This window comes from Nyctibius grandis, chromosome Z, assembly GCF_013368605.1.
Source record: "Nyctibius grandis isolate bNycGra1 chromosome Z, bNycGra1.pri, whole genome shotgun sequence".
In the NCBI taxonomy this organism is placed as follows: Eukaryota; Metazoa; Chordata; class Aves; order Nyctibiiformes; family Nyctibiidae; genus Nyctibius; species Nyctibius grandis.
Window position 1 is genome coordinate 31,387,085 of NC_090695.1, and position 144,179 is coordinate 31,531,263.

Genomic DNA, 144,179 nt, shown 5'->3' on the forward strand with positions numbered 1-144,179 from the left:
TTTAGCATAAGCCAATCAGAACTAATATAGAGGCGTGTGAACAAAGCATACTAACCAATCATAATAGAAATGACATGTACACAGAGTGTGTACAAAAATAGAATAGTATAAATGTACCCTCAATAGAATAGTATAAATGTACCCTCAGATACGTAAATAAACGAGATCTGCTTAACGATCATATTGGTCTGCGTGCGGTGTCTCTGTGCCCTCTCGCGAACACTGTTAAGTGGTGCCTGGGACAGGGACTCTTCGGCCCGGAGACTGCAGAGAAGCAGCGGACAGCGGACCGAAAGGGGGATGAGAGGAAGCCAGCTGTAGAGTGCTGCCCCGGCACTGGATTTTCGCACAGGCAGGAACGGATGCGGTAAGCCCGAGTTTTGCTAGCAAAGGAAAACCTGGGTAGGGCTTCCCAGGCAGCTGGGGGAGGAATGGGGTCTACCCTGACCGAGACAGAAGTGGCAGTGGTGAAACTCCTCCAACATATACTCTCTGAGAGAGGAATTAAATATGACAAAGCTGCGTTAAAGCAGTTACTGTTTTGGGCAAAAGACAAAGGACATTTTACAACCTTTAATGATGTCTTTGAAGTGCCTTTATGGGAGAAGATTGGTGACTCTCTCTGGAATGCGGTGTCAAGTGGTGATAAGGAAGCCTTTAAATTGTCTGCTACATGGAAGCTGGTTAGTGAAGCGTTAAAGCGAATAAAAGCAGAGAGAGAAGTCACACATTCAGCTTTTATGGCTTTAGGAACGCAGATGTCTACTACCCCCTCACTGTTTGTGGGACCAACACCTCCCACAGCCCCGGTGGCTGTACCGGTGGCAGCTCCTTTATCGCCGTCGGTACGGACGGCTCTGAAAAAAGCTGAGGAGCGGGGAGCGAGTAAAATAGATAGAGATCCATCAAAAACGGTAGTGCGCCCTACAGATCCATCAGAACCGGTAGTGCGCCCTAAAACACGAACTCGATTTGGACTAATTGATTCAGACGCTGAACAGGAGAATTGGCCAAAACCCCCTCCTCCTCTCATTGATCTCTCTACGGATGAGGCTGAGAAGGAGGACAAGAAGGAGGGTAAAACTGTTTCGTATCCACCTTTACCAGATTTGCCGTTTCCTGAGTCTGTTGAACAAAGTTTACATTCCGGTGCTAAACGACCACCGTTAAAGTCTCCAGTTACGGAGTCAGCAGTACCAGAGTCACAAGGACTTAAAGGACCGTTACCATCACGAAATGGACACGAACTTGACATGACAGAGCTTGGTAGACGACTGGAAGAATTAAAGATGGAATTGCAGCAGCATCGTACGGCCAACGCCTCGGGACACGTGACTATGTCTCCCCAAAACCCCCCTCTGTGTTCGGGACAAGTATTAGGGCCACCTCAACCTCCTTTGCAAATCCCTACTCCACCTTTAGATCAGGGCGGAGGGGGAGGTTTGCATCCATCTGGTAATGTGGGAGGTGGCGGAGAGGGTCAGCGTCTGCCCGCGTATACAGGGGAGGGTGGGGGAGGAGTGAAATGGAAAGGGATCATTCGAGATGCGTTATTAGAAGGAGTTATAATTCCACAAGCATATCCTGTGATTGTGGGTGTGGGTCCTGAGGGAAAAAATCTTTGGCAACCATTAGATTGGAAAATTATAAAAGAAACACACCAGTCTATACAGACAAATGGCTTGGGCTCTCAGTATACACAAGCCTTTGCTTAAACATATTTTTGCAACTAACCTTTTCACGGCAAATGACATTCGACAACTAACGTCCGTGCTGCTGTCTCCTTCTCAAGTACTACATTTTCTTAATACCTGGAATAGAGCTTGTCATAGAATAACTAATACACCTAGGGGTCGGGATGATCCTCTCTTTAACATCACGGCACAAATGCTGTTAGGAGAGGGTCCTTTTTCAACTGTACAGTGGCAAGCGCAGTTTCATGTTGAGGCATTAGCGGCAGCTCAAGACAGTGCATTTCAAGCATTAATATCAGTCCCTAGTGAAGGTGTTCAACAAGCGTATACCAGAGTTTTTCAACAGATAGGAGAACCATATGGTAAATTTATAGATCGTCTGTATGCAGCTTTGCGAAGCACGCCTGATTTAGATGAAAGTACTAGAGACAAGTTACTGGATGTTCTTGCTTTTGATAATGCTAATGAGACAACTAGAAAAGCATTGGCACATTTACCGAGAGGTGCGGGGGTGGTGGCTATGCTGGAAGCAGTAGAAAGAATGTTAGGAACGGAACAGGCTCAAGTTATGGCAGCTGCAGTCGGAGCAGCAGTGAGACCTTTGCTGCGAGTGAAGGATAGAGATAAAAAATGTTTCAACTGCGGACAGACAGGGCATTTTAGAAAAGATGGCAAAAAAGAATTAAGGAGGTGGTGTGTTCACTGCCGACGATCAAATCACTATACAGCAGAGTGTAAACGATTACAGGGAAACTCCCGGCTGAGCGCGCCGCACCCGCGCGCGCAGACAAGAAGTCAGGGTGCTTGGACCGCCACTCCGCAGACACAAGAGGAAGTGCCGGAGTGGATGTGGAAACAAAATTAGACATATACTTAACAGACAAACAAGTAACTGTAGTTGAAACTAACATGAAAGGGCCTTTAGGACATGGTTTGAGTGCGTTACTTCTTGGGCGATCATCTATTTCCAAGCAGGGAATAATTGTACTGCCAGGGGTTATTGATGCAGATTATACAGGTCAAATATGTGCTATGGTATACACCCTATCCCCGCCTGTATTTATTCCGAAGGGCCAAAAGATTGCTCAGTTAGTTCCCTTTAAGGGCTGTGTTCCGAACACAGAAAACAAAGACGGGGGGAGGGTTGTTTCGGATCGACGGGACAAGCATTGGTTAATCTTGCTATTGACATCACTAGAAACCAACCGCGTGAAAGAGTAACATTGCTGAATCAGAATGGGGAAGAAAGACAGATCTCTATGCTAATCGATACAGGAGCTGATGTTACGATCATTGCACAGCAACACTGGCTATCTGCTTGGCCTGTGCAAGCGGCTCCAGTAACGATAGCAGGAGTTGGAGGCTGTACTTTGCCAATGATGAGTCAACAACCGGTACAGCTGCAATTTGCAGACGGAGCCTGTGTAAATGCTAGACCCTATGTCATGAAAGTGCCAGTATCGCTTGTGGGACGAGATGTCTTAACACAATTAGGTGCACGATTGATAACACCTTTTTAGGAGCGGTCACTGAAAAAGGGCGTGTCCTACCTTTAAAATGGAAATCAGAAACACCGGTATGGGTGGATCAGTGGCCGCTTAGGTCAGACAGGCTGGAACAGATTGAATTGTTAGTCCAAGAACAGCTAGAAGCAGGTCAGATCAGACCGTCCACAAGCCCTTACAATACTCCAATTTTCACGATTCCGAAAAAATCAGGCAAATGGCGATTGCTTCATGATTTGCGGGCCATAAACGATGTTATGGAAGATATGGGAGCATTACAACCTGGACTACCCACTCCTACCATGATTCCAGAAGGTTGGCAAATTTTAGTAATTGATCTAAAAGATTGTTTTTTAACGATATTTTTACATGACAGAGATTGTGCCAAATTTGCGTTCACAGTTCCGAGTATTAACAAGCAGGAACCTGCTAAAAGGTATGAGTGGATACTCTTACCTCAGGGTATGAAAAATTCTCCTACATTATGTCAATTATATGTTGCATGGGCCTTACAACCTTTTCGTCAAAAGTTTCCTAATCTTTTGATTTATCATTATATGGATGATATTCTGATTGCTGGACAGGATTTAAAGGTGGAATTTGTGTTACCATTGTTAGAAAAAATGCTAAAACAGCGAGGACTGAAAATTGCCCCTGAAAAAATACAAAGATCAGAGCCTTGGAGATACTTAGGCTGGGAGGTAACTAAGCAAACCATTCGACCTCAAAAAATCACCCTGAAAGTTGATATATCCACATTGGCTGATGCTCAGAAATTGTTAGGAGAATTGCAGTGGGTTCGTAATACTTGTGGCATTACAAATTATGATATTGCACCGTTAATGCCATTGCTTGGACAAAACCCTGATGTCACTGTGAGCTGTACACTCACTGCAGACCAACAAGCAGCTATAAACAAAATTGCACACAAGGTGGCTACACAGGACGTGGCTCGAATTACTGAAAATGAGCCACTTTCAGCAATTATTGCTAATACATCAATGGAAAATAAGCATTTGAAAGCATTAATAGTTCAGTTAAAACCAACTCTCAGAATTATTGAATGGGTTTTTCCACCTTTTCATCCTAAAACAACAATTTGTACCAGAGTGGAAGCAATAGCACAATTGCTTGTCAAAGTGCGTAAAAGAATTACAGACATTACTGGACTAGACTCAATGTTATCTATTTACCTATCAAGAAGGAATATCTACAGTGGTTAACAAATCAGTCAACTATTTTTCAAATAGCCTTACAGGACTTTACTGGACAATTGTTAACACATTTACCAAAAGATAACAAGCTACAGTTTATTTGCAAACAGGATTGGGGAGAAAAACCTATCACATCAGAAATACCTGTGACTGGACTAACTGTTTTTACTGATGCAGGAAAGCGATCACACTCAGCAGTTATTACCTGACAAGAGGATGGACAATGGAAACATTACAAGTTCTCAGGACAAACTGAGGATTCATTGCAGACACTTGAACTTTTTGCAGTATACCAGGTCTTTATAAAATGGAAGGACTTACCTGTAAATATTGTGACAGACTCTCTTTATGCAGCAGGCATTGTAAATCGAATTGAGAGAGCTTTTATACGACCAGTGAAGAATATACGACTTTACACCATTTTGCTACTGTTGCATCAGGCAATAAACCTCAGAGAGGCACAGGAGTACGATGGTTTCCGATCAAGTGTATTAAACCATATGTGGAGGTGGAACCCAGATCCGGAGATCCGACAGAGAGAGCAGCACCGAGCACTGAGGATCTTGGCTCCGTACCTAAAGACTCTGGGGATTGCAACGCCATTGATAAGCCACCTTGAGGATCCTTTTACGTCATTACCACCTTTACATGCAACAGCTGAAGTAGAAGCAAAATTGGCACGTGGTTGTGATGGACATGGACATTGTTGCGAACCATGGTTTCTAAAAAACTGTAATGTATGTGGGGAAAGTAAATGGCGGGTTATTCGACAATCTGAGCCGTGGTGGAGACATGTCGAGTGTGTACTGTGTGTAAGACAGTGGGTAACAGAAAATTCGCTAGAGAGACAGGCAATTCAATTATTAGGGAGAGAGGCTAACTTGCTTGGGAGATTTGATATTCCAGCACTTAATGTGACAAATAGAATTGGTGACTGTCAACAAATTCATATAGCTGAAATAGCTAGTTCATTACAAAGACGTGTGCTGGAGCAGCAAATTATATTGGCAGGCAGTGTGGTGAAGGTACAGTGTGGGGAACAAATTAACATACCACGATCATGGGAAGTTTCTCCCGAGGATTGGGAGCGACAGCAATCGCAATGGTCTTATGTATCACAACCATTGGGCAGGCAGCGATAGATATCAGACAAAATATCTGGGTTACCATCGCAAATGCAACCGGACAAGAATCATTTTGCTTGTCCATGGCAACCCCTGGAGATCCTTTTCGTACTTGCCTGATAGGAGTTCCTGTTTTCGATCCAATCAGTTTTCAAGGTTACATACAAAACCCTGCCCTTTCCACAATGAGTGCAACAACAGCTAGTCAATGTGCAAATTCCATGAATCCAGGTGTCAACTATACTGCATGGTGGCAGGGACAGATAATCATGTCACTTAATCACACTATGATAGAACCACAGGAGCTAGATTTGTTAGGTGCCTTAGGACCTACCTATGGGGCAGTTATGTTTAAAAGTGACAAAGCAACTGATCACGCCCTCATTAACGACAATACACTACTATATGCTGTACAAGATGTATCTCCAAAAAATGAATTGTATACAGGAATAAGGGAAAATGACTTTTGTCCATTAGGGTGTCGATATTCTGACACGAAGGGAAACAACATACTAGGCCGGAAGTTACCAGGAGGCTTGTTTTTAATTTGTGGTGATCGAGCCTGGCCAGGAATTCCTAGTAGGCCAATTGGAGGTCCATGTTACCTAGGGAAACTTACCTTGTTTCGACCTTCAGTGGGAGAATTGCTAAACAAAACATTATGGAATTACATGGCCTCTCGAAAAAAGCGTGCCGTATTACCGCTAGGACCAGAATGCGATGATCATGTACGGTTCTGGAACAAACCTACTAATTTTATTGCTGCTTTGTTTGCGCCAGTAGGAATTGCAAAAGCATTACAACTAACAAAAACATTAGGGTGCTGGACAGTGAAGCAATTAAATCTAACTTCTGAGATACTTTCAACTTTAGCTACTGATGTTGATAGCATTAGACATGCAGTATTACAAAATAGGGCTGCAATTGATTTTTTGCTTTTAGCTCAAGGGCATGGATGTGAGGATGTGGAAGGAATGTGTTGCATGAATCTTTCAGAACATTCTGTTTCTGTTCACCAACATCTTTGTCAACTGAAGGATAACATGCGCAAACTTACCGTATCAACATCACCTTTCCTGGACTGTCTACAGTCTATTGGCATCACAGGATGGATACAGGACTTGCTAGTGCAAGGAATGACTGTGTTGGTTGTTGTAATAATTGTCTTGCTAATAATGGGATGTATGATGAGTTGTATCAAGCAGATGTTGCTGAAAATGTTCCATCAGACCTGGCTTGTTCAAAAACAAAAAGCAGGATTTATGGGTAACCAAGGCTGGGATTCTTTGACTGGGCTCTGCGAGACACAGGGAATCAGGTTTAAGTAAAAAACAAAGACAAAAAGGGATGAGGCAGGACATAACTCGTTCAAAAACAAAAAGGGGGATTTGTGGGGTTCCCACGGGACAATGGTGGGAACGAGGTACTGAACGAGCTATGTCCAGGCATGTCCAGGGGGTGGTAATGGGGTGGTGATGAACTAGCCAATCATAATACAGAACAAGGGCCTTAGCTATGAGACCAACAAGATATGGGGGAAGTTGAGGACCTTGGCTATGAGAAAAATAAGATATAGGGGAAGCTGAAAAATAAGAAAGAATGCATGCACCTGCAAGATATAACTTTTTAGCATAAGCCAATCAGAACTAATATAGAGGTGTGTGAACAAAGCATACTAACCAATCATAATAGAAATGACATGTACACAGAGTGTGTACAAAAATAGAATAGTATAAATGTACCCTCGATAGAATAGTATAAATGTACCCTCAGATACGTAAATAAACGAGATCTGCTTAACGATCATATTGGTCTGCGTGCGGTGTCTCCGTGCCCTCTCGCGAACACTGTTAAGTGGTGCCTGGGACAGGGACTTATCCCAGATAAGTATGTTGCAGAAAATAGTCCTAGTGCTTAACAGCATCAAAAATTTGACTTGTAGTATGCTTAAATAATTCTCCAACTACAATTTACTAAAGGAATGTTTTCTCAGCTTTACAGCAAATTACAGCAAAACATGACATGTAGTTCCAGAAACATTACCGGATTCTCGCAAGGTGCTGCATTCCCCAATCCTCATTGAAAAGAAGAAGTGAGGATGTTCAGCCACGTGCTTGGTAGGGACCTCTGCTACTCCCAAGCAGGGAAACTGTTACTTGAAGAGTCAGCTACTGAAGTTAGTACCCCAAACATGAGCCACTGTCTTCATCTCCACAGCAAAAGCCCATGCTTGGGTGTTTTGCATAAGCTGTGGTTTCCAAGCTAAGTCCTTCTCACCATCTTTTAGAAGGTGCTCAGCTTGTGATTTGAAATGCTGAATTCAATATTTAAGCATGCAGATGATGCTGATGTGATTACCTACTGGAATACAAAAATGTATGTGATTACCTATTGGAATACAAAAACATATTAAGTAGAGGTGATCTGTATAAGACTCCTGTGCTAATTCTTCCAGCCTCTATGCTGCCTCTGACGAGTTGCCCCATTGGCTTTACTTTAATACATCAGGTCTTTCTTTTGTCCCAAGTTACGTATTTGTTAAAAATAGTCCTCTATGGCTATCGGATAGAAAACCTGTAGCTTAATATTTATCCTTCTCTTCTAGTCTGTCTGATTTTAGGAACAGATTATGCTAAAATAATCAGAGGACTGGAGCATCTCTCTTATGAGGAGAGGCTGAGAGAGCTGGATCTGTTCAGCTTGGAGAAGAGAAGACTGAGAAGGGATCTTATCAACACTTACAAATACCTTAGGGGTGGGTGTCAAGAGGAGGGGACCAGACTCTTCTCAGTGGTGCCCAGTGACAGGATAAGGGGCAATGGGCACAAGCTGAAACATGGGAAATTCCATCTGAATATGAGGAGGAACTTCTTTACTTTGAGAGTGACAGAGCACCGGAACAGGCTGCCCAGGGAGGTTGTGGAGTCTCCTTCTCTGGAGATATTCAAAACCCGCCTGGACACGACCCTGTGCAACATGCTCTAGTTGAACCTGCTTTGGCAGGGGATTGGACTAGATGATCTCCAGAGAACCCTTCCAACCCTTAACCATTCTGTGATTCTGTGAAAATAAACATAATTGCTTTTTCAAAATAATTTTCTATGTAGTATGACAGAGGGGGAAAAAATCCTCATGTTAAAAGTCTGGTTCTGAGGCTGGAAAGTAATAAAACATAGAACTTCTGACAGTCTGTAAAACTTTCCCCTTTCCGGCATGACATTTTACAGAACTAATAGGGCACCCCGCATGATTTGAAATGCAGCACAACGATAAGACTGTAACAAATTGTTTAAAACCTACCAACATGAAAATACTATCAGTAAAGCTTTGTGAAGACTCACAGGAGAGGCCGGTTTGTTCCAGCTGCTAGCCTCTGCTTTTACACACTTCCCTTGTCACGTTGCACCCAATGAAGAAAAAATATTGCTATTACTATACCTGTTTTTCACCCAATCTGTCTGTAGGACCTCAAAGAAACCAGGTTTTTTTCTTTCCATTTCCCCGCCTGCTTTGCTTTTCTCCAGACCAGGCCCTTTCCAACACACAGGCAGAGCAGGGAACAGGCTTTCTACATACAATCCACAGAAGTGCCCCAGCCCATCCCCAGGGACCATTAGCTGGACCTGTGCTCTCCTTGCCCACCCTGAAATCAGGATCAACATCACATTACTGCCTGTCCCCAGATCAACTCCACCCTGTGGAGAAGAGCCAGGGGAGGTAGTTACCCAACGCTCCTTGGTGTGCCCGAGTGCTAGAAATGAACCCACAAATCCAGCCATGCAGTGAGTAAGAAAATCCATGTTTCTCGGGCTTTCAGTTGTGTGGTGCTTCTCTGTCCTAGGCAGGAAAAAATCATGAAAGTAACATAATTTTTTAGTATTCTGGTTAGCAGACCTAAGTCTCAATAGTTGGTATTTGGTGTGCTTTGGTGTGCTCTTCAAAGCCAAGTCATTTCTTAAGACAAGCTGATCTCTTCCCAGAGATCTTAAAGAAAACAATAATACTTTAATTGTAGGTTATTCCATTTCAATTGGAGCATTTTTTAAAGTTCCCTTTTTATTTCTGTAGGTTTTTGACTGCTAAAAGTTGGTTTAGTCCTTTTGGGTCTCAGCTTATACTGTTCTGACTTTTCTGAAATCAAACCAGAGATAAACTTGATATATGCAAGGAAAAACATGGGCTTCTGAAGAGCAAACTTTATGAACAGCTATGCATTTTAACAAAAAATGTCTGTACTGCTAAATTTCTACATGGGTAGAGCTTTTTGTTTTCCTGCAGAATATTTAGGGGTTGAAGTATCTCACCAGTTATTCCACTCAGTGTTGAGGTGCAGTGTCTGAGATGGATGTAGCCAAAGCAGCCACTGTATACTAGCAATGTTGTGCAACAATTTTTGAGAAGGGCAATTAAAACCAGCACACTCAATTTGAAACTACAGGAGAACTAAATGTCAGCTAGAGGTAAATCAAAATTTAACCATGACAACATGGACTTAATCTCTTATTATTGCCCAAAGTGCTGATGAGTTTTAGTCAAATCTATGCATACAGGGTTTATTATCACCATGCCTGATCATGACTCTCTGCTTCGAGGGATAACCTGTTACTACTAAGTTACAAGCAGTAAGGCTACACCTTCTATTTGTCTTGAACTGCTTATTTATTTTCAGTTCAGATTCACATTTTCTACAGCATCTGAGTTCAAACTAACTGTATATATTAATATGTTCATCACTTCAAATTTGAAAGAATATTCCTTAGAGTCAGTTGGTGCTGGTTCTGCATTTACCTCACAGGGCAGTGGTAAATTCAGGTTCGCTCTTCCTTCTTCATCTTGCATATACATGAAAGAACAGCCGCAATCTGGCTGTTGTTGTGGGAAGGAATTCTTTACATATAATTAGGAATAATGAGATTAAATTAAGAGAAGAAAATCTTAGGATGAATGTCAGGAAAACCTCTTTGACAGCAAGACATTGCAAATTGTGTAACAGTCTCCTAAAGGAAATGGTGGAAACTCCAGTACTTAGGACTTCTAAAGGTGACTGGACAACACAGTGGAAACTATAACATAGCAAACAAGCAAGCCATGTGGACAGAAACACATTAGGCACGAGCTAATGCTTATTTTCTACGTCTCCATTTCATCATACGGAACTGCCGTAGCACAATGCTGCAAGTTGACATCAACCCAGAATTATGACAATCCATAACAGCGTGAGCATGTGAGCCCTCTGCAGATGCCGGGGAGCCATGGCACAGCTGGGGCTGGTGGGAGTGCAAAGACATCTGCCAGGCCACTTCTAGTGTTTCTTGTTCAGTGTAAGGGAACATGTCTGTCTCAGCACTGGTAGAGCTGCACTTCCACAAAAGCATGTATCTCCTTGTAGTCTCTTTCCACTACTGTAAGAATTGATGAATCTAAGAATGTGAAAAATTAACGTTATGCTACGGCTGTTCCTCACAAGGGCATTATTTGGGCTATCTATGTAATGTCTACGTACTTTGGTTGGAGTTAGCTCTCTTCTGTGTGGGGATTATAGGTGGTGAAAGTTAACTTCAAGAAATGTGTAAGTATACAAAAGCTTAGTAAAACTGATAAAACAACTGGTGTTCCTGCCTCTAAATCCAGCTCCTAAATGAACTTTCTGTGTTTCCCAAAAGCACGTTGGCTCAACAAGAAAAACGTTGTGCCCCACTTTTCCTGAACTGGGATTGTTGTGGCACTGAAAATACAAAAGGGAGAGAGACCATAGACCCTGAGACATTCACGCAGGGGCATTCGCCTTTAGGGGAAAAGATAGAGCTGGTCTGTTGCTGTGAGCATGTTGTGAGCCTTCCCATTTTGTTTCCAAACTGCTGCTGAGAGCACAGAAATACAGGAGTTGACCCAGCACTTCACAGCAAACCAGCATTTGTACTGTATGCTGTGAAAATCACTGTTGTTCCTCTGTGAACTGTTAAACATTCATGGGCCATTGCTGAGTGTGTGCTTATTCTCCTGGATGTGCTCTGAAGTATGTCAATGGTTATCTAAATATGACCCCTAGTGTTCAACTTGCATGGCAATAATTAAAGAAGATTAAAGCCCTTACCAGTCTTCCCTTAAGAAGAGGGTCATCTTTTCTGGTCATCCCAATATCCTACCCCAAAAAATTAATACTAAATTATTCCTGCTTGTGCAGTAAAAATTGTTGAAGACATACCGTTTTCAAAGCATAAAACACTGAAGAGTCACATGACAACAATTGACGGTAAAGCTGCATGAAATTTTGGATGAAAAGCAAAATAAAATTGACTTGACACCTGATATTTTTTAACTATGGGATAAGGCAGAGAGAAAAATCTACATATATTTTATTTGGTTTAAACAATCAAAGGCATGAAGTGGGACCATAAGCTGCAGAAGTGTGCAAGGCCATTAGGTAATGCTGCAAGATGCCTGACGTTAAAGGGAGGAAGGGGAAAGGTGCACCGCTTTAGCGTCCAGGCTATGGATGTCTAACACCAGCTCCGCTTTGAGAAAGGCTGGACACAGTTAAACTACTGCTTTAGTCATGCTCCTTTCTTCCTGCTTTGATACTTTCTGTATTGCCGTATATTTTTAAAAGGACAAGCAGTAACGATATGGACAAAACGGTGGTCACTGAAAGCTTAGAGAATTGGCTGTGACAAGCTGGTTCACAATGCAGTCCTTTGCTGATTGTTTTAATGTATGTCAGGCTGTGGATACAAACAAATGATTTGTCGTATCATGACGTAAAGCCATATGTATGACATATAGTGTGAAAACACATAATACAGGGCCTCCTGCTTCCTGATCATGTTTGTTAGCTCTGTGCACACAAGCATCTTGCAAACTCTACTACTTTGCATCTTGTTCAGATATGGAATACCTTCAACAGACTCATTTCTACTCTCATCTGAATGCCTTAAGCATTAATGTGTATCTCTGATGTGCTCTCAAAGCCCTGTGATTTATTTGCTTGAGTATTGCTATCACCAGAAAAATCACTGCCACTTCAGCTCTGGCCTACAGACCTCTTTTACAGTATGCTGCTACTTACAGTCTTGTTATGTAAATGTTTCTTTGTGCCTGTTCAAATTTGATCTCCCTGGTAGGAAAGCATGCATCTCCTGGAGGCAGAGATCAGATACTATTTTTAATTTCAGTGCCATACTCCTCTTTTAATGCTTTTGAGCCTAAAAATGGAGTGATACCACTTTCCATTGCTCCCACCTTACTTGCCTGTGGCAGTGAGACAGGAACCAGGTTCAGATTGTTACTTCAAAAAGTATATGGTAGATGTTGTAAAGGCTTTCTTCTTTACTCTCCTTTACAGCTTTTTCCTTGATCCCTCCTGCCACAAGAGGAGGAACCACAGGAGCATGCACACGGCTTGCATATCAGCGTGAACCAGTTTGCGCTTACAGACAGAATGAGCACATTGTTCAAGGCTGGAGTTTATTTTTCCAGTTAACATAACCAGTGTTCTTTCTGTCTGAGGATAAAACGCACTCTGAATGTACATGGTGTGGGAATTCTTTGCCTCTTTAGGGCATGCAGCTCAAGGGTCACATCTCTCAAACTGCGTCCACTAGAACCATTGCCTGTGGCACCAGAACCAGAGCAGGAACCTGTCACCACCATTTGTGGTGGCTTCCTCTGCAAGGCAACACTCTGCTGCAGGACCAGAACTGTGGGGACTGCAAGGAAGATAATTCACCCTCGTGATCTCTTCTGACCTGACAAAGTGCTAATATGGCCAGTGCTGGTGCCCCATTGTGAGCACAAGTCAGAAAGTGAAAACCAAGAAGGGCCAGGGTATGGTTTTAGGGCAAGACACAGTCTCACAGACAACAGGGAGGGCATTGCCACCAATAGGACACCCAAGTTTCTCTATGGAGAGCAACACTAAGTGAAGGAGCACCACCTGCACTGGTAGCAGTTCCAGGGGCCAAAATCTGTCCTTATGGAGCCGTGGGATTCTGGCTGGGAACCATAGCTCAGATCAAGCACTTTGAGGGAAATGCAGTCAGCTGCACAAACAAAAAATTATTTGGTCAGGTACAGATCCTGGCACCTTGCCGTTGAAGGGAAACCTGCCACAGGCTTCAAAGGGAGCAGGAAAAGGCTCCTCCTGTCTATCTCTTGCTTTGGACAAGGATGATGAAAAACACTCAAAACAGCAGCAAAATTAACACATTTGGACGATATCAGCAGAACATGCAGTTCTGTGCACTGGCACCCAGGCAGGCTGGCAGGCAGCCAGCAAGGGTTTTCTGCAAGCCAAACATTCCCAAATGTTGTGGAAAAATCTTCCCATCCTTTCTTTCCCAAAGCTGCTTGTTTTCTAAACAGTGATCGAGTGTTGGCAACACGGTTCTGGCTGTTTCAGTGTGGGCAGCCCTGTTTGTGTTGCTGCTCTGCAAGGTGAAAGGAAAGCTATTTTAATACCAGAAAAATGGCAGAGCTTCAGCTTTCACCTTCTCTCAGTCCAGAACTTTCGCTGATGAGTGTCAAACAGGCTGTTGGTGTATCTGCAGCTATTGCTCTGTCTTTCCAAAAGATCCTAGATCAGTTTTTTTCCTGTAAGATTGCTAGCGTTATTACCTTTTCGAATTTTCTATGAAGTGTAGAGTTTGGGAAATTTTTGAACACACCTGTGCTGCTCTCTTCTCACATGCTGCTTATATTTGTCTGTGCCTTTGCCCAAGTGCTGAGCTGTTCTGAGGTTCTTGTCTCATCATGTCATGGGCAGTACAGTCACAGCATCCGCATTGTGCTAACCCTTGCCAATGCCTGATAACGACAATAGTTGTGACTCCACATCATTTTAAGGCAGGGTGAAAAACATTACAGCAAAGACAGGTCATGTAACATCCTGTGGTGGCACCGCAAAGCCATGATCTCTCTTGTCAAATGACTGTAAGTGCCTCTAGCATTTACCAAAATTTTGGTTCCCCCATCACGTGTCTGGTGCAAATCTGGTCACATAACATCTCCATCATTGGAGGGGATGTGACGCGGTCTGTGGGCTGCCTGTACAATTTGTCTGCCTATCCCTGAGGATCCCCAGCACAGAAGGCAGCGGGGGGCAGGCTGCAGAGTAGAGAAGGTGTTTTGGCAGCTAGCCCCTGTCAGTACCCCCTTCTTCAGATGTGTGTCTCATATGTTCCTTTTTTAGAGACTCATGCTAGGCACATAAGAAATAGCATGGAGGCAGAGTAGCCATTTTATTGTGACATTTTGCCCTCACTGAAAAGCAAAGGTGATTGCTCCAGACAGGCTGCTGGAAGTACTTGAACTACCTCAGGTATTTGTGCAAGAATAATAAGATCAGAAAGCCTATTCATACTGGTGAAAGAGCCAAGATATGACTGTGCTTTGGACCCAGTATAATATCCACTTTCATAAGAAAAAAACAGTGACCTTAAACACAAACAAATGGAAAGGCTGATTTCATGCATTTATTTTTGAGGACAGGAGATTCTACTGCTATAGAATCTACTCTGCTATAGATTAACTGGTTTAATGCTTAGAGGCAGACAGAACACAATAACATGCATTTAAGATATAAGTGAACTTCTTTTAAAAAGGATTGGTTGGTTTGTTTGATTTCCTGCTGTAGTGCTTTCACTCTCCTAGAGGCTGTAACACAACTTCTGAAATCTGGACTTTGGCTGTAGAGTTAGAAGCAGCGAAAGAACATTTGAATGATGAATTTGTTATTTCAAGTTTGATTGAAAGGCTCTGCTGATGTGAATTACGCTGTGCTGACTTATACCAGAAGAATATTTGGCCCAACAACTTAGTATAGCATCACAGATGGCATATTATCTGTGATTTGACAGTAGCTTGCAATTCCATTACAGTGCAAACCACAGTTCGTCAAATAAGACATAAACCCTATATTTTTCCTCAACTTCCAGAAAAATGAACATATTAATTCCGAAATAATGACTACAAAGCTGGAGTGGTTATGTTCAACATTAATAATAATAAAAAGATTTGTGCAGTCCCCTAAGCAGAGCTTCTGTATGTCTTTCTGCTAGAGATTGATGGTGCAGATAAAACCTAATGTCACAGAGAGCAGGATTTCCTTGAGCGATACAAATGAGAAAGACATGTTATTAAAGCAGCATTGCATTTAGTCAGAAGGTCAAGTTCAGTGTAAAGTTTTCCATTAAACAAGCTCAGAAGCTGTATTGTCCCAAGCCTGTACATTTCACAGACAATGTCAGTCTTCACTGTCATGCATTACCCTGTGTCTCCTTATAACGTACAGCCTGGCAACAGGCCAAATGCAGATCTTAGGAGTCTGAGGACTTTGTGGCAAGCTTCTGAAATGGTGTCAAACCAGGCTCTGAGCCCAGTGGCTACCGGGGTAGTTAAAAGTAACAGAGACAGTAACAGAGACTAACATAACTCCATGGAGGGACTCTTAAAGGCAAGGAAAAGAATTGGGAAAATGAAGGAAAGGAGCTCAGGCAGTTGATGAAACTCCAAGACAACGACATCTCCCAATAGGTCACAATATGAGATAAGCAGTGGTGGCAGAAACCCAGCTTCTTCACCTGGAGGAATAAGAGGCTACTGCAGTGTCTGGTTACTGCTGTCCCTGTCCCAGGTCCCAGCAGCTGTTATACTAAACGATGTTAAAGAACATTTTGGTCAATGAATCTCTGCACAGAAATACACAAGCTAAAATGGGTGCATAGGAGGATGAATGCTTTCCACCTCAGATCAAAATGAGATGTAGGGAAACATATGTTAGAGAATCAAGACTAGGTCAATTTTTTCCCTGCCAAAGAAACAATGTCAGTGATCAAAAGGAAAAAAAAAAAAACAAGTTATTTTGCTGAGAGCACCTTGGATCACTCATCTTTCTGTTTAACTGGAGCATGTTCAGCGTAAGTCCATTTAAGTCAACACCACTTCTGTATTTACTGCCATGTAACTGCGAGAGGGGAATTTATCCATGTTCTTTTTCTTTTTGTGTTTTCCTCTTCTTTTCTTTACTTCCCTATATGATCTCCTCTTCAGCGTTGCCTGGCCTTACCTGAATCCTTTGAGTCTCTTCAGTACCATATTAAGACAGAGTCCTCCGAGCACAAAGACTGAAATCTCTTTTCAAGTCTGTAAGCATCAGTGCTTGCTGAGTGAAGTATCCCCTCATCTTTCAGCTCAGGTCTCCTGTAATCACAAAATGTGACAGGCCTGAAACCATCCATCAAAAAAATGTAAGTGTGAACATCATAAAATCAGCCACATGAGGGAATATGCACCTGTACCTGGGTATGTGTGTGAGCATTTTATATCAAGGGTGAATTACCAGATTTGAAGCTGATCATTTTGTCAATTATTGAACCAGTTTCGTTGTTTCTTGTTGCTCTGAGGAAAGCACTGTATCACAAGCTGAAGTCATAGAGGTCACTAGTTTACTGTCAAAGATATTTTTATATGCTACAGCTACACTGTCATTTTGTTATTTCGTTCTCCTGTTTTCTCCTTTTCAGTATTAATTTTATTTATAAGGATCAAGAAATATCTAAGGGAAACACTTCATTTTTTTTCTTGATTATCAAACATTACCATCATCTTCCAGTGCTTATGCATAGCCATAGGCTTTGCAGGTGAGAGGAAGGACTGTATTGATTGCAATGAGTGCCGCACTGGTCCAAGTCTGAAAATCAGTCCTTGGGCAGATGGTCTCTTTTTAAAGCCCAGTTTTAAGGCAAACCTGAGTTTAAAAAAAAAAATACCTGCTGAATTATTTTTCATTCATCTTGAGAGTGAGGTGAAGAGAACAGCTGGTGGTACCTACGAAGAGCACAATGAGTGGGTAAGTGCAGAGCTTCCCTTCCTTCCCTCACCTTACAGACACATCTCTGACTTTTGAATGGAATTTACTTTAAAAATATCTTCAGAGAAGCCAGGTAGGAAACCACAGGGGCAATCTTGCAATATTCTCTTGAGAATACCTGCTCCTGGTTTTCTCTTTGCTTGCCTGGGAATGGTATTTAAAAAGACCTTCAGGAGGCAGTCTCAAGCACTCCCGTGATCTGGATGGTCTCTGGTTCATGATTCATTATTTTCTTTCTGTAGCATTTTGATGACGTTTTTGTTCTGATTTTGCTAATACAAAAGATTAGTGATTGAGTGATTGACTGCAGGAAATGTGTTTAGAGGTTAGAAGAGAAAAGCAAGAGCCAGGACATCCAGGTTCTGCTTCCCAATCAACCATTGACTCAACTTGGGTAATTCACATCACTCCTCACACTTCATTTTCTTCCTTACAGCACAACATCAGTTCCTTCCAGGTTGTTGACATAACGCTTAATTTATTCATGTCCAGGAAGCCCTTAAAGATCACAAAATGAAGGGCATTATGTAAGAGTGACACATTATTCATATTCTTCTTACTTATTATTCATTGTAACTGAGAATGAAAGGAAAGCCAAATAAGTTTCCCAAATGCTACAATGTTAGGATTAAATGGTGTTTCTAAAAATAGCCCAGAAATGTCTTTCCAAAACCATGATTTCAAGGTTAGCTATCTTTCTTTAATATGAAGGAAAGATTTGATTTAGAAAATTAGGGCCTGACTCAGTCAGCTCTCCTGCATGTAGGTAAACTCACTGTGACTGGGTAGTTAAGTAGATGGGAAAGGGATTGCAGAATCATACCCTTAATATTTTCACTTGTAATTGGCTGCAGTAGGGTTTGTATTTCAATCAGTTACATTAATTTAAATATCCTGAGGTATATATATTATCTCTTTGAACCATACATACAATTAATGAGACTCCAGAGCTCACACCACAAAGCTACTACAGGCTTTTAGCTTTGCTTTTGGTATTTCATTTCAGTATGATTTCCACCTAAACAGCAGTATGCTATATGTTTAATCTAAGTAGGCTACTTGTACAAGAACATCTTAATGATTTTCATATATTTCACTGATTGCCAACCATGCCTGTTTTGGGTGTTTGATGAGAAGGTGCTGCTAAAGTCATGCATGCGTTACATTAAATAGTATGATGGAGATGTTGAGAAAGGAAATTATCCTGTTTAGATTAAATAATATCTTTTTGAAAAGTTATCTGGATTTGACAGAAGTAGAATAAGAATTTCACTAAAGCTATTATACTTTGGAGGAAGGAATGAAAGGATTTCTGGTGCCTACTATATGTGTTCTCAGGCTGACCTGATGCCTCTTAAAATATTAGTTTAGTGATTTCAATTAGAAAAAAAAAAATCTGGTCAGTATGATGGGGACATGACCTTGAGCTGGATGGAATAGGTAAGGCTTAGACTGAGGCCTGAGCAGGGACCTTATGCTGAGATGGCATTTGGAATAAGATACTTTAGACTCTTTGTCCCTGACAATGCTGGAAAAGGACTTGCCACTTTCTTGGAGAAAGCCTTGGAGACAAGTGGCCCAGAAACAGACAGATACACTATCATGTGAGGACCTTTTCTAGAGAAGTCACCTAAAGGAATTTTCCACCTGCATTCTCCTACAGGATAGCTTCAGATGAAGGTGGGTGTTTTGCACGTCTTCTCTGTCCTCTTTGTATTTAGGGCAAATCTCATACCCAACTGCAGCTCCACAGAGAATCTTTCACAATTTCATCTAGTGTTTCAGACTTTGGCTCTTCCATTATGAGTTGCACAAGACCCACTGCTATCCTTAGCCATAGCTTTTGAAATAATATTGTAACATGAATCCTAATGGCTTTTTTTTAAGTTAAGTTGCTTTAACTGTAAGAAGCAGAAAAAAGCTTGAAATGAGAATTGTAAGTGCATGGACAACAGCCACAAAACTAGCTAAAACATTTCAGCCATGTCATTCTGCTGTGTCATTCTAACACATAGGACAGAAATTGTCCATCTTGCTTTACACAGGTCTTCTCTATAACCTTTCTCTCTCCTATTCAGTATGACAAGATCAGCTCCCACATCTAATCATTCACGATGCTATCTTAAAGTGCTCCCACACTGGATCTTCACACAAGCCCTTTTCTGCTTGTCATGGTTTAACCCCTGGAGGCAGCTGAGCCCCACACGGCTGCTCGCTCACTCCCCCTTGGTGGGATTGGAGAGAGAGAATCAGAAGAGTAAAAGTGAGAAAACTCATGAATTGAGATAAAGACAGTTTAATAGGTAAAGCAAAAGCTGTACATGCAAGCAAAGTAAAATAAGGAATTCATTCACTCCTTCCCATTGGCAGGCAGGTATGCAGCCATCTCCAGAAAGCAGGGCTTCATCCTGCATAATGATGACTTGGGAAGACAAGCACCATCACTCTGAATGGCCCCCCTTCCTCTTTCTTCCGCCAGCTTTACATGCTGAGCACAATGCCATATGGTACGGAATATCCCTTTGGTCAGTTGGGGTCAGCTGTCTCAGCTGGGTCCCCTGCCAGCTTCTTGCGCACCCCCAGCCTACTTGCTGGTGGGGCAGTGTGAGAAGCAGAAAAGGCCTCAACTCTGTGTAAGCACTGCTCAGCAATAACAAAAACATTTTTGCATTATCAACACTGTTCTCAGCACAAATCCAAAGCAGAGCCCCATCCTAGCTACTCTGAAGAAAATTAACTGTATCCCAGCCAAAACCAGTACACTCCTAGGGACTCCCCTGCTCTGCCTCAGATCAGCCTCGTCACCCGTTCTTTGACTGTGGCACCTACAAAAACCTCCATCTTTCTTAGAGCTAAGTTGCTAAGACTTCAGCTCATCAGGCTGGTTCTTCTCCCTTGTAGTTCGCTGTCTGACAATATTCATCTGTTTCTTTTGTCTTACACTAAGTGTTTCTGATAACGAAGTCTCTCTGGGCTACTACTGTTTGTACAGCATGTAGCTGTAGGTTTTGGATCATCAGTTTGGTTTTGGTTCCCATCACCGTTTAAGGCTGGGCGGTGGTTAAACGGACAGCAGATGCTCTCTGTTAACCTTCTTCCCCAGGGGGAAAAGGAAAAGAGAAAAGGGAGAGACTTACGAGTTAGGAAGTTAAAATAGTTTTAATGAACAGTAACAAGGAAAAGAAAGAGTATAATAAATAATGAACCATATACAAACCCACTACGGAGCTCCCCCTGATGACGACCACATCACCGCTGATGCTGCAGGGCAGGCGCTGGCCAGTCCCAGAGCACACGGGGCAGGAGATGAGAACTGGGTTCAGGAGAGACGGCAGGAGCGTGGGCAGAGTCCTCCCAGGGTAGCAGCCATAGGGGAAGAGAGCGCAACCCTTATGGTACCTCAGCTTTATACTGAGTATGACGTGGGTGGGATGGGATACCCTGTTGGTCAGTTCGGGTCACCTGTCCTGTTCGCCCCTCCCCACAGGTGCGACACTCTACAGCCCCTTCCTCTGTGGGACAAAGAGACCCAACTGGGACCCTAGTTCCCACAGCAACAGGCCGTGTAGTCCACTTCAGGAAGTAAAGTAACTTAAAGGAAACTTAACAGAAAAGTCCATCCTAGTCCAAACCAGGACAGTTCCCTAAACAGGAACATTAGGCACAAGAACATTACCTACAGGAAAGAGTACTGGAGAAGGGCATTGTCCTGGTTTCACTGGGATTTTGTTACAGTTTGTGGCCAGCCATGGTGATCAGGGCCATTAGCAGCTAAATCCAGGGCAGCTGACCCAGGCTGGCCCACAGGTGTATTCTATGTCATTAACAATCAAGTTCAGGAGGGCTTGCGAGGGAGAGGTGGGGCTGGTTTTGCTCTCCTTTCTTCTGGCCTCTCTTTTTCCTCATTGCCAATGATTGGTATTCCTGGACAACTTGTTGCAACTCTGTAGCTAAGTATACTTTTGTATGTTTTGTGGTATCATTTATATTCGTTTCTTTATCTTAACCCACGAGTCTCCCTCTTTTTCCCAATTCCCTTCCTTGGTTGGGAAAGGGACATTGGGTGAGAGAAAAACTGCTATTGTTTAGCCCTGGGTGCGGGCTAAAAGACGACAGTTTATTTGGTGCCCAATGTAAACAGATCACCTGGGAGAACTGTAGACTTTTTGCTTTAAGAGTCTCAGAGGGTTGAAGATATCTCAGATTTGACTGTTTTTGTTACAAGCATTCATTATGTTGGTGTCAGTAGCAGGGTCACTGGGTGGAATTCTCTGGGGTTTGGTGTTACAGTTGCTTTTGTGGTGGCTAATCAAATGTGTGGCTTTGCTGCTGTTTGTTACTGGTTTTATGTGGTTTATCACTTCGGGGCATGGACTTAGAGGTATCACTCTGCTATGTTGTTTGGCGTTGGTTTACGGTATAATAAATTATTTTGGAACTGTGCCTATTTCTTGTTTCTATGGAATGGGAATGGGTGACATGTACTTTCTTCTTCACTCAAGGCTGATCTCAATGGCTTTTGAGAATTTTGAATACCCTTGGGATGTTTCAACCACCATGCTCATATTGTCAGGCCTTTTGAATGTCTTTCAGTTCTTGCTCTTGATGAAACATCAGTATAAGGGTGGATACAGCTCAGCTGCTGCAACCACTCTCACGGGCCCTGCAGCAGCCCCGGCCCCCTACACCAGGCACCACAGCAGCTCCAGCCCCTATGACAGACACTGCAGCTGCCCCAGCATCCACAACTGGAATCACAGATACTCAGACCCTGCCAGTCCCTACAGCAGACAACCCGGCTACCCCAGAGGCTGTTCAGATTTCTGCACTGGGCACTGCGATTACCCAACTACAGGAAGCACTTGCTGCGATGACCCAGACCTTGGCAACAAGGGCTGCAGCTAATCAGCCCCCACTGATGGGTGATGCAGCTAACCTAGGGACTCAACCAGTGCCGGTATCGGTCGCCTCTGTACAGAAGACGAAAATCACAAAAAGAGCAGGTTGTGACAGCCAACCAGGGACATCAAAGGAGGACGAGCCAGAGGTAACTACTTGATCCCTATTCCTCAGTGAGCTGCGAGATATATGTAAAGATCACAGCAATCATGAAGGCGAGCAACTTGTTACTTGGCTGCTCCACTGCTGGGATAACGGAGCCAATGATTTCGAGTTAGGTGGCAGAGAAGCCAAGCAGCTGGGACCAATGGCTAGAGAAGTGGGTATTGATAGGGGTCTTGCAACTGGTGCACAGCCCCTCACTCTCTGGAGGTGACTCCTGCGAAGTGTAAGGAACAGGTATCCCTTTAGGGATGATGTCATATACCACCCAGGCAAGTGGACAACCATTGAAAGAGGTGTTAAGAATCTCAGGGAAATAGCTTTGCGGGAGCTGATTTTTGAGGACCTGGATGACCCACAGACAGCAGTAGATCCAGATGCACTCAAAGTTACCAGACCCATGTGGCGCAAGTGGGTGCTGAGCACGCCACAGTTGTATGCCAACACATTAGCATTATTTAGCTGGGCAGATGCCGACGCACCAACGGTGGGCGACACAGACAATCGGATGCGGCAGTATGCAGACAATCTCATTTCCTCCCCACGGGCCAGCGTCTCAGCTGTAGAAAAAACATCTGACAAATCCACAGAACTGCTCAGTGAGGTGTTGGGAAAATTGTCCCAGATGGAGGACAGACCCCGCTCCCCACCTGTACCGAAGAATGTCTCAGCCATCAGGAGACAGTGTTCCCCTGCAAGACCTGCTCAGGAGAGACAGTATACATCATCAGGTACCCTGTGGCTTTTCCTGCGTGACCATGGAGAGGACATGAGAAAATGGGATGGAAAACCTACCTTGGCTTTACAGACACGCATACATGAGTTGCAAGGTGAACCAATTAGGAATGGGGCTTCTTCCAGGAGATTTGTTGCTCTAGTTTCCAATGGGAAGCTCTCCAGACAGCATAGATGGGCTTCGGATCCCTATTTACCAGATGTGAATAATGGGGATCAAATCTATGTGAGCTGCTCGAACCAAGATGTCAATAACAAACACTATGTTCAGGATTAGAGGGGCCCTGCCTCCAGCCACGTGGAGGATAGGGACAACCGTGTGTTTTGGACTGTGTGGGGTCGATGGCCTGGCACATCAGAACCACAGCAGCAAAAGGCTCTAGTGGACACTGGTGTACAATGCACCATAACACCATCAAACTATAAAGGGACAGAATCAATTTGTATCTTGGGAGTGACAGTGGGATCCCAAGAGCTGACTGTATTGGAAGCTGAATTGAGTCTGACTGGGACTGTGTGGTAGATGCACCCTATTGTGACTGGCCCAGATGCCCCATGCATTCTTGGTATAGATTACCTGAGAAGAGGGTATTTCAAGGACCCAAGGGGGTACCGGTGGGCGTTTAGTGTAGCGGCCGTGGAGACGGAAGAAATTAAACAGCTGTCTACCCTGCCCAGTCTATCATAGGACCCTTCTATCGGGGGGCTGCTGAGGGTCGAGGAGCAAAAGGTGCCCATTGCTACTACAACAGTCCACTGAGAGCAATATTGCACTAACAGAGACTCACTGATCCCCATCCATGAGCTGATCCATCAACTAGAGAACCAAGGAGTGATCAGCAAAACACGCTCCCCCTTCAACAGTCCCACACGGCCAGTGCAGAAGTCTAATGGGGAATGGAGACTAACTGTGGACTATCATGGCCTGAATGAAGTCACACCACTGCTGAGTGCTGCTGTACTGGACATGTTAAACTCCATTACGAACTGGAGTCAAAGGCAGCTAAGTGGTATGCCACGACTGACACCGCTAATGCGTTTTTCTCTGTTCCTTTGGCAGCAGAGTGTAGGCAACAGTTTGCTTTCACGTGGAGGGCCATCCAGTAGACCTGGAACTGACTGTCCCAGGGGTGGAAATATAGCCTCACCATTTGCCATGGACTGGTCCAGACTGCACTGGAGAAGGGTGGAGCTCCGGAACACCTGCAGTACATTGACAACATCATTGTATGGGGCAATACAGCAGGACAAGTTTTTAATAAAGGGGAAAAAGTCATTCAAATCCTTCTGGAAGCTGGTTTTGCCATCAAACGTGCTAAGGTCAAGGGACCTGCAAAAGAGATCCAGTTTTTAGGAATCAAGTGGCAAGATGGCCGCCATCAGATCCCACTGGACGTGATTAACAAAATAACAGCCATGTCTCCGCCAACGAACAAAAAGGAGACGCTTTCCTAGGCGCAGTAGGTTTCTGGAGGATGCACATTCCCCATTGCAGTCAGATTGTGAGCCCTCTCTACGAAGTAACTTGGAAGAATGACTTTAAATGGGGCCCTGAGTAACAACAGGCTTTTGAGCAAATTAAACCAAGTGGCCCTTGGACCAGTCCGGACGGGATCAGAAGTAAAGAATGTCCTCTATACTGCAGCCAGGGAGAACGGTCCTGCCTGGAGCTTCTGGCAAAAGGCACCGAGGGAGACTTGAAGTCGAGCCCTGGGGTTTTAGAGTCGGGGATACAGAGGATCAGAGGACCGTTATACTCCAACTGAAAAAGAGATACTGGCAGCCTATGAAGGAGTTCGAGCTGCCTCAGAAGTAATTGGTACTGAGGCACAGCTCCTCCTGGCACCCCGATTGCCAGTGTTGAACTGGATGTTTAAAGGAAAGACCCCCTCTACACATCATGCAACTGATGCTATGTGGAGTAAGTGGGTTGCACTGACGACTCAGTGGGATCGAATACGGAACCTCAATTGCCCAGGAATTTTGGAAGTAATCATGGACTGGCTGGAAGGCAAAGATTTTGGAATGTCACCAGAGGAGGTCATGTGTGCTGAAGAGGCCCCACCATACAATAAACTATCAGAGAATGAGAAGCATGGTGCCTTGTTCACTGATGGATCTTGTCGTATTATAGGCAAGCAGCAAAAGTGGAAAGCTGCTCTATGGAGTCCCATGCGACAAGTGACAGAAGCGGCTGAGGGAGAAGGTGAGTCGAGTCAGTTTGCAGAAGTAAAAGCCATCCAGCTGGCTCTAGATATTGCTGATCAAGAAAAATGGCCAGTAATCTACCTGTATACTGACTGATGGATGGCAGCAAATGCCCTGTGGGGATGGCTGAAGCACTGGAAGAAAAACAACTGGCAGAGGCAAACCCATCTGGGCATCTGAATTGTGGGGGGATATCACTACCCGATTAGAGAATCTGGTTGTGGAGGTACATCACGTAGATGCCCACGTACCCAAGAGTCAAGCCACTGAGGAACATCAAAACAACCAGCAGGTGGATCAAGCTGCTAAGATCAAAGTGGCTCAAGTAGACCTGGACTGGCAGCATAAAGGTGAATTATTTTTAGCTCGGTGGGCCCACAATACATCAGGTCATCAAGGCAGAGATGCCACATATAGATGGGCCTGTGACCAAGGGGTGGATTTTACCATGGATGCTATTGCACAGGTCATCCACGAATGCGAAACTTGCACTGCAATTAAACAAGCCAAAAGACTGAAACCCCTATGGTATGAAGGACGATGGCTGAAATATAAGTATGGAGGGGCCTGGCAGATTGATTACATCTCGCTTCCACGAACCCGACAAGGCAAGTGCTATGTGCTCATGGTGGTGGAATCAAGTACCGGCTGGTTGGAAACATACCCGGTGCCTCATGCCACTGCCCATGACACTATTATGGGCCTTGAGAAGCAAATTTTGTGGTGACGTGGTGCTCCGGAAAGAATCGAGTCAGACAATGGGACTAATTTCTGAAATAGCCTCATAGACACCTGGGCTAAAGAGCACGGCATTGAATGGATATATCACATCCCCTACCATGCACCCACCACCAGGAAAGTGGAATGATGTAATGGGCTGTTGAAGACTACACTGAAAGTGATGGGGGATGGGACATTCAAAAACTGGGATGAACACCTAGCAAAGGCCACCTGGTTTAGTCAATACCAGGGGATCTATCAACCGGGCTGGTCCTGCTCGATCTGAACTGTTGCGCACTGTAGAGGTCGTTAAAGTCCCTGTGGTTCACGCAAGACATATGTTGGGGAAAACAGTTCAGATTACTCCTCCCTCGAGCAAAGGCAAACACACACATGGGACTGCTTTTGCTCAAGGACCTGGGTGCACGTGGTGGATGATGCAGGAGGACGGGAAATTAAATGTGTAACCCAAGGAGATTTGATTCTGGGTGAGAATAGCCAATAACTGTATGATGCTAATTGTCATTTAAGAATCACCCCAGACCGTGAACAAGGATTGCACCAGATACAGCAGCTGCAAGATCAAGATTCAATTCATCATCCTGCTGCACCCAACTTCAACAGTCCATGACACTATTGAGGCCTCATCCTGATCTGCCAACTGAGTGAATCCCACACCACTGTTTTTCCTGCCCTGAGAGACTATTATGAGAAAAGGAACCTATGGATTTGGACTAAATTAATTCAATGGACTTCATAGAATCATAGAATGGTTTCAGTTGGAAGGGATCTTAAAGATCATCTAGTTCCAACACCCCTGCCATGGGCAGGGACACCTTTCCACTAGATCAAGTTGCTCAAATCCTCATCCAATCTGGCCTTAAACACTGCCAGGGAGGAGGCACCCACTACTTCTCTGGGCAACCTGTTCCAGTGTCTCACTACCCTCACTGTAAAGAATTGCTTCCTCATATCTAATCTAAATCTACCCTCTTTCTGTTTAAAACCATTACGCCTTATTCTATCACTACATGCCCTTGTAAAAAGTCCCTCTCCATCTTTCCTGTAGGCTCCCTTCAGGTACTGGAAGGCTGCTATAAGGTCTCCCTGGAGCCTTATCTTCTCCAGGCTGAGTAGCCCCAACTCTCTCACCCTGTCTTCATAGGAGAGGTGCTCCAGCCCTCTCATCATCTTCGTGGCCCTCCTCTGGACTTGTTACAACAGCTCCATGTCCTTCTTATGTTGGGGGCCCCAGAGCTGGACACAGTACTCCATGGGGGGTCTCACGAGAGCAGAGTAGAGGGACAGAATTACCTCCCTCGACCTGCTGGCCACACTGCTTTTGATGCAGCCCAGGATATGGTTGGCCTTCTGGGCTGCAAGCACACTTTGCCATCTCATGTTGAGCTTCTCATCAACCATCACCCCCAAGTCTTTCTCCTCAGGGCTGCTCTCAATCCATTCTCCGCCCAGCCTGTATTTGTGCTTTGGATTGCCCTGACCCACATGCAGGACCTTGCACTTGGCCTTGTTGAACTTCATGCGGTTCACACAGGCCCAGCTCTCAAGCCTGTCAAGGTCCCTCTGGATGGCATCCCTTCCCTACAGCGTGTTGACTGTACCACACAGATTGGTGTCGTCAGTGAACTTGCTGAGAGTGCACTCAATCCCACTGTCCATGTCGCCGACAAAGATGTTAAAGAGGACCGGTCCCAATACCAACCCCCGAGGAACGCCACTCGTCACTGGTGTTCACTTGAACATCGAGCCATCGACCGTAACTCTTTGAGTGCGACCATCCAACCAATTCCTTATCCACCGAGTGGTCCATCCGTCAAGTCCATGTCTCTCCGATTTAGAGACAAGGATGTCATGCGTGACAGCGTCAAATGCTTTCCACAAGCCCGGGTAGTTGACATCAGTTGCTCTTCCCCTATCCACCAGTGCTGTAAACCCATCGTAGAAGGCCACCAAATTTGTCAGGCATGATTTGCCCTTAGTGAAGCCATGTTGGCTGTCACAAATCACCTCCTTGATTTTCATGTGCCTCAGTATAGTTTCCAGGAGCATCTGCTCCATGATCTTGCCAGGCACAGAGGTGAGACTGACTGGCCTGTAGTTCCCCGGGTCTTCCTTTTTCCCCTTCTTGAAGATGGGGGTTATGTTTGCCCTTTTCCAGTCAGTGGGAACTTCACCAGACTACCACGACTTCTCAAAAATGATGGACAGTGGCTTAGGAACTTCAACCACCAGTTCACTCAGGACCCGTGGACACACCTCATCAGGTCGCACGGACTTGTGCACCTTCAGGTTCCTTAGATGGTCTCGAACCTGATCTTCTCCTACGGTGGGCGGTTCTTCACCCTTCCTGTCCCTGCCTCTGCCTCCTGCGACTTGGGTGGTGAGGCTAGAGCACTTGCCGGTGAAGACTGAGGCAAAAAAGTCGTTGAATACCTCAGCCTTCTCCATGGTTATCCTGGTTATCCTGGGTAACCAGGTCTCCTGTTTCCTTCTGGAGAGGGCCCACATTTTCCCTAGTCTTCCTTTTATCACTGACATACCTACAGAAGCATTTCTTGTTGTCCTTGACACCCCTGGCCAGATTTAATTCTATCAGGGCTTTAGCTTTCCTAACCTGGTCCCTGGCTGCTCGGACAATTTCTCTGTGTTCCTCCCAGGCTACCTGCCCTTGCTTCCACCCTCTGTAGGCTTCCTTCTGGTGCCTGAGTTTATCCAGGAGCTCCTTGTTCATCCATGCGGGCCTCCTGTCATTTCTGCCTGCCTTCCTCTTTGTCAGGATGCATTGCTCCTGAGCCTGGAGGAGGTGGTCCTTGACCAGCTTTCTTCGGCCCCTCTTCCCTCCAGGGCTTTATCCCAAGAGACTTTCCCAAGCAGGTCCCTGAAGAGGTCAAAGTCTGCTCTCCTGAATTCCAGGGTGGAGAGCTGGCTGTGCGCCCTCCTTTCTGCCCTATGGATCTTGAACTCCACCATTTCATGGTCGCTGCAGCCAAGGCTGCCCTTGAGCTTCACGTCCCCCACTAGCCCCTCCTTGCTGGTGAGAACAAGGTCCAGCATGGCACCTCTCCTTTTTGGCTCCTCTATCATTTGGAGAGGGCAGTTGTCATCCACGCATTCCAGGAACCTCCTGGATTGCTTGTGCCCAGCTGTGTTGTCCTTCCAACAGATATTGGGGTGGTTGAAGTCCCCCATGAGGACCAGGGCTGGTGAACATGAGGCTACATCTATCTGTCTGTAGAAGCCCTCATCTGCTTAGTCTTCCTGGTCAGGTGGCCTGTAGGAGATGCCTACTATAATGTCTCTTGTCCCTGCCCTCCCTTTAATCCTGACCCATAAGCTCTCCGTCAGCTCCTCCTCCATCCCCAGGCAGAGCTCCATGCACTCGAACTGGTCATTGACATGGAGCGCAACACCCCTCCTCATCTCCCCTGCCTGCCCTTCCTAAAAAGCCTGTATTCCTCCATTCCAATGCTCCAGTCATCAGAGCCATCCCACCATGTCTCTGCGATGCCAATAAGGTTGTAGCCTTGCAGGTATGTGCACGTCTCTAGCTCTTCTTGTTTGTTCCCAGTGCTCCGTGCGTTTATATAGAGACTTTTCATTTGGGCCCCTGACAAAGCTGACTTACTGCCCGAAATTCCTTTCCGCTGCTCTCCTGGCACTCTCCTGCACACTTGCCATCCTTCTCCAGTCTCTGGGCACCTGTTGCTGGCCCTGGCATTGGACTGGCTGAATTGCGATGGACTGAGGTCCCCCTCCACCCGCAACTCTAGTTTAAAACCCTCTTTACCAGCTTGGCAAGACTATGAACCAAGACACTCTTGCCCTTCTCTGATAGATGGACCCCGTCGGCTGCCAGAAGACCAGGTTTCTCGAAATGAGTCCTGTGGTCTAAGTAGCCAAACCCCGGGCTGTGGCACCAGTCCTGTAGCCATGCATTAATTTGCCTAATTCGACTGTCCCTTTTAGTCCCCTTTTGTTTGACCGGGAGGATTGATGAGAAAACTACCCAGACCCCAGAGTCCTTTACCACTGCTCCCAGGGCTCTGCCTCAGACCTCTCCTAGCTGTATCACTGGTGCCCACGTGAAACAGCAGCAGCGGGTAATAGTCTGTGGGCTGTACTAGGCTCGGTAGTCTCTCCATGACATCCCTGATGTGAGCCCCCGGTAAGCACACACCTCTCTAGAGAGTGCATCAGGTCGGCAGATGGGTGCCTCTGTGCCTCTCAGTAGAGAGTCACCTACCAAGATGGGTGCCTCTGTGCCTCTCAGTAGAGAGTCACCTACCAAGATGGGTGCCTCTGTGCCTCTCAGTAGAGAGTCACCTACCAAGATGGGTGCCTCTGTGCCTCTCAGTAGAGAGTCACCTACCACTATCACCCATTGCTTTTTCTTAGTAGCACTGGTCTTTACACAGCGAGCACACTGGGCTGCCTTACTGGGCTCCAGTGTCTCTCCTGATGCAGCAGGTCTTTCCTCCTCAGACTGCAGAGGACTGAAGCAGTTCTGCAAGGGCACCTCAGGCTTCGTGGGAAGTCTCTTCCTCCTGCCTTTGCATCCTTCCATTCCTCTGCAGTTTTATCCCCCCTTCCTTCTGTGTGTGCCACTGGGGGGTTCTGCAGGGGCACCTCAGGCTTTGGGGGAAGTCTCTTCCTCCTGCTCGTTCTTGCCTTTACAATCCTCCATTCTTCTGCAGTTTTATGCCCCCTTCCTTCCATGTGTGCCGCTGAGGGGTTTTTCAGCTGTTTGGCCATTGACTGGTGGGGCCACTGCAGACTGCACTTGGACCCTGTTATCCAGCTCCTTCTCAGCCTCCCTGATGTCACACAGCCTCCTCACCGCCTCCTGTAGCTCAGCCACCTCCTGCAGGAGGTCCTCCACCTGGGCACACCTGATGCAGGCAGGTCTGCTGCTGCCCATCCCTGCCCCGGGCAAAAGATCCAGGCACTTTACCGCAGCCCGAGGTCTGCACTGCAACCTCTCCCTTCAGCAGCTCTGTCTGGGTGGAGGCATCGGTCACGGCTGGGGTCGATGGTGCAGATCCCCGAGCCGGAGCTGCAGCCCTCGCTCTCAGGCGAGCGCCCACCACTCTGCCCTGAGGGTCAGGGAGGGCGTCTGCGCCCTCCCTGCGCGCCCTCCCGCGCGAACTGCCGCGCCTCGCCCTGTTTGCCCGCTCTGGTCGCTGGCGCTCCCGGGGCCGCCTTTGCAGGACGGGCCGCGGTTGCTCTGGCAACGCCCCCGCCTCGTCAGCGGCTGTCCGCGAGCGCTGCCGGCTCCGGGCCGCTCCCGCCGCTGCCCCGGCGTTTCCTCACCTCAGGAAAAGCCGCCGTGCGGCAAGACCTGCCCCTCCGTTACGGGACCGGCCGGCTCCGGAGCAGCTCCCCTCGGCTGTTGTAGAAATTTTCACATAAATTGTTATAGAAGTTCTCGTGAATTAAGCAGATAAGAATCAATAAAGATGAAAAAGAACTAAGAATAGAATAATAAATGTAAGTCTGACAAACACAGGTGGGCTTTCACAATCCATTAATATTGTTGTCAAAGCTCCTTTATATAATCCTGACCTATGACTGAAACAATCATCATTCAAAGCTTAATGAGTAGCTAAGCAGGAGTAGGCCTAGAAGTATTACTGTCTGATGCCTTTAGTAAAAAGGATGTATGGTTAACCTTTTCTTTACCTTAAAAAAAACATAGGACACTTAGAAATAAGCATTAATAGAAATAAGGTTCTAAATAGACTTTAGCTATTTTAGGTTAATACTTAGGAGACCCTGGCAGTGGAAGCCAGACTCTGGTCAACCTGGATCAAGACGTGACGCTGATCACAGCAAGAACATTAAGGACGGGGTGTCTACTGGAGCCGGAGTGGAACCAGAACATAAAGATCAGCTGACCAATGGAAAAGAATGGACTTTTGTGGACTCCTGACACTGGACTTTTGTGGACTCTTGACGAAGGAAGAAAGAGGAATTGAAATAGTTAGTGGATTTTTAACAGAAGCTTGTGAGAAGTTTGTGATGTAATTACTTATTAGTTTCTATATAAACTGATAGTGAATTTGAGTCAGGTACCATTCACTGAGGTGGTGGTCCAACTCTGAGTTGCTTCAATAAAGAATCGCAAACCTAGAGACCCGGACTCTGCCAATTTTCTTTAACATCGGTGACTGACTTCTTGGAGAGATAGCCCATAGACTAAAGAGAATATCTGTGTGTATATATGGATATGTATGTATGTTGAGAGATGGGGAAAATAGTAGTGACTTGATGTAAAATATATAGATTAAGGGGTGGAATCCTGTTCTGGTTTCATGGGATAAAATTTATAGAATCAAGTTTCTGTTAAGATTCTTGTTTCAGTTTGTGGCCAGCCATGGTGATGAAGGCCCTTACCAGTTAAATCCAGGGCAGCTGACCCTGGCTAGCCCACAGGTGTATTCTATATAATTGACATCAAGCTCACTTCAAAAGGGAAAGCTTGCTGGGGAGGAGGGGGAGTTGTTTTTGTTCTCCTTTCTTTTAGCCTCCCTTTTTCTCATTCCCAACAATTGCTATTCCTGGACAACTTGCTGCAACTTTGTAGTTAAGTATAATTTTGTGTGTTTTGTATTATCATTGATATTGATTTCTTTATTTTATTAAATCTGTTTAATTTTAACCCACGAGTCTCCCTCCTTTTCCCAATTCCCTTCCTCAGTTGGGGAAGGAACACTGGGTGAAAGAAAAACTGTTATTGTTTAGCTCCGGGTGCAGGCTAAACAAAGACAGCATCTTTTCCTTTTAACCACCTGAACACTTTCCTTCATTCAGAAATGCTTTCCAGATTGTTTCATTTGAGGAGGAGGATTTGAACATAAGCACCTGGCCTTTCACAATTCACCACAGCTGGAATCGCACTGCACACATGTCATATACGATAAAGAATAACAAATCTGAGGCCAATCAGTAGGGTAATGATCCCACTTGCCCGACCTGAAAGCATCCTCAGATTGCAGCTGTCTAATTTGGACTGTTGGTGAATAGTGAAAGGTTTCGCCTCAGTTCATCCTATGCTCGGTGTTCACTTAGGACATCCTGACCATAGCTAGAAGCTACACAAAGCTCTGGAGGGCGTAACTGAGGTGGTCCTGGTAAATTCTCTCTGCTCTTTTCTTGTGCATTTTGCTCAGGGCTGGCTCTAATTAGTCATAAAAGAAGTACGAACATGCATGCAGCAATTAGATTTATATTTTAAGTGCTCGTCCACATGTATTTCTCTAACACAAGTATAGAGTCTACCCCCTTTATCCTTCAAACAGTATTTTAATACAAATACATAGCTATTAAAACCTTAAGGTCTCCCTCTACTCCGCTCTCATGAGACACCACCTGGAGTACTGTGTCCAGCTCTGGGGTCCCCAACATAAGAAGGACATGGAGCTGTTGGAACGAGTCCAGAGGAAGACCATGAAGATGATGAGAGGGCTGGAGCACCTCTCCTATGAAGACAGGCTGAGAGAGTTGGGGCTGTTCAGCCTGGAGAAGAGAAGGCTCCAGGGAGACCTTATAGCAGCCTTCCAGTACCTGAAGGGAGCCTACAGGAAAGATGGAGAGGGACTTTTTACAAGGGCATGTAGTGATAGTATGAGGGGGAATGTTTTAAACTGAAAGAAGATAGATTTAGATTAGATATTAGGAAGCAATTCTTTACTGTGAGGGTAGTGAGACACTGTAACAGGTTGCCCAGAGAAGCTGTGGATGCCACCTCCCTAGCAGTGTTTAAGGCCAGATTGGATGAGGCTTTGAGCAACCTGGTCTAGTGGAAAGGTGTCCCTGTCTGTGGCAGGTGGGTTGGAACTAGATGATCTTTAAGGTCCCTTCCAACCCAAACCATTCTATGATTCTATGATCTACTATCCATATAAATACAATCTCATTTTAAAAGTTAAAAATTTCTTCTGAAGACCTACTTAATAAAAAGTATTAAAACAACAAATAACTTATCACTACAGATACCAGAGCCTCTATCAGGTACTATAAAATATGGCCTGAAAGGCAGACTATAACTTGAGAATTCAAGGCCTACTGTTTAAAGAATAAGAATTATTCTAATTTTGTAAAACTTTAAATATAAACCAACAACAAAACCAATTATAAGTCCTCCCATTCTTCGAGATCTATTATTTATATGTGCACTCCCTACTACGGATACCAACAGTCAAACGTTAATTACCATCAAACCCTGGCAGGCTCTACAGAAATGCCCATTCTGCTTGTGACATACACCTTCCTTTACAATACTGGATCAAAGTACGCCACAGCTGGTGCCAAGATCCTCAAGAAAACTTATGGTGTCACAGCCAGGACAACCAAGAGGCTCCTTTTTGGAAAAATTACCTTGAACCACAGCACTTCCAAAGTACGGCCAGATCTTGCAGGTCAAGAAAGTGACCAAGTACCCTGATAAATTCACAACAGCACTACCACTGCAAATGTCACCCATGGGAACTTTAATCTCTCAACAGACACAGTCTCAGGAGAAGAACTCCAGCCCTTGTTCTTTTTCTATCCTACAAAGTTCCTGCCCAATAGGCACGAGTTCTGCCCTTTCTGATGTCTGCCTCCTGCCAAAGCAGACTCTGTTGGGAATAAATCTTGAAAACGCACAGGGATGGAGAAATGAGAGGTCTAGTAACAATGCGACTTGGAATTATGTAAAGTTAGGAGACAGCATCTAACATCCACTCATCCAAAACAGCAGATTGCCAGGACAGGTAATTTGAAAGTCCTTCACTGAATACCTAATGAAGTAAAGGTAATGGCAACTGAGGCGGAGAAAGAAGCTACAGTTCAAACTCCTGCAAGCAGCTTTGCTTTGGGCTTCAGACAGCAGATGTTGCAGAGCTCAGGGCCTGGACTGTCCCCACATTAACTCTTAACACCTTTGCTGGAGACCTCACTGTGACCTATCAGGAACACTAACGAACTAAATGAAATTATTTTTACCTGGAAGGTGTAGGAAATAGTTCAAGTCAATATATGGCAGCATGTGAGACCTTGCCTGAATGAAGATTTGCCCTTAGCAATTGCATCTATAAATCTATTTACCTTGCAGCGAATGAGAGGGAATGTATACTGACACAATTGCAGTGGCATGGGAGCAGGTGGTAAATGTCTAGGGCACCTTGCAGCATGATAATAATGGATTCATACAAGTCACAGAATCACAGAATCACAGAATGTTAGGGATTGGAAGGGACCTCGAAAGATCATCTAGTCCAATCCCCCTGCCGGGGCAGGATTGCCTAGACCATATCACACAGGAACGCGTCCAGGCGGGTTTTGAATGGCTCCAGAGAAGGAGACTCCACAACCTCTCTGGGCAGCCTGTTCCAGTGTTCGGTCACCCTCACTGTAAAGAAGTTTTTCCTCATATTTATGTGGAACCTCCTGTGTTCCAGCTTGCACCCATTACCCCTTGTCCTGTCAAGGGATGTCACTGAGAAGAGCCTGGCTCCATCCTCGTGACACTTGCCCTTTACATATTTAGAAACATTAATGAGGTCACCCCTCAGTCTCCTCTTCTCCAAGCTAAAGAGACCCAGCTCCCTCAGCCTCTCCTCAGAAGGGAGATGTTCCACTCCCTTAAACATCTTCGTGGCTCTGCGCTGGACTCTCTCTAGCAGTTCCCTGTCCTTCTTGAACTGAGGGGCCCAGAACGGGACACAATATTCCAGATGCGTCCTCACCAGGGCAGAGTAGAGGGGGAGGAGAACCTCTCTTGACCTGCTAACCACACCCCTTCTAATACACTCCAGGATGCCATTGGCCTTCTTGGCCACAAGGGCACACTGCTGGCTCATGGTCATCCTGCTGTCCACTAGGACCCCCAGGTCCCTTTCCCCTACGCTGGTCTCCAACAGCTCTGTCCCCAACTTGTACTGGTACATGGGGTTGTTCTTGCCCAGATGCAGGACTCTACACTTGCCCTTGTTATATTTCATTAAATTTCTGCCCGCCCAACTCTCCAGCCTGTCCAGGTCCCTCTGAATGGCTGCGCAGCCTTCCGTTGTGTCAGTCACTCCTCCCAGTTTTGTGTCATCAGCGAACTTGCTGACAGTGCACTCTATTCCCTCATCCAAGTCATTAATGAATATATTGAATAGTACTGGTCCCAGTACCGACCCTTGAGGGACTCCGCTAGACACAGGCCTCCAACTGGACTCTGTCCCATTGACCACCACTCTCTGGCTTCTTTCCTTCAGCCACTTCACAATCCACCTCACTACCCGATCATCCAGACCACACTTCCTCAGTTTAGCTGCAAGGATGCTGTGGGAGACCCTGTCAAACGCTTTACTGAAATCGAGATAGACCACATCCACAGCTTTACAGAATCACAGAATCACAGAATGTTAGGGACTGGAAGGGACCTCGAAAGATCATCTAGTCCAATCCCCCTGCCGGGGCAGGATTGCCTAGACCATATCACACAGGAACGCGTCCAGGCGGGTTTTGAATGGCTCCAGAGAAGGAGACTCCACAACCTCTCTGGGCAGCCTGTTCCAGTGTTCAGTCACCCTCACCGTAAAGAAGTTTTTCCTCAAATTTAAGTGGAACCTCCCTGTGTTCCAGCTTGCACCCATTGCCCCTTGTCCTGTCAAGGGATGTCACTGAGAAGAGCCTGGCTCCATCCTCTTGACACTTGCCCTTTACATATTTAGAAACATTAATGAGGTCACCCCTCAGTCTCCTCTTCTCCAAGCTAAAGAGACCCAGCTCCCTCAGCCTCTCCTCAGAAGGGAGATGTTCCACTCCCTTAATCATCTTCGTGGCTCTGCGCTGGACTCTCTCTAGCAGTTCCCTGTCCTTCTTGAACTGAGGGGCCCAGAACTGGACACAATACTCCAGATGCGGCCTCACCAGGGCAGAGTAGAGGGGGAGGAGAACCTCTCTTGACCTGCTGACCACACCCCTTCTAATACACCCCAGGATGCCATTGGCCTTCTTGGCCACAAGGGCACACTGCTGGCTCATGGTCATCCTGTTGTCCACTAGGACCCCCAGGTCCCTTTCCCCTACGCTGGTCTCCAACAGCTCTGTCCCCAACTTGTACTGGTACATGGGGTTGTTCTTGCCCAGATGCAGGACTCTACACTTGCCCTTGTTATATTTCATTAAATTTCTCCCCGCCCAACTCTCCGGCCTGTCCAGGTCCCTCTGAATGGCTGCGCAGCCTTCCATTGTGTCAGCCACTCCTCCCAGTTTTGTGTCATCAGCGAACTTGCTGACAGCACACTCTAATCCCTCATCCAAGTCATTAATGAATATATTGAATAGAACTGGTCCCAGAACCGACCCTTGCGGGACTCCGCTAGACACAGACCTCCAACTGGACTCTGTCCCGCTGACCACTACTCTCTGGCTTCTTTCCTTCAGCCACTTCACAATCCACCTCACTACCTGATCATCCAGACCACATTTCCCAGTTTAGCTGCGAGGATGCTGTGGGAGACCGTGTCAAACGCTTTACTGAAATCGAGATAGACCACATCCACAGCTTTACCATCATCTATCCACCGGGTAACATCCTCATAAAAGGCTATCAAGTTGGTTGAGCAAGACTTCCCGTTGGTGAAGCCATGCTGAGTGCCCCTAATGATCCCCCTATCCTTGATGTGCCTAGAGACAGCACCAAGAACAAGTTGCTCCATCAGCTTTCCGGGGATGGAGGTGAGGCTGACCGGTCTATAGTTACCCGGGTCCTCCTTCTTGCCCTTTTTGAAGACTGGAGTGACATTCGCTTTCCTCCAGTCCTCAGGCACCTCTCCTGTTGCCCATGACTTAGCAAAGATGATGGAGAGTGGCCTAGCAATGACTTCCGCCAGCTCCCTCAGCACCCGCGGATGCATCCCATCAGGGCCCATGGATTTATGGACGTCCAGGTTGCTTAATTGGTCCCTGACCCAGCCCTCATCTACCAAGACAGATTCCTCCTCTATCCTGACTTCTTCTGGGGCTTCAGGGGTCCGGGGCTCCTCAGGACAGCCTCCAGCAGTATAGACAGAGGCAAAGAAGGCATTCAGTAACTCCGCCTTCTTTTTATCCTCTGTCTCCAGGGCCCCCACCTCATTCATCAGTGGGCCTACATTGCCTCTAGTGTTGGCTTTACCTGCAATGTATTTGAAGAAGCCCTTTCTGTTGTCCTTGACCTCTCTTGCAAGGTTTAATTCCAAGGAGGCCTTAGCTTTCCTAGTTGCCTCCCTACATCCTCTGACAACAGACTTATATTCCTCCCAAGTGGCCAGCCCCTCCTTCCACGATCTGTACACCCTCTTCTTCCACTTGAGTTTGCCCAGCAGTTCCCTGTTCAACCATGCAGGTCTCCTGGTACCCTTCCTTGACTTCCTACCTGTTGGGATGCTCTGATCTTGAGCTCGGAAGAAGCAGTCCTTGAATGCTAACCAACTATCTTGGGCCCCCTTACCTTCTAGTACCCTGTCCCATGGGATTTCCCCTAGCAATTGCTTGAAAAGGCCAAAGTTGGCCCTCCTGAAGTTCAGGGTTGTGATTCTGCTAGCTATTCTGTTCCTGCCACATGAGATCCTGAACTCTACCATCTCATGGTCACTACAACCAAGGCTGCCCTCAACCTTCACCTCTTCAACCAGACCCTCCTTGTTAGTAAGGATAAGATCCAGCAGCGCTCCTCTCCTAGTTGGCTCATCCACCATTTGCATCAGAAAGTTATCATCAACGCACTGGAGGAACCTCCTGGACTGGGGATGGCTGGCTGAGTAGGCCTCCCAGCAAATATCAGGGTAGTTGAAATCCCCCATGACAACCAGGCCCTGTAATTGCGAGACTGCTCTCAGCTGCCTGTAGAAGGCCTCATCACTGTCCTCATCCTGATCCGGTGGCCTGTAATAGACACCCACAACAGTATCACCCCTGCCAGCCTGCCCCTTAATTCGCACCCACAAACTCTCAGCTCGCTCCTGATCCGCCCCTGGACAGAACTCAATACATTCTAGCTGCTCACTCACATAAAGAGCAACTCCACCACCTCTCCTTAGTGGCCTGTCTTTCCTGAACAGGACATAGCCATCCATGACCACATTCCAGTCATGCGAGGCGTCCCACCAAGTCTCTGTAATTGCCACTAGATCATAGCCCCCCGACCGAACACGGATTTCCAGCTCCTCCTGTTTATTCCCCATGCTGCGTGCATCGGTGTATAGGCATTTCAGGGAGCGAGCTGAGCACACCGATTTCACCCTAGGGGGATGGGAGGCCTCCTGGTCTTCCTCGACACTAGAGCGTTGCCCAGGTGGTGCAAGCCCAGCTACAACCCCATCCCCCTTCGAATCTACTTTAAAGCTCTCCGAATGAGCCCTGCTAATTCCTGTCCCAGAACCCTTTTGCCCCGATGACATAAACCTTTCACATGTATTACGGTCACGCCTGGTGTCTTGTAAAACCAGCCATTATTAAAGAACCCAAAGCCCTGCCTGTAGCACCAGTCTCGTAGCCAGGCATTAATAGAGAGAATCCTACTATTCCATCCCACGTCATCACCTGAAAATGGAAGGAGGGAGGAGAAAACAACTTGTGCCCCAGACTCTGTCACCAACCGTCCTAGGGCCTTGTAGTCTTTCTTCATCCCCCTCAGACTACGGGATGCAGCTTCTTCCCCACCTGTCTGGAAGATCAGCAGGGGGTAGTAGTCTGTGGCCTGCACCAGGTTGGGGAGTTGCCTGGTGATATCCCTGATTCGGGCTCCAGGCAGGCTGCAGACCTCCCTGTGATGGGGGTCAGCTCTGCATATTGGGCCCTCAGATCCCTTAGGAAGGGGTCTCCAACCACTAAAACTCTTCTCTTCTTCCTTGTGGAGGAGGTAGCTATACGCCTGTCAGGTTTTTCTGACTGTGGTGGGACCTCTGATATAGGTTGCCTCTCCACCACATCCCCATTGGACCGGCTGTATTCCACTCGGGCTTCATATCTATTGCTCAGAGGCACCTGTGGAGGCAAAGTAGGCAAGGAGGGCACTCGCCTTTTGCCACGGCCATAGACTTGGCTTCACTCACTCCTCTCCTCTAAGTTATTGTTTTCCACCTGAGAGGGCAGAGTACAGGGGTCCCTCGATCCTGGGAGCTCTCCGGCAGGTGCTCCCATTTTTGTTGCAGGGAGGGCAGAGCCTGGCTCCACCAGTCTATCTCCATTTCAGCCTCCCGAATGCTCCTAAGCCTTTCTACTTCGGCTTGAAGCCTTTCAACCTGGCTTTGCAGCTGTGCCACTCGGCCGAGTGGATCATCTACCTGCTCACAGCGCACACAGCCCCTGTCACCACAGAGATACTGCAGCATTCCCTGCAGCCTGCAACCTGCACCATTGCCTCCTTCCGTGGGAGCTCTGTCTGGGTTCCCACATCCATTTTGATCTTCTTCCGCCAGGTAGATACCATTGTTCTTTCACTGAGCTGGGAAATACCTGTTGGTGACACCCCTGGTTCACAGCTCCTTGGCACCTTCCTCACCTTGTGCACTGGGAGGGAGTCAGCACCCTTCCCAACGAGCTGCAAACTGCTGTGGCCTCTCCTGCCCTGGGACACACCCAGTCACTGCTGACTCACACAGTCACTGCTGACTCTCCCTCTCCCCTCTGGCCAGGGACTAGTCCCTGCCCTCCAGGAGGCTTTTTATCACCCAATCAATCACCACCCCCAATCAACAGGGGGTGGTGCATTTAAATTGCCCGCGGTGCCTCCGGCTACGCCCCCTCCTCTCCTGTTTCGTTGCCGGGAACCTCCCAGTCCAGGGTGGGGGGGGAAGCAGCTCGGGGCTGCTGCTCTGGGGGGGCTAAGAGTACGAAAACCGCCCGGTTACAGCCCGATGTCGCCCTCGCCACCGCACTAACCTCAAGTCGCTGTCGCTGCTGCCGCCGCTGTCAGCTGTTAGTCAGTATTGTCAGTAGCATCTCAGTATTGTCTGTGTTCTTGTAGCAAAAAAAAAAAATAGAGGAAGTTGCCAGATTATTTGATGGACTACATGATGCTCAAAAAATATATGGCTACCCGTTGAGAAAGAAAGTTTTCTCCTTAATGGATCAGTATCAGCTTAAGTGCTTAAATCCAAAAGTAACAAATTCCACCTGCTCCGCTCTGAGATCCCTATTTCCAGAAAGAAGGGCTGCAAACAAAAATTTCTCCCATCAGAATCTGGTCCTTCTTGTGTACTCTTTCAGAAGAGGAAGCACAAACCACAGACATTAGGTCCAGCACAGCTATATTTACTAGCTGAGTGTGCCTGTGGAGTACAAAGCAGAGGGGATGAAGAAGGACATGTGCAGAATTCACAGAGTTCCTATCAATCATTCCTGAAGTCCACAAGGACTCTTGTTGCAAGTGTGGATGCTGCCAACATGAGCAGATAAGATTTATTCCAAAAATCTCATTTATAGATGAGCTCAACTAGAAAGTAGCAGAGAAAGAAGATGCATCATCAGCATCTTCAAATCTATGTCCTAAGAGCGAGCCTCGGGCTGAAAGCAGCAGTCCCTGAAAGGTGAACTATCCCTCACACCTCCATGTGATAAATGCACCAGAACTAGAGAGCCGTACCCACCGTCTCTCAATAAAAAGAGGGGAAGGGAACCGGTGACACAGCCTATACTCATTTGCAATAATGTATCTTGGTGCTGAATTAAGTTCTGCACCCTCTGTTGCAGCCTCTCACTCCCGGGAGGACTCACAGTACTACTTCTTGTCCTGCTGCTACCAAAGAAAAGAGGATCCCTCTCCCAAACTGTCAAGCACAAAGACAATTAGTGCATGAGGAGTAAAGATATGGTTAAAGAAAACACTTGCATTCAAAACAAACAAAGAGGAGGGTTCTTCATCCACTGTGTAATTAACCTATGTTAGTGAGATTAAATTACAAAAGTCATAGTGGATGCTAAATGTTTGCATGGCTTCAAAAAGTGACCAGAAAAATTAATTGAAGAAAAGTTTACTGAGGCCTTTTCTACTTAATAGTACAAAAATGCCAAAGATACTGTTGGAGACAGGACAATGGAGTAGAGAGACCTTTCATCTTGACCTTTGTTGGCAGGGTGTTCTTAAAACCGGTAAACTATAATTTAGCTGAGAAAGTTGGTTAAGTATATTGTTTTTCTTTTGAAGAAAACAGATAATCTATTTCAGTGAGTTATGGTGCTGCAGAGATGGGCTGACAGCTACAGAGAGAAATCCTGGGGACTGAATTTTAGGAAGACACCAGCTGTCTCTCTTACTACAGGATAGCTGCAAAAGGCAAAGAAATCTGGTCTAGTTCTTCAAAGGAAAGTAACGCCTTCTCAAGGGAGGGTTTGATTCTTGGCTCATTTGTACAGATTAGCACCTTGGTTTTGGCCCAGAGCTGCTCCCATTCACAGAAGTGACTTCTTCCATCTTCATGGCAGTGGCCTTTGGTACCACATTACATCGTCTTTCTCTGTATGGTATCTAGAACTTGGTGTTACCACATAACAAAGGAAAGTGAATCACGTCGGCAGCCTACTGAAATAGATGGAACAAAAGCCCTCTCTATAGCAGGACACATATCAAAGTGCGGGCTCAGAATGAGTGCCCAAAGGAAAAGAGGAAGACTGACAGGACTCAGTCACTTTCAGAGGATAAGTTGTGAAGAAACACCTGGAAATTTTCATGATGCCATGTTTTAGCACAGAAAGATTAAGGAAGAAGTTGTTTCCAAAGACTCACAGAGGAAAGGAGGTACTGACAGAAAAACATGTAGTCAGAGCAACAGAAGTCAGCTTATATTTAAACCTGTCTGCTTCAGGCTTACAGTTGAAATGCAGGAGATGGGCAAAGGCAGCTTCGAAGCTTCTATCATGTGCCCAATTTATTTAGGGCCAACTCAAGCCTGCTCAAGTTTGGCTCAGGTGTGCTGTCTGTCTCTACCCTTTACATGTACACCAAGCTTAAAAGGTACAACAGTGGAAGCGTAGACCTGGATGACTATCACATTTCCCAGAGAGTAGACTCTATGCTAATTGTTGCTAATTAGCATTAGTGGAACAGTGTTTCATCTCTGTGGAACAACCCCATGGAAATACTTTCCAAAATGTTCCTGTACATAACTTTACAACTGGCATATTAAGCAAATGTTTTGCTTTAGATATGAAAGCTGAGAAGTTTGCTAATTGTCCATGATACCAGGAAGTAATTGAACAAGAACTCTCAATTCTCTGTTTTAAACAGAAGCCTGTCTTCTTTCAAGATGGCATCCAATCTTTTTTCCTCAGCTTCCTGACAAAAAGACTTGATTCCTTACTTAAATGTTTGAAACTGATGGGCATTATGAGCTGAATTATGAACTAGCATTATCTGGAATCTAGAAACTACCCTTTGAAGTAAGCAACAGCTCTTCAAACTCTACAGTCAGCTCTTTGATGAACAGCTGTGAGGGAAATAGCTCCTTGCAAGACTTGCAAGCTGCACCAACTTCTCCTCTAGCATGGATCCCAAGTACTCTTGTGTCCTCTCACGTCTCTCTCATTTGTGGACATGTAAGTTTTTCCTTTAGTTACTAGGTTTGTGAATTGTTTGGCCTCAGATGGTCTGCTGCTTGTTTTTCTCATGTATTTCAACATACATATCAGCAGACTGGTACAAAATTTAATTAGTGATCTGAGACGCAAGGTTTGGACCTCTACACCAATTTCGTCAGTTTGGTGTTTTTTTTCCCGTTACTTCAATAGTCACCTCATTACTCAGTGTTTCCTTCGTAGCACTGTCACCATCCAGCAAACGTATCTGTGGACTTCATCTCAACATTGTGACATCCAGGTTTCTGACACAACTCCCAGAACTTCAGGTTTTATTTACTGATAGAATTTATACCCTTTTCCACATAAGAGTAATTTGCATATCTATAGAAGCACGTTGGTAAGTATACTAAGAGGCTGTACAAGTATAATATTTTAACTGAAGGCACAATGAAGTACTTACACTGCAGACAGTAGCTAAACTATTCTGATCTCCCCTTTCTGTAACAGTTTCAGAGTAGCTGTCTCAGTAATCTCTAAAAAAAACGTAGAACCTCTTATTACCAGGGGACTTGCCTTCGTCTGAACTGTGTCTTCTTTTCCAGCAGTGAGATTTAACAGATGAATCTGTCTCTTCCAGAGATCTGCTCACAGGCTCCATTCCTAAGGGAATTGTCTCTCTTCTGCCTCTAACATAGTGGATTCACATAAACACTAGTAATCTCCTTAAAAACAAACAAACAAAAAAAGAAATAATACCAAAGATCACTCAATATTTTCTTGTAATCACTTCAGGGGCACAGTAATAACTATTCTTCTCCACTCCAAAAGGACATCTAACAAGTGGTGAAAACTGCCTAGATGGTTTACTTAATAAGTGTTTTTAACTCAGAATTAAGGTTGCCAAATTGAAACTCAAGCTCTTACAAAATGTCATATTAAGCAAAACATGAAATCCGAAAACTAGAATATACAAAGTTAGGGTACATGTCCTCACAGTCTGAGCTTTGCCCTTAGTTATCAAACTAGCCATAAGAACTAAGCTACAAGAAATCCAGGTGCACTCAGTGTTACCAACATGTGTATTAGTAAGGACAGATCTAGCTCAAACAACTTGAAGAAGCTGGGTGATGCAAAACCACACATGCGAGCCACACGTTTCTGGTTCGAAATCTCACCCCATCCAATTGTTAAGACATTAAATTATAATGTGTTACTTGCTTTTCGGAGCCCTCTGCTGCTGCTGCATATGTATTTTGCAGGCAACCATTTACTGAACTGGGATATTTCCATGATTAAAAAAAAAAAAAGCCGACCAAGTTGTTTTTCTATTCCACTGCAGAAGTAAAGGATCAAAGTTAAGCACTTGGAGTTTACCTTTGGCCAGAAAGATGTTCTCGCTATCACCTGTTCTAGAATATTCATCTCTTCTGCAAATATCCTAGCAATCAATACCCTAAAGATGAATGATTGTTCAGAGTCTGCAACGTTTCCTTCTGTTAAGGAAAAAAAAACTTTAGAAAACTGGTATGTGTGAGGTTACAGAAGACAAAAGGACATCACGCTTGGTAATAAGATATTAGTAATTCCAAAAATCACACTCTCCACCTTGAGTCTGTCATTACTCAATGTTCAATATATAAAAGGCAATGTATATGCATATTAATAGAAATACATACACATTCTTTGACAAAGTTGTCTAATAATATTCAAAAAGGCCTGTGGGAATACAGTAACTGAATACTCCAGGGAGAGCTAGTTCCCCCCAACCGGCCTCCTGCATTTGCTAGACACCCACTTTCCTCTAGTAGCTGTTCTTTGAAGTGTGTTGTCTGTCTGTATTGCATTAGTACTATTAACAAGGCCATGTGAAACCCATATAGCTAGCAATGCCTTTTGTCTAACACCTGGACCAAAACCCCTTCCTCAGCATAAAAACAAAGAGAAGACAGGTCTCATGCAGCAGAAACAGGTGCAGTCAATCTCTTGCTTTTACTTAGTTTTCAAAACAAAAAAAAAAAAAAAGAGGAGAGCATGCATTTGCTGCCTTAACAGAGTAACATCTAGAATGCCCCTCACTGCACTTGCGACTTACAGTTTTGTATACAGGGCAGAGCAGGCACAGGTAAATCAAAGTACAATTACAACTTGGTGGACACCACAAAATACACACAAATGCAGATGCTTTATACCATTCAAATGTCAATAAATTATACTTTCCACAGAAAACAGCAACTGTTTATCAGAAACAATCATTTATCTAACTTTTAAACAAAAATCTTTGCCTTCTGTGGCAATTCTCAAAATACTCTTTTTCATTTAAGACTAAAGATAGTATGTTAGAACCTAAACCAGCTTCCACTTCATCACCATGAATACACCTGCACTATATATTTTTCCCATGCAAATGAACACCCTAACTTGGCCAACACAGGCTAACACATCTCAGGCTCATTAACGTGGGATACTTTTTCATTCCCTCTTCTTTTTTAAATCTTGCTTTATCAAGCAAATGCTTCACTGTCCATTAAAAGCTTAATTAAAGAAGCCTTTAGTTCTTAAGCAGGCAAGAATATTAAAAAGCTATCACTCCAGACACTAGCATTACTATCCAATAGTTATCTCAAAAGAGTTGATGTTTTCTCTCCCTTTACCCCTTACCTGCTCTGGACTGAATGGGCCTTCCTGAGCAAACATCACAGAGCACTCAATTAGGTACTGGTTTATTAGTTCTCTCAGGTTTTCATCTGCTTCCAATATGGTGACACATTCTTGCAGCATTTCAGCAGCACTTTCTACTGACTCAGTGGAATGGGCAGACTGAGGGACTGAACACTGGCTCTCCACATGTTCCATGTTGACTGATTCAGCTTCAGGTGGTAAATTCATCTCATCAACAAGCTGAAATACAGCTTCAAGATTTACTTCTGTCTTCTTGTCTTCATGAGATGTATTACATGGCCAGTTAGAGGGCAGAAATTCAGCTGTATAAGGTGACTGCACTGGAGGACTCCGGGGGAAAAAAAAATACAGTAAGCTTTTATATCAAAAAATTACAGTGACAGGATATATATTGGTTCTGTAAGGCATCAACTGAAGTGTTCATTTATCCAAAAGCCTGAAAGATTGTTATTTGCATTTAAAACAGCAGGTTTAATTAAAAAAAAAAAAAGCTACTATTTTGTCTTGTTTTTCATTAACCACCTTATTCTTGGCACACTTCCTTTCTTCTGTCCACAGATTATCCTGGAGAGAAAGGAAGGTTACTTATCAGTAGCTGTGTACTCCCTCACATGCATTGGTTGCATACCCTTTGCATTGCAGGTATAAGTACACCCAAGCATTAAAATCAGAGACTTCTAGCCCTAGGAGGAGCTGCAGGGGTACATTAGAACCACCCTCTTCACATGCCACATCTGTGATAGAAAATGATAGAGCAAATCTACCTGCTTTCTGTTCTTCTAAAACTCAAGCATTCCTGTTGTGTATAAACCCAATACAAACTGCAAGATTTTTAAGCAAGAGCAAAAGGTACGTACGCTGTAAATGTGCATATGGACAACACAATTTGAGGAACTCAGTTACTTACCAATAACATCTTTTCACTCTTCAAGTGATGTGCCTATACACATCCACACAATGGGTGATTCCCAGGGATGCTCCAGTGCCAAAATGAACAGGAGTTCAGATACCTGTGGAAACAAATACTGTACAAAAACTGCCCTGTCTGCCACGGCCTCTCATCTAGACGCTCCTGTCACAACACAGTGTCCCAGAAATGCATGGCTCAAAGTCTACAGAAATCTGTATAAAAGCCCTATAGATCTTCAGGTCAGAAACAGTTCTTGAAGAATCTGTAGAGGCTGCCTTTGCCATCATCCAAAGCAGGTCTGAACATTACTAAAATACTTCTCTGTAATGACATCACAAGATGACAGGATACAGTCAGCAATCCAATGATAAATTTTTTCAGTAGAATTCACATAAATCAAAGAATGTTTAAAGCAGAAAGAAGACAATGCAGAGTTTTGCAAAAGCGGCAGGTCCTACCCAAGTGAAATGATAAATCCCATTTTAACAGCCGGTGTCTGTGCTGCTATTTCTTCTGGAGATGAGTCAGAGTTAAAGGACATGGAAGGGTAATTTCTTCTGACAAATACAAGTCACATAATGATGCTAAACAGAAAGTCAGGTATATTTAAAACACAATCTTATTTTGGAAGAGAACTGGTATGAAGGATTAGTCCTTAGCGCCTGAATATCCTCAGACCTTCTAGCTGAGGCAATGGTTAAGAAAAAGCTACTTCCACAGTTGAATAAATTAGAGAACAGGAAGCCACAGGATTACCTACTAGGAAAGCCATATCGGATCAAATGCCAGGGAAGGACTTGGTCTCTCATCAGCATGAGCATCAGAAGGCCCTGAAAAGAGATGAGAACCCTTCCTCTGGGTATATGAAGTCAAGTCCTCTTGTGGATTCACGTAGATGTGCCAGTCTGCAGATAGCCATAAACTGTGGAGGGTGGGCAGAAAGGGAGGGGAAGAGAAAACCTGGAATTGGAGAAATGTAGATTAAGTGAAGTGTTTTCATTAAAGGCAAGCCACCTTTATTTTTTTATTATATAGGTTTAAACATAGTTCCTTTCATTTACTATTTTTTCATTTGTATTTTTTAAAATATTAACAAGGTGTTTCACTTTTGTTGCATTGCCTGTTTGTTGTCTTAAGTAGCCAGGATTTTAAGTAAGATCTGGGTTACCAAGTCAACTGTCCAGGGAAGAGATCATCCCTGTCAAAACCAGCAAACAAACCAACCCACACTGCAACTTCTTCTGCCTCTTCTTAGGGGACCTCAGCTTGAAGCTGTTGTAACACATATCATCTTCTTGGATGCACTATAGGGTCTTGTACGCATTTCCAACAGGAGAAAGTGCCCACACAAAGATGGAATTTAAATCCTTTTAGTTTATCTAGAGAAGATAAGACAGACAAGGATGGGAAGGAGGCAGCAATGAAACAATGAGAAGTGATGAAAGATGGAGAAGTCAGGACTCAAAAGACTAATAGTTTGCTGGTCATTTGAGCTCAAGAGGAAAAATGGTCTAATTTAGCAAAAAACAGTGAAAGGGAAGATGAGCATTTCACTTACAAGACTAGCATAGTGTACACAGGTAGTAAAACACAACCACATCTTTTCAGGGGCTGCCAGGACCAAAACAGTCTGGCTTGAGTACTTGGGCAATCATTCAGAAGTCGTTCAGATTCAATTTCATTCTGAAATAATATGGCTGATTATCATTCTTATTACAAGTAAAGGCAAACCAATTAGAACTGCTTTTAAAGTCAGGAAAGTTTCTCTTCTCCTTCCTTCTTCCACATTTATTTCTTCCATTTCCAGTTACTTCTTGCTTCAGTTCAAAGAGGAAATACTGACAGCTTAAAAACAATGCTAATAGCAACAATCAAACAGCAGGGCTGCTATTTAAAAAAAAAAAAAAAACAAAACTAAGAAAGAAAAAAAAAAAAAGGAAAGAAGAAAAAAAAAATCACTAAAATCCAACATGCAGCCTTGGTTCACACCTGTGATAAAGCAGCAGGGAAATACTGCAGTAATGGTTGTGAGTTGCCAGAACTGCTGTTGCAGAAGAGAGCAGGAGTTTTCTCTCACAAGACTCATTCCTACCCAAGGATACCGGTTCGTCACACTGATCCGTGCCCCACTTCCACAGAACCCAAATGAAAAAGAGCAGGAAGCTGTACCTGAGCTCCCAGTTCTGTAACCAGTTGTGATGAGAGTGTACACAAATCTCTGAAACCTTGATTTCAGAAACCTGACAAGACATATACCCTAATCAGCCACTATGACTGGCTATAACCATGTACATCCCGGTGCTGTTCCACGTGGTAATTCTCTGTAGCTTCTTCTGGAAAGCAAACTGCAGGCAGCAGACGTTTACTTACCCGCCTTTTCCGCCCATGTTCCAGTAAGGGTCACCTAAGACCTTTAGCAGGTCAGGTGTGTACCGTACAAGCCCAGCAGCTGGCCTCCAAGCCCCAGGAAACTCTACTTGGCTTAATCTCTCCTCAAGTTTAAGTGATGCTCTCTGGAAGGCTCAGTAAGAATGAGCACAAGGTTCAGGCTTTCTTGTCCAACAGTGCCTGTTTTTCCTTCCCAGACCACAAAGCACTGTCTGGATCCAACAGAAACAGGGCTGATAATCAGCTTGCTGATACCCAGTGTGCTGATATGGCTCGCTGTCTTCTCAACTGGTCCAGTCACTTGCTACCCAGCATCAGCAGTCTTGTATAGACATTGCCAGCAGTATCTAGTAGGCCACGGTGTGATCAAAGAGTCTAAAACGCGCCGAAAGCCACCCCTCAGCAGCGTTGCATTGAACTCCTGCAACTGGTGGAAGATACTGAGTGGAACAATACAAGACAAAAGTTCTATTATTTTGTGAAGAATGACAAAAATGCTTAGTCAGCCAGGGCTGACTAATTTTACTGCTTTTGAGGATTTGTGCAAGTGGTTACTGATGATTAATACACAGGCAGGGCAGGATGATCAATGCTGTAGCTGGCTGCATCCCTCAGAAGAAGTCTGGGGAAGTATCCACTTACCAGAGGTAAACGTTATTCTCCACAGCTCAGTGAGAATCACAGGCAAACCATTGTCTTCTCCACCATCTGCACAGTCCCAGTCATCATGTTCCAGGAGAAATTATCCATGCTACACCAAGACTCAGAAATCTCAAGAAGTCCTGTTAACCCATTCTCTTTTGACTCCACACACTTCCCATGGACTTGCTTCTCCAAACAAACTGATTTTTACTAGACCCTTTGGACACTATATTTATATTTCAGTCTACCCACAACACCACCCTTGATGACTCCTTTGGAATGATTTGCTATCCCAAACATCGATCTCAGCCTTCTGAGATAAGAAGTCATTACGTTGTGACTTCCCAATACTCAAACTGATCCTCACGTCCTGGATGAAAAACCAGCTCATGATGAAAGTGAGAGGACAAAGATGCACTGTGTGAAAAATAACTACTAGAATACCAACGGCATGAGTGGCCGCTGGATATTATATCCTTACACCAACGTGTTATCCTGGCCATAACATGGCCATCTTGGATAAGCTTATATTAAAAAAAATCATATGAAAGACAAAGGTTGATATTTGCAAGATGGGAAACTGGATGATCAAGCTTGGGTAGGGCAACCCTTTTTCAACACACATGAGCATAACTTGCTTTGCTTGTCCTCGGTGAGGGAAAAAAAAACAAGTTATGCATTACACAGTAACAGAAAAGGAAGCCTTTGCATTTTTACTTCACGTCTTTTGACATTTGATAAGCCAGACCCTCCAAATGAGGTGCAGTTTCCACCAGAATTATATAAAGCATTTATAGTAAGTACTGTAGTTATCTTTAATAAGACACCTCTGAGGTGGGGCCAATTCCAAAAGTCAATTTAGTTTTTCTCATTCACCAAATGAAACTCAGGACTGCAGAAAGCTGTCTGGGACAACACAGTGGAGCTGTTTCCCAGTACTTTCATAATATTAAAGAATCTCTTTTTGTCCAGGCAAGGACAGTCTTCAAAGATAAATGCAGACTCGTTAACTAAAATGAATTCTGGTGAAGTCAAGCAAAAAACCTATACAGAAAAAAACACTCCACGGAGGAGGACAGCCACTATGCTGCTATCCTGAAACCTAACTTGAATTACAAAAGTACCCATTTAATGTTCAGTGCTTCTTTGAAATAGATATTTGTAAACCACGTTACTTTCACTTTCTCAAGCAGATCACTTTTCAAATGTATATCCTTCACTCCAGAAGTCCATAAACCTACAGTTCATTCATAGAGTGTCCTCCGCTTTCACCTGATTTCAGTATGCTACACTCACCTGGAAAAGGCTGCAGTGGGTGTATGTCGAAGCTGCGAAGGGTGTATGGACCAGAACAGCCAGTTGGAGGATCTGTGTGGGCAGGTGGTGAACACTGCAGTGCAGCTGCAAGAATTCAAACACTGTGCTCAGACTTCCAGAAGTTGCGTTTGGTATGCAGAGTTCTATTGCTTACTTTGATTAAACATTTCAATAATTACACAGTAAACTCAATTCCAGAAATATATTATTACCTCCCAAGTGATTTTAAGACTGATTCCTTCATCTGAAAAAATATTTATTCTGATATATGTGTACATACATTAAAAATATATATTGCAAAATTGATATTCACACACACAGAAACTTCATAATCACAGTCTTTTGTATCTTAATATCACCTTTTTGATTTGGCTGCTTGACTTTCTCATCACAACATACCACAGAAAGTGGATTCACACAGGAAGAGCCTGGATGTTCATACATACACTGAAATTAAACAGCGATTTTATTCTAAAAAGAAACTTTATAGACGAGGCAGTATTCTGCAGGTAGTATTTTTCTGGTGACACACAGAGATAATTTAAAAGAAAAGGCAGTATTTGCAGGACAGATAATCTTTAAAATCTGGAGTCGTTGTCATTCTGAGAGAGAGAGAGAAATCCTTAATGAAATCAAATTTAGTCCAATGTTCATAATAAGTAAAAGTAATAAGTATAACTTGAGATGGCAAACAGATCAGATCAATTTGTTTGCAATGTGTGACACTTACATGAGACAGTTGCTATGTGGTTTTTTAATATTTATACCTATTGCTCTTTTTAATATGATGTTGCTGAATTTTTGTGCAATTTGGAGCAACAAACATAGGAGCTAAACAACACAGAAAGAGCTAGTGGACACCCTGCTAAAGCCCGAGTTATGTGTATGACTCATGTTACTTCAAAAGCTAATTCTGAGCACCTTTCTGATTAAATCTGGACATCTTTCAGAATTACATTCTATGCCCTGTGAACATATTACCATTCTGGATATTGCCAAAAACCTAAATGATATCTGGGTTTCACCCACTGGAAACTCCAAAGTATGGTTACAAACCCAAGAAAACCACCAAAGGAAACATTTGAAGGGCTACTGTAAAAACAATGCAAGAGAGCAAGGACAAAGGAGACATTTCTAACCTGCTAGAGTGATTCTAAGGAAAAACAAACACATATTACACAAAGAACGTATTTTCTAAGAAAAGGAAAGGAAGGACCTGAAGGGAAAAAGTGCTCGTGAAATAGTAGGTAAGTGTAAAACATGAAGTCCAGATCAGATGCTATAAATGGCTACAAGTAAAATATGAATGACAGTATTCTTACAGTTATTAGAGCTTATAGCACAAGCAACTCATTAAGCAAATGAATTGTTATGTTTGTAAATCAAAGAGAGAACAAAAAAAACCTGTAGAAGACTAGACTGATGACTGATTCTGAATAGTTCTGAAATGCAGAATGTTGCATAAAAAGAATGGTTTGCACTCACAAAAACTCTTTTTTTTGCCAGCTTACAGGCTATGGCAGTGACTGATTGTCACGGTTTAAAGCTGGGCTGGCTATTAAACCTGCGGCAGATGCCCTCTGTTATCCCCCCCCCTCCCCCCAGAGGGAAAGGGAAAGGGAAAAGGGAGAGAGACTTCTGGGCTGGAAAATTAAAACAGTTTTAATAAACTACAATAATGAAAAAAAAGTATAATAATAATAATAATAGAAATAATCAAATATATACAAATATATATACAAAACCAAGATTGAGCTCCCCTGAAGTCAGCCACGTCACCACCGGCACTGCAGGGCAGGCTCCGGGAAGGCCCAGGCTGGGCCTAGCGATGGTCGAGAGCTGGATTCAGGAACGCACGGATCGGGATCGGGGGCAGCAGGAAAACAGACGGAGTCCTCCCTGGACACCGGCCATAGCAGAAAGAGAGCGAGACCCTCGTGATGCCCCCCGCTTTATACTGAGAATGACGTGTATGGGATGGAATACCCTCGTTGGTCAATTTTGGGTCACCTGCCCTGTCCGCTCCCCCCTGCAGCTGCGACCCCCCTTCGGCTCTTCACTCGTAAGCAGTGAGGAATTCAGCAGTGACCTTGGTTTCTCTCAAGAACAAGTACAGCAAGAGCCTTTCTGCACAACTTCCCTACCGGTGCCTCAGTGATAACTACAAACTTCGAGCGTTATCAGTCCTGGAAGCAGACACTGTCCGCAAAAACATGCAGTTAGTTTCAGAAAGTGCAGTTACTTAGAGGAGACTTAGCTGAAAGTAAAAATCACTGAAAGGAAAATCGGCCTGGTTTAGGCCAAACCAGGACACTGATCTAATAGCAACAACAACCACATCTGTGGAAATATCATGGGAGACACGAACGTAGCCTTAACGGTCGTCAGTTAAGAAGCAAATCCACCATAAGATGGAGGCCCATTTTAGATAAGTACCACTCATCACCCATAGTCACAAAACGAGGGTCACCATGTATCCAAACAACTTTTTAAATAACACTGAAGAAAGCAGTTACTGACAGGCATTTTTATCAAAGGCGAAGGTGTCAATTCATTTATAATACTTTGCATCAAATTGAATCAAGCTTCAACAAACAAACCTGCTTCACTCACATGCTTTTGTCCTACCCTGTTAATTGGAGAGAAGACATTTCTATGCCCTTTTGTCTAAAAGATAGTTAATCTAGTCATACCCAGAAGAAATTACCAGGTAAAGCACATTCTGTTACAGGCTGTTATGAAATAACTGACAGCGAACACAGATCTCATTTGAACTCTAAGGAGACAGGGTTGAATGGCATCTTATGGAATAAATGACTATTTACTGAATAAATTAAGAAAAAGATACAGCCCCTTCCATCAAACAACATGGATCAGCCTCAACATAGATTTGGTTTCTGCCAAATGAGATGTACTGCCACCCATACAAGCTATGGATGGAAAATTTCACACCCCCTTTAGGACACAATATGAGGAATACAAACACGGATTTAGGAAAACGGAATTGCTGTCAGCGGGGCTATAACCGACCCAGCAACGGACCCCCGAGAACAAGCGGAGATTAATGAAGGGCACAGTTCACAGAACAAGGAAAGGACTGAACACTCTGCATCCCAAATATTACAGAATCACAGAATCAATCAGGTTGGAAGAGACCTCTGGGATCATCAAGTCCAACCGTTGCCCTGACACCACCATGTCAACTAGACCATGGCACTAAGTGCCATGTCCAGTCTTTCCTTAAACATATCCAGAGATGGTGACTCCACCACCTCCCTGGGCAGCCCATTCCAATGTCTAATAACACTTTCTGAAAAGAAATTCTTCCTAATGTCTAACCTGAATCTCCCCTGGCGAAGCTTGAGGCTATGTCCTCTTGTCCTATCGCTAGTTGCACGGGAGAAGAGGCCGACTCCCACTCCGCTACAACCTCCCTTCAGGTAGTTGTAGACTGCAATAAGGTCACCTCGGAGCCTCCTCTTCTTCAGGCTAAACAACCCCATCTCCCTCAACCGTTCCTCATAGTTCAGACCCTCCAGACCCTTCACCAGCTTGGTTGCCCTCTGCTGGACTCGCTCCAACACCTCAACATCTTTCTTGAAGTGCGGGGCCCAGAACTGGACACAGTATTCAAGGCGTGGCCTCACCAGTGCTGAGTACAGAGGGACGATCACTTCCCTAGACCGGCTGGCTACACTGTTCCTAATAGAGGCCAGGATGCCACTGGCCTTCTTGGCCACCTGGGCACACTGCTGGCTCATGTTTAGCTGGCTGTCGATCAGCACCCCCAGGTCTCTTTCCACCGGGCCGCTCTCTAACCACTCTTCCCCCAGCCTGTAGAGCTGCATGGGGTTGTTGTGGCCAAAGTGTAAGACCCGGCACTTGCTCTCGTTGAACCTCATGCCATTGGTCTCGGCCCATCTATCTAACCTGTCCAGATCCCTCTGTAGGGCCTTCCTACCCTCCAGTAGATCAACACTCCCACCCAGCTTGGTGTCATCTGCAAATTTACTGAGGGTGCACTCAATCCCTACGACTAGATCATCTATAAAGATATTGAACAGCACCGGCCCCAGAACTGAGCCCTGGGGAACACCGCTAGTGACCGGCCGCCAGTTGCACTTTGCCCCATTCACCACCACTCTCTGGGCTCGGCCATCCAGCCAGTTTTTAACCCATTGAAGAGTCCACCCATCCAAGCCCCGGGCAGCTAGTTTGTCTAGGAGGATGCTGTGGGAGACAGTGTCGAATGCCTTACTGAAGTCTAGAGAGACTACATCCACAGCCCTGCCCTCATCTACTAAGCGGGTCACTTGGTCATAGAAGGAGATCAGGTTGGTCAAGCAGGACCTGCCTTTCATGAATCCGTGTTGGCTGGCCGCAATGCCCCGATTGTTCTGCATGTGCCGTGTAATGGCACTCAGGATGATCTGTTTCATCACCTTGCCTGGCACTGAGGTCAGGCTGACGGGCCTATAGTCCCCTGGATCATCCTTCCGACCCTTCTTGTAGATCAGCATTACATTTGCTAATTCCCAGTCAGCTGGAACTTCTCCAGTTAACCAGGACTGCCAGTAGATAATCGAGAGTGGTTTGGCAAGTTCATTTGCCATTTCCTTCATTACTCTGGGGTGAATCACATCCAGGCCCATAGCCTTGTGGGTGTCCAATTGGCACAGCAGGTCACTAACCATCTCCTCCTGGATTATGGGGGTTCACACAGCCCCCCGTCCCTTACTTCAGGCTCTGGCGGCTGAGTCTCCTGAGAACAATCGGTCCTGACATTAAAGACTGAGGCAAAGAAGGCATTGAGCACCTCTGCCTTTTCCTCATCCCCTGACACTATACTACCCTCCTCATTCAGCAAGTGGTGGTGGAGACTCTCCTTGACCCTCCTTTTGCTGTTTATATATTTGTAGAAGCTTTTTTTGTTATCTTTAGCAGCCAAATCAAGCTCTAATTGAGCTTTGGCTCTTCTAATCTTCTCCCTACATGACCTGGCAACATCCCTATAGACCTTCCGTTACCCAACCCTTCTTCCAGAGCAAATAGGCTCTCTTTTTTTCCTTAAGTTCTAGCCTAAGTTCTCTGTTTAACCAGGCTGGTTTTTTTTCCCCAATGGCTTGTCTTCCTACACACTGGGACAGCCTGCTCCTGAATATTTAGCAATTCCTTTTTAAAGCATGTCCAGCCTTCCTGGACTCCTTTGCCCTTCAGGATCGACTCCCAAAGGACTCTGTCCACCAACCTCCTAAACAGATTAAACTCAGCCTGCCAGAAATCTAAGGCAGAAGTTCTACTCTTGCCCCTCCTTACTTCCCCCACTATCGAAAACTCTTTAACATTTTGTGGTCGCTACTCCCAAGATGGCCACCGACCCTCACATCTCCCACTAGTGAACAGAGGTTCACGAACAACAGGTGAAGCAGGGCCCCTCCTCTAGTGGGCTCATTTACCACTTGCATTAGGAACTTGTCCTCCACACATTCGAGGAACCTCCTAGATTGCTTCCTCTCTGCCATGTTGCATTTCCAGCAGACATCCAGCAAGTTGAAGTCGCCCACGAGTACAAGGGCCGGCGACCGGGCGGCTTCTGACAGCCGCTTGTAAAACGCCTCGTCCGCCTGCTCATCCTGGTTGGGTGGTCTATAACAGACTCCCACCGTAATATCCGCCCTGCCGACCTTCCCCCTGATCTTTACCCACAGACATTCAACCTTGTCATCCTCACCATCTTCCTCAATTTCAACACAGTCCAAGCACTCCCTAACATACAACACTACCCCACCGCCTCTCCCGCTTTGCCTGTCCCTCTTAAAGAGCTTATAGCCATCCATGGCAGCACTCCAGTCATGAGAGTCATCCCACCACGTTTCTGTGATGGCAACCACATCATAACCTTCCTGCTGTACAGTGGCTTCTAGCTCTTCCTGTTTGTTGCCCATACTGCGTGCATTGGTGTAAATGCACTTCAGCTGGGCTAGCGGCCTTGCCGCCGACGCAGGCCTGTCACCCCTAGGTTCATTTGCAGTTGCCCTGGTCTTATCCCCCTCCCCCATCGAACCTAGTTTAAAGACCTCTTGATCAGCCCTGCCAACTTCTGGGCCATAACCCTTTTCCCCTTCTGACTCAGGTGTTCCCCATCTGGCATGAGCAGGCCCGGTGCCATGAAAGCCACCCCATGGTCAAAGAACCCAAAATCCCACCTATGGCACCAGTCTCTTGGCCACGTATTAATCTGTTGTATTTTCATAGTCCTTTCCCTATTTTCATGTAACACCGAAGGAACTGAGGAGAATACAACCTGTGCACCTATGCCCCAGGGCCCTGAAGTCCCTTTTGATTGCCCTGGGACTTCTCTCTTCAATCTCATCCCTACCCACCTGGAATACTAATAGTGGGTAGTAGTCAGAGAGCCTCACCAGTTCAGGAAGCCTCCTGGCAACATCCCTTACCCGAGCCCCAGGGAGGCAGCAGACTTCCCTGTGAGTTGGGTCTGGGCTGCATATGGGGCCCTCCATTCCCCTTAGCAGGGAGTCACCTATAACAATTACTTTTCTTTTCTCCTTTTTGGAGCTGGTTGCAACCCTCCTACTTGGTTGCAACCCTCCTACTTGTTTGCTTCTGTTTACATAGCCCCTTAGAAGGTCCTTCACCTAGATTCATGTCTTCCTGACGCTCAGGAAGACGCTCTCAGCACCTCATACCTATTCTTCAGAGGGGTGCAGGGAGGGGAGGAAGGTCGGGATGGGATTCGCCTACCACCCCGAGCAGGGACCTGCCTCCATTCCCCCCCATCCCCTAGGTCTCCTCCTGCTCCTTGTGGAGGGGGAAGAGGATCCTCCACTACCCGGGGAGCATTAGGCCCGTCCGTTTTCCTCAGGACAGGCAGGGAACAGCACTGCCCGCCAACCTCTTCCTGGGATGCTCTTGTGCTCCTTAACCTTTGCACCTCCTCCTTGAGTTGTGCCACCAAGGAGATCAGGTCGTCGACCTCTTCACACCTCACACAGGTGACGTCTCCGTTACCCTCGAGTGCCAGGGCCAGGCTCTGGCACTCCCTGCAGCCTGCCACCTACACCTCCGCATGCTTCCGCGGCAGGTCCGTTTGCGTTTCCATGTCCTTTCTGGCACCCGCAGAGGACTTAGGGCCCCGCCGAGTGAAGACCATTCCTGGACTCTCCTCTTGCCCTGATGGGAGGGAGACCGCACCTTCCTGCCCGCCTGCCCTGCTCGCCCTGCCTGCACGAACTGCCGCGCTGCGCTCTGGGTCGCTCGCGCTCCCCAGGGGCCCTTCAAAACTCCCGCAGTGCCTCCGGCCACGCCCCCTCCTCTCCTGATTCGTTGCCGGGAACTTCCGGGTCCAGACGGGACTCAGGGCTGCTGCTCGGGGGGCCCTGAGTACGGAAACCGCCCGGTACAGCCCGACCTCTCCCTTGCCCCGGACTCACCTCAGTCGCTGTCACCGCTGCTGCCACTGCTGCCTTGCCGACGGACCAGTTCTTGCACAGAAGTCAAATTCTTGCACAGAAGTCAAATGACTGTATTTGAGACATACTGCAAATATCTTTGGATAGCTAAAAAGGTTGCAAAGAAATCAATACTTTTAAAGAAGCTATTTAGGAGTATGTTAACAAAAAAAATTTGTAAGCAAATACAAGTTACAAATCTGAGATTTGACTAAGAAAAATTAGAAGGAAATTCAATGGAATAGAGAATTAGTTGACACTGGGTAATATATAATGGGGATGAGCCAACAAGACTTCTTTTTGTTTAAGAGAAGTCACCCTTCATTGCCCTCTTGAAAGACCTCCAGGAGGTAAAGAAACATGGATAACTGTGATCTTGCTGATATGATATTTATATTTCCAAAAAGCTTTCAACAAAGTTGTCATCAGAAACTCTTATGAAAACTGAGCAACAGCACAAGAGTGAAGGCTGTGCATTTTAAAAATAATCTGTTTTAAAGATACAATCTAGAAGACAGGAATAAACTGTCACTTCTCACAGGTGAGGTCATGAGTGGAGGTCCCCAAGGACCTGCACTGGAACTCATGCTGCTCAGCAGTTTAATAAAGCACTTTACAAATTGAGTGAGTGAGCAGTGAGGTGATGGTTGCTGATAACACCAGGTTATTCAGGTCAGAAAAGAGCAGTCAGCTATGAAGCTGTAAAAAAAAAAAAAAACCTCAGAAGTTTCCCAAAGCCACTACCCACCAGACAAAGCTCTGCACTTAGGAAAAATAAACTAATTTCACACAGAAAATGATGAGTTCTTAATTGTCAACCAATAATCAGGAACTAGATCTTGGTAGTAGAGTAGATAGTTTCAGGAAGATACCAGCTTGACACTGAGCAGCTGTCAAAACGACCTCCAACGTCACAGATGAAACAGATTATTAGGAAATAATACAAAAGGGAACAGAGAATGAAATAGGAACATTATTACTCCACTGTATAAATCCATGATTCACCCATACCTTGACCACTGTGCGTATTTTTGGTCTCTACATCTCAGTAAGAAAATAACAGAACAGGCTCCAGGGAAGGCAACACGGATGATGCACAGAACACTTTCCTGGAGGAACAGCTAAGTGGGGCAGCTAATGAATTTTCTCCATTCCAGAGAAAATGCAACACAGGGAACCAAGATAGAAATATTAAACTCATGAACGGTGCAGTGAGAGGGATATGGATATAGACACATTCACCCAAAAACCAAACGGAGATTTAATGACTATGCAGTAGGGTCAAAAGAGACAAGAAAAAGTGGCTCTTTGCACAAGATGCAACGAAGCTGTGAAATGAAGTCCTTGTCACGGATGTTATATATACCATAAGTCTATATTTCTTGGGAGAAACAGGCAAGTTCATGTAAGTGAAATCCACTGAGGGCTCTTAAATACAACTCGTGTTATGGTTATTAATTCCCTGAGCCCACACTGTTGGAGTATTTTGGAAAAGCATCAGTCCATGCTTGCTGTACTCCTGCACTTCTCCTTTGGCATTACTGTCAAAGGAAATGATGAGCTACATGGACACTTGGTCTGATCAAGGCTAGTATTCTTATCTCCAAAGCAGAGAACTATTCATTAGAGAATTATTGAGGCATTCACTAAATCCTGTTTTCTGGAAAAACTGGATGAATTGTATAAAAATAAGCATGTGAAATTTAGCTGGAGGGATAACAATATTAACATCACATTCTTATATACATCTTCCTCCTCTTGAGACAATATTATTTTGTGAACTCTCCATGTTTCAGTAAAGAAGAACAATTCAATCATAATCTTTGCTGAAGACATGAATGCTACAGCTCTACCAGTAAACTAAACGCATCCAGATCCATTCTCTGGCACAGGGTCTGTTAATAAGACAAAACAGCCATATCCAAACAGCCTGTTGGGAATGGTCCCAAGCCCATGCCAACCACTGAACTAAGCGCAGTGCTTTTGGGGGAGAGGGCTACCCAGGCTAACGATCTAATACTGATCAAGACACTCAGGCACTTTTCCTGGCAAAGTCTAGTACAGTAGCACAGACACAGTCAGCTATGCTTGAGCTCAGCCACAGTTTTAGCAAAGATGTATCTTGCCAAATGTCTCTGGAAGTTAGAACCTAAATGTAAATAAAATCTAAGAACGCCAAAAAAGCTCCATGCCTACAGTTCGCTGTGTACATATTTGTACTGCATGCTTTTTACAGGTTCTAACACTACACGCAAACTCAGGAAAGTTGAAAGCCCAAAACCAAATGCAAACCCAATATGATGAGCAGTAGTTCTTTTTCAAGCTTGAACAACCACCATAATTTCTCCAAAGATCTGCTGGAAATTGAAGGAACGCACGTATCATCTCTATGCACTCAAGACAGCAACAGACATTAATAAGCGTTATTAGCAGCTCAGCTGGGCCAGAGGGCATCTGACTGACATTCTCCAGCATCTTCCATTCCACTTGAGCACACACTACACGGGAAATACCAATGAAGAACCTTAAGACCATCCTTTCAGTGTGAACTTATCATTTCGGGTCCATAAGTTACGCCTAAGAGAAGCTAGTTACTCGTTAGACAACTGGGTCAACGGTGCTCAAAGCTGTGCAGGAAATTAGGGAATGGAGCTGTGCCTCTTCCTGCCAGCTCAATGAACACAACGAAATGGGCCTGAATACAAAAACTATGCAAGCCCCAATCCTTTACCAACCAAAAGACTGACGAAAATGAAGATGATACCCAAGGTTTCTTCAGTAAGGGAAAATGGGAAAGACAATGTTGATTGAACTAAGACATTTAGGTGGGATTAATTACCTTACTGCTAGATAGACTCAGATGTCTAGCAGTTGTCAACTCTGCACAGTCAATGACCAAATAGGCTCATCAGAAAGAAATGATTTGTCCTCCAAAGGCATACATCTAAGAAAGGTGGAATGACTCACCCTTCGGAGGTGCCTGTTTCTCTCTGCTGACTATATATGTAATCTAGGTGACAAGCTCAGGCATATGCAACTATTACACATTCAGATGAATCTTAGGCAAGACGAATCCTACAACTAGTTTTACAAGTGCATTACTAATGCATCTAGTCTGCTTTTCTCAGGGAAAATACGGTGCTATTCATGCTGTGTTAAAACAGATGTTTTCAGGTGCTCATTTATTTCAAGAATCCCCTTTTGACCATGTGAATTTTAAGCCTTACACACAAAGAAAATTATTTGCCTTAACAGAGGGTGTATCGTTCAGAATATCAAGACTCCTCCTAAGCTACCACTCACCAGAAAGGTTATCGTACCTAAATGAACCCTACAGCCACAGCTGTATTCGAAAGGCATGATTGGATTTGCAATGTCAGGTGACACCAATAACTAAGATTTCTCACATAGTCTCCTTGCCTGATTTTTCATTATTAGGATATTTGCTGATAATAAAGCTTCACTTTTGCTTTGATGCAATGCTACTACTTTCAAAGGTTTTGCAGATAGTTGAAAGCAAACAAAACTAAATCCTGCAAATAATTATGGTCTAATGCTAGTGGGAAAAAAAGATCCAGATGAGCATCTTTTATTTTACTGCCCTTTCAATGAAAAACCAGGGAAATCTTTTTGCCACTGAAGTTAACAAAGAAGTTTGAATATACACAAAAAGAAATCTTTTGACAAAGTTCTACTTTGATTTAATAATTTAATGGGACTTCAAAAGTGAAATGAAAAGAGTCAAGAATAAGATTGAACATATATTCTTTAGTCCCCTCACTTATGAAATACATATTTTATTATTAACTATCACTTTCCAAATAAGCTAATCTTCGTGCTGTGCTCTCAAGATGAAGGAAAGCAGACTTCTTCATGTCGACTTAAGAAATAAGCTTTGAGCATTCTGTATGTTAGAATATATAGAAGAAACGATAACGGAGAGATTAAGAGAAACACAGGAACAGAAGCAAAAACACAGAGATAGTCCTAAGTGACAGTGAAAATCAAAAGATTTATAATACTCTCTAGTGAAATGTCAAATTTACCTTCTCAGAAGTACTAATGAATTCATTGGAGTTTTCAAAAGCCTCAGATTCCAGAAGTTTCCCTATTTCAGTTTGAATTACACCTTAATTTTTGTACCTTGCAACATTTGGTATGCTTTCATCACGCTCTTCCCCCCACCTGCCACCCCAGCAGATTTTACCTGTACAACATAGCCAATATATTCTTTAAAGTTTTGTAACTCCAGTGAGAGAGACTAGCGTCATCCAGTTACAGATACCTACATATTCATGTCTAAAACTACGCTAGTCTCCCTCAGCTCCTCTACAGTCAGTACTGCAAAATAGGCACTTGCAGGACATGAGTAATCTCACCCCAAGACAAGCTCTAAACCAAGCGATACGACTCGCACCCTGTATGTGCCCATTTCCTTCCCTTGACTATAGAAGAGGTCTGGAGGACTAGTGGAGATGCAGACATCTAAAATTCAATATGATGAATTTCAGCCTATGCTCTGTAACCGATAGAAACATGAAGTGGGGACCATCTGCCATCTTAGGCAGGTATTCTGGATGGGGCTTTGAGCAACCTGATCTAGTGGAAGGTGTCCCTGCCCATGGCAGGGGGGTTGGGACTAGATCATCTTTAAGGTCCCTGTCAACCCAAACCACTCTATGATTCTGTGATTCTCAGGTCACCCTGCTCCTGGGAGAAGACTTAATAGTTTGCAGCTGCTAATGCAGGCTCTAGCCACCCCAGTAATGTTTGTCAGTAGGTAATCTTTGTAAGCAGCACAGGGCAAGCAGCATATGGCAAAAGGTGCCTGCCTCTTGAACACTTATCAGTATCCACAAGAAATGCCAAGCTCTTCAGAATCCTTCCTTGACACAAATGATGCTATGGAAACTAGTGATGATTGTCTGAAACGTTCTCAGCAGAGGTCTCAGAAGACATGCACAAAAGACGCGAAGGTTTCACTGGCTACTTGGAGAAAGACAGCAGCCACCACATGTAGGATTACTAAACAGGGATATCTGTCTTAGTGAAGGTGCAGCTGCCACGGGAGGAACAGGCGGAAGGAAAGAATAACTGAACTTTAGTTTGTTCAAGGAAAGAGTCACTGTGTTCTGAGTTTCAGAAGTTTTAGGGAAATTTAAAAAAACAACAAAACACAGTGTCACCCCCAAAAATTAAGCTATCACCTGATCTTTCCAACTGAAGGTAAGAGCAAGGAAAAGAAAAATAGTTTCCTTCAACTTCTCTTCTGAAGAATAAAAACACTTAAGTGAAACTGAAAATTTTAGCAGAATCATTTTAGTCAAAAAAAAGGAGTCAAGACTTTTGTACTTTCTAGTCTTCAGTGCGTAAAAAAAACACAGCATAGAGAAGCTATGCAAGAAAAAAAATTAAGATACAAAAACAGTATGAGCAGAATTAAATTTCTACACAATACTTTTGACTGATCTTTGACTTTAAAAATTTAACCTGGGAAAACATGAGACCAAGGACTAGTATACTACTTTTCAACAAGTTCTCAGTGCTTTAATATCATCATCCTAGTTTTGTTTAATTAAAAAAAAAAAAGAAAAAATACAAAATTTAGCCTAACACTGACTACTTATAGACAAATGTTTTTCTCCTTGCTCTTTAAGCTCAACAGAGAGGCTGTCTGGAAAATCACCAGGGGATGCGAAACATCTGGAGGAAGGACAGGAATACCAAATAGAAAATCTTTTTGCTTTAAAAGTCTCTTTTACTTTTAGACTTTGCACCTTCTATCTCATTCTCACTTGAGGTATACGCATGACACAGCATTGTAGAAAAATATTGCAAATTATAACTTTTAAATGTCTTTTTGAAAAGCAAGTGGAGAAATTTTTTTCATACCTGTTGGATAGTAGGCTTGTGAGTACTGCACTGAAGATGAGTAGCTGCTATAATATGGAGAGGAAGCTGCCATGGTCCAAATGTGTCTCAGGCTCTCTAAAAAAATGCAAACGTTTGCAGATTGTTCCTACAAGAAAAGTGCCAGCCCTGAAAGTTGTTGCTGGCTGTAACAGTCCCATGGCAGCCCTTTCACAGCCCCAACAACAATGGGGGTCTGCGCTTGTTTAGCTACTTAAACGTTCAAAGTTTTCGCAAAACAAGAGAGCCGAGAGCCCAATTCAAAAATGACACCGTTCGCATATTTCTCCCACAGGAACGGTGCTAGCATTGAAAGTTTGCCGTTTACAGAACACAGCCGAGCCAGAAGAAAACGTACTGCAGAACCACGAAGTCTCATTTACACTGTGCGCAGAACTGCTAAATTTATCCACTACATTTCCAGACTCTCCCAGTGAAGTGAACACTGCTTTTATAAATATATTTTGTTCATACTTGTGCTTCATTCAATCATGAGCATATATTTTTTGTTTTAGAGGCCATTGATTTCCCTGAGTGAGAAGACACTTTGCTCCTGATCCACGCAGATCCAAAAACTAGGCTAAAAATTATATACTTCTATTTTAAAAGCCATGGATTTAAAGGACAGTAAAATGTCAAGAAGCAAACTGACCAAAACACAAACCACGTACCTTGTCCAAAAATCAAACTGCTTCCTGTGAAAAACGCTTCTTCACAGAACAACAGAGTGGCTAGGGTTGGAAGGGACCTCCGGAGACCGTCTAGTCCAACCCCCTGCCTCTCCAACAAGCAATTCTTATTTCGGATTTCCAATAGAGTGACAAATTGAAGTATAGTAATAAACCAAGATCCTTAGGCATGGACTCAGATATTTCAAGAACCTTCTGAAATTGATTTTTAAAGGACACAGAGTTTTATATTCAGAATTTGGATCAAAATTTGCTGTAAAATTTCTAATTTACCATTTCTGTAGCAAGACCACCGTATCTTCTTCTTTATCTGATTTATTCTTTAAGAACAATCTGCATACTTGAGATATTAAACTCAAGGAAATAAGCTCTGTTTCCTCAAACAAGAACCTTAATCTGGCCTTTCATTTTGAATGAGGAAGCAAACTACTTTCAAATGTTTAAATTCCAGTATTACCTCTTCCTTGCGCATGCATACTCCTATACTGTTGCAGATCAAAACTCACTTGTCATACTTCAGACCAATCCAGAAGCTATCTGTTATAGAATGTATGACTGCCTCGGTAGTTGTTTGGGGGGTTTGGTTTTTTTTTTTTTTGTTTTTAAATCAGTTTAGACATAGAAAAATATGTTAGCTGTCGTACAGTATGCAAAATACCTATTAACTGCAATATCCCTGTGTCCTGGTCTGGACTAGGACGGACTTTTCAGTTAAGTTCTTTTAAGTGACTGTACTTTCTGGAATTGACTACACATGCTTGTTGCTGTGGAAACCAGGTTCCCTGTTGGGTCTCTTTGTTCCACAAGTGAAAGGGTGTAAAAGTGTCACACCTGCAGGGAGGAACAGACAGGACAGGTGACCCAAACCAGACCAACGGGGTATTCCATCCCACACACGTGATACTCAGTTTAAAGCTGCGGGACCACAAGCGTCGCACTCTCTTCCCCTATGGCCGGCATTCAGGGAGGACTCTGCCTGTTCTGGCTTTGTTCCAGAATCTGGTTCCCACCTGCTGCTGCGTCTGGTTCAGGACTCCCTGGCGCCTGCCCTGCAGCGTTAGCGGTGATGTGGTAGTGATCGGGGGGAGCTCATAGCTGGTTTTGTGTATAGTTCATTATTTATTCATTATTTTTTATTAAACCTGTTTTCACTTTCCAACCCATAAGTCTCTCTCCCTTTTCTATCTTTTCCCCTCTGGGGAAGGAAAGGGTTAATAGAGAGCATCTGTCCATCTGCTTAACAGCCCACCCAGCCCTAAATGGTGACACCCTGGCAGGAAAGAGAGTGTTCTTAAAGCTGCAGCTGAAGGAAGAGATTCCTGTAGAGTACCTAGCCAGTTTCAAAGAATTCCAAGACAAAAGATGGATTTGCCTACATGTGAAGTTGCATCTGTTTAACAAAAAATGTTATTGGCAGTTCACTTGAGAACAAATCAACTCATGGCTTTTACTTTGACCTAAGAGTAGTTTATTCTTTCTGTTAGAAGTTGCTTAAAAATTGTTTTAATAAGTCATCTGAAATAAAACTGTCTACAATATGCTTCATAGCAAAATCCAAAAAGCAAACGGATATGAGAGGCTACAGTCATATTTTCTTGGTTTAACAAGTTGCTGCTTCTCAGACCTTCGTTATAACTCCTTACGTAACTGTGTGTACATTCAGGTCTATAGCAATGCAGAAGAGGATCACTTAAACCAAGTAACAGAAAGCAGTCTGAACACATAATCGCAAGAATTCTCACAGAAAGGAGATGCTAAAAATTACTTTTATCCCTAAAAAAAATAAAAGAGAATGTTTCAAAAGCCCAGTAAGCACAGTGGAAAAGCTAACTGTTCAATAACAAATTAGTCATTGATATCTCATCAGAGCAGTTTAAATACCAGTTCCATGGTAACAGTTTGTCTAGAAATTGTAAAAAGGGAAGCAAAACTAACTTTACTAGTTTGCCCAAACTAATTTTCATTTGTTTTTCCAATTCACAAATGTGGTTACCAGAAAATACTGTCTTGCTAGTTTTTATTATTTTTTACCAGCGATTCAACAAGCCATAGGCACCTCCATGATCTGAAGAGAGCTTAAAAATTTGGGGGTATGAAAGGAAGGAAAAGTGGAGAGGATGGAAACCCTAAAAATGTGTCAGTTTAATGTCTGGAAAAATTCAAACCAATTTGGACATTGTGGTAAGAACTGGTTAAAAAAATGTTTCTACAGATTCAGCAGAAGTTTCTTACAAATAAACATTCTTTCAGCAGTCTATTTCACTCCATCTACAGTGACTATCCTCCATCCCATGGGGTCTGGACTGCCCACACACCTGACAGCTGCTCTTGCAGGAGACAACCATGATGACACCAAAACTCTGAAGAAATTACTTCTCTTCAGCATACCAGCAGTCTCCATGTTGTGCTCCAGCAGTACAGGTGGAAAAAAGAGAAAGAGCTGTATGGTGGAGGTGCTCATCAGACAGCATCAGGAATAAGGAAGCTCAGAACACGTGTGGTGAAGATAATGAAAGAAAAAAATCAAGGATTCAGCCAGGGTCAGGGAGATAAAAGCAAGGTGGGATGAAACAGGTATAGGACTGGAGGACACAATAATGGCTGCTAATTAGATGAGTACCACCATAATAAGGCAAAGCAGGGAAGCTTGTGCTCATGTGCAAAGAAACCCTCGCTAATATACTTCATGAGCACTAAGCGTCGCACACTACTTGCCATAAGCACTAAGATAATGGTGTGCTTTGTGAGCCCTACAGTTTTTAACAGTAAAGAGTCTGAATAGCTGACTAAATAGCTATTCTGGGAAAGATTTAAGAGTGTTAAACATTCTATGTCATTTAATTAGAATTGAAAAGTTCTCATATTATCTACTCCAAAAACATATACCACCCTGCTTTAACAGTCTTTGAGGAGGCTATTTTCAGCCATAATGAGGGAATGGATCACAGCAAGACCTCACATATATAGGATGAGCTACAACTCTGATGCAAAGTGAACTCTTTGACCACCAACTAAGGCTCATGAAGTGACCAAACACTTCCTTAACAAGTGCCAAAAGCTGATCTGAAATTCCGGGTATAAATATGTAGGTAAAATACAGCCATCACTGTGGGCTCCTTATACATACTTTGTCTCTTTTTAGTAATTCAGACATGTTAGCAGAAATCTCAACTACAAACTGTAACGCTACCACTATCTATCCCCTAAAGAGGGATACTAATTTTCATTTGAAAATGGACACCTATAGCAATAAACTCATAAGCATTCATATGTCTTGAGAACACTAGTTTTCCAAAATTGTTATGAAAGAGACTACTATATGAACTGCACTGTTCAAATGTCACATTCAACTAGAGCTTTTGGGCATTTATAAAGCTACCTTCAGAAAGCAATGTGCAGCATTTGTACACCTGGCATAGACCCTGCTATTCATCAGAAAAGTTTTTACAAATACCAGGGTTTTTTTCTGCCCCACACCGATCATTTATACACATATACACAGACATATGAGTCAAAGTTTAAAAATATCAAAAATGCAATTTTGCTATGCATATTCTTCATGATAAAGGCAACATGACCTTAGAAGTACACTGACCAGTCAAAAATAACCATATTTTTACAGTCCTCATTAATCTTGTTACATCAGTGCAGACTTCTAGAGAACATTCTCTCTTCATGGTTATGACCTTAAGCTCACAGGCAATTTTTAAGAAAGATTCCTTTTTTTTTTTAACAGTTTGTACTGAAAAGTTAACATCTCAGTTTACAAGTTTAACTTTCAAGGGGCCTCCTTGTAAGTCCAGAATGTATTTGTGCTGTAAAGAAGTGATTCTCTATTAAGAATATGCAACATAATCTGCTGTAGTTAGAATCTGAAGCACAGCAGCAGTAGCTCATACCAGAGACAGACTGGAGGAAAATTTTTGAAGTTACCATTCCTTGTTAAGGGCCATGAATATGAAGTTCTAGATAGGAGCATTATTATAGGAGTATACTCAAACAGCCAGTCTCTTACAGTGGGTTAATGTCCTCTTTCTTTCACCTTGAGATAGCTCATTTGGAAACTCACCTTACAGTCACATGTTCCTGGGGTTTCTAGCATAAAGATTTTATAGAACTACCTCATCTTCCAAGGCTTGCCAGCAAACCCTGCAGAAGAGATGCCAGACAGCAAATCAGGATATGCCATTCTTCACCACATCATGTGAGAACATGCATGAAATAAAAACAATATTTATTAAAAAAATACCCAAAACAAAACCACACACCCCCTCCTCCAAAAAACCCCAAAGCTTACACATAGAAATCAGGTGCATTACTGACATACGTTAACTGGCCAACAAATCATAAAATCGTAGAATCATTTAGGTTGGAAAAGACCCTTATGGTCATCCAGTCCAACCGTAAACCTAACACTACCAAGTCCACCACTAAACCATGTCCCTAAGCGCCTTGTCTACACATCTTTTAAATACCTCCAGGGATGGTGTCTCAGCCACTGCCGTGGGCAGCCTGGTCCAATGCTTGACAACCCTTTCAGTGAAGAAATTTTTCCTAATATCCAATCTAAACCTCCCCTGGCACAACTTGAGGCCATTTCCTCTTGTCCAATAACTTGTTACTAGGGAAAAGAGAACAACACCCACCCTGCCACAACCTCCTTTCAGGTAGTTGTAGAACAATAAGGTCTCCCCTCAGCCTCCTCTTCTCCAGACTAAACAACCCCAGTTCCCCCACCCACTCCTCATAGGACTTGTTCTCTAGACCCTTCACCAGCCTCTTATGCTCCTCTTTCAATGTTTCCCTGAAAGTGGACAACTAATATTGAGGAAACAAATATAGTTAAATATATCCTATTCACACTCTGTTTCACTGAGTGCTAACTTACAGCATTGAGAATGGTTAAGTATCCCATGCGCATATTATATTACTCCGGTTTATTTTTCGACAGACTCCTTATAGCAGGATAACCTGCATGAGAGACTCTGCCATACTACCTTGCATAGATGCACGAGTTCCATTTTGCCTCCTCCTTTCCACAGCCCAACGACCCCCAGGAGCAGCAGTTTGTATTCTGGAGCCACCAATCCAGGTAGCATATGATGCTATCAAGCAGTCCTGACTACCTGAGCACTGTTAGGCACTACACAGCTTGTAGCTGACAGCTCTGCCCACCTGCAGGCTGGCAAACCCCTGCAAGCAAGGTGGCACAATGACAGGCAGTAACAAAGAACACAGACATAACAAGGAGCAAAGTCTTTGAGAAGAGATGTGGAATGAATAAAGTACAATGACCTCTGACATTTCTGTTCCAATGCAGGTACAGACCAAAAGCTGTTACACTGTAAATATTTACCATGTCTCCCCATCAGATGCTATAAAGTAACTGCTTCAGTGCTAATTACATGTTGAGCAGCAGTGAACTGTCTCCTAGAGAAGTACCTGAAACCTGCAGCTGATCAGCATGACTACTTATTCAATGGTAAAATATAATACTTTGAAAGGTATGGACAGCATGAGTGAAGTAGAGGTGTGGATATCGAACTGAGGCTTGTGGAGGTTAGAGAGGATACTGTAGCTGAAAGTTAGAATCATGCAGCTCTGTTTTCAATAAAGATAATAGTGAACAGGAGTTTAGTAGAAGGCAAATACCCATGGGATGCAGCTGACCCACCTATTAGACTTGTGCATGCACCACTGCGGTACAGAATTTCAACACTGCACATGCCATTCGTCCACATAATCTACCTTCCTCACTACTCAGAGAGCACTGTATCACCAGCTAGTGCACTGCATACATAAATTATTTCAGATCTTTATATATACTGTCTCTGCCTGTACTGCTGGTAACTTACTACAAGAAAAACAGACCAAAATACATAGATCTTGCTATCGTTGTGAAAACTTTTCTCAACAATACTTGATTAGGAAGTAACACCTTTCTGACTTGCCATGTCAGAAAGACTTAAAAAAAGAAAAAAAAAAAAAGAGGGGGCAAGACATATTTTACAGCAATTTTTAAGTTCTGAAAATTAAAAAAAGTATCAAGGATTTACTACTTTAACAGAAACATAGCCTTTTCACCAAAGACTTCGAGAAAGAATCTGAAACACACAGCAGACAAAAAGTTCACTGGAAATATTTTCATCACAAGTAGTTATATTACAAAGCAACTGAGGAAAGAGTGTCTGATTTTTCATACTGCTACAGAATAAAATTAATTAACCTCTCACTACTGCAGTCTAACACACAATGAAGAATAGTTACTAACAAAGCAGTAAAAGCATTTCCTTTCCCAGTTAGCAAACGCGAGTTCAGACTACCGCTTCTTCCTCAAACGGGTTGGGGGAGGAGGGAAGGACCATCCCCACTTCCCCAGCGAACAGGTTTGGTGTTTTTTTTGTCCCATCGGCATTTCTACTTCTTTCAACCCTACTATCACGTACGACAGAAAAAAAAGAATTCACCGTCAAGGCCGTACATCACCGCCCACGGCCGCGACACACGGCCCCGGCCTCCAGCCAAACCCCAGCCGCCCTCGCTCGGCGCGCAGAAGCACGGCGGTGCCGCGCAGGCGAATAAAGAGCTGCCCCTCGCCCTCCCTAGTCCATAGGCGCCTCACATTCCGGCTGAGCCCGGGTTGTACGCAGGCGCCGTCGCAGTTGAGGCTTGCGGCCGCCTGGAGGGTAGACAGCAGCGCAGGCTGGCGTGTGGTGCTAAGTTCGCTCTCGGCAGCTCGTGCTCGCACCGCCCCAACAGAGCACCGCTGGGAGGAGCTGGTTGCTTTGCCTGCGTATCTCAAGAGTGGTGTTTCTTTTATGGAGTCGGTCTTGGCACATGCACACCCCACCCAACTAACAGTTCGCAGGAGGGAGAGAGGTCAAGCCAGCCTCGGAGTAGAGGCTTGTTCTGTTTCGATTTTCGGTCGATAGTGACTCAGTGACGAATGAAGCATACAAAGATCCGGCCAAGGACATTAGCGAGTACACAGCTGCCAGGACCCAAACAGGCAGCAACCTCGGCCCAGGAGGAGGTTTCTGCGCAGTGTCCAGAGCTCTGCGCATGTGTCGGAGGGGTGCCGTAGTGCGGGCGCGTTTCCGGGCGGGCAGAGGCTCGTCCTCTGCGGACTGAGCGGGGTCTTCCTGTCGGTAGCGTGTACCGCCCGCAGCGGTCATGGGGAAACTGAACGTGGTGATGCTACGGTACCTCTCCAGGGAGCACTTCAGGGTCCTGACAGCGGTGAGCCGGTGGAAGAGGCCTGCCTGGGGGGACAGGCGAGCGGGGGGAGGAGGGGAGGCCTGCCTAGCCCAGCCCTGCGCACGGAGTTCCGCATGGCCCCTTAGGTTAGCGGGGTCGGGCAGGTTCCACGCACAGATGGGAGACTGGATTGGTTGTGTCGCAAACGGCAGCGGAAGAAAGGCTGCAGGGGCATGAGACCTGCTTCTGTTCTCGCTGCCTCCCCTAAAGTCCGATGTTGGTGCTTCCCGGTGGGGGAGGGTCCAGGTCGTGGCGTTCTGTCCTTCAGCCGGCCGCCTCGGAGGGATCGTTAATGGCAGGGCGGTCGCTGGGGCTGCCCAGGTGCTTGCCGCCCAGTAAGGTACCTTCACCAGTTTTTCCACGCGTTCTGATGGCTTTTGGCACCCTGCCTAACAAGGAGTGAGCAAAGGCTTACCAAGGCTTGCTGCCTTGGCTCGTTGCATGGTAAGTGCAGGCCGCAGCAGTTGGCCTGTTGGACTCCCCTGGCAGCAGGAGTACTAGAGGAAAGACAAATTGAGCCATGGCTGTGTAAGTATGAGAAAAGAGTCATTTCAGAAATGTAGAACAGCTCCTTCATCCACTCCTGAGACTGAAATCTAATCAGCGGTTCATCTTCTGACCAGTACTGTGGAAGTTTAAAGAATGAATTATACAAAGGATATCAAGGGGCAGTGATGCATATTAAAAGGTTCGGTTAAGTAATTAAAAAAAATGCATCCATGAAAAGTGATTTTAGTGTCAAGCAGGATCTGGTATTAATTGATTGTTGAACACAAGGGCTAACAAATCTGTTTTTATTTACTCTTTTAGGTGGAAATGGGCATGAAGAACCATGAAATAGTTCCTGCTAGCTTAATTGCTTCCATTGCCAGCCTTAAACATGGTGGTTGTAGTAAAATTTTGAGAGAGTTGGTGAAGCACAAACTTCTAGCTTATGAACGATCAAAAAGTGAGTTTGAATTTTATGTTAGGCTTCCTCTGTCATTCTGTTCCCGGTGCCTCATAGCGGTACTTGCAGGAGTACCACAGCTTGGCAGTATGAGCATCCAGAGCACTTGCTTACCTTCTCTTGGACCTACCCTGGGTATATGGATTTGTGCAGCACTATATGTTGCAGCTGTCTGCTGAGCTGCTGGTGATGAACTAATGATAAAGATGACAGGCAGAAAAGAGATGAACAGTTAACTTTCTTTTTTTGCTCAGTCACCAAAGTCATGAAAAATAAAAGAATCATCAGTTACGGCAATATTCAGATGCATACAGGAATCAACCCAAATGAGTTACAGTCTTATAATACACAAAATGTAGCAGACTGCAAAGGCCTTATACATGTCACCCCCTCAGAAACAGCTACTAAAGTAGTTTTTATTCCGTGTCATGTGACAAGCAGTAGTTGTGCAAGCCTTACCCCATTTCCTTCAGCTCTTTAGTTACATCTGGCTTTGTGAACATACTGTAGGAGTCTACAGGAAATTACTATCCTTTTTGTCCCAATGCTTCAGAGCATTAAAGGTCACTAAATCATCACAACAATCCTAGATCGCTGCTGTGTCTTCTGTAAGTGTATCTTAGAAAATGCTCCTTGATTTTTCCTGGGCTATTTAAAGTACTGCCATTGCCTCTATTAGAGAGAGGTTAACAGCATTTCTGTCTTTCGCCCAGTTGTCAGTTTTCATAAAACTTGCAGGAATCAGAACATCTTTACCATTCTGTCAAATTGGGCTGATACTAGCCAACGGGTGACTTGGGTATTGTGTACTGTAGGCTGAAACAAGAAACAAGACTAAACTGAGACTTAATTTAAATGTAATGTATACATAATGAGGAATGAAGTGTTTTGCTTTTTATTCTTACCTAGCTGTCCAGGGTTATCGGTTAACTAATGCAGGATATGATTACCTTGCTTTGAAAACTCTGTCTTCCCGACAAGTCATAAACTGTGTTGGAAACCAGATGGGTGTTGGCAAAGAATCAGGTAATTAAAAAAAAATTAATATTTTTTTAAGCAAAGACAGCTGTAATATTGCAAATGTTTTGCTAGAAACTAGGTAAGTTTTCCTCCGAATAGTCACATCAGTTAATCTGTCAGACACCAAGATTTAGGGGTCACTTGTTGAAATGCTATGTGAGGCTTCTGGCTGCATTTGAATATTTCTTCACAAGAGTGTCATTCGGCTTTGCACATTTTGTCTGATTATTTGTTTATGGCTTAAAAGGGTTCTTTGCAGGCCGATGTTGTTTGTCTCATGCTTTGTGAAGAGTTTTGAACCTTTTTAACAAAAAGATAATTTCAGCTTTTTCATCCCACTTAAGATAGTAAAGTGAAATAGGCTCACTATTTGGAGTACTATCTTAGTTCCTCTTACAATCATGTAGATTGTAATTTGACACAGCACATAACTTGTGTAATTGAAGAATGAGAAGGACATTATTTGGGACAAATGGTAGCAATGAAACGTAGGCTATTTCTTAACATTGTTTAAATGGTCCCTTGGGTTGTCTGTCCACTCAATAGAAAGAGGAAAGCTCTTCCAGAGTACAATTAAGAACACCAGCATCTGCCCAGATTTCTCTGAAGGATAGCTTCTATTTGTTCTTTGCTGTGCAGGTAGCCTGGGGATGTTAACATGAATATAGGAACTTTAAGATCTCCTACTCTTAAAGATGTTTCAGATCACCTCAATATTTCTTCTAATGGACTACCATGATCTCTTAACAATCATTTCTTCTTGTTCAGATCTCTAATGTACAGTATGTAAATTTAGCTGTCTTTACTAACTGTAGTAGAACTTGCCAAGCCAGAAGTAGTAATTGTGAGAAATGAGGTAACAAAGTTATAACTGCACTTTTTTGTCAGATACTAGCTTGTTAGATATCATTTATTTCTTAGATGTGTCTTCTAGATATTTATATTGTTGCAAATGAAGAGGAGCAACAGTTTGCACTGAAATTACATAGGCTTGGAAGAACTTCCTTTCGCAGTCTGAAAAATAAACGTGACTACCACAAGCACAGACATAAAATGTCATGGCTGTATTTGTCCCGGCTAGCAGCAATGAAGGAGTTTGCCTATATGAAGGTAGGTGGCCATTCACACAATATCAGCAATGGTATAATAGACCGGAAGGTACTTTTCAGACTGTCTTTTGATCAGTTCATATTTGCAGTACTGGTAGGATTTACACCTTTTTTTTTTTTTTTTTTTTTTTTTTAACTAATGGACTTAAAGTATCCGTTTCAGAGAATTTCAATGCTGTATGTTTTGTATACTTTCCAATGACAAAATGAAGCTTTGCCATGGAAGTAATGTGGAATAGAAGCAGGTGTCATGAGAGAATTTCAGATGAACGTTGTTATTTATGGATAGGTGAGAGAATTTCAGATTAATGTTGTTTTTTATGGATAGATAATTTATATATCACCATTTCTGATGTTTTTCCTTTAAAATTTATTGCATAACCTTGCAAAATCACCTTAAAAAGTAAGGAAATTTACAGTCACGTGTCAGAATTATTTTTTGTTCAGCTGTCATTTTTTAAAATTCATTTATTTATTTTTGAATTTTATTTTTTGATTTACCATGCTTTCAGTTGTTGCTGTGCTGTTGAGGGAAAACTTTCAGTTCAGACTGGTGTTCTGATTTGAAAAGACACACTTTGTTTTATACTTCGGGAAACTATTTCATTTCCAAGCATATATTGCTACTGTCAGAGTTCCAGATTTTTTTACCTGCTTTAAAAAAATGCAGATGTTATACAGTGATTGAAATTTGATAGTGGAAAAACGAATTATTTATAAAAAATAGTTTTCCCTTCTCCTTTTGTGCTATTCAACAGTACTATATACATTAAATATTATTTCCTTGTTTCTCTTAAAAAAACTTGATAGGTTCTACCAGTCGCCTTCACAGAGAGAGAAAGACCTATTACCATCATTTAGAATCTCTGTATTGGTCCAGGTGGTCCAATCGGTAAAGCATTATCTGGTCAGGACTTGTAGGAATATAATTGTGGGGGGTCAGTTTCCCTGAAAAGAGAGTGGGGGGAAGATTAATTGTGTGCTGAAAAGTGATAATTGTATAATATTTAAGTAACAAAAGCTGCATTTATGTTGCTTTAACTTAGAACTCTGTCTTAGAGAAATTCACTGGTAACAAGAGAATGAGTAAAAGGAGAATGAACCCATAAAGAAGTTGAGTGGATCAAATGAATGACTAAATTTGCATTAGAAAAGACAAACAGGAGAGCTTCAAAATATTATGAGCTACCTTTGGTTAATCTTTAATGTGGTGTAATGCTGGTTATTAATATTTAAGAATGAACTTTTGTCTTACAGCAACTGAGTATGGATTAACTAGTAAGGCAGAACTGTGTTGGCAGCAGCTTAGTGTGGAATTTGTTTCTAATGCCTGACACCCTATTCCCAGTTATCTTTTATTGATTACTTGGTCTAACAGACCAGATATGATTCTGTCATTTTTCCATTCTTTCAGGTGCACGATAATTAAACTGTAGACAGTATAGCAGTGTGTTTAGTGTCTAAACTTACAAATTTTATTTGTCTTTGCAGTGAAAGTTCAAATAGCTATTATGCTTGTCTTCCTTCTTAAGCATGTGATTTGATCTTTCCAGTTAGCATTTGAATAATGTACGCTGCTTCTACAGTAATATTTTATTGCCTATCTTAGACGTGAGTTTGTCAATACGTGTAATGTTTTCTTACCTGTTTCATTTTAATTTTTCAACATGTTGTCTGTTTCCAGGCTTTACATGATAGAAAATTTCCTGTTCCAAAACCTGTAGACTACAACAGGCATGCAGTTGTTATGGAACTTATTGATGGCTATCCTTTGTAAGTACTGAAGCTTGAATTCTCTGTGTTATAGAAACCTTAACAACATCAGGTTCGGTAAGGAGACAGGGTTAGGGTTTTTCCTTGTCGTGTGAGTGAATTCTGACTTCACTATGCTGAATAATGCTTTCTAGCCTACACTCATTGGCATTCTACTTAGTTATAGTCTTGCTTCTGAACTATCTCTTTATTTAAAGAAAGTGTTTTTTCCTTAGTCCAAAGAAACTGGTGAAATAGTCTCATGTTTTTGGTAAGGAATACATCAAAAGAGCAGTGTGACACAGGTTAGTACTGCAACTGTTTTCTACACAGAAATCACATATTCTGTATGTTATTGGACATACACAATATTGAATACTGTATCCTTCACGTTCTGAGCTCCAGTTTGTGATCCTTGCTCTGGTAATTCAGGTAACATTATAACTCACCATTTTAGAACTTCTGCTCTGTTTAGGTAGAATACCATGTAAAATCTCATTTTGCTTCTTCAAGGAAGATTGCTTTGCTTGACTTGTTCAACATCTAAAACATTATCATTGAAAGTCTGTACATGAAGGGGTGGTTTGTTTTGTTTGCAGAGCAGAATGCCAAAGGCCTATATGCGCAATATAATGTAGAATAACGTAGGTCCTTATCCAGAGATTTGAAGTGTCTAGTTCTAGAACAAACCAGTCCATGCTTTTCTATAGTAATCAAGATCTAAAGTTGGCAGTTTAATCAAAAGGGGATTAATCCCCAAGTATAACAGTTGAAGAGTAACATGGAAGACACTTCATTATATTCTGTCTTCCAACCTTTATTTGTTAAATAATTCCACATCCGTCACGTACATGGAGCACTTCAAGTTCTATGTGGACATCTGCAGTGGAAGTTTACCATGCTCTCCCTGTCCTGCAGTTCTAACCTGAAGGAGATAAGTAGTGGATGAGAATTATTTCAAATATGCCAAGATCAAAGAATCTCCAAATAGTTGAGATTGGAAGGAACCTCTGGCAGTCATCTGGTCCAAACACCTTGCTCAGGCAGGGCCGCCTAGAGCCTGTTGGCAGTTTATGTATTGTCCATTGCCTGAGTTGAAAAACGTGTGGATTTGGCAAACAGTTGTTACTCTCTCTTTGACAAGTACAAGGTTACTCTAAGTTCCTGCCAAATTGGACTTAGTTTTTCCTAGTCTACCTGCTTTATTTCACATCTCACAGCATCACAGAATGGTTGAGGTTGGAAGGGACCTCTGGAGGTCATCTGGGCCAACCTCCTGCTTGAGCAGGGCCACCCAGAGCTGGTTGTCCAGTGCCATGTCCAGATGACTTGAATATCTTTTAAGGAGGGAGACTCCGCAACTTCTTTGGGCAACCTGTGCCAGTGCTCAGTCACCCTCACAGTGGAACAAGTGTTTCCTGTGTTCAGACAGACCCTCCCGTGTTTCTGTTTGTGCCTGTTGGCTCTTGTCCCGTCATTGGGCATCACTGAAAAAAGCCTGGCTCTGTCCTCTTTGCACCCTCCCTTCAGGTATTTATATACGTTGATGAGATCCCCCTGAGTCTTCCCTTCTCCAGGCTGAACAGTCCCAGCTCTTTCAGTCTTTCCTCATAGGAGGGATGCTCTAGTCTCTTCGTTATCGTTGAGGCCCTTCGTTGGACTCTCTCCAATATGTTCATGTATCTCCTGTACTGGTGATCCCAGAACTGGACACAGTACTCCAGGTGTGCCCTCACCAATGTTGAATAAAGAGTAAGGATCACCTCCCTTGACCTGCGGCTGATGCTTTGTCTAATGGAGCTGAGGATACCGTCAGCCTCTTTTTACAGCAAGGGCACATCGCTGGCTCATATTCAACTTGGTGTCCACCAGGACCCCCCAGTCCTTTTCTGCCAAGCTGCTTTCCAGCTGAGTGGCACCCAGTGTGTACTGGTGCATGAAGTTGTTCCTGTCCAGGTGCAGGACTTTGTACTGCTCATTGAACTTCATGAGGTTCATGCTGGCCCCTTTCTCCAGCCTGTTGAGGTCTCTCTGGATGGCAGCATGACCCTCTGGCATATCAGCCACTCCCAGTTTGGTGTCGTCTGCAAGGTCTGCCTCATCATCCAGCTTATTATTGAAGATATTAAACAGGACTGGAAACACTTTTGGCTGCTAGGGCACACTGCTAGTCACTGACCTCCAACTAGACTTTGTGCCCAGCCATTCAGGCAGTTCTCAATCCACCTCACTGTCTGCGCATCCAGACCGTACATCAACAGCTTTTCGTACATCAACAGCTTTTCTATGAGAGTCTTAGAGGAGACAGTGTCAAAGCCTTACTGAAGTCTGCATGGATAATACCCACTGTTGTCCCCAAATCTAGCAGCCAGTCACTTCATCACAGAAGTTTATCGAGTTGGTTAAGCATGACTTCTTGGTGAAGTTGACTGCTCTGGATTATTTTCTTGTCCTTAAATGCCTGACAGTGGTTTCCAGGATTAGCAGCTCCATCACCTTCCCAGGGCTCAAGGTGAGGCTGACCAGCCTATACTTTCCTGGGTCCTCCTTCTTACCCTTCTTGAAGATGGGAATGACATTTGCCTTTCTCTGGTCTTCAGGTCCTCTCAGTCGCCATGTTTGATCAATGATTATCAAGAGTGGCCTTGCAGTGACGCCTGCCAGCTTCCTCAGCACTCAGGGGTATGTCCCATCAGGGTCCGTGGACTTACCTATGTCCAGTTCACTTAAGTATTCCCTGAGCTGGTGCTCTTCCACCAAGGGTACATCTTCCTTGCTCCAACCCTTCCTTCCCCCTGGTCCTTGGAACCTGAGATTCCTATCTCAGAAGATAGTGGTTAACACGACTTGCAAATTCAAAGAGAAAGTGGGACATTTTATGATACAGACCTGTGGATATGAGAAGTGTCACCAGTTCATTTTAGTACAAGTATGAGAGTGTTCAACAGGAGCTGTTACAGAGCTTCTAGACTTCCAGTGTTAATTCTTTGTGTTGTACAAATGATCCATTCACATAATACTGTACTGCTGCATTCAGACCAAAATATTTCACATGATAACTGTAAATGCTGACCACTTCTTGACAGTTTATAGTACACTAAGAGAAGTGCCTTTTTACTTGATTTGTTTTTAAAGAGAAGATCACAGAATCACAGAATGGTTAACGATTGCAAGGGATCTCTGGAGATCATCTAGTCCAACCCCCTGCTAAAGCAGGTTCCCCTAGAGCATGTTGCACAGGGTTGCATCCAGGCGGGTTTTGAATATCTCCAGAGAAGGAGACTCTACAACCTCCCTGGGCAGCCTGTTCCAGTGCTCTGTCACCCTCAGAGTAAAGTTCCTCCTCATATTCAGATGGAACTTCCCATGTTTCAGCTTATGCCCATTGCCCCTTGTCCTCTCACTGGGCACCACTGAGAAGAGTCTGGTCCCCTCCTCTTGACACCCACCCCTAACGTATTTGTAAGTGTTGATAAGATCCCCTCTCAGTCTTCTCTTCTCCAAGCTGAACAGACCCAGCTCTCTCAGCCTTTCCTCATAAGAGAGGTGCTCCAGTGCTTTGATCATCATTGTAGCCCTTCGCTGTACTCTCTCCAGTAATTCCTTATCTTTCTTGAACTGGGAGGCCCAGAACTGCACACAGTACTTCAGATGTGGCCTCATCAGGGCCATCTAGAGGGGCGGGATAACCTCCCTTGACCTGTTGGCCACACTCTTCCTAATGCAGCCCAGGATACCATGGTCTTCCTGGCCACAAGGGCACATTGCTGGCTCATGGTGAACTTCTTGTCCACCAGAACACCCAGGTCCTTCTCTGCGGAGCTACTCTCCAGTAGATCAGCCCCCAACCTGTACTGGTGCATGGGGTTATTCCTCCCTAGGTGCAGGACTCTACATTTGCCTTTGTTGAACTTCATGAGGTTCCTCTCCGCCCAGCTCTCCAGCCTGTCCAGGTCTCGCTGAATGGCGGCACAGCCTTCTGGTGTATCGGCCACTCCTCTCAGTTTTGTGTCATCAGCAAATTTGCTGAGTGTACACTCTGTTCCTTCATCCAGGTCATTGATGAATAAGTTAAACAGGACTGGGCCCAGTACTGACCCCTGGGGAACACCACTAGCCACAGGCCTCCAACTAGACTGAGCACCACTGATCACAACCCTCTGGGCTCTGTTGTTCAGCCAGTTCTCGATCCACCTCACTGTGTACTCATCTAAGCCACACTTCTTGAGCTTTCCTGTGAGGATGTTATGATTTGTATTTTGCCACTTACAGTACTTTGCTTTCTCAGGTGTACATTCAGAAATGCATTAAGCTTTTTTCTTTTTTTTTTTTTCCCTAACTTAATCTAGAAGATATGTTGTTGTGAAAGAAAATGTTATGGAGCATTTGAATTTGTATACAGGAAGACCTAGTTCCTACTGAGACCATAAGTTTACCTAAAACAGGAGAGACATAAAAACTTATGGATCCATGTCCTGGTTTGGCTGGGGTGGAATCATAGAATCAATTTTCTGTTCAGAAAAGCTGCATTTTTGAGTGGATCGTAGCATCCAATACAGTGGGAGGAAAGTTGATAAGGCACTTTGCTTTAGTTTGTGGCCAGCCATGGTATGCGGGTTTCTGTGGTGATCAAGGCTGTTAGCAATTTCAAGTTAGCCACATGCTCAAGCTAGGAGGAGCGAAAGCCAGGGCAGCTGACCAAAGCTGGCCAACAGGTGTATTCCATAGTATAAACATCATGCTCACTATAAATTGGGAAGTTTGCTGAGGATGGAGCTTCTCCTCAATGGTTGCCATCCCCTGGAGATGCTTGTCCATCATTCTGCTCCCAAGGTCTACTCTCCCATTTGTTGTGACCATCGTGCAGTGTTCAACATCTAGCATTTGCTGCTGCGCACTCCCAGCTGCTGGGAGTGCGCAGCTCACGACCACTATATGGGCTGAGTATAACTCTGTGTCTTCTATATTAGCATTAGTGCTAATATCAGGGGTTTTTATTTTATTAAATCAGTTTCCATTTCAACCCATGGGTGTCCTTTCCCTGATTCCTCTTCAGACTGGTGAGGCGTCGTTGGATGATAGAACAGCTGGTTATAGTTCGGCTAAACGGAGACAATCCATTATTTAAATAATGCATTATGACAGTGGTGCCTGATGGGAAACAATGAGCCTAAGTTGCAATGAGATTTAGCCTGGATATAAGGAAAAATTTTCTCCTATTGAGGACAGCGAGGCAGTGGCACAGGGTGCTTGGGGAGGTTGCACAGTCTCTCTCAATCCCTGGAGTTTTTCAAGGCCCAGCTAGACAGAGCAATCTGGTCTGATCTCAGAGTTGACTCAGCTTTGAGGAGGGTATTGAACTAGAGACTTGAGAGCACTTTTAACTTCAATTACCCTGTCATTCTGTCAGATATATTTCATATACTTTGTCTATATTTTTAAATAAAGTCTTTCAAGGTTCAGAATGTTTTATTTTATTTAACTTTTCAGGTGCCAGGTGCGCCAGGTGGAAGATCCTGCCTCTCTCTACAGTGAATTAATGGATCTAATTGTAAAACTTGCCAATCATGGTTTGGTTCATGGTGATTTCAATGAATTTAATCTCATATTGGATAATGATGACCATGTTACTATGATTGATTTCCCTCAGATGATATCAACATCACATGCAAATGCTGAATGGTAGGTTCAAATTTAAAGATGTTTTCGAAGTAAATCTGACAAGTGCTGATGACAGCAAATAGTCAACCATGACTTATTTCCATAAGCCTGTTTCTGATTCTTTTTCTACCATTGTTGTTATGCAGCACAAATAACATTCCAAACATAGTTTGATTTATGAGTGAGTAGAAATGTCTCTTTAGGATAAATACGTAATTAATTGCTTCTCAGAGAGAATGATGTTGTTCAGTTAAGAAATGCTTAGAAATAAACTGCATAGAGTTTGTCTCCTAGCCTTTTGTCTGGGATCACTAATAGAAATAATTTTCAAATAAAATCAGTAAAAGACAAGAAATGTGGAGTAAAAGTCTGTCATTGCAATAGACTTCCTTACCTTGATTTTGTGTTTGTCTTTTCTGTATTTTTTTATTTATTTATTTGATTCTGTATTTTTTACAGGTATTTTGACAGAGATGTTAACTGTATTAAGGAGTTCTTTAAGAAACGCTTCAACTACAAGAGTGAGCTCTTCCCAGCATTCAAAGACATCAGGTAGAAACTGCCAGATGAATTTGAGTTCTCCTATTTATGGTGTTTGTTCTGGTTTTGTGAGAAAAATGGGTGCCTGTGAGAGATGGTTGTAGGAGTAATAAAAAAAAATAGGCCCAACTGTGCAATGTAAATTATATTTTTGTCATTCCTATTTTGTTTTCTTCAACCAAAGTTACTGTAAGTGGTTTCCAAAAGCTGAAGTATGCTTTAAAAATCTGCCGCTGCCTCCTTTGTCTTTCCTCTTGCAGCTAAGGAAGAGAGATCAATCTGAAGGCTTAATCCAAATAGTAAATATCCAGGAAACGTTAATAGTGATGCAGAATAATTTCTCCCACTTCTCAAAGCCTATTTAACAGTTCCAGTATATTGAGGGTCTCAAGTTGTGGCAGGGGAGGTTTAGACTGGATATCAGGAAAAATTTATTCACAGAAAGGGTCATCAAGCAGTGGAACAGGCTGCCCAGGGAAGTGGTGGAGTCACCATCCCTGGAGGTATTCAAAAGCCGTGTAGATTGTTTAGTGGTGGCTTGGTAGTGTTAGGTTAATGTTTGGACCTGATGATCTTAAAGGTCCTTTCCAACCAAAACGATTCTATGATGCTATGAATAATTTGGGTTTCACTTTTAAATTTATTTTTAAAATGCTAGTAAATATGTTGACTGCCTCTTCAAACGTTATTATGTTAGAAGTTTTTTTCCTAATGTCTTCTGTCCCTTTTGAAAAGTAATTTTTCACTTATTTTAAGACTGAAGCTGTTGCAATGAAAAGGATTTTATTTCATTCTGAGAGCGTTTCCAAAAGGGTGCCACACTTGAATCAGTCACTGTGTGTCAGTGTACCCTTTATTCTTCTGTTTGCTTAAACATATTTTGAACTTAAAGCCAAATAGTATTCCTGCAAAATCACAGATCACAAAATAAAATAATTTCCTATAAATAAATAAATAAGCAAACAAATGCTGGTTGTGGAGATGGAATCGTCTTCTGTAGAAGTTTGCGTCTCTTAGGTCACATTCTGTTAATACTTTACCTAAAGCTCACTGCTGTCATGTGGTGGTCTGTGTGTTTCAACAGCGTATATCCTCGTTGTTGATAGTATGGGTAACTATAGTCTATCTTGGTTATTATTTTTAATCCAAAATGTAGCATATTGGTAGCTTGATGATTTAGCATATTAAAAGGAAACATATTTGTACTTCTTTCACAGGAGAGAGTGTTCTCTTGACAGAGAGATTACTGCCAGCGGCTATACAAAAGAAATGCAGGCAGATGGTGAACTATTTTACCCACCAGATTCTGATGAGGATGATAATACAACAGACATATCAGAATTTGTAGAAGATGCTGAGAATAAGTTCAGCTTCTTCAGCAAAGATAAAGAAAACAATGCAGACGTCACGTATGAAGTGGGTGATTTCTCTGAAAGCGGAACCTCTAACGAGTTTATGTGTAGCAATGAAGAGGCTGATACAACTGAAAGTAGTGAAAATACACAAAGGCTGAATATGTCAGAGCTGAGTTCAGCCTTAGAAAAAGTTGAAGGGCAAGCTATGCTTTGGAAGTCTGGTGAAGATGCAGAGAGTTCTGCAATTGCTTTTTTTGAGGGCAAAAGCATAACTGAAAATGCTGCTGAAGTCAAAAATCAGACAAGTCAAGGAGGGTGCAGTAATGAGGAGGAGAATGAAGACAAATGCCATGATCTGGTTGACTTGTCAACTTCAAATGAGAAATTTGGGCATTACAGGTAAAGATTCGTATTTACTGTCTAGGAGTGTGGCTTCTCCCCTCCCCCCAATAAATGTAAGTCTTTAACTCAAAAAGGACTACTTTTCAGCTACCCTTGTTTAAACTGAAGACTGCAAATTCAATTTGTTTTTAAAACATTGCAGTGAATATCTTTCCTATTGGTCTCATGATAGGTAACCTGTTGATTGGTACTACGTACGTAGTGCTTCATGTGTAATATGTGACAGATCTGTTGTCCAGCTGTGTAGTAGTATATAATGAGAGAACAAGTCTTGAATTTAATTCATAGACCAACCTGTTCTCTATGGTGGAGTTTTTTTCCCTTTTTCTTTATTTCAGTTAATATTGGTAGTGAAAGAGTTCTTGATATTAAAATACTGCTTCTAAATAACTTTTGTGAATAAGTTTGTAATTTGAATGCTCTGTCTGAAAGACAAATTATTCTGCTGCTCACTCAGCTGAAGTTAGCAAGAACAAACTCCTTGGAATGCATTATTCAAATATACTGTACTGTGTGTTGTTCTAGCTTTTAATTCCTTTTCTGACACACTTAGAAAATCCTGCTTACCTTCAGGCTAGCCCCTTGTACATGAAATTCTAACTCTGAGTTTGCCAGCCCACCAAGTACCTGGTTGCATATACCAAGCTCATACTCCCCTCATCTACTTTTGCTTTTTAGTGAAATGACTTGTCAAGACATTGTGCAGAATCTGAAATACTTTTTTTTTTTTTAGTGTTCTGAAGCTTCTTTTCATGGGCTTGGTATACATGTGACTATTGTTCAACAAATTCTTCCTTTCATAAAATGCCTGTTTTGAACAACTAGTGTTAATATATAAAATGTAGATGTTCTGTAGTACTTGCATGTTCTGTTGGGAGTTTTCAGATTATATCTCAAAAAGTTAAGACTAAAACGATGCACATAAAAGCAAAAGATGTTTATGTTGCTATTGGAATAAAACATTGATTTATGTATTTTAGAAATGAAGAGAGTATAGTTCATGTTGCTGAGCACAGAACAAGGACTAAAAGTGTCACATCAGTGAGAAGTGTTGGGAACTGTTCAACCATTCCAGCGGTAAATATTCTTGTTATGTTATTATCTGGTTTACTCTCAGATCATGTTAAATTGCACGTAGATGTTATTACATATTTGTAAAAATGTTACCTAGCATTAATTATCTTTAAAAATACTGTTACCTTGTACCTCACTGGTTTGCATTCCATGCCCACAGAAAAATCACAGAATCACAGAATGTTAGGGATTGGAAGGGACCTCGAAAGATCATCTAGTCCAATCCCCCTGCCGGAGCAGGATTACCTAGATCATATCACACAGGAACGCGTCCAGGCAGGTTTTGAATGTCTCCAGAGAATCACAGAATCACAGAATCAACCAGGTTGGAAGAGACCTCTGGGATCATCGAGTCCAACCGTTGCCCTTACACCACCCTGTCAGCTAGACCATGGCACTAAGTGCCATGTCCAGTCTTGTCTTAAACACATCCAGAGATGGTGACTCCACCACCTCCCTGGGCAGCCCATTCCAATGTCTTAATAACCCTTTCTGTAAAGAAATTCTTCCTAATGTCCAACCTGAACCTCCCCTGGTGAAGCTTGAAGCTGTGCCCTCTTGTCCTATTGCTAGTTGCCCGGGAGAAGAGGCCAACTCCCACTTCACTACAACCTCCCTTCAGGTAGTTGTAGACTGCAATAAGGTCACTTATTATTAAGAAGGAGACTCCACAACCTCTCTGGGCAGCCTGTTCCAGTGTTCAGTTACCCTCACCGTAAAGAAGTTTTTCCTCGTATTTAAGTGGAACCTCCTGTGTTCCAGCTTGCACCCATTGCCCCTTGTCGTGTCAAGGGATGTCACTGAGAAGAGCCTGGCTCCATCCTCATGACACTTGCCCTTTACATATTTATAAACTTTAATGAGGTGAGCCCTCAGTCTCCTCTTCTCCAAGCTAAAGAGACCCAGCTCCCTCAGCCTTTCCTCATAAGGGAGATGTTCCACGCCCTTAATCATCTTTGTGGCTCTCTGCGGGACTCTCTCTAGCAGTTCCCTGTCCTTGAACTGAGGGGCCCAGAACTGGACACAATATTCCAGATGCGTCCTCACCAGGGCAGAGTAGAGGGGGAGGAGAACCTCTCTTGACCTGCTAACCACACCCTTTCTAATACACCCCAGGATGCCATTGGCCTTCTTGGCCACAAGGGCACACTGCTGGCTCATGGTCATCCTGCTGTCCACTAGGACCCCCAGGTCCCTTTCCCCTACGCTGGTCTCCCAACAGGTCTGTCCCCAACTTGTACTGGTACATGGGGTTGTTCTTGCCCAGATGCAGGACTCTACACTTGCCCTTGTTATATTTCATTAAATTTCTCCCCACCCAACTCTCCAGCCTGTCCAGGTCTCTCTGAATGGCTGCGCAGCCTTCCGTTGTGTCAGCCACTCCTCCCAGTTTGGTGTCATCAGCGAACTTGCTGACAGTGCACTCTAATCCCTCATCCAATTCATTAATGAATATATTGAATAGTACTGATACATAGGACTGATACTTCTGTAATTGTTTACAGGGAATCATTTCCAGCACTTTCCTTCATGTATTGCTCTTCGTTCTTTCACCATGCTCTCTACATCAGCATTAATAACTCTCATTTAGCCAGTAACAGACTAATGTATGTTAATGTCTGTCAATGCACTAACATATAATCAGTTCATTCAGTTGCTAGCCACGATTAATATTTTTTATTTTAAAAGTGGATGCTTGAGTCAAGATTAAATTTGGCCTTTTTCACCTGTTGTCTTAGAGATTTTTTCGCACTTTTTTGTGAAACATTTATACAAACTCACTTCAATAGTGATTTTTTTGGCAATAGGAATTTATTGGACTTTCTGCATTATGTAAATCAACAGTAAACAGTGGAATTCAATCTCTTTTTCTTCAACCTCAGACTATATGCTAGGTAGTATGGCTACCTCTGTCACATTTTTGAAAGTGCGTTTTAATTTTAGAAGGAAGGAAGTCCTATGTTCTTTGTTAGTTATAAAGTATTCCTGTACAAAACAGAAAGAAACTTCTTTCAGCTAACAGCTGATCCATGAGGTATTTTTGTAATTAGCTCAGACTATATACTTGCCATTGTAAATATGGGTACCTATGTTTGGTCTCATTTTCATTTGTAGTTAGCAGAAACTCTGAAAAACCTAGTTTGAGGAACATATTAGTATAGATTCATGTCTTTCACAACATGTACCAGAAGCAAATATCTACTTTTTCGATTTGTGCCTTTTCAAAGCATTTCTATTGCCCAATTAGAGTATTAGTCCTAGAAATACTGTATCTGAAACCTCTAGTGAGGGCAAGAGTGATTTTTTTTTTTTTTTTTTCTTTTTTAGTTAGACATGATCTACCTCATTTACAGTCTTTACAGTCTGCTACTTACTGCTTTGCTACTGTTCTAACAAAGGTTTTGCTACTCTCCTGTTAAGTGATGTGTTACTCTGTGAAGCAGCCAAGTTTTACACAAGGTGCCTGCTGGTGGCTAAAACATTCGTGGAATAACTGGCTGCTTTACTCTTTCATGTTTGAATTGTTTTATTGGTAAGGTAAGTATTTTAAAGATAAACTAACAACCAATGTGTAAATAAATGTTAAGGAACAGCATGTTTGCATCTTGTCTAAGGCATTTTTTACAGGACTTCATGTGAGGCAGAAAAACAACTTAGATCTTCTTCATCACGGTTCTTATTCTAAGGGATGGCATTGTATCTTCTTAAGGAGACAAAGGATTTGGTTAAAACTATGGGATGAAGCAAATAAGAGCCAGGATGACCTGCCAGGAATTTGCTAGCTTCTGTCCATGCTGTCTTTTTTTTTCTTTTTTTTTTCTTTTTTTTTTTTTTTTGACTTTGCTAATTTAAGTGTGCAGAATTAAAAAAAAAAAAATTAGTGCTACTAAGTCCTATAAAGGAAATTACTTGAAATTGTACTCCTGTACACCACTTGATGGTAGCAGTGGTCGTTATGTAGGTATAGAAACCTTTTTGAGTATTTAATGGATGTATGTTTATTCTGTAGGGTTACATATTAGAAATACATAAATGGCGTGTAGGTACCTAATTTTCTGTTCTAAAAGAAAGATAAAAGCACTTTAGCAGAAAAGATTTCAAGAGATTCAGCCACATAAAGAACTTTTTCCTGCACCAATTTACCTTGCATTATGCTTTTACTTACATGCCTTTATGCTGAATCTTATTTTAACTTCTGAGTGTTAGAGCTAAAGAAACAGTGTGTATAATTACAAAACTAAAAATGCAAAATAATGGCACTTCAGTAAGATCCACTGGATTGCTTAGAGCTGATGCTTGTTATTGCTGCTAGCATTTGTCTGTTGTTTATGCAGCTTGCTTTCTGTTCGGTGGAGAAAACTTATTAAAACATAAGCAGATTTTTAAATTAATGACACAAATTCATATAGGCGTATATAAACAATTGCAGTAATAGCAATAGGTACAGTTATAACTTGGAGACTATGCCAGAAAGAGAAAGCATCATGCATTTTGGAAAATCAACTATTCCACGTGAAGTAAGGTATCTTTCTGTGCTCATATGCACTGATGTAATTCAATGAGGGGAAGCAATGTGAATGATCAAAAATTTAAATAATAAAATGTAAATCAGTTTACTCTGAAGCATTTCTCAGTATTTGCTTACATTTAGATTATGATGATGGAAAGACTAGTGAGTCTTTCTACCACATGCTGTTGTTGAATAATAGATTTACATTATGATTACATGTCAAAAGACTTTGGTATCCCCCTTGCAAAATTTCTTCTAGCAAGTTTTGTGTAAACTGTGAAGGAAGTCATCTGTCCTGGACCAGAGTGGGAAAAGTAGAGGCACCTTCTTTCAGAGTTCTGCCTGTAGAAAGCAAAGAATGACAGATGCCTTATTGGCAAAAGAAATACATCAGTGCAACAGTTTAAATTAGTACTGATGATTTTTTTCTTCAGCAATATTTTCAAAGAGAATCTACGATTTTTATTTCTGAAGAGCTCATGGTTAAATACCGAGTGCTACTAAGTACCCAAGGAAAGAAGAACAAATCGCATCACATGCAGCTGTTTTATCCACATTTCGATAGTCAGCCTGCATGTGACATGACTTAGGAAACTGCTGTTCAGGTGGTTCCCTAATTATTACAGTATTCACGCTGAAGTCATGGTTGAGTAATTGGGCTCGTTGACTACCTTGTATTTTGTTACTTTAGCTGTATTAGTCACAGCAATTCTTAAAGAGCATAACTTGCCAAAACTATTCTTTCTTGTTCCTGATTCACTCCCTACCAACTTACTACTTCATATGCTACAGTGAAGTTGAGTTGATAGTACAATCAACAAAGCACAACAAGGCAACTGAAATTGGGATACATGTAAATGAAATGTAATTTGATGCATAGTTTTCATCTTGTCTGGTTATTTGGACAGCAGCGGATCTTTTATTAAGGGCAGATTTATTTGTTGATATGATTTTTTTTTAATGCTTTATTAATTAGAATAAAAATAAGACACTCCTTTGGGATTTCCAACAAGATACGATTCCATCATGTTGAAATAGTGAGAAAGAGGAAAGTAATTTGATTTCTCTTTTTCTTCGAAGACAAGATATGCAAGTGTGCACTCAATATCAGTGTAGCAGCTTGAGCTGGGATGATTTTCCAAATGATAAAATCACTGCCACAATCTACTAAATTATGGCTTCACTTTTATTATGGATAGCTATTACCATCATAATGGAGGGCAGAACTCAGAATGAAAACATAGGTGTAAGTAACAGATGAAATTTCATAAAACTACTGCAGTTTTATGGAAATAACAGTTGCTGTTCCAATACTTTTGCTGTAGAGGCAGGAGACAGTCCTGACCTTGTGAATCTTAATAGAGTGCCTCACAACCGGGGAAAACTGAAGGAGGAATTGTAAATCACTCCTGACTGCTTGTCTTTTTTAGCCACACTTAGGGTAAAGAGTTGCTGTTTTTCATTAGGATCATACTCAGATCTTTGTAATCCAAACTCTAGAAAAAACAGGGATGCTAAAAAAAAAAGGCACAAACCAAATAATTACTGCAGGATGTGAAATGTTCTATTGCTCCTTTTTTTTTTTAACTTAAAAGACATTTATCAAATCTTCAAGCATAGGATATTATCAGCTTTTACATTTTTGTAGGAGGCATGTGTTTTGCACGAAGAGGTGCTGGTCCTCTGTGATCCCTGTAAGAAAGACACTTAAACTCTGCAAGGTATAATTTAAATGCCATTTATTAGATCTAAGACTATCACAAGAGAATAGCATAGATAATCCCACACCCCTTTAGATGCTGGGAGCCCTGAGGGTGTAGCATTGAACAGGACTTCAACACACATGTGGCACGCCATGCAGTCTTTGTCCATAGCAGAGAATCTCTCTTTTCAGTCAGTTGAGCTTTTTTTGTGGTTTTTCTTACAAGGAAACAACTCTCTTCATAATTTCTACAGTCAAGCTGAACTGATGTTCACATGTGAACTTCATGCTGCACTTTTAGATAAAAGCAGGGCCACACAGAAGGCCTAATTGCCAGTACTGAGCGGGAGCTGGCTTAGTTTATCCTACTGCCAACAGATTTGTGCAGTACAACACAGGCCTGAAGACAACCCTGTTCATGCAGCTTAGTGCAACACAGCACAGACCTGGGCTTCTTCACGGTAACTGTTGTGTAAATCTCTAACTTCTCGATGTGCCAGAGGTCTTCCAGTTAGGATCATGCAGGTTCGTGTCAGTACTGAAAATACACTGTTGTTGTGCCATGTGTTAGTGCTAAATCATCTTCCAGTAGTTCTGATACTGAATTGTTTGTTTATTTGTAGGAACTGGTGAAACAGAAGATAAAACGGCAACTGACCAAACATCAAAAGTCTGCTCTGAGGCAACGGCTGCAGAAAGGAGAGGCAAATATTTATACTAAACAATGTCGAGAAAATATGCACAACATTAAGTCAAGCTTGGATGCCGCTAGTTTCTGGGGATAATTTGTTAAAGCTCCTGTAGAACATGAGAAAACTCATAACGTATAAAGTTGAAAGAATTATGCTAATAACCAATAATCCTTTTATATAATGGAGCAATCTCTTCTATACAACCAAAAGTTTTTCTGGAAGTTGATAAACCTTATTCTGGTTCCTGTGATTTTGATTGGGTTTTGGATTTTGTTTTGTGTTTCTGGTTAGAACTGTTGACTGTAATTTAAATTAAATCAGTAGTACTGGCTAAGATCATTTAATTTACAGTATTTTCCAACAGTATCTTGTCGTAAGTCGATTGTACTGTGTTGATTTAGATTAAGAATCTTCTATTGTGCAGCAGATTCCTCTTAAGAGGGAAGGAAAGGAAGTTTTTGTAACCAATTTTACCAACAAATGACATGAAATTTAAATTTAAAATGTTGCCCTCATGTTACAAACAAATATTTGGTATAATCAAAAATCACAAATATGAACCGGATAGCAGTTAGTATTCTAAGATTTCTTTTGTACCTGTACGGAATTACAGAATGGTTCACAGAATCACAGAAGGGTTGGAGTTGGAAGGGACCTCTGAAGATCATCTAGTCCAACCCCATGCTAAAGCAGGTTCACCTAGAGCACATTGCACAGGGTCACATCCAGGTGGGTTTTGAATATCTCCAGACAAGGAGACTCCACAGCCTCCCTGGGCAGCCTGTTCCAGTGCTCTGTCACCCTAAAGTAAAGAAGTTTTTCCTCACATTCAGACGGAAACAAACATGAGCAATCCATATGATGGAAGACAGCAATTGTCATTTATTTCTTCCTTCACTCATATTAATCTTGCCCAGACAAATATGTAATAGTGTTGTACAGACCTGGCAAGCACTCGGATTTTTAGTGTGCCTGCACAGATACCAGTAAACTTAATTCCTTTGTATCTAATAACTTCCATAAAGTTATTATTTTGAGTCTCCTTCTCTGGAGACATTCAAAACCCGCCTGGACGCGTTCCTGTGTGATATGGCCTAGGTAATCCTGCTCCGGCAGGGGGATTGGACTAGATGATCTTTCGAGGTCCCTTCCAATCCCTAACATTCTGTGATTCTGTGTGATTCTGTGATAAAGTGATGAGGATTCTAGAACTTCTCTTTTCAAAAATACTACCTTGACTTTTACTGTACTGTATCCTTGGGGTCTGAAGACCAAGAAGAAAAACAAGTATCTTGATTTTTTTTTTTCTTTTAAGATATGTCTAGTTATAAAATTAAATGGTGTTTATATTTAAAAACACGTGATAAACCTAAGGAAAAAAGTGTTTGTGAACACTGAAGCAATTGAAGCAAGAGAATAGCTGAGTTGCGTTAGCAGAAGAACAAATGAAAATTAGTTTGGGCAGACTAGTAAAGTTAGTTTTGCTTCCCTTTTTACAATTTCTAGACAAACTGTTACCATGGAACTGGTATTTAAACTGCTCTGATGAGATATCAATGACTAATTTGTTATTGAACAGTTAGCTATTCCACTGTGCTTACTGGGCTTTTGAAACATTCTCTTTTATTTTTTTTAGGGATAAAAGTAATTTTTAGCATCTCCTTTCTGTGAGAATTCTTGCGATTATGTGTTCAGACTGCTTTCTGTTACTTGGTTTAAGTGATCCTCTTCTGCATTGCTATAGACCTGAATGTACACACAGTTACGTAAGGAGTTATAACGAAGGTCTGAGAAGCAGCAACTTGTTAAACCAAGAAAATATGACTGTAGCCTCTCATATCCGTTTGCTTTTTGGATTTTGCTATGAAGCATATTGTAGACAGTTTTATTTCAGATGACTTATTAAAACAATTTTTAAGCAACTTCTAACAGAAAGAATAAACTACTCTTAGGTCAAAGTAAAAGCCATGAGTTGATTTGTTCTCAAGTGAACTGCCAATAACATTTTTTGTTAAACAGATGCAACTTCACATGTAGGCAAATCCATCTTTTGTCTTGGAATTCTTTGAAACTGGCTAGGTACTCTACAGGAATCTCTTCCTTCAGCTGCAGCTTTAAGAACACTCTCTTTCCTGCCAGGGTGTCACCATTTAAGGCTGGGTGGGCTGTTAAGCAGATGGACAGATGCTCTCTATTAACCCTTTCCTTCCCCAGAGGGGAAAAGATAGAAAAGGGAGAGAGACTTATGGGTTGGAAAGTGAAAACAGGTTTAATAAAAAATAATGAATAAATAATGAACTATACACAAAACCAGCTATGAGCTCCCCCCCATCACTACCACATCACCGCTAACGCTGCAGGGCAGGCGCCAGGGAGTCCTGAACCAGACGCAGCAGCAGGTGGGAACCAGATTCTGGAACAAAGCCAGAACAGGCAGAGTCCTCCCTGAATGCCGGCCATAGGGGAAGAGAGTGCGACGCTTGTGGTCCCGCAGCTTTAAACTGAGTATCACGTGTGTGGGATGGAATACCCCGTTGGTCTGGTTTGGGTCACCTGTCCTGTCTGTTCCTCCCTGCAGGTGTGACACTTTTACACCCTTTCACTTGTGGAACAAAGAGACCCAACAGGGAACCTGGTTTCCACAGCAACAAGCATGTGTAGTTAATTCCAGAAAGTACAGTCACTTAAAAGAACTTAACTGAAAAGTCCGTCCTAGTCCAGACCAGGACACAGGGATATTGCAGTTAATAGGTATTTTGCATACTGTACGACAGCTAACATATTTTTCTATGTCTAAACTGATTTAAAAACAAAAAAAAAACACCAAACCCCCCAAACAACTACTGAGGCAGTCATACATTCTATAACAGATAGCTTCTGGATTGGTCTGAAGTATGACAAGTGAGTTTTGATCTGCAACAGTATAGGAGTATGCATGCGCAAGGAAGAGGTAATACTGGAATTTAAACATTTGAAAGTAGTTTGCTTCCTCATTCAAAATGAAAGGCCAGATTAAGGTTCTTGTTTGAGGAAACAGAGCTTATTTCCTTGAGTTTAATATCTCAAGTATGCAGATTGTTCTTAAAGAATAAATCAGATAAAGAAGAAGATACGGTGGTCTTGCTACAGAAATGGTAAATTAGAAATTTTACAGCAAATTTTGATCCAAATTCTGAATATAAAACTCTGTGTCCTTTAAAAATCAATTTCAGAAGGTTCTTGAAATATCTGAGTCCATGCCTAAGGATCTTGGTTTATTACTATACTTCAATTTGTCACTCTATTGGAAATCCGAAATAAGAATTGCTTGTTGGAGAGGCAGGGGGTTGGACTAGACGGTCTCCGGAGGTCCCTTCCAACCCTAGCCACTCTGTTGTTCTGTGAAGAAGCGTTTTTCACAGGAAGCCGTTTGATTTTTGGACAAGGTACGTGGTTTGTGTTTTGGTCAGTTTGCTTCTTGACATTTTACTGTCCTTTAAATCCATGGCTTTTAAAATAGAAGTATATAATTTTTAGCCTAGTTTTTGGATCTGCGTGGATCAGGAGCAAAGTGTCTTCTCACTCAGGGAAATCAATGGCCTCTAAAACAAAAAATATGTGCTCATGATTGAATGAAGCACAAGTATGAACAAAATATATTTATAAAAGCAGTGTTCATTTCACTGGGAGAGTCTGGAAATGTAGTGGATAAATTTAGCAGTTCTGCGCACAGTGTAAATGAGACTTCGTGGTTCTGCAGTACGTTTTCTTCTGGCTCGGCTGTGTTCTGTGTTCTGGCCAGCTAGTTGTCTATTAATCCTTTCACTGAAAGGAAATCTACTGAGTACAGTCTTCTGATTTTAATAAAATACTCAATAGTTTTGTGTAAGGTATATTTACAACAAGAAGGTGTCTGGAACACTAGCAAGTTAGGTACTTGTAGAAAAACGCTAAAATGTATTTTGGCGAAATTAAGAGGATTAGTTTTGCTCTTAGTTGAGGAAGACGTTCTCAGTTATTTGAATAGTGTAAGGAATGGTGTGCTTATTGGAGAGAACTCTAACTGTTCCGTCCCCAAAGATTCAAAAATGAACAGTCAGATCTCTCCACAAAGGTGGAAACGTAAATGTCAAATATTACATCTTTAAACGTATTGTCTATGCTGAAGTATGTAAGTAATACTCTCCCAATGATGAGTTTGGTCCTTACTGTCAGATCTTGCCTTTGCATTACTTCTGTTCTTTGGGATGTTTCTGAGATTTTTTTTACCCATGGTGTGTCTTTTTTCTTTCTAGATTTGTGGAAACAACTATTTCTTTGGTACTTGTTCTGTGTTCCCAAGTCTGTTTTATGTGGATATGGAGGCTGTGGGGCAGGGGAGAAAGCTTTCTGCCTGTCTCAGGGTGTTGCTGGAACAAATCACCTTCTCTTCCTCTGAGAATAGTGTCACTGCAGGGACTGAAAATGATATTGTTTGTTCCCTGCAGCTCTTTTTAAACTGCTGAACTTCTGCGGGAGGTAGGTCAGTGGGGAAGGCAGCAAACTGAAGCCTTTTTTATATATAGAAATAAAGCTACTGCTAAAGCTGGAGCTTCTTGCACTTTTGAAAAGTTGTCTTTCGCTATGCATTGTGGCTCTAGGTGAGTTCAGGATTGTTGACAGTACTGGAACAGCAGCCCAAGTCTTTTGCTCCTGAATAGAACATGATCTGTATTTCCAGAGAGATGGAGCTTTTCAACAGATTAAACAGAGCAACTGAGAGCTCTTCCTTATTCAAGTTTCGGGATGACTTTGTTACCCTCTAACTATTGGAGTTGAAAAATAAATTTTGCTTGGTACTAAGTAACTATTTATAACAGAGTTGATGGTGTTTTGCTGTTTGCAGCGACAGAGTACTTGACTAAGTGATTTAATGTTATGAGGGTAATTCCCATTTAAAATATCCATTTACTTCACCTGCTCTAGATGCTCTTCCTTCTACCCTGGTCTCTGCCTTTACAATTCAGTTCTGTCTTGACTGCAAAGTTTGTACTACTGGATGATTGACTTTTGATTAGGGCTTAATAGCTGCTGATACTGTTGTCTGATCAGATAATATGTATTTATTAGACAGGGGCCAAAAAACTTGAGTAGTATGGAAGTAGAAGCTCTATAAAGTAATTTGCCTGTAAATGCTTGCTTTAGGTGGTTTCTGAGGGTTTATGGTCAGTGGCAATTTTGTATGGCCTCCAGAAAAATATATGCAAATAGAGAAATATGTTGCATAACTAGAGCAACAGAGAAAGATGCAATGTTTCTATGATTGCTGGTGGTTTATTGATACCAGTTGCATTTAACATTGATAAGTAGAAGGTAGTATGTTTTCCAGAATAGTGAGTTTTGTTATGACTATGTTTGAAATATGTCTTTTAATTTCAGCCAATGTTTACAAAAATATGAATGAAATGTAACGTTATAAACAATGAGCTGTAGTATGTACTCATTATAAGAAAAGGTGTGTGCCACAGCTAAAATGGAAAGCATTTTTAAGCAAACTTTTATGAATGTTGTAATTCTAAACCTTAAGCTACTATTAGGCATACTAGTAACCATAAAGCAGGTTTATACAACTTCAGGAGCTTTCCTCTTGTGAGTGTATATATTTTAAAGAATTTTAGAAACAGAACTTTGCCTTCAGTTATCATAGAATCATAGAATGGTTTGGGTTGGAAGGGACCTTAAAGATCATCTAGAGTCAATCCCCCTGCCACGGGCAGGGACACCTTTCCACTAGACCAGGTTGCTCAAAGCCTCATCCAATCTGGCCTTAAACACTGCCAGGGAGGGGGCATCCACAGCTTCTCTGGGCAACCTGTTACAGTGTCTCACTACCCTCGCAATAAAGAATTTCATCCTAATGTCTAATCTAAATCTACCCTCTTTAAGCTTAAAACTGTTCCCCCTTGTCCTATCAATACACGCCTTTGTGAACAGTCCCTCCCCAGCTTTCCTGTAGGCCCCCTTCAGGTACTGGAAGGCTGGAACGTCTCCCTGGAGCCTTCACAGAATCACAGAATCACAGAATGTTAGGGATTGGAAGGGACCTCGAAAGATCATCTAGTCCAATCCCCCTGCCGGGGCAGGATTGCCTAGACCATATCACACAGGAACGCGTCCAGGCGGGTTTTGAATGTCTCCAGAGAAGGAGACTCCACAACCTCTCTGGGCAGCCTGTTCCAGTGTTCAGTCACCCTTACTGTAAAGAAGTTTTTCCTCATATTTAAGTGGAACCTCCTGTGTTCCAGCTTGCACCCATTGCCCCTTGTCCTGTCAAGGGATGTCACTGAGAAGAGCCTGGCTCCATCCTCTTGACACTTGCCCTTTACATATTTATAAACATTAATGAGGTCACCCCTCAGTCTCCTCTTCTCCAAGCTAAAGAGACCCAGCTCCCTCAGCCTCTCCTCAGAAGGGAGATGTTCCACTCCCTTAATCATCTTCGTGGCTCTGCGCTGGACTCTCTCTAGCAGTTCCCTGTCCTTCTTGAACTGAGGGGCCCAGAACTGGACACAATATTCCAGCTGTGGCCTCACCAGGGCAGAGTAGAGGGGGAGGAGAACCTCTCTTGACCTGCTAACCACACCCCTTCTAATACACTCCAGGATGCCATTGGCCTTCTTGGCCACAAGGGCACATTGCTGGCTCATGGTCATCCTGCTGTCCAGTAGGACCCCCAGGTCCCTTTCCCCTACGCTGCTCTCCAACAGGTCTGTCCCCAACTTGTACTGGTACATGGGGTTGTTCTTGCCCAGATGCAGGACTCTACACTTGCCCTTGTTATATTTCATTAAATTTCTGCCCGCCCAACTCTCCAGCCTGTCCAGGTCCCTCTGAATGGCTGCGCAGCCTTCTGGTGTATCAATCAGCCACTCCTCCCAGTTTTGTGTCATCAGCGAACTTGCTGACAGTGCACTCTAATCCCTCATCCAAATCATTAATGAATATATTGAATAGAACTGGTCCCAGAACCGACCCTTGCGGGACTCCGCTAGACACAGGCCTCCAACTGGACTCTGTCCCATTGACCACCACTCTCTGGCTTCTTTCCTTCAGCCACTTCACAATCCACCTCACTACCCGATCATCCAGACCACACTTCCTCAGTTTAGCTGCGAGGATGCTGTGGGAGACCGTGTCAGGCGCTTTACTGAAATCAAGATAGACCACATCCACAGCTTTACCATCATCTATCCACCGGGTTACGTCCTCATAAAAGGCTATCAAGTTGGTTAAGCATGACTTCCCCTTGGTGAAGCCATGCTGAGTGGCCCTAATGATCCCCCTATCCTTGATGTGCCTAGAGACAGCACCAAGAACAAGTTGTTCCATTACCTTTCCGGGGATGGAGGTGAGGCTGACCGGTCTATAGTTACCCGGGTCCTCCTTCTTGCCCTTTTTGAAGACTGGAGTGACATTCGCTTTTCTCCAGTCCTCAGGCACCTCTCCCGTTGCCCACGACTTAGCAAAGATGATGGAGAGTGGCCTAGCAATGACTTCCGCCAGCTCCCTCAGCACCCACAGGTGCATCCCATCAGGGTCCATGGATTTATGGACGTCCAGATTGTTTAATTGGTCCCTGACCCAGCCCTCATCAACCAAGACAGATTCCTCCTCTATCCTGACTTCTTCTGGGGCTTCAGGGGTCCGGGGCTCCTCAGGACAGCCTCCAACAGTATAGACAGAGGCAAAGAAGGCATTCAGTAACTCCGCCTTCTTTTTATCCTCTGTCTCCAGGGCCCCCACCTCATTCATCAGTGGGCCTACATTGCCTCTAGTGTTGGCTTTACCTGCAATGTATTTGAAGAAGCCCTTTCTGTTGTCCTTGACCTCTCTTGCAAGGTTTAATTCCAAGGAGGCCTTAGCTTTCCTAGTTGCCTCCCTACATCCTCTGACAACAGACTTATATTCCTCCCAAGTGGCCAGCCCCTCCTTCCATGATCTGTACACCCTCTTCTTCCACTTGAGTTTGCCCAGCAGTTCCCTGTTCAACCATGCAGGTCTCCTGGTACCCTTCCTTGACTTCCTACCTGTTGGGATGCTCTGATCTTGAGCTCGGAAGAAGCAGTCCTTGAATGCTAACCAACTATCTTGGGCCCCCTTACCTTCTAGTACCCTGTCCCATGGGATTTCCCCTAGCAATTGCTTGAAAAGGCCAAAGTTGGCCCTCCTGAAGTTCAGGGTTGTGATTCTGCTAGCTATTCTGTTCCTGCCACATGAGATCCTGAACTCTACCATCTCATGGTCACTACAACCAAGGCTGCCCTCAACCTTCACCTCTTCAACCAGATCCTCCTTGTTAGTGAGGATAAGATCCAGCAGCGCTCCTCTCCTAGTTGGCTCATCCACCATTTGCATCAGAAAGTTATCATCAATGCACTGGAGGAACCTCCTGGACTGAGGCTGGCTGGCTGAGTAGGCCTCCCAGCAAATATCAGGGTAGTTGAAATCCCCCATGACAACCAGGCCCTGTAATTGAGAGACTGCTCTCAGCTGCCTGTAGAAGGCCTCATCACTGTCCTCATCCTGATCCGGTGGCCTGTAATAGACACCCACAACAGTATCACCCCTGCCAGCCTGCCCCTTAATTCGCACCCACAAACTCTCAACTCGCTCCTGATCCGCCCCTGGACAGAACTCAATACATTCTAGCTGCTCACTCACATAAAGAGCAACTCCACCACCTCTCCTTAGCGGCCTGTCTTTCCTGAACAAGACATAGCCATCCATGACCACATTCCAGTCATGCGAGGCTTCCCACCAAGTCTCTGTAATTGCCACTAGATCATAGCCCCCCGACCGAACACGGATTTCCAGTTCCTCCTGTTTATTCCCCATGCTGCGTGCATTGGTGTACAGGCATTTCAGGGAGCGAGCTGAGCACACCGATTTCACCCCAGGGGGATGGGAGGCCTCCTGGTCTGCCTCAACACTAGAGTGTTGCCCCAGTGGTGCAAGCCCAGCTACTACCCCATCCCCCTTCGAATCTAGTTTAAAGCTCTCCGAATGAGCCCTGCTAATTCCTGTCCCAGAACCCTTTTGCCCTTACGACATAAGCCTTTCCCATGTATTACAGTCACGCCTGGTGTCTTATAAAACCAGCCATTATTAAAGAACCCAAAGCCCTGCCTGTAGCACCAGTCTCGTAGTCAGGCATTTATAGAGAGAATCTTACTATTCCATCCCACGTCATCACCTGAAAATGGAAGGAGGGAGGAGAAAACAACTTGTGCCCCAGACTCTGTCACCAACCGTCCTAGGGCCTTGTAGTCTTTCTTCATCCCCCTCAGACTACGGGATGCAGCTTCTTCCCCACCTGTCTGGAAGATCAGCAGGGGGTAGTAGTCTGTGGCCTGCACCAGGTTGGGGAGTTGCCTGGTGATATCCCTGATTCGGGCTCCAGGCAGGCTGCAGACCTCCCTGTGATGGGGGTCAGCTCTGCATATTGGGCCCTCAGATCCCTTTAGGAAGGGGTCTCCAACCACTAAAACTCTTCTCTTCTTCCTTGTGGAGGAGGTAGCTATACGCCTGTCAGGTTTTTCTGACTGTGGTGGGACCTCTGATATAGGTTGCCTCTCCACCACATCCCCATTGGACCGGCTGTATTCCACTCGGGCTTCATATCTATTGCTCAGAGGCACCTGTGGAGGCAAAGTAGGCAAGGAGGGCACTCGCCTTTTGCCACGGCCATGGACTTGGCTTCACTCACTCCTCTCCTCTAAGTTATTGTTTTCCACCTGAGAGGGCAGAGTACAGGGGTCCCTCGATCCTGGGAGCTCTCCGGCAGGTGCTCCCATTTTTGTTGCAGGGAGGGCAGAGCCTGGCTCCACCAGTCTATCTCCATTTCAGCCTCCCGAATGCTCCTAAGCCTTTCTACTTTGCCTTCAAGCCTTTCAACCTGGCTTTGCAGCTGTACCGCTCGGCCGAGTGGATCATCTACTTGCTCACAGCGCACACAGCCCCCTGACACCACAGAGATGCTGTAGCATTCCCTGCAGCCTGCAACCTGCACCATCGCCTCCTTCCGTGGGAGCTCTGTCTGGGTTCCCACATCCATTTTGGTCTTCTTCCACCGGGTAGATACCATTGTTCTTTCACTGAGCTGGGAAATACCTGTTGTTGACACCCCTGGTTCACAGCTCCTTGGCACCTTCCTCGCCTCCTCTTGTCCTGATTCGTTGCCGGGAACCTCCGGGTGCGGGTCCGGGGTGGGGGGGAAGCAGCTCGGGGCTGATGCTCGTGGAGGCTCAGGGGGGGACCAGAGTACGAAACCCGCCCTGTTAAGCCCAATGTCGCCCTCGCCCCAGCACTAACCTCAAGTCGCTGCCGCCGCTTTCGCTGCTGCTAGAGTAATGCTAGAGTACAGATAATGCTAGAGTACAGATTAGTGTTGACTAGAGTGAATAAGAGGGGTCGTCCTGAATGTGCTAAGTTTTCTTTAATTTTCCAGGTTTTCTTACCTGTGAACTAGCATAGTCATACTGTATCTAATAGTTATTGTTTAGGCAAAATTTTCATTAATTGCACTGGGATTTCAGGCTTGGACTGGCAATCTGATAAGCAAGTTACCTCTCTAGAATCCTGTGGACTATTCTTGCACGTTGAAATTGATCCTTGTGTTTGCACACTCCTTCTGTCTTCTGTAACACACTGGGTTTTTGAGCTTTTAACTTTTTTTTTTTATCTGAAGAGTCATAGGACTTGTTATGATGTGCAGCTGTATGAGTAGTATGGAAGGTTCTTTGAACCCTTTTGGTCTTAAAGGCTATCACCTCCCTGCTTGTTATAGTTTGGGAGTCTAAATTCTGATGCCTGCTCTTCTTTCTAAAACTGCTGTGGTTTGTTATTTTCTCCTTTTGTTTAATATTGTTAAGGGGGTGAGGTTTCAAAAGGCAGCAATACTAATCAAATGACCTACTGCCACTGTTAATGCAGTTCCCCTTGACTACGTGTTTTTGCCAGTTTCCTTGTCTCCATGGCATGCCAGTTCAGCTCTCTGGGCTGGTGGAGAACTGGGTCAGCAGTGCTGGAAGGGGAAATGGGCTTCCTCGTGTGTAACAACAGTTCAGCCAGGGAACACGAGCAGCCGTGAGGGAGAGCTGAGGCCTTGCAGCCAAGCAGGGAATGAGGAGGGACCTATTTGCCTCTTATGAGAGCAAGAGCATGTGGGAGTTGTCATCTGTTTCATGAAATCTTACGCTAAGTGAGGCCCGGGGCTCTGTTCCCTATAACGCCTCTCCAGCTTCTTTCCCTTGAAGTACTTTTTTGGTGTCTTTGGCCATAACAAGTCCACATTTAATAAAAATACCAAGATTTCCTGAATTCAAGTACTTTGTCCTGCATACCTTTCTTATAGAGAGATGTCTGAATATGTGTGAGTGTCTTGCAGTTGGGTCAGTAAATTAATTGAAATTGGTGTAGATAGTAATATTGCAATTGATTACTTGGTGTCTTTTTTTTTTTAACAGAATTAGTAAAATACATTCCTTCAGTGTAATAAGGTTTCTGAGAAAGGTATTTGTAGGATTTGTTTATGCATTGTAAGTTTTATTCTTAGTTCCACTTGATGTGGATTGGGAGGAAAGAAGAGCAGTACTGTAAGAATATTTTTGTCCTCAATTCTAATCATGCTCTTCTGGCCCAGTGGTATTCTTTCCTTAGACGCTCCATGTACTATTGCAACTAAGGTAAATTTTTTTAAATATAAAATTAAGTGTCATTCTTGATACACTTTCTTTCTTTTTTTTTTTGATATATTAATTATATTAATTGTTTTAGAATGCATTTATAGTAATATTGATGAGAAGAGACATGAGAGAAGATAGGAGAAAGAGAATAGGAGAGAAACACAGTAGACTGTAAACTTTTAAGAAGTCTAAGCTCCTTTATGTACTTCATGTAATTATATGTAAAGTATTTTTAAATGAGATTTTTGTGTATTGTGTTTGTCAGAACTCTAAAGTCACAATGTGAGGAAAGAAGTAAAGCTATCCAAGATAACTTACATAAACAAATCTAGATGTAGGTCTCACATGTATGTATAAGTGCTTTTGCAGTCCTTATGAAAGGACTTTCTATGTAAGTTTATAATTTAGATAGATTTCCTTTAGAAATTAATATACTTAAAAGTATGTGACTTGATTTGATAAGTTTTGAAATAGGTAAGTTACACATGGTGCTGAACAATTCTATTTTTCAAAGGCCATTATTTCTAGTGAGTTTTTAATAATTATTCTGTTAAGATAAAATTTGATATCTAGTATTGTCAACAAGCATTGTCTTTGAATAAAAGTAACTGCTGAAGTTTGGAGATACTCGAAACTGTCTCTATTGCAACAAGTTTCTTGCTTTATTTTAAATAGTTGTACCAGCCAATATAATCCTGTGAATTCTGTTTGTAATCCAGGCAAAGAAGAGGAACCAAAGACTGGATAATGCCTGTGTTTAGCAGGCATTTGGCTGTTCATTGCCAAGTGCACAGTTCAGTGTTCAGTCACCTGTGTCTGTCTGTTTAGTGCTTTTAATGCAGTTCTCTGCACCCTCCCTGTTCTCTACAGCTTATTTCGGGGCTTCAGACATTGCCTAGCTCATTATTCCGCAAGGAAGATTAAGGCCTTTACTGTCTGGACAGAACTACTTTCTAATTAGAGCCCTTGCTTTGGCACTGAATGTGTCAGTTTGTACCAACAGTGTGCAGGTTTACACCTGGCACCTGTATCTGCACATTTACATAATAAAGGAAAATACCTCGACTCTGTGTGTAAATTGGGCGACGCACACCGGGTAAACAACCCATTTTTGGGACAAGAGTTTTTGACACCCCAGATGGGACAACGTTGACAACTTTGACGGGTTTATCTTGCTGTACCCGACGGGGAGACGGGAACTGAGTGGATTCCAGCGCGCACCGACCTGTTGATCGGGGACTCCATCAGCTCCTCTCCTGCAGCTGGGCGGTAAGTGACGCAACGGTGCAACACTATTGAAAAGATATATTTTCAAGTATTGGGAAAAGGGGGGACGGGTGAAATCTCTTGGGAAGCAGTAAGCTGTCGGAAGGGCTGCGTAAGACGCATCAGAAAGGATAGCAGCAGTGGCATAATTGTTTCATTTCTACACATTGTTTGGTAACAAAGGGAGATGTCCCTCGTTTTCTTTTGGTAACGAAGGGAGATGTCCATCATTTTGTAAATTGTGTATGAAATATTGGGTAATTAAGGGAGACATCCCTTGGGTTTTTTCCATACAGAAATGGGCTCTGCTGCTTCTCAGGAGACAATTTTTTGCTCTCCTCTAGGATGCATCCTAAAATATTGGAATAAGATTGGTGGGGATCCCATCACAAAAGATAAATTGAAAAGATATTGTAATTACTGGTGGCCACAATATCAATTGGAAGATGGTGAGAAATGACCTGAAGATGGGTCTTTAAAGTATAATACTATTTTGCAATTGGAATTGTTTTGTAGAAGAACAGAAAAATGGGATTAAATACCACATGTGGATTTGGTTTTCACCTTAAGAAATGATTGGGAGACTAGAAAGAAGTGTGGGCTCATGGATTCTAAACATCAAAATGGAATATATCTGATTAAAAAGAAAAATTATGATTCTTGTTGCACAGGTGGTAAAACTAGCAAAAAAGGTTTAGAAGGAGGTGAGGAAGATGTTCAATTGTTGGTTGCACTTTCTAAGGCCAATGAATCTGAAGGTTCAGGTGAGGAAAATGTTGTTAGTCCAGTAGCTGGGAGAACGAGAGGTCAGAAACACTAGTTCAAGCCCCTCTAACACAAGCAGTGCGCCCAGAAGGAAATCCTGTGTATGTGCATGTTCCCTTTACTACCTCAGATTTATTAAACAGGAAACAGGCAGTCAGGTCTTATCAAAATAACCCAGAAGGGATGTATAGCACTGTCAAAACTGTGATGATAACTCATAATTCTAATTCGGGAGATATAGAAGCTCTTTTAGAGTATCTATTTACCCATGAAGAAAGGAGGACAGTCCTAGAAGAAGCTAGGGAAGGACTATACCAACAGCATGGAGGGGTACCAAATGCTGACACCTATCTCCTGAAGGAAGATCCAGGGTTGGACCCGTAACACACATGAGGGATTAAAAAGAATAAAAGAATATCAGAAATTAATTTGATATGGAATCCAAAATGGGGTAGAAAAACCCAAGAATTTAGCTAAGCTATATGAAATAAGGAGACAAAGAGACCCCATCTGCCTTTTATGAGACAATGTGTGAAGTAGCTCGAAAATGCACAAATTCAGACCTAGATGATCCTAGTAATATGAAATTGTTTACTATGCTGTTTATTGGCCAATCGGTGTCAGACATTGGGAAGAAATTGCAAAAAGTGGATGGTGCAGATGGAATGACAATTTCACAATTAATCTTGATTGCGTATAAAGTTTATAATAATCAGGATGAATTGGAAGAAAAAGAAAAACAAAAAAAGACAAAGCTACAGGCTTCCTTGTTAGCTGCTTTGGCAGAAGGACAAAGAGGAGCTAGAGGAAGAGGCAGAGGAAATTTACCAAGTGGATTTAGGGGCCGAGGAGGCAGCCGTGGAAATTTGAAGGGGAATTGGTGCAATACCCCTTTAAGACTTAATTAATGTGCCTGTTGTAAACAGGATGGTCATTGGAAAAAAGATTGTCCACATCAGTTGAATAGTCAGGAAAAAGGGACAGAGACAGCTGCTGAGGTATTGGCAGAAATAGGATTAGATTGAAGGGGACCGGAGGAATCTATGAAAAGTTTCCCCAGCCGATCCTCTGGTTCCAGTGAAGCTGGGGAATGAAACAATAGATTTTTTAATAGGTAGTGGAGCAACACATTCTGTACTTACAGACCTACATTAAGTAAAATCAAAACTAGTGTAATTGATGCCACCGGGAAAAGGACTCTAAAACCATTTTTGCAACCAATGGAGTGCACAATTGGAAATACTACGGTAACTCATTCCTTTCTCTATATGCTTGAGTGTCCCCTGCTGCTTTTGGGGTGAGGTTTATTATGTAAATTGAATGCACAAATAACCTTCTCTGAAAATTCTGTACATATCCCCCCAGAAAATGCTTGGAAGGCACAGACAGTTTTAGATTTGAAAGATGCTTTCTTTTGGATGAACAGAGTCAACTCATTTTTGCTTTTGAATGGAAAACCCGACTACCGGACGGAAAACCTAATTATGTTGGACTGTACTGCCACAAGGATTTAAGAATAGCCCCACATTATTTGGTAACGTATTGCAAAAGAATTGGAACAATGGCAAAGGAACAATGAACATTTAACTTTGTTGCAGTATGTTTTTGACCTATGAATTAGTTCAAACAATTACAGTGAATGCCTTGAAGCAACAGTTAGTTTACTGAATTTCTTAGGACTTGCAGGATATCATGTCTCCAAGAAAAAGGCTGAAATAGTGCAAGACCAAGTTCGATATCTGGGATTTGACATAATGCAGGGACAAAGGGAGTTAAGCGCAGAACGAAAATAAGCAATTTGTAGAATTGCAGTACCCACCTCAAAGAAACAATTAAGAGGATTTTTAGGCATGGCTGGATGGTGTCGGCGGTGGATCCCTAATTTTGGACTGATTACTAAACCATTATATGCTGCTGTTAAAGGGACAGAAGGACTGTTGGAATGGACTGCTGATTACTGAAAAGGGTTTGATGAAATCAAAGAGAGACTAATGGAAGCTCCTGCATTAGGACTTCCAAATTTGGAAAAACCCTTTCAACTATATGTACATGAGAGGCAGCAAGTAGCCCTAATAGTCCTAACCCAAATGTTGTGAAGTTGGAAGAGACCGGTGGGGTATTTTTCTAAACAGTTGGGTGAAGTCAGTAAATGATGGCATGCTTGCCTGAGAGCTGTTGCTGCAGCAATGATGTTAATTGAAGAGGCCAGGAAACTGACTTTGGGACAACCTATAATTGTATTTGTACCCCATGCTCTGATCTCTCTCCTAGAAAATAAGGGACACCATTGGATTTCTCCCAGCAGATTGGGTAAATACCTGGCTGTCTTGCTGGAGCAGGATGATGTCACTCTTTCAATATCTACTACCTTAAATCCTGCAACTTTACTGCCAATTTCAGAACAAAATGAATTACAACATGGTTGCTTGACAACAATTGAACAAGTTTATTCTAGCAGATCAGATCTATAAGATATTCCTCTTTTAGATTTTGATTTGTGACTATATACAGATGGGAGTAGTTTTATGTCTGAAGGAAAGCGATATGCTGGGTATGCAATAGTGACTACAGATCGTATTCTGGAAGCTGAGTCCTTACCTCACAACACTTCAGCTCAGAAAGCTGAATTGATTGCTTTGATTCGAGCTTTAGAAATAAGTACTGGAAATAAAGGTAATATATATACTGACTGTCCTGGTTTGGCCCAAACCAGGCCAATTAGTCTTAGAGAAACCAAGGTCACTGCTAAATTCCTCACTGCTTATGAGTGAAGAGCCGAAGGGGGCTCGCACCTGCAGGGAGGAGCAGACAGGGCAGGTGACCCAAGATTGACCAACGAGGTATTCCATCCCATACATGTCATTCTCACTTTCCTATTTATCACTAACCCACTGCCTCCTGGAGGTGGGGCCCAGGAGGGAGGGGCCCTCCTGTCTCCCACTGATTGGTACCAGCTTTGCCAGTTTCCAGTTAAAAGCCTGCAGGTGTGATGGCAGGGAGCTATTGCATTTTGCCCTCTGCCTGTGCTGGGGGGAGCTACTGCATTTTCCCCTCTGCTTGTGCTGGGGGGAGCAACTCTGCCTGAGAAGGATTTCCAAGCTCTCAGTCTTGGTTTTGTATATATTTGTATATATTTGATTATTTCTATTATTATTGTTATTATACTCTTTTTCATTATTATAGTTTATTAAAACTGTTTTAACTTTCCAACCCATAAGTCTCTCTCCCTTTTCCCTTTCCCTTTCCCTTAGCAGGGGGGAGAGGGTTAACAGAGAGCATCTGCCACCTGGTTAATAGCCGGCCCAGCTTTAAACCGTGACACTGACTCAAAATATGCCTTTGAAGTGGTCCATGCTCATGGGGCAATTTGGAAGGAAAGGGGCCTCCTAAACTCACAAGGAACTCAGGTTAAATATGGCATTGAAATTACGAAATTGTTACAAGTTGGTTTACAGCCAGAAAAAGTTGCAATAATTCATTGCAAGGCACACCAGAAAGGAAATAGTGGTGTGCCTTGCACACACACAGTCAGAGGAAATCAAAGAGTGGGTGCAGTGACTGGAGAAGCAGCTCTAAAACCAAAAGTAGAAGGAGCTCTAATTCCAGAACAGTGCTTGGATTTGACTCCCCCACAATATACAGAGAGAGAAGATCAACTGGCTGAACAATTAGACTGTACCAAAATTGAACAAGGATGGTGGATGACACCTTTAAAACAACTCCTAATTCCTGAAAGGACCATGGAATTTGTATTGAAGAAATTGCACCAAGAAACATATATGGGCTCTGATGCATTAATTCTTGTTGCAAAGAATATGTCATAGGGCCAAAAATGCAAAGCCTTGCAGATATAGTGATAAAGAAATGCCCAGTATGTTGTGCGAATAATCCAAAAATTGAAAAAAAGACCCCAGGAGGAAATATAAAATGAGGAATAATGTCCAGAGAGTATTGGCAAATAGACTTCTCAGAGTTACCTAGATGTTATCAATACAAATTTTGTTATTAATACACTACTAGTTTTAGTGGATACCTTTTCTGATTGGCCTGAAGCTTTCCCCTGTCACACCAATAAAACTAGAGAAGTGGTTAAGATAATGCCAAAAGAAATTATTCCAAGATTTGGCATTCCAGAGGGAATATATTAAGATAATGGACCTTATTTCGTAGCAGAAGCAGTGCAGAGAGTTATCTAAATTTCTAAAGATAAAATGGAATCTCCATACTCCATGTAGACCTCAGTCTAATGGTAAAATAGAACAAATGAATCAGACTCTTAAAAGACAAATTTCAAAATTATGTCAGGAAGCCCACCTTAAAAGGGTAGAGGCCCTATCTCTAGCCTTACTAAGGATTAGGATAATTCCAAGAAATAGAGAAAAAAGTTAATCCTTTTGAGATACTATATGGGAAACCATATTCTGTTAATACAATTATGACCAGGTGCACATTAAAGGACAAGAGACATTTAAAGAGTATCTAATTTCTCTTTCACAGAGTTTATCTTCTTTACATAGATACTTAAACCAGAGAGTGCCATTGCCGTTGGATACCCCTGTCCGTCCCTTCCAGACGGGAGATGTAGTCTACGTACGGACTTGGAAGGACGAACCATTAAAAGAAAAGTGGAAAGGACCGTATACTGTAGTATTAAGAACATACACTGCAGTAAAAGTAGAAAGAGTGGACTCTTGGATTCATTATACAAGAGTCAAAAAGGCACCAGAACAGAAAAGTGGACTTCGGAGTCTACAGGAGAATTGAAATTAAAGATCTCAAAGAAGAACTAAAGGTTTGATTTATATTCAGACAATTGCTGCTATTTTTGAGTTATCAGTTTGTGAATTATAGATAGAAGTTGAAAATTTTATGTTGAATTTAGTTACAATAATTATAGCAGTGTGTTTAGTTTTACCAATTGTTGAGAAAATTTGTATGGGGAAGATCCAAGCATGATAAAATTGAAGATAATATTAGTATTACTGATTTATCAAAATGTGAACATTTGTTATGGTAATTTGATTTTGCAACTTGTCCAGTCTTTTGGGGGAATCCACAATGTTAGACAGATTACCAAGATCTCCTGCTTCCCTTTTAGATTGGGGAATTTTGACTGTGATTTAAATTGAATTTTTGACACCATGTTAGTTAATGGGATGGGAATATTACAGTTTAACTTAAAGAAAGAAAAAGTATTTGGATTAAGAAAATGGAAAATTTTGTGTGACAAATCAAAAAATTTGTGTTGGCATATCAATGGAACACATCAGGCCAGGAATGATCAAAGAAGCTGAACCCTGTGACCGATTCCCTTGAGGAATGCAGTTTCCATCTGTTTGGAGAACTGCTGAGGAAGGAGAATGGCATTATACGCAGCCAACTCCTTGGTGTATTGACTGCACAGGAGGTCAATCAAAAGAAAAGGTAAGGAAGCTAATTCTACCTTCAAATTTAACAGAAAATAGAATAGAAATTCCTAAAACTTACAATTGGAATTGTACTCAAGTCTTTAATTGTTCAGCTAACATATCGGAGATTCAAAGGATAGGTCCATTGGCCAGAGCTTTAAGATTAGGATGTTTATGCCAAAATTATTCAACATTCCTCAAAGATACCTGGACAGGAACAACGATCAAGGATAAGATAATTAATTGCGAGCAGGAATCCATTCCCCACATTGGACATACTGTCTGGGTAAGTAGTGATTGATCTTGGTCAACACAATTGACTCTAAGAATACCCAGAAAACAGGTGACATTGGGAATGCTAACTTTGTGTCCTTTGTGGAGAAACCGACCCTTAACCTCCAAATTCTGAGGAAAAATTAAAAGATCTAATGTAGATCCATGGCAACATCCTTCAACTGGAACAACAGTAGGGTGGATATTAGAATCTATATTTAGCCCTCAGATAACTTCTTTAGAAATAGTGTGTGGTTACACAATTTAACTGGACAAATTGAGGCATTAGCAAATGCTGTGCAAATTGGCCTACATGATTTAAATGTACAATTAGAAAGTCCCTCAAGAATGACACTTGAAAATCATCTAGCTTTAGATGTGTTGCTTTTACATGAACATGGTGTCTGTGGATATTTAAAACTAAAGGATGACAAATGTATCCATATCCCAAATGTGACTGAGAACTTAGAAAAACAACTTGATGTTATTCAACAAGTAGCTAAATCAAGTTGTGATTTGAGAGAAGGAATGGAAACTGGATGGCTTAATGAAATTCTACATGGTTTAGGATTCTCCCTGACAGGATGGTTACAAAGCTTATTGTAAAACCTGATTATTTTCTTGATTATTATGATAATTGTTTGTATCATGATTGGATGTTTAAAAACCCTTATTACTAAACAATTTTCTCAATCACATGTATTGGTGATACAAAACGGAGGTGAGACTTGTTGAAGAATAAGACTTCGATAAGTCTCTAAGGGGAGAATTGGTATTGGTTAGGACAAACCTCAGTAAAGATTAACCTAACCCATTCTTTCATGATATTGCAAAACAAAGGGTCCAGTCTCCCGAGGTGAATGATGGTCTACTCAGTTAACAGCCTGTGAAGAACTACTTAGTACTGCCAAATTTAAGTGAAACTAGAGGGAAGGTAATTCTGGCAGGGGGAGATCGTGACCACTGACTCACAGACCACTGACTCAGGAAACCCACCAACCTAAAAGAAGAAGAAAATAAAATAGCTAAAAATTCCAATGCATATGTGTAGTCATTAGCATGAGAGGCAAGGAAATTTTAACCAATCAAATAATAGAATAATAATGAATATGTATCAGATGATTAAATATGTTAATATTTTGTGTATAAATAACTGTCAGTTTGTACCAACAGTGTGCAGGTTTGCACCTGGCACCTGTATCTGCGCATCTACATAATAAAGGAAAATACCTCAACTTTGTGTGTAAACTGGGTGATGCACACCGGGTAAACAACCCGCTTTTGGGACAATATGATTGATTCAGGATATGTATGACATTTTACCATTAATAAATAATGTTTATTGGCATGGCAAATATTTCACTTAATTTAATTCTTTCTTTTTTCCTCCTTGCCTTTAGAGATAGGTATGTTTCTACAGATGAGGTAAGATTGTTTTGGCATATTGTTTTCATGGAAATACAGACTTGGGCATGTATTCTAGAGTGGCTCTTTGTGGATCACCCAAATATACTCTCAATATTCTTTCCCAGTAAAGCAGTTAAAAGAATTAGACCTTTCTTGTCTTTTTTCTTTCTTATTTTTTTTTCCTTCCCGCCTGATGCAAGTCTGAATGTATTCCTTTCATGGAGTCTAAACCTGAGTGGGTGTGATGAGTTGACCTTGGCTGGCTGCCAGACCCTCACTCAGCTGCTCTCTCACTCCCCCTCTTCAACCGGGGGAGAAAAAATTGAAAAGCTCCTGGTTCGAGATAAAGACAGGGAGATCATTTGGACAGGAGATGTCCAAATGACTGGACATTTACCAATCATTGTCACGGGCAAAACAGACTCCACTTGGGGAAAGTTAATTTAATTTATTGCCAATTAAAAACAGAATAGGTTGGTGACAAAACTTAAAAATACCTTCTGTCCCACTCCCACCCTTCTTCCCAGGTTTAACTTCATTCCTTTATTCCCAACTCATCCACCTTCTTCCCCACTCCAAGGGGCACAGGGAAGATGGGGAAATGGGAGTTGTGGGTGGTCCATAAGTGTTCCCCTCTGCTGTTCTTTCCTACTCACACTGTTCCCCTGCTCCAGTGTGGGGTCCCTCCCAGGTGTTATAGTCCATCACGAACTGCTCCAACTTGGGTCCTTCTCTGTAGAGTACAGTCCTTCAGGAACAGACTGCGCTGGCATGGGTTCCCCATGAGCTCTTGCCAGAAAACCTGCTCCTGCGTGGGCTCCTCTTCACAGGCTGCAGCACCTATGTGAGCTCTCCGAGAGCTGCAGCTTCCTTCAGAGCATCTCCACCTCCTGCAGCACGGGGTCCTCCATGGGCTGCCTTGTGGATATCTGCTCCAACATGGTCCTCTGTGGGTGGCAGGGAGACATCTGTTACAGCACCTGGAGCACCTCCTTCTGCTCCTTCTTCATTGACCTTGGTGTTTGCAGGATCATTTTTTCACATATTTTTTTCTCACTCCTCTCTCTTACAGCTGTTGTGCAGCATTTTTCACCCTTTCTTAAATATGTTTTCACAGAGGCAGCAGCAGCTTCACTGATGGGCTCAGCTTCAGCCAGTGGTAGTTCTGGTATGGAACCAGCTGGAACCACCTGTGTCTGGCACAGGGCAGCCCGTGACCTCTTCCACCCATGCAGCTCCCCCACCATCAAAACCTTGCCTCATAAACCCAATACCGTGTGATAAACTTTGGATCTCTTCACTGTACTTTTATATTCTTTTATCATTAGAAATGCTGATTTTTTGTGATGCAAACATTAGAATAAAAAGTTGTACATTTTGTTCCTGTAATGAGTAAGGTGTGCTAGCCCTTATAAATGAAATGTTCTCCAGTTTTATTTATTTATTTGATTTCATATTGGAGGGGACAGTTTTGGAACATCCAGTTAAAAACACACACACCATCACTGAAGTAATTTCATCTTCACAGCTAGGAATGAGATTTTACTAATCTAAAGGGTAAGAAGAGAAAAAGGCAGACTGTTACAAAGGAAAGGATAAAGTTGCTTCTTTACTTTGCAAAAAGTGGTAAGCTATCAGCTTTTGAAGGGCAATAGTAACTTAGTTCAGTTAAAAAAATAGAAAAAAAGGGAGTTAAAAGCAGCTTAATACATGAATAATTACCTGTATTATATTGCTAGTTCTGCTGAGGTTCTGTTTCTTAAAAAACAAGTAGTGTGCAATATCTTGTTAAATGTAGTGTTTGCTAGAAATGAAACAATACTTTTTAAGAATGTTCAGGTTTCATATAGGGAAGAGTTTTTTGGTTTTGACATGAAGAAGCTGGGTAAAATTGATTGTCAGAGTTTGGATTTTAAAACAGAAGTAGATTAAGATTCTGTTCTGCATCTTCAATAGACTAAGTAGTACTCTTAATGCAGTAGAATTTAGTGTTGCGTTGCATTCTGTGTATTCAGTTGCAGAACTGTTCTTCAAATTCTTTTCTGAGTTGTGATGTGCCTTTGTTTTTCTGTGAAGAGACTGGGGAAATTTATATATGTGGCCTTAGCATCAAGTAAATAAAGTAGTAGTACCATGATCATTCAGCTGCATGCTTGTAATAACCAAAAGTATGGTTTTAATCATTTAGATAATAGTTTGAAACACTTGATACTTTAATCACACCGTATTTCACCTTTCTGACTACCTATTTTTTAAAGCAAGGATTTATAATGATTTAAAATTCATTAGCTGTTAAACAGGCAATGATAAGCCAACAAATAGCATCTCTGGACTTTCAGATGGTGTCTTCTGAACTGAAACATATATGTTCTTGGTGGTTTTTAACCTATTTCTTTCATTTCATTGACAAGAATAATGGAAATTACTAAGGCAAAAAGGTGCATTTTTATTCAGTGCATGCGAAGTATGAAAGACTTCAAGGTATATGGTTTGCTAGACCTCAGCATATCATGTGTGAATTACGTAGCAGTAATTTGTGCAGTGGCCTTCCTAGTTCTTTATCTGATGTAGCTTTGGAGGGCTATTCATTACAATAGGTCTTCTGTAGTGATTTCCAGAATTTGATGAGACCATGTTGTGTCTGCCCCACCTCAAGGGCTGATTGAAAGAAGAGCTAAAACACACTTGTGTGCTCTCTTGCATGCTTGCTGTGTGTCCTGCACTGGCACTCTCTCTCCCTGCTGTGTAGGTAGATTAGGGTACGGCGCCCGGAAAATCTCGAGCTGTAACGGAAAGATAGGCAGCAAGGAAACGGGATATGTAAGTATCGCGCGAGTTCGTTCGAGACAGGGCGACTATATAAGGCGGTTGCGCAGTTGAATAAACGCCACTTGTTGCATCCTCACATTGGTGTCTGTGCTCAATGGCCCTGGGGTGCGGATAGCCTCAGGCCAGCCAGCAACCGAACGGAGCTTGCGGCAGACAAGCGGCAACAAATGGTGACCCCGACGTGATTGCTGGACTGGCGGACTGCAGGCGGTCGGAGTGGGTTCGCGAACCATGGAAGCCTTGATTAAGGTGATTTTGTTACTGGGCAGGGAATTTAAGATTTCTGTGAAATCGAAAGACGTAGCCCAGTGTGTGGACTGTCTCGTTAAGGAGGGGGCGGTGGCAGGACCAGCTGATTGTTTACAGCCGAGCGCCTGGGAGCGGTGCTCGATGAAGCTCGCTGAGCAAGCTATAGCAGCGGGTTCTGCCAAAGAATTAAAAACATGGGGAGTTATCTTGCGGCTGCTACGGGCTGCGCGGGAGGACCGGTCGACATGGGATGCGGCTCGGGCGTGCTTGCATGGGGAACCAGGGCTGGACACACGCTTGCGGGACGTGAATGTTCGCGACACGCAAACGGAGCCCTTACATCGGGAGAACGAGGGTGATGAATTCGGACCGGGGGGTGGACGCGGGGAGGGGGATCAGCGTCCCGAGCCCCCGGCTCCAGTGTATCCCTGGGGTGAGATGAGCGCTCAGCCCCTGGTCCCCCCGGAGGACGGTGTACAGTCGTGGCCGGTGAATAAGCCGACGCCGTTGTATCCATGGGGCGAGATGCATGATCGGGACCCCCCGGTTCAGCCCCCTCAGTACACACCACCAGCGGGTAACCCCCCTGCGGAACCAGTGGTAGTTACCGACCCGCTGGACTGTCTCCCCGGGACATACATAAAGATGACGCCGGAGGGAGCGGGGGAGGATCGGTCGCAAGCCTTAGGGGCGTGGCCTTAGAACCGCCCCGACCCACCACCTGACCGTAAAAGGCAACAGAACTCAGAAACCCTGCTCCTCCCGGCCATCCCGGAACAAGGGGAGGAGCAGGAGGTGGAGGAGCTCACCTCCCGCTTGCAACAAGCGTGGAGCCCCGCCTCGGTACAGCGGACGCGCGAGGCGGGGGGGGGACCACCACAACCGACGCAACCACACCCGGAGGTAGTCGACCAACTCGTGGAGGTGTTAGAGGAAATAAAGAGGGACGTTCTGCACCAAAAACAGGTGTTGCAGCGAGTAGGGAAAGCAGGGGACAGAAAAGAGACCGGGGAGGCACCAAAGGCACCAATTGGAGGATCATTGCAGAAAACTGTGCTTTGGAAGGGATTCAGCTACAGCGCATGCCCGCTCTTTTTCCCGTCCGCGTGCAGGCAGGGGGCGTTGCAGAATGGGTCCCCTTGGAACCCAAGGTAGTGCAGTCGCTGTTGCAAGCCATAAAAGACAATGGGCTGAAGCATCCCTCCACGCGGATACTGTTAGATAGCATACATGCTCAGGGCCTGTTGCCCACAGATATACTACAGCTAGCACAATCTGTGCTGACCCCAAGCTCATGGGTAATCTGGAAGGAAGCCTGGCAGACAAGGTGTTACCGATTGGCTGCCGCTGCAGCCGCCAGTGCAGACCATCCGCTTGCAGGAACCACTTATGACAGGCTTGTGGGGAAAGCCGTGAACATGTTAACACCGCAACAGCAGGCAGGAGGCTTGCGGCCTAGAGAAATAACTGCTACAACAGAGGCCTCAAGAATTGCTTATGAGGAAGTGGCTAGGGTGGTGAAATCGGAGCCTCCCTGGACAAAAATCAAGCAAGCAAATGCAGAGCAATTTGAGGTGTTTTGTGATTGGCTACAAAGGGCAATAGAGGACTCTGATTTGCCAGAGGAGGCTCGCCCTGCCATAATGATAGAGTGCATAAAGCAACAGAGTAATGACTCCGTGAAAGATATATTACAGCATTTACCTAAAGGATCCAATTTGGCACAAATAATTAAGTTTGTATTGGAAAGTCAGTCCCGAGTTTCTGACCCAACTGTCCAGACACTGTTGCAAGTTGCAGCAGCCTTTCCCCGTGGTAACCAGCCTAGAGGCGGATGTTACAGCTGTGGAGGAAAAGGTCACATAAAGATGCACTGTCCTACTAAAAGAGGACATGAGACCAGAAATGCACCGGGGCCGTGTTGGGCATGTGGAAGAACAGGACATATGGCCCGAGACTGTAGAAAAACCCAGGGAAACGGGAGGCGGGGAGGCCAGACCCGGGGGCCAGCCTTCCCACAGAACCCAGTTTTTGCCCCCGGAATCCCTCCCTACAGCCCTCAGGGCAGGCAGGGCCCTGTAGAGGGCCATCAGTGGCCCTGGCACTAGATTTCAAACAGCGGCCTATCACCCGAGTTTGCATGGAAATAGTCAAACACATCGAGGCAGGGTTTATGGCCTTGAATATGTTACTTGATTCCGGGGCGGATGTTTCTGTCGTATCCTTCCGCATGTGGCCGCCACAGTGGCCATTGGACGATGCCGGATATATAGCCGGGGTGGGAGGCACCACCTCCACGTATAAAAGTAAAGAACTCATCCGATTCACCCTATACGAAACTAACGGAACTCGGCTACAAGCCATCGCGCTACCTTATGTAACAGATCTCTCGGAATCCCTGATAGGCCGTGATATACTTGCGGCCCTGGGGATGAGAATCACCAATGTTGCTCCTGGTTTTCAGCATCAGGGAAAAAGGGGGACAAATTTACCCTAAGGGCCACTGCCTCAGCAGTTTCACCGATACCGCTGCAATGGAAAAACAATGATCCTGTCTGGGTGGAGCAGTGGCCATTAAATAAGGAAAAGCTTATAGCCGCGCAGCAAATAATACGAAGAGAGTTAGAGCAAGGCCACCTTGAGGAGAGCTTTAGCCCTTGGAATACACCCATATTTGTCATAAAAAAAGAAGTCCGGTAAATTTCGTCTCTTGCATGACCTACGAGCAGTGAACCAACAGATGTGCGACATGGGGGCACTGCAACCTGGCCTACGCCTTTCCTCAGCAATCCCTAGGGGATGGCCAGTTGTGGTAATGGATATTCAAGATTGCCTCTTCTCCATCCCATTACATCCTAAGGACCGGCACAGGTTTGCATTCTCTGTCCCAACTACGAATTTGGAAGAACCAGCTAAACGCTACCAATGGAAGGTCCTCCCTCATGGCATGAAGAACTCACCAACCATCTGCCAATATGTGGTGGCCCAAGTGCTCTCACCGGTGCGCGCACACTTTCCTGAAGCGGTGATTATTCATTACATGGACGACATCCTGCTGGCGGCCTCTGTTGCCGCTTGTCTGCGGCAAGCTCCGTTCGGTTGCTGGCTGGCCTGAGGCTATCCGCACCCCAGGGCCATTGAGCACAGACACCAATGTGAGGATGCAACAAATGGCGTTTATTTAACTGCGCAACAGCCTTATATAGTCGTCTTGTCCCGTACGAACTCGCGCGATACTTGCACATCCTGCTCCTTTCGCCACGCCTATCTTTCCGTTACAGCCCGAGATTTTCCAGTCGCCGTACCCTAATCTACCTACATTTCCCCCTCCCCATGTTTCAAGTCATGCGAAGTAAAGCGTATCGCTAATTCTGGTGCCTTGAGTCAAAGCGTAAGCGTAACTGGCGGATACATCCTAAAATAGGAAAACCAAAACATGTTAGGAGAATAACTCCAACAACAACAGCAACAACTATTATGAGTTTGTCCCAAGAAAACCAAGACATTAGCCATCCCCAGACACTAGCTCCGATATCAGCTAGCCATTGCCATTTAACTGGATCCTTCTTAGCTATTTCTGCCAAGCTATCCGCTGCCTTCTGGAGGATTACATTACGTTCCTGGATCTGTTCATAATCGTCCGCAGAGAGACAACAAAAGGAAAGATTTGCAAAACGGGCACTTTTACACTTTTACTTATCCTTGGATAAGGATATCAAAAAGAACATCGATCGCCTCATGGTGAGCCTTCAAAATCCTTGAAGTTTGCTCAAACTTGTCTTGCATTACCTGTATCACTGCTTTAACAGCCTTATTGTTTCGAAGAAGGTGGCAAACCACTTTCTCTAGAGTGGCTGAATTTCGCTGTACTCCTACACCCGGAGAGAAAGCTAACGTAAAGACTCCTGCAGCGCCTTTCCAGACAGGGAAAGATAAGAACTCCCCTGCATAAACAGTTCTCACTGGTTATTACCTCGCCATCATCCAGCTCTACTCTCAATGTCCCTAAGTCCCTCTTTCTTCGTCGAGGCAGTCGCCTGCCTCGTCTCTCAGGTTTCAGGAAGATGCCCATGGGTTCTAAGGTGCCAAATATGCACCACCCATATGGCTCTCTTGGGTAGAAACATTTGTGAACAGTACCATTACATAATAATACTAACAGGTGCTGCAGACGAAAAGGGAGTATCCCTTATATCCATTTCGTCCACAACGAGGGAACTATTTACAGTAGCGTTCCACCCTGGCTAGAAACGTTCCCCCCAGAGCTTTGGTCCTCGACAGTACCGTGTCTGGTTATGTACCCGAGCCCAGGTTCTCCAGTAAGATTCCCCTGCAACTCCTGAGATGCAAAGCAAAAGCAAGCTAATCATGAGCGCATTGTTCAAAGCTTTTGTTTCACTCAGCAACGGTCGCTGTTCCTCATCTTTCTTGGCGCCCCGCCGCTTTACCAGACTCTCTGTGCTGCCGGGACACCTCCTTTCCGAAGGTAGAGGCTGATGTTTCTTCGGCTTCCCCCACAGGTACTTCTGAAAAACATAAAGCTCGGATAGCGTACATATTACTTCGGGTTGAGGTTTTGTTTTAAATCAGGGCGCAAACAGCGTGTAGGGACCCACTGTATAACATCATCCCGTTTGATGGCGGCATACCCCCTCCCGTGATGTAACAGCTCCCAACCTGCTTCCCACTTCGCTGTCCCAGGGAACCGAACCTTGACTGGGGGGCCCACTTCTGGCACCCCTGGACCCCAATGTCGCTCAATTGGGGCACGCTCTTGGTCTCCCCGGGCAAAATGATTTAAAGAATAAAGAGCACGATGTAAAATGTGAGATTGGTAGTTGACAGGAATTACGTCTGGGAATCCTTCCCCCTCCCCAAGAATCTTAATTCTGTGTTTTAGCATCTGATTAGCACGCTCTACAATGACCTGCCTGGTAGAATTATACAGAATGCCGTGTTTGAGCGTGATACCCCACCGCTGGCACCACTGACGTGTGGTATGAGCAATAAAACAGGGGCCATTATCAGTTTTGATCTCAACAGGTAGGCCTAGCCAAGCGATTGCAAGATTCCAATGTAGCTGAATGGAGCGTGCTGTTTGTTTCTGTTGCGGGGTGGCCACAATCATCATACTGTAAGTGTCCACTGTGACTGCCAGCCATGGTTGAGGTCTGAGCTGAGGACATAGGGTGAAGTCTGATTGTCATATGCCGTTAGGCTTCAGTCCACGGGGGTTGACCCCAGCACTCCATAATGGTGAACGCTGACAGTACAGGCAAGTCGCAACAACCTCTCGAGCCTGTGTGAGAGGGATGCCACAGCGTCTGGCGAGCGCTCATGCTCCGATATGCAGAAAGCCGTGGAGATCTTTGGCTTCAGATAGTGTCCATATCTTATTCGCTGCTTTGTCCGCCATTGCATTGCCTTCCGTAATAAACCCAGGCAAATTAGTATGATTTCTTACATGTAAAACATAAAACAATGCAGTTCAGATTTGAATTTCTTGCCACAGAGCTCGCAGCAATTCAAAAACACACTGATTACATATATGCTCTATAACAGATCTATCCAATTGCTTTATAATGCCAGCTACATATGCTGAATCAGTAACCAAATTAAAGGGAATGGGAAAATTCTGAAATACTTCTAATACAGCTCGTAATTCTACCACCTGAGGTGAACCCTTTTGTTGTACTACCATAGATTCCCACTTGCCATCAGAATACCAGACAAGGCCCGCCTTGCCTGTGTTCCCAGATCCATCTGTAAAAATGGTAATTCCATCCACAGGAGTGTCTGCGCACCACACTCCCGTGGCAATTGGAAGTTCCGCACTCAATTTTATAACAGGATGGGAGGGCAAGTGGTAAACAACCTGTCCTGAGAAATTCTCCATGGCTGTTTGCAAAGCAAAGCTATTAGCTATACACCACTCAAAGTATTGAGCTGCAATAGGAACGGTTAGTGATGCAGGATCTCTGTCCACAAGCTCCCGACATCGCATCCGACCTTTGATGATAATCTGTGCCAATAGCTCTGCAATCATGCCATTCCAATATATGTAACGAATTTGATTATTCTGAATTCCATTGACCAATTATTGCATACGGAATTTGCCTATCAAACAAAGTGATAATTTGTATTTCCTAATTCAAATCAATACAATGTACAAATTTGGAATGTAGCCTGCTTTCTACTTCTGTAATCAGTTGCTATACCTCTGCAGTAGTCTGTCGTGGTGCTGTTAAATTTGTGTCCCCTGCTAACAATTGGAATAGAGGCTGCAATTGTGACGACGCAAGCCCCAAGTATGGCCGCAGCCATAACTTGAGCCTTATGTCCCACATCTGTACTCGTTCCACAACGGCTGTTTGCCACAGGTCCAAGGCTTGGCAGCCGCGCAGGTTAACCCCGTGTGGAAACACCAGTCCTGCGCTCCCTGCGGTTCGGGCTGCGAGTTGACTGCTTATGCCTGGAACTGGCTGGGAAGATTCATTTGTGTCAGCACACAGTTTCTCCCCACGTTCTTTCTCCAGTTTCCCTGCACTCTGCAGCTGGTTGTTATCAGCTGACCTTGAGCATTATACTGAGACCTGCACAGCTTCACAAGATGCCCCAGCTTCCCACAGCAATGACACATCAAAACAGAGTTATCTCTCCCACTCAGCTTCGACTTCTTAAGGCAGTTTTTCTTAAAGTGACCTTCTTGCTCACATGTATAACAATGATGAACTACCTTAACTGCTGCCCCAAAAGTTTTTGCTAAATGCTCCATCTGAAATGTAGTGGTTCCTACCTTCCCGCAAGCATCCATTAGCTCAGTTAAGGTGGGGCCACGATTCGCCATCCCTGCAACAACTCTCCTGCAGTCCTCATCTGTGTTGTCCCTCGCTAACTGTAGTAACAATACTTCTTTTACAATTTTCCAATCTAACGGTTGCCAAATATTTCTTCCCTCAGGACCCGCACCCACAATCACCAGATACGCTTGTGGAATTATAACCCCTTCTAATAACACATCTCGAATGATCCCTTTCCATTTCACTCCTCCCCCCTCTTCCCCCGTATACACGGGCGGACGCTGATCCTCTCCCTCACCTCCCACATTACCAGATGGACGCAAACCTCCCCCTCCGCCCTGATCTAAAGGTGGAGTAGGGAATTGCAAAGGAGGTTGAGGTGGCCCTAATACTTGTCCAGAACACAGAGTGGGGTTTGGAGGAGACATAGTCACGTGTCTCGAGGTGTTGGCTGAACGGTGCTGCTGCAATTCCATCTTTAATTCTTCCAGTCATCTACCAAGCTCTGTCATGTCAAGTTCGTGTCCATTTCGTGATGGTAACGGTCCTTTAAGTCCTTGTGATTCTGGTACTGCTGACTCCGTAAATGGCGACTTTAACAGTGGTCGTTTAGCGCCGGAATGTAAACTTTGTTCAACAGACTCAGGAAACGGTGAATCCGGTAAAGGTGGATACGAAGCAGGTTTACCTTCCTTCTTGTCCTCCTGCTCAGCCTCATCCGTAGAGAGATCAATGAGAGGAGGAGGGGGTTTCGGAGGGGGTTTCGGCCAAGTCTCCTGTTCAGTGTCTGAATCAATTAGTCCAAATCGAGCTTGTGTTTTAGGGCGCACTACCGGTTCTAATGGATCTGTATCTATTTCACTCGCTCCCCGCTCCTCAGCTTTTTTTGGAGCCGTCCGTACCCACGGTGATAAAGGAGCTGCCACCGGTACAGCCACCGGGGCCGTGGGAGGTGTTGGTCCTGCAAACAGTGAGGGGGTAGCAGACGTCTGCGTTCCTAAAGCCATAAAAGCTGAATGTGTGACTTCTCTCTCTGCTTTTATTCCTTTTAACGCTTCGCTAACCAGCCTCCATGTAGCAGACAATTTAAAGGCTTCCTTATCACCACTTGACACCGCATTCCAGAGAGAGTCACCAATCTTCTCCCATAAAGGCACTTCAAAGACATCATTAAAGGTTGTAAAATGTCCTTTATCTTTTGCCCAGAACAGTAACTGCTTTAACGCAGCTTCATCGTATTTAATTCCTCTCTCAGAGAGTATATGTTGGAGGAGTTTCACCACTGCCACTTCTGTCTTGGTCAGGGTAGACCCCATGTAAACACGCCCGAGCTGCATCCCATGTCGCCCGGTCCTCCCGCGCAGCCCGTAGCAGCCGCAAGATAACTCCCCATGTTTTTAATTCTTTGGCAGAACCCGCTGCCTTAGCTCGCTCAGCGAGCTTCATCGAGCACCGCTCCCAGGCATTCGGCTGTAAACAATCAGCCGGTCCTGCCACCACCCCCTCTTTAACGAGACGGTCCACACACTGGGCTACGTCTTTCGATTTCACAGAAATCTTAAATTCCCTGCCCAGTAACAAAATCACCTTAATCAAGGCTTCCATGGTTCGCGAACCCACTCCGACCGCCTGCAGTCCGCCAGCCCAGCAATCACGTCGGGGTCACCATTTGTTGCCGCTTGTCTGCTGCAAGCTCCGTTCGGTTGCTGGCTGGCCTGAGGCTATCCGCACCCCAGGGCCATTGAGCACAGACACCAATGTGAGGATGCAACAAATGGCGTTTATTTAACTGCGCAACAGCCTTATATAGTCGTCTTGTCCCGTACGAACTCGCGCGATACTTGCACACCCTGCTCCTTTCGCCATGCCTACCTTTCCATTACAGCCCGAGATTTTCCGGTCGCTGTACCCTAATCTACCTACAGCCTCAGAGACACCCCAAGTGGTAAAAACGGAGGAAGAAGTAAAAGCATCGCTCCAGAGTGTCGGCCTTTTCATCGCAGACGCAAAAACCCAAAGAGGAGATGACGTTTCCTACCTGGGCACCCATATAACAGGGAACACGGTGCGTCCTATGAACATCCAGCTAAATCCAAAAATTTCCACCCTGCACGATGTGCAGAAGTTAGTCGGAGCCCTGCAATGGATGCGACCGATCATCGGGATCCCTCCAGAGGTCATGGCACCATTTTACGAGCTGTTAAAAGGGAAACACCTATGGGAGCCAAGAACAATATCAAAAGCAGGAGAAGAGAGCCTGAGACAAATCGAGAAGCTCCTGGCTACGGCAAGCCTTAGCAGATGGGACCCCCAAAGAACCTGTTGTTGCTCTGGTCATGCTAGGTTCAGAGGGGCAACAGGAGCTCTCACACAGCAGCCAGGACGATACCCTCAAGTCCTGCTATGGCTCTTCTCTAGCCAAATGGCAACCGCGTATATGACATATATTAGAACCACCGCGTTGCTACTACAAAAGGTTAGAACGGCTGCTGTTCGACACTTTGGACGTGATCCAGAGGAGATTCATGTGCCGTTCAAAAGAAAGGTGTGGGATACCTTAGTTGCAACTGATGACGAAATTATGCTAGCTCTGCACACATATCATGGAAGGATAATCCCTGGCCAGTCACACCCCTTGCTCCAGCATCTCCAGACCTGCCAGCCCATGATCAAGATTCGAGTACTATCAACCCCAAAGCCTGGAACCACATATTTCACCGATGCATCTTCGCGTACTAGTACAGCAGCTGTAGTATGGACCTCAGAAAAGCAATGGAGGAAGGTCACATACACGGACAGCAATTCAAGCGTGCAACACCTAGAAGCTAAGGCAGTGTCATTGGCAGTGCAGATGGAACCCAATCAACACATTAACATCATCAGACTCCATTTTCGTTTGGAAATTGGCACAAAAAATGACTACTGCAGGTTACACTGGTTCAGCCATAGCCTGTATGCTAGAGGATGCGCTACAGCAGCACCAACAAACATGTTCGATCATCCACGTTAACGGACATCAACGCTATCCAGGCCCCTTTACAGAAGGCAATGCGATGGCGGACAAAGCAGCGAATAAGATATGGACACTATCTGAAGCCAAAGATCTCCACGGCTTTCTGCATATCGCAGCACGAGCGCTCGCCAGACGCTGTGGCATCCCTCTCACACAGGCTCGAGAGGTTGTTGCGACTTGCCTGTACTGTCAGCGTTCACCATTATGGAGTGCTGGGGTCAACCCCCGTGGACTGAAGCCTAACGGCATATGACAATCAGACTTCACCCTATGTCCTCAGCTCAGACCTCAACCATGGCTGGCAGTCACAGTGGACACTTACAGTATGATGATTGTGGCCACCCCGCAACAGAAACAAACAGCACGCTCCATTCAGCTACATTGGAATCTTGCAATCGCTTGGCTAGGCCTACCTGTTGAGATCAAAACTGATAATGGCCCCTGTTTTATTGCTTATACCACACGTCAGTGGTGCCAGCGGTGGGGTATCACGCTCAAACACGGCATTCTGTATAATTCTACCGGGCAGGTCATTGTAGAGCGTGCTAATCAGATGCTAAAACACAGAATTAAGATTCTTGGGGAGGGGGAAGGATTCCCAGACGTAATTCCTGTCAACTACCAATCTCACATTTTACATCGTGCTCTTTATTCTTTAAATCATTTTGCCCGGGGAGACCAAGAGCGTGCCCCAATTGAGCGACATTGGGGTCCAGGGGTGCCAGAAGTGGGCCCCCCAGTCAAGGTTCGGTTCCCTGGGACAGCGAAGTGGGAAGCAGGTTGGGAGCTGTTACATCACGGGAGGGGGTATGCCGCCATCAAACGGGATGATGTTATACAGTGGGTCCCTACACGCTGTTTGCGCCCTGATTTAAAACAAAACCTCAACCCGAAGTAATATGTACGCTATCCGAGCTTTATGTTTTTCAGAAGTACCTGTGGGGGAAGCCGAAGAAACATCAGCCTCTACCTTCGGAAAGGAGGTGTCCCGGCAGCACAGAGAGTCTGGTAAAGCGGCGGGGCGCCAAGAAAGATGAGGAACAGCGACCGTTGCTGAGTGAAACAAAAGCTTTGAACAATGCGCTCATGATTAGCTTGCTTTTGCTTTGCATCTCAGGAGTTGCAGGGGAATCTTACTGGAGAACCTGGGCTCGGGTACATAACCAGACACGGTACTGTCTCCCCCTATCTATAGACACCCCATCACAACCCTGTTATGTGTTTGTTGCCTTAACTGCGAATAACACAAGTCCTCGGTGTCCGTTGATACCGAAAACCTTACCTTTTGCGGGTAAGTTTTCCAAGGAACAGGTAGCTAAGCTCCTGCGTGAGCTCAAGGAGAAGGAGGAGAAAACAGTTACCTATACGGACCAGTTAATCTCCATGACATGCACCCGGTTGGATTACCAGCCGGGTTGGCTAAAGTGCAACAATAGTCAGCATGAGTGGGAAATTGATAGGGATGCTTATTTGGCATCAACTCTGAATTAAACCCATCTGAAGACGAACCAGTGGATAGTCAAGCAGGTGCCGCAAGATGATGCTACGTTTCCAAGGAAGACCGGAGGTCTTTGTCTTCTTTTCTATGCTTACATGCTACAGAGCCAAATCTTGGCTACTTACTTACAATATTATAAGTCGTTTCAGCCCACGACGATCCTTATCCATAACGATGGAGAGGATTTGATAGATATTCTGTTGAACCCCTCATATTCGGGTTTTGCTGAACCAGGTTGAGGACCAAAGCTCTGGGGGGAACGTTTCCAGCCAGGGCGGAACGCTACTGTAAATAGTTCCCTCGTTGTGGACGAAATGGATATAAGGGATACTCCCTTTTGTCTGCGGCACCTGTTAGTATTATTATGTAATGGTACTGTTCACAAATGTTTCTACCCAAGAGAGCCGTATGGGTGGTGCATATTTGGCACCTTAGAACCCATGGGCATCTTCCTGAAACCTGAGAGACGAGGCAGGCGACTGCCTCGACGAAGAAAGAGGGACTTAGGGACATTGAGAGTAGAGCTGGATGACGGCAAGGTAGTGACCAGTGAGAACTGTTATGCAGGGGAGTTCTTGTCTTTCCCCGTCTGGAAAGGCGCTGCAGGAGTCTTTACGTTAGCTTTCTCTCCGGGTGTAGGAGTACAGTGAAATTCGGCCGCTCTAGAGAAAGTGGTTTGCCACCTTCTTCGAAACAATAAGGCGGTTAAAGCAGTGATACAGGTAATGCAAGACAAGTTTGAGCAAACTTCAAGGATCTTGAAGGCTCACCATGAGGCGATCGATGTTCTTTTTGATATCCTTATCCAAGGAGGGTGTAAAAGTGCCTGTTTAGCAAATCTTTGCTTTTGTTGTCTCTCTGCGGACAATTATGAACAGATCTAGGAACGCAATGTAATCCTCCAGAAGGCAGCGGATAGCTTGGTAGAAATAGCTAAGGAGGATCCAGTTAAATGGCAATGGCTAGCTGATATCGGAGCTAGTGTCTGGGGATGGCTAATGTCTTGGCTTTCTTGGGACAAACTCATAATAATTGTTGCTGTTGCTGTTCGAGTTATTCTCTTAATATGTTTTGGTTTTCCTATTATGGGATGTTGTATCCGCCAGTTACGCTTGCGCTTCGATGCGAGGCACCAGAACCAACGATATGCTCTGCTTCGCATGACTTAAAGCATGGGGAGGGGGAAATGTAGGTAGATTAGGGTACGGCGCCCGGAAAATCTCGAGCTGTAACAGAAAGATAGGCGGCAAGGAAACGGGATACGTAAGTATCGCGCGAGTTCGTTCGAGACAGGGCGACTATATAAGGCTGTTGCGCAGTTGAATAAACGCCACTTGTTGCATCCTCACATTGGTGTCTGTGCTCGATGGCCCTGGGGTGCGGATAGCCTCAGGCCAGCCAGCAACCGAACGGAGCTTGCTGCAGACAAGCGGCAACACTGCTGTATACTCCCTGTCCTACACTCTGTCTTTCACTCTTTCACTGCTGTTTTCTGTTGCATGAGCACTTGTGCTCTTTCCTGTGGTCACTCTTTGTCACTCTTGTGCTCAAGCTTGCTTGCTCTCTCTTGCTGTCAATGTTGCACTCTTGTTCTTGTTCTCTGGTGCTCTTGCACTCGAACTCACTCTTGCACTCTCCCTCTATTCCTTTCTCGTGCTCTGTTACACCTCGCCCTGTTGCACTCTTGCACAATCACTTTCACACTCTCATGCCATTGCAGGTGCACCCCCGTGCTTCCCCTTCCCCCATGCGCTCTCTGTCGTGCTTTATCTTCCAATTACATTTCTCACTCACTTGTTGTCTTAATTGTCTTGACAATGCTCTTGCTCTCTATCTCTTTCACTTTTGCTCCCTCAGTCTTACAGGTGCTCTTGTGGGCTCGGTTATTCGTGCATGCTCTCTTGCTTTGGTTTGCTCATCCTTGCTCCCTCATGCTCAGTCTTTTGCATGCTGCAGCACTTGCCCTCTTTCTTGCACTCTGATGCTGTCTCTCTTGAGCTGTCATGCTGTCTCATGCTCTTGTTCACCCTTATGCTCTTGCTTCTTCCAAATGTCTCATTCACATCTATGATCACTTTGAATGGCATATACTACTTCAGTTGCTTATTCTAAATACTGCATATGTTGAACCCTTCTGTGTAACATACCTTGGATATTCTATGGTTAATTAGATCATCAGTCAATAAATGATGAATCAATCCATTATGGATCATTAATATTGATGAAATGCTTATTTTTGGTTACTTGCACTGCTTTATTAATAAGCTTTTTGTTTTCTTTCAGAAACTCCAAGTGGAAAATATCAAAATAAAGCAAGAATTAGAAGATTTAGGGTCTTCCTTTTGGAATTCCTAAATACCAGTTTTCTTTATATTAATTTCAGAAATGATTTCATTATTAATTCTGATGTCCAGAAAGTCCAAAGTCTGGTGAGGGCACTATCCACAGAACAGCCTAGCCTGTCACTGTGCAAGGATGTTGCAGTGGAGAAGCCAAAGCTACAACTTCAGAAACACTAGTATTGCAGCAGATGGTATTAAGTATACTTTTGAAGAATTATGAATTCTAGCTAGTGCCAGTGCAGAGAATAAGAGGAGGCACAGTAGAGAAGGGTTATTTAGAACTGGTCAGAAAATATTTGGCAGTATTACAATATCCGGTAAAAGTTTTCGTGTAAAGTCATGTACGGTCATTTTACTATGTGACATCTCCTATTAGACACTACCACTACTCATATCTTGTGATGATGAATGTGAAAACAAGTAAAATCAATTAGAAATGTAAGTCTGCTGCTAGTTAATATTTATGGACCCAGGCCCTATTTAAATGTCGCAAACACTATTCAAAGGTTACCAGAAAAATGGCCTTTCTCAATTCAGTGGAAGATCAGGTGTAAATCACTGAAAGCAAGTACTGTCAGGTTAAAGAGATGGTGGAGCTCAGGATCTCATGTGGCAGGAACAGAATAGCTAGCAAAATCGCAACCCTGGACTCAGTAGGGCCAACTTTGGCTTTTCAAGCAATTGCTAGGGGAAATCCCATGGGACAGGGTACTAGAAAGTAAGGGGGCCCAAGATAGTTGGTTAGCATTCAAGGACTGCTTCTTCCGAGCTCAAGATCAGAGCATCCCAACAGGTAGGAAGTCAAGGAAGGGTACCAGGAGACCTGCATGGTTAAAGGAACTGCCCAGGGAACTGCTGGGCAAACTCAAGTGGAAGAAAAGAGTGCACAGATCATGGAAGGAGGGGCTGGCCACTTGGGAGGAATATAAGTCTGTTGTCAGAGGATGTAGGGAGGCAACTAGGAAAGCTAAGGCCTCCCTGGAATTAAACCTTGCAAGAGAGGTCAAGGACAACAGAAAGGGCTTCTTCAAATACATTGCAGATAAAACCAACACTGGAGGCAATGTGGGCCCACTGATGAATGAGGTGGGGGCCCTGGAGACAGAGGATAAAAAGAAGGCGGAGTTACTGAATGCCTTCTTTGCCTCTGTCTACACTGCTGGATGCTGCCCTGAGGAGCCCCGGACCCCTGAGGCCCCAGAGGAAGTCAGGATAGAGGAGGAGTCTGTCTTGGTTGATGAGGGCTGGGTCAGGGACCAATTAAGCAATCTGGACATTCATAAATCCATGGGCCCTGATGGGATGCACCTGTGGGTGCTGAGGGAGCTGGCGGAAGTCATTGCTAGGCCACTCTCCATCATCTTTGCTAAGTCGTGGGCAACGGGAGAGGTGCCTGAGGACTGGAGGAAAGCAAATGTCACTCCAGTCTTCAAAAAGGGCAAGAAGGAGGACCCGGGTAACTGTAGACCGGTCAGCCTCACCTCCATCCCCGGAAAGGTAATGGAACAACTTGTTCTTGGTGCTGTCTCTAGGCACCTAATCAAAGATAGGAGGATCATTAGGGGCACTCAACATGGCTTCACCAAGGGGAAGTCATGCTTAACCAACTTGATAGCCTTTTATGAGGACATAACCCGGTGGATAGATGATAGTAAAGCAGTGGATGTGGTCTATCTCGATTTCAGTAAAGCATTTGACACAGTCTCCCACAGCATCCTCACAGCTAAACTGAGGAAGTGTGGTCTGGATGATTGGGTAGTGAGGTGGATTGTGAAGTGGCTGAAGGAAAGAAGCCAGAGAGTGGTGGTCAATGGGTCAGAGTCCAGTTGGAGGCCTGTATCTAGTGGAGTCCCTCAAGGGTCGGTACTGGGACCAGTTCTATTCAATATATACATTAATGACTTGGATGAGGGAATAGAGTGCACTGTCAGCAAGTTCGCTGATGACACAAAACTGGAAGGAGTGGCTGACACAATGGAAGGCTGCGCAGCCATTCAGAGAGACCTAGACAGGCTGGAGAGTTGGGTGGGGAGAAATTTAATGAAATATAACAATGGCAAGTGTAGAGTCCTGCATCTGGGCAGGAACAACCCCATGTACCAGTACAAGTTGGGGACAGAGCTGTTGGAGACCAGCGTAGGGGAAAGGGACCTGGGGGTCCTAGTGGACAGCAGGATGACCATGAGCCAGCAGTGTGCCCTTGTGGCCAAGAAGGCCAATGGCATCCTGGAGTGTATTAGAAGGGGTGTGGTTAGCAGGTCAAGAGAGGTTCTCCTCCCCCTCTACTCTGCCCTGGTGAGGCCGCATCTGGAATATTGTGTCCCGTTCTGGGCCCCTCAGTTCAAGAAGGACATGGAACTGCTAGAGAGAGTCCAGCACAGAGCCATGAAGATGATTAAGGGAGTGGAACATCTCCCTTCTGAGGAGAGGCTGAGGGAGCTGGGTCTCTTTAGCTTGGAGAAGAGGAGACTGAGGGGTGACCTCATTAATGTGTATAAATATGTAAAGGGCAAGTGTCATGAGGATGGAGCCAGGCTCTTCTCAGTGACATCCCTTGACAGGACAAGGGGCAATGGGTGCAAGCTGGAACACAGGAGGTTCCACATAAATATGAGGAAAAAACTTCTTTACAGTGAGGGTGACCGAACACTGGAACAGGCTGCCCAGAGAGGTTGTGGAGTCTCCTTCTCTGGAGACATTCAAAACCCACCTGGATGCGTTCCTGTGTGATATGATCTAGGTAATCCTGCTCCGGCAGGGGGATTGGACTAGATGATCTTTCGAGGTCCCTTCCAATCCCTAACATTCTGTGATTCTGTGATTAAAATTTGCAAAATACGCAAGCAACTTAGAACATTCTTAGAATGAAAACTACAGGGTAAATCTAATGGATTGCAGTACCAGTCCCATCTACAGTAGGGAAATTATTTGCTAAGTGAAATATCACTAAATTCTTATATGCTTACCAGTTATTTACTGATATCACATGGTGGTTGTTATAAGTAATTGTGTCATTACTTTAGGAACATAAAATGCTTTAGCGTTGGAAAAAATATGTTTGCAGAGCAGTGTAATGACGTACAGATGTGAGCCATCTGTACCATCTGTAAAGCGTAAATAGACTTGAGATAAGACTAGGCTTTCTTTTTTCTGTGTATATCTTTTTTTTTTTTTAAATTACAACAACAAAGTACTCCTTGCGAAATCACTCCTTTACTCCCAATAGCTCATTTACTTGCTGGGAGAGCAATACAATGGCCAAATGGTTCAGGTTGGCAGGGACTTCTAGAGGTCACATTGTCCAGTCCCCTCCCTGGCTCATAGCAGGGTCAGCTACAACAGGTTGCTGAGGGCCATGTTGTCAGGTTTTTAATTTCTCCAAGGTGGTAGACTCCACAACCTCTCTGGTCAACTGCTTGGCCACACTCACAGTTAAAACACAAAAAGTGTTTGCTGATGTTCAGACAGACCTTCCTGTGTTTCAGTTTGTGCCCACTGCTTCTTGTCCTGCCACTGGTCACCACTGAAAAACACCTGGCTCCGTTGTCTTCATTCTCTCCTATCAGGCATTTATATGCATTGACAAGATCACCCCCCTCAGCCTCCTACGGACTAAACAATCTCAAGCTTTCCTAGCCTTTCCTCATGCAAGAGATGGTCCAGGCCTCTTAGGAGCCTTGTGCTGGACTCATTCTAGTATGTCCATGTCTCTCTTGTACTGACATGCCCAGAAGAGCACTGGATACAGCACTTCAGTTGTGACCTCACCACTGCTGAGTAGGAGGGAAGGTTCACCTCCTTCAACCTGCTGGAAACACTCCTCCCAGTGCAGCACAGGATGCCCTTGACCTTCTTTGCGGCAAGGACACATTCTTACCTTGTTTCCCAGTAGGATCTCCTGGTCCTTTTCTGCCAAACTGCTTTCCAGCTAGTTGGGCCTCAGCCTGTACTAGTGCATGGGGTAGTTTGAACTTCGTGAGGTTCCCATTGTTGAACTTCATGAGGTTCCTGTTGGTGCATTTCTCCAGCATGCTGCGGTCCTTCTCAATGTTAGCACACCTATCTGGTGTCTCATCAGCTTTTATCATGAATCCATGTCATTAATGAAAGTATTAAACAGTATTGCCCCTGTATTTATCCCTGGGGCACACTACCAGTGCTTGGCCTCCAGGTGAACTTTGCATTGCTGATTACAGTCCTTTAGGTCCAGCAGCTTAGCCATTTTTTGATCCACCTCACTGTTCAATATGCAGCCTGTACTTCGTCAATTTGTCTGTGAGGATGTTATGGGCGGTAGTATCAGAAGTCTTGCTAAAGTGAAGATTACATCCACTGCACTCCCTCACCCACTGAGATAGTCATCTTATTGTAGGAGGCGGTCTGGTTGGTCAAGCATGATCACCCTTTTTAAATCCATGCTGACTACTCCCAATCACCTTGTCCTTAATATACATGGAAATGGATGCCAGGGTTATTTACTCCAATAATCCTCAGTAAAATGCTCACAGAATTCCACTGAGAATTATGGAGCATTGGTGCTCAGTGAATTGTTGGTTGAAGGAATGTTTCTCAGTGCCTCTTGTCCTTACCTGAGGGGGTAAAATTTTTATAAAGTTAAATATTTTTTATACTGCAAGATAGCATCTGGAATGGAGAACTGATACATCTGCAAGTATGGAAATGCCCTTCTGAAGTAGTCTTTGGCATTCCTGGGTTATGTAATCACTCAGCATCCTAATAATAGTGGTGTTGACTTCCAGTGTAGAAATAAAAACAGTTTAAGGAGGTGAGGTCTCACCGTTAACTCATTTTATTTCAGGGAATCACATTTGCAAATGACTTGTAGAAAGAAGTTGAGAGAGATCTGCTTTAATATGTATTCCTGACTTTGAATCTGAGTGGGTTGTTCAAAAATTCCACAGAGACCTCCAGAAAAATTATGGATATTAATACACTGTTTAGATTGTCCATCTTTTTTTAAATCTCATAGGAAAAAAAAATGAAAAATAACATAATTGCAGATACAAAACAATTACTTTGCCAACCTGTAACCAATTATTGTTGGTGATAGTCCACTTCATATTACTATTTCTCTATCTGTCCTTACCACTGTATTTCAAAAGACTCATCGTGTGTGAACTGTAGCTATTCTGCTGACAGGAAAATAATTTTATCTAATCACTCTTTCAAAATTTTTTATAGTAGATTCCCCATTAGGTTGTGTGAATGATAAAGGCATAAAATTAGTATTTGCATTTTTAAATCCTTGTCCTTAGGCAACTGATACACAGAATCTTGCATTACTGTGGATCAGAAAGAAATCTGACCAACCAACATTTGCCAGTCTAAGATGTTGGCTGTGAAAATGTTGAAAATTTAAGACTGCAATTAGTGGTTAGAATTTCTAAGTCAAAAATAAGAAAACAGTATTTCTATGATTGTACTTCCATTCTGTTGAGCATCTTAATGCGCTTTCTCAAAATGTCTTCTGAATGATGAATAGATAAAGGTTTTTCTTCATACAGCTGTTCAGAAAGAGTTTGGAAAGACAGCAAGATCTTTGCTCTGTAAGAAACATAACTTAGGTCCAAGATCAATATAATAACCTTGCAGCATCTACTCTAGCTTTCATCCATTATAGTTTCTTACATGGCAGAGCTTGACCACAACAGATGAGTGGTTGCTGTAACACGAAAGTAAGAATGGTCGTAGACTTGTCTCTGAATCTTTAATCTTCATCTGTTTCATTCCCAGACATCTATAGAGAGTATCACTAGGGACAGAGGCTGGGGTTTCTGTCCTTTTATTTTTACACAGTACTGTGAATGTATGTATAGCATTTTCCAAATTAAATTGAAGATATTGTCATTGACCTAAGTTGCATAAGACAGAAGAAATTCACAGATGAGAGAAAGGCAACCCAACACACAAGTGAGACTTTTTGCAGGAGGCAGAAGAAGGTGGGAGGGTTTTATAGGAGAGAACAAAAAAAATCCTAATTTCACTAACAGTGGTTTCTTAGGACTTTGTCTTATCTAGGAAGCAGTGTTCTAATGTGTTTAAGATGGGTAGACAACATGGGACTGGAAGTGATGCTTGACAGGCATTGACGCTTTTCCTGGGCAAGTCTCTCCTGGAGACTTCTCTGAAAATGCATGAAATGGGTAAGCCCACCATCCTGTTTGCCTTGTCCAGACTTTCACACAGTGGATAAACACCCAGACCTGTATAGTTCTTTACAAAATCTGGCTCTTCAAGCAGACAGTATGTCATAAGTGGCTTCAGATTCAGGAGACCCTAAAAGCTCAACTCACTGAGAAGGTATCTCAGCTCTTGGCATCTGGCTCTTATCTCATTTGACCTTGGAGTCCCTGTCTGTTAGCCCAGACTCCTAGTCAAATTCCAGGATGTTTTCCACAAAGCCTATTAGATTTTGAGGCTAGAATCTCATAGGAGTGGACATGTTTGCTTAACCTCCACGAGAACAATTTGACAAAATTGGTTCAATACTAGTAATTTTAGTGTTCCTCAAATTAATGTATTTCTGGCTTGAGCCTGAGCCACAGGACTGTTGCTGTCCTTGCCCAAGAACCTGAGCAACCTGTCCTGCTCAAATTACTACCCATAACAAACTTAATTTATACTGAAGAAGGCTCTAGTACTAGCTTAGGTACTAGTGGCATTGCTACTGCCTTGCCTAATGAAAAATACATTTACAATACTTTTCATTGGTACTGGGTAGCTTTGTTGATGCATTTATCTTGGGGCAACTTATGTACATCTGTTATTTTGCCAGAGATGTGTGAGGCTTTTGGGGGATCATTTTGGACTTTATTTTTGTAACCATTCACTCTGCAGTTCTAGAGTTTTGCATATTCTTGGGATCTTTGATTTCTGCAGTCACAGAATCACAGAATCACAGAATGGTAGGGATTGGAAGGGACCTCGAAAGATCATCTAGTCCAATCCCCCTGCCGGAGCAGGATTACCTAGATCATGTCACACAGGAACACGTCCTAGTAATTAGAGGATTTGCTGTTGGAACTCTTACTGGTTTTGCTGGGTGTATTGCTGCTGTGGCTCTGCTGGGTTGTTAGCCATTTATGGGATTCATGACCACTTTAAGAATGCTTCTGAATCCATGCTTCCTTTACTAAGGAGTCCTGTGCTCCTTCACGGGTCCTTACGGTGGTGTGTGTGTGTGTCTGTGCCCCTTTCCTTTTCTCTAATCTATAGCAGATGATCACCCTAGTCTCTTGTGTCTTATTTTTACTTCGATATGAAATAAATTATAATGCTTCAGTCAAGAGAAAGCTCAAGAAGAAGGGAACCTTTCAACATTTCTTACATGAATCCTTTGCAGCTTTACTGTATTTCCCTGCCATCAGCCTCACCGAAAGGGCCCAATTTCTGTCCCACTCTAATGGTTGGGTTCCCTGTACTCACTTCTTGTGAGCTATATTGCAGAAGGTTGAAACAAGTCTGACTCAAATAGATTTGTAAGGCAAGACTTGCTGTCAAAGTCCAATACTCTCTGACCAGTTTCTCTTAGATACTCCACATGTGGAGGGTGTAATATTTAATATAAAATTTACTTATTTGAAGACAGTTGATGTTACAGAAGAATTCTGAATTAATAGATTGATAGAAAATGTACTGCATAACACAATATAAATGTCAAATGTAAATTACACTTACCGAAATATAGCAATTTGTAGTACACAGTTTAGTCACGATACAAATGTCATTCCCACTACTGGTCTCTATATGCTCACCATCACAACATTGGGTGTCCTCAATCATCAGGACGGCATATGTGGCTTAACAGTTCAAGTCGGTTACTCTCTTTGAAATTTTTTTGTTAGTTGTTTAGTTTTATACTCTTATGTTGAGCTGAGCCACATATTCACTCTCCCCACGCTGCTATGCCTAACTAAGGGAGACTTTCATACTCTTTTAATGAACTTAGGGAGAAACATTTATACCACCAGATGATCAACTAAGTTTTTGATTGCTGTTTATCTAAAACAAAGGCCAGTCTCCCATCCCCTTTGTGCTGAGATAAATTCAGCTTCTTTGCATTATTCCCTGAGCTTCATGGGCACATCACCCTTGCACATTTCCTCTGAGCCTTCGTCCTTTGGGTGTTTATTTAGTGAATCACATTAAACCCCTAGGGGTTTAGTCAGTCCCACTTTCCTTCACAAAAGCCACCATGGCACTTCTCAAAAAGTCAGTATGTATTCTAGTGCTCATTGACTCTGTTCTACAAATTTGTCAGTTTGTAGGGTGGTATCAATGGAAGAACAGCAAGTTTAGTGCCTCTACTTAAGAAGAAAAAATTTTCATGCAATTGCATCAAACAGCAGGAAGAGGAGGAATAGAATTGGTATGATAGTTAACAAAATGCACAGTCAGTTTTGCTGTGTACTCTGAGCTCTCCCACTGAAGCTGAAATAAAAATATTTGGATGCATTAGTGGATGACAGGATGATCTGTGCTACCAAATGGATAGAGACATGTGAAAAAGGAATGCAGTTCTGGAATATGCCATTGAAGAAATTACTTTTGAGGGGGTAGGACTGCATGCAGGTAATGCAAGATTTGTCCAGAATGCCTCAGTACAGTCCTGATAACTAATTTTCAAGAGGGGATTAAAGCCACAGCTTTCTAGAGGGGCCTGCTAAGCTGATAGAGTTGTCTCCATCTTTCTTTTTCTCTTATGAAATAAATTTGTGTCTGTGTGGACTTCATTGGCACACACAGATAAGGTGAACAGGTCATAGATGTGTTAAAACTGCGATTTAGAAGATAATTTCAGACCTTAGCAGAGGCTAAGCTTAGCTTAAGAACAGTTTTTTTGTCAGAAGCAGCTGAAAACACGCTTAGTCTTAGTGTAGTACTTAATAAGTTTATCAGTTTATATTATGTGAGGGCATGGAACCAGATTTTATGAGTTTTTTGGTCCCATATACATAACTGGAATGGGAACTTAATGCTATTTCTTTTTAGTATCTCAAAACATAAGAGGCTATTTAACTCAAACATTTGTTGAAATATGAAAGTTTTTACCTCTGTGAATCATAAAATAATAGAATGGTAAATTGCAAGAACATGTAAATACTTAACTGGAAACATTCAAATACTTTTAAAAAGTATAAGATCTGAATTATTTTGACTTTAGTAGTTAGAACAAGAACCTTTCCAAGAGAGACTGATGTCATAGCACTGAGTACATATATTCAAAGTTACAAAAAGTCCAGGTCATTGAGAGATGCAAAACGTGCATTCTTTTTGATTTTATGTGAAAAAATGAAAGAATCTTATTTCCAAAGTCTATGTTCTTGTTAAATACTGAAATAAATACCTTCTAGGTGACAGAATAGGCAGTATTAAAAGAGTGCAAGGTATGAGATGTCAATACACAGAAGAAGAAAAGGGCGTTTCTAAACTTGTTTTGTGTGTCAAGGGTGTAACTTTTTGAATGTAAACTGAATGCCAAAGACAGCTTCAGATTTTCCACTTGTTGCTATTGCAAATTGTATCTCAGTCAACGTGCTTTTCTTGATGAATTATTAATAAAAATCACTTAATGAGTTAGAGCATCTGCTAAGGTTTTCTATTGTGTATTAACATATAGGCAACAAATCTTGCAATTAAATTTTCACTATCAAAATTAATTTTTCTTAGATTATACCTTATAATGCACCACATTAAAGACAGTGAGAAGCACGTATTTGCGTTTCTGAGGTATTTTAAAATGTTAATTAACACTGGGAAAGGTTATATAGTGAAACTGTATAGAGAATTGTGGTGGGCTATCTTCTGAGATCTAGCTAATAATGAACATCCCCTTTATCTTGGTCCGTACATCTAGGGCTTTAATTTAAATCTCATTACTTCATAGACATAAGTATGTTTCTCCTCAGACAGCTACATGTTAAAAAGAGTGAATGTTGCTGCTAAATAATTTTTTGCCTGGTATGGAGGCTGATTTATAGCCTGTTAGTCTGTTGTACTCTTTTGGTCCTCTTAGTTCTTTTATACAAGCAAATGCAGGTAAAATTCTCTAATAGTGTGAAAGTAAATACAAAGGCTTTGTATTTTTCTGATAAACTTTTGGTCTTATTTCTCACAGTTGTAGTCAATTTCAAATATGACTTTTATTCAGAAGGTATATGCTTATCTTTTTTTACTTAATAAATAATGGAATAATCCTATTTTTAAAAAAAACCAGGAAAAATCCTATCCTGTTTCTCCTGCTCTTGTTGTTATTCATTCTTAATGTGCTAATGGTATCTGGAGGACCAGATCTGTCCTTGTTGAGTATTATTTGTGTTACAGTAAAGCCCAGAAAAAGCAAGACACTAAATTCTCTTTTTCTGCAAGATATTCTTCCTCACTCACTTCCTAAAAGGCTTATAATAGCCAGAAATCACTGTAGAAAATAAAAACTGGCCAGAAGGTTATAGTTGTGTCAGTTGTAAGCAGTGATATAGCTATAATTATGCATGAATCATCAGATCTTTTGTTTATTTAACCAAACATAGACTTCAGTCAAGCATCAAAATGGTTCACTGTTGGTTCAGTAAGTCTAATAATACAAAGCAGTAGCTTTCCTGTTATGGTGCTAGCTTACACCGGTTAAAAGCCTACCCCAGCTTGTGTAAATGGCTCCGTTTCTTGATGCCAAGAGGATTTAGCATAGCTAATGAGGGACTAAGACAGAAAGAGTTATAAGCTCTCTCTTAGGCTTGGAGATCCTAAATTAGTGATACGCTAAGTGAGATTTAAGCCTCAGTGTCTGTTGCAGGAAATGCATTTGTTTTTTTAATAATATTTATAAAAAATATTTGTTGATGTACAAAATCAGTCTATATCTAGCAAAAACACTGTAAGATTGGCAGAGAAAAAGGGTCCAGAAAGATTAAAAATTTGAACCAGTGTTTGGGTTATGAAAGACTGAAGAAATTACTGTTTATAGATTGTTTAGGGTGTGAAAAGAATTAATTAAAGAAGTTGCTTTTTGTTTGTAATTGCTGCTTCCTGTCTCAGTGAAATAGAATAGAAAGCCCAGTGTTCTTACGGGGTGCTAACTTGCATGTAATTACAGGAACTATCTTCTGAGCAGTTATGAACAAAAACAGTAATAGGATTCAAATTTTTGTGAAAGTGCAATTTTTCAAGTGACAGTTTTAAATGCAGATTCCTTGTATTTCAACATGAAATGTAAGACCTTACATCAGGATGCATATGTCATAAGTTGTTAAAAAAAGTAGTTTCTGGTCAAAAAAAATTGTGTAGTCAGCTCCTCTTTCTCTTGGATTTGATATGTGCTGTGTGAGTACACATTTGCTGTCCTGTTTGCCTCCTTTCATGTACAGCTCAGTGTGTGTTCTCACAATATATTTTGCTTCAAAATCTGTCTTCAGTCTTTTAGAAATAATTTCATGTTCTTAGTAAATGAAGAAGTGCTTTCAATAAACTGAATGTGAAGCTGGCTAAAGGTTTAAACAGTAAAAGGACACAAGGTAGGTATAAGCTAAACATGCTCTCGTTTATGCTTTGTTTAGAACTCTATATTTTGTTATGCTAGCTATGAGCAGTTCTTCAGAAAATGAAACAATAGTGGCTTTGATATTTGTTTTTGTATTTGTTGTAAGAGACTAAAAGACTAGAAATTTGTTATTCCGTATTCTATTAGGTCATTCCCCCCTCCAGATATTACCCACAGATGGTTTAAGGGGAGAAAAGAAAGGCAACCTGCCTAAAGTTTTGACACTTTCAATAAATTCCCAGGAGGCCACTGTGTAAATATCAACATATTTGCAGTTCTTGCAGGTGCTTAAACAAGACTTGTGGCCTTTCACCTAGCATAATAGCTTCCTTTTATTTCATAATGTTTACCATTTCTTTGCCTAACCTTACTGTTTCTACAGAGTGCTCTTGAAGAAAAACTTAATGAATTGCACAAACACCTGCTTGCCACAAGGCAAACACAAATTCATGTTAGTTCTAGGAGAGAAGCCTTGTGAGAGACTTGCCATAGCCTCCCAAAAGTACATACATCGTGTAATTAGATGTCATCAGTCTCTGGAGGAATGTTGTAGTGACTTGCTTATTTTGACACTTCATGTGCCATCTGTGTAATGGGTGATTTACAATTCAAAACTTTGTATATTGAAGTTCAGTGAATAACAGAACTGAATTTTCAAAAGTTTTGCAGAACATTTCTTAGGTCAAAATCACCTAAATCATGCCTGTCAAGTCCTGTTTTGTTTATTGCTTTCATGCATATATATCTCCAAGTTTCTAATTATGTTTCAGTATATTTTGGAATAGTTATGTTCCAAAGTTTGTTTTAACTTTAAAACATTTATCATCATGAAATACAATGCAACATTTTTTTTACAGATGTGCCAACTTAAACAAAAGTAATTCTGTTGATCAGTGAGGATTTCTGAATATGTTCAGTGGAGGAAGGCAAAATCACACACTGCTCATTCTTGGATCATTTCTGATTTAGAATTAATAAAGGACTTATGAAGCTTTTTGTCTGTGTTGTGACTGATTTAAAGGCAACCCTGTAATAAAATGTCTGGTCTTTACCATCTCATGGGTGTTTTTCTTAGCTGTATAGATGAAATATGCTGATGGGGTTTCAGGTGAGTTGCTTGTAGGCAGTTGTTTCTACCAGAATTTGTGATGACTTGAACCTCTGCGTACAGTCTCCATACAGAAGTCAGGATTTGAAATAGAAGTAATCAAACAGGACATCAGGCCTGATCTCATAAACCATAATGGTAATCTCTGTGTTTGTAGGTAAAGGTTTTGTTAAATGAAAAAATTAAATGCTGGGTTAACTTTGGTTTCCTAGTTGTCTTTCTGAGAGTGTGAACAGACCAGATGAGATGGATCGGTCTCTCTGTTCATGTGTATGAGGCAAAGTGGTGTTAGAGAAAAGCATAAGAAATTTCAAGCCACAAAGAGATGTCCAGTTACCCAATGGTAGCAGATGATCCTTGTTAGATATGCATCCTACAAGAAGAGGTGCATTGTGGGTGTTGCCCTCCCAGAATGACGGCTGAGTGGTTAGGTGGTCTTTTTCAGCTGGTTATGTGTAAATGTACATGTTATAACACTCGCATGTTGTAATAGATTGTACTTTTCCATGAGATTCATCAGAGGTTATAGGTAATTACAAGGAACTCAGAAATGTGCTGTATGAGAGTAATGCCAGAATAATCATTCTGTTCAGTGAAACAAAGGAGGGCAGAAGGCCTGGAAGTTAATCTGTAATTAGGAGGTGTAAAATGAAAGATCTGGATCCTGCAGAATGTCAGTCAGTTTTTGTACAGAAAAAAAGGGTATGTGTCTTGGTACCTTCATTTTTAGAGACAGACCAGTCTAAATTCAAGAAGTCAACAAAGTAACAAAATGGGAAAATAAAGAACAAATGGAAGTATTTAAAATAAAGTAATGATTTTGAGAACAACAATAATAAAACACCAAAAATTATGAAAGGAATTATTCATTTGCCAGTGCTAGAGATCTGAATAAGAATAGGATTTGCTTATTTATCCACCTAATAACAGGCTAATTAGAAAAATAGACTGAGTGGTAGAAGGAATATTTAACAAATTGAGCTCTAGGATGAACAAACAGGGCTATTATAGCTGTAACTTATGAAGCTATTCAGCATTGTTAAACTTTAACTCTGTTACTGTGGCCAGGCTCCAAGAAGGTTGCAGGTTGATTTCTCCCCTGATAGCTAAAAGTGAGCAGGATCAGAGATCTAGAAAACTTGATCTGCTAGGTAAAAATTAATTAATTGCAATCGTTTATTCTAAAAAAGAGCACATTAAAGCTCAGAATATTTAGAAACATTGCAAATTTTCAAGCATTAAAAAGTCTGCTAC

At 43.3% G+C, this 144,179-nt stretch overlaps 1 protein-coding gene and 1 long non-coding RNA gene across 6 annotated transcripts; one reads left to right on the forward strand and one right to left on the reverse strand.

The window, feature by feature from the left end:
* Nucleotides 1–14,997: 14,997 nt before the first annotated feature.
* On the reverse strand, nucleotides 14,998–72,382 carry LOC137676472 (uncharacterized). 4 transcript variants are annotated; one of them, XR_011050086.1, is made up of 9 exons: nucleotides 72,307–72,382; nucleotides 69,754–69,833; nucleotides 51,596–51,700; nucleotides 48,030–48,229; nucleotides 47,267–47,369; nucleotides 46,339–46,687; nucleotides 45,055–45,173; nucleotides 44,254–44,402; nucleotides 14,998–16,733 (listed from the first exon to the last, which is right to left on the reverse strand). It is a non-coding gene; the product is annotated as an uncharacterized lncRNA (long non-coding RNA). The 4 variants fall into 4 exon arrangements; XR_011050084.1 differs by lacking the exon at nucleotides 14,998–16,733 and having other exon boundaries at nucleotides 44,002–44,402; XR_011050085.1 differs by lacking the exons at nucleotides 14,998–16,733; nucleotides 72,307–72,382 and adding an exon at nucleotides 72,152–72,228 and having other exon boundaries at nucleotides 44,002–44,402.
* A 380-nt stretch (nucleotides 72,383–72,762) lies between these two features.
* Nucleotides 72,763–94,655, forward strand: RIOK2 (RIO kinase 2). 2 transcript variants are annotated; one of them, XM_068422825.1, is made up of 10 exons: nucleotides 72,763–72,923; nucleotides 73,752–73,890; nucleotides 74,800–74,916; nucleotides 75,845–76,020; nucleotides 77,704–77,792; nucleotides 83,262–83,453; nucleotides 83,892–83,984; nucleotides 85,190–85,726; nucleotides 86,710–86,806; nucleotides 92,640–94,655. In XM_068422825.1, the coding sequence occupies exons 1-10, from the start codon at nucleotides 72,858–72,860 to the stop codon at nucleotides 92,799–92,801; spliced, it is 1,668 nt and encodes a 555-aa protein (XP_068278926.1). In that variant the 5' UTR covers nucleotides 72,763–72,857; the 3' UTR covers nucleotides 92,802–94,655. The 2 variants fall into 2 exon arrangements, with proteins under 2 accessions (XP_068278926.1, XP_068278927.1); XM_068422826.1 differs by lacking the exons at nucleotides 72,763–72,923; nucleotides 73,752–73,890 and having other exon boundaries at nucleotides 74,834–74,916; nucleotides 75,832–76,020.
* The last annotated feature ends 49,524 nt before the right edge of the window (nucleotides 94,656–144,179 follow it).

What these genes read in the sequence shown, in the direction of transcription:
- RIOK2 (XM_068422825.1), top strand. Translation starts at nt 72,858, where the DNA reads ATGGGGAAACTGAACGTGGTGATGCTACGGTACCTCTCCAGGGAGCAC. An exon ending in ACTTCAGGGTCCTGACAGCG is followed by an intron (nt 72,924 to 73,751) that starts GTGAGCCGGTGG and finishes TTACTCTTTTAG; the next exon opens with GTGGAAATGGGCATGAAGAA. An exon ending in AGGAGTTTGCCTATATGAAG is followed by an intron (nt 76,021 to 77,703) that starts GTAGGTGGCCAT and finishes GTCTGTTTCCAG; the next exon opens with GCTTTACATGATAGAAAATT.